We start from the raw sequence: 113,165 nt of genomic DNA on the forward strand, positions 1-113,165 counted from the left end.
CATCTATCTGTCTATCCTACTCCCTGCCATGGTCGGCCCAAGAGCACTTTAAATTACATAGATAATCTTTGCTAATGCTTCCTGCTTTTCCCAATAATTGTAGGGGAAAATGGCCAAGGAGTAGCCTTCAGTGGATACATACATAAAATAATTTAAAATGTTGACAAAAGGTAAATTCCCATAATCTAGAGACAGAGTGGTTCTTAATCTAGAGAGTGGTTCTCAACTCAGGCTGAACACTGTAATGACCCAAGCACCTTGAAAAATACCGATGCTTGGGTCTTTCCTGAGAGATTTTGATTTAATTGGTCTGGTTACGTCCAGAGCATCAGGAGTTTTAAAAGCTCTCCAGGTGGTTCTAACGCAGCCAGGCCTGAGAAGCACTGCTCTAGGGAGGATACTGACCTCTAGAGATGGAAGTGAAAGAGGTCATTATTTATCTCCGACAGATCATAGCCACTCTTGTCTTCATATATTTATTTATTCGGCAATACAGATTTTCCATCAGTTTTTTTCCATTTAATAGACTTTATTTTTTAAAGCAGTTTTAGTTCACAGCAAAATTGAGAAGGTACAGAGATTTCCCATACACCCCTCTCCCCATCCATGGATAGCCTCCCCTGCTATCGATGGTCCCCAGCAGAGTGGTGGTGCATTTGTTACAATCAATGAAACTACACTGACACATCGCTATCACCCAGGGTCCATAGTTTACATTAGGGTTCACTCTTGGTGCTTTATAAATTCTATGGGTTTGGACAAATGTGTAATGACATGCATGCACCTTATCACATCATGCAGAATAGTTTCACTGCCTTAAAAACCTTCTGTGCTCTGCCTATTTATCCCTCTCTCTCTTCTGGCCCCTGGTAACAACTGATTTTTTTAATAGTCTCCATAGTTTGCCTTTTCCAGAATGTCGTATGGCTGAAATCATACTGTGTGCAGCCTCTTCAGATTGGCTTTTTTCACTTAGAAATGTGCATTTAAGTTTCCTTCCTACATTTTTGTAGCTTGTTATCTCATTTCTTGTCTTTTCAGTGCTGAATCGTATTTTCTTGTTTTGAGGTACCACAGTTTATCCATTAACCTATTGCTTCTAAGTCCTGACAATTATGAATAAAGCTGCTATAAACATCTATGTGCAGTTGTTGTGCGGACCTAACTTTTCAGTTCCTTTGGAAAGAAACCAAAGAGTGTGATTGCTGGATCATACAGTAAAAGTGTGTTTAGTTTTGTGCAAAACTGCCAAACTGTCTTCCAAAGTAGCTGCACCATTTTGCATTCCCACCAGCAATGAGTAAAAGTTCCCGTTGCTCCACTTTCCCACCAGCATTTGGTGTTGTCAGTGTTCTGGATTTTGATCTTTCTAATAAGTGTGTAGTATTATTAACTATTTATTTACTATTTGTTGGATTTTTTAAACTTTTATTCAGGGGTACATGTGCAGGTTTGTTATAGAAGTAAATTGCTTGTTGTAGGGGGTTGCTGTAAAGATTATTTTGGCTGGGCGCGGTGGCTTACGCCTGTAATCCCAGCACTTTGGGAGGCCGAGGCGGGTGGATCACGAGGTCAGGGGTTCAAGACCAGCCTGACCAACATGGTGAAACCCCGTCTCTACTAAAAATACAAAAAAAATTAGCTGGGTGTGGTGGTGGGCACCTGTAATCCCAGCTACTCAGGAGGCTGTGGCAGGAGAATTGCTTGAACCTGGAAGGTGGAGGTTGCAGTGAGCCAAGATTGCGCCACTGCACTCCAGCCTGGACGACAGAGCGAGACTCCATCTCGATTAAAAAAAAAAAAAAAAAAGGTTATTTCACCACTAGGTAATAAGCATGGTACCTGATAGGTAGTTTTTTGATTCTTACTCTCCTCCCACCCTCCACCCTCAAGTAAGGCCCATTGTCTGTTGTTCCCTCCTTTGTGTCTGTGTGTACTCAGTGTTCAGCTCACACTTATAAGTGAGAACACATGGTATTTGGTTTTCTGTTCCTGTGTTAGTTTGCTGAGAATATTGACCTCCAGCTCCACCCACGTCACTGCAAAGGACATGATTCCATTCTTTGTAAGGCTGCGAAGTATTCCATGGTGTATATTATATGAACCACATTTTATTTATTCAGTCTACCATTCGTGGGCATTTACATTGATTTGATTCCATGTCTTTGCTATTGTGAATAGCGCTTCAATGATCATATGTGTGCATGTGTCTTTATGGTAGAATGATTTATATTCCTTTGGGTAATGGCATTGCTGGGCCGAATGGTAATTCTGTTTTAAGTTCTTTCAGGGGTCACCACATTGCTTTCCACAATGGCTGAGCTAATTTACATTCCCACCAGCAGTGTTTAATCATTATTGGATTTAATTCCTACTTAAAAAGAATACATGCTAAATGCTCTCCAGACTTAATTAGTGTTGCGTTTTTGGTGTTGTCTTTCATCTGCATTTTCACGTTAAAAAATGAAATATACATGAAACTTGAAACAACTGTACAGTTTAATGAATCACTATAAGGCGAACGCAGGAAACCATAACCTGGTCAACCAGCACTTAGAAGCTCCTTCCATGCCTCGCCTGAAAAATAACTCCTGATTCTTTTGATAATCCATTTCTCGCCTTTAGAGTTCTGCCTATGCATGTCTTCCTAAACAATCTAGTTGTTTCCTTGTATTTAAAAATTGTTTAGCTTTGTAGCTATAGTTTACACATTACTGTAGGATGTTCCATTGCGTGAATATGACATAATTGACCCTCTCTATTGTTGATGGACATTTTCGTTGTTTGCATCTATTGGCTATTACGAACGACGTGCTTTGAACAGTCTCGGTGATGTCCCCAGTGCCCAAATGCACTAATTTCCTTAAAGCGTATGTTCCTAGTGTGGCATTGCTGGATGATGCATATTTTCAACTTTAATACAAAATATAAATGGATTTCCAGATTGATTATACTAACTTAGCCCCACAAACAGTATATGAGAGGTCTCGTTGCTTTAAATACTCCATAGCACTGGTCTTCCCAGTTCCGTAGTGTTTACCAGTATGGTGGGTGGGTAACAGTGTTTCCTTGAAGTTTTAATTTGAGTTTCCTCAATTAATAAAGAGACTCAGAATATGCAGCGAATGCTTCTGTTGCACTGTGTTACATCGCCTTGGCTCACCATCCGTTTCTTGGATTTTATTTGCTGTTCCTTTTCTTACTCCTTGAGGTGGGTTCTCAGACCATTCATTTCAGCCGTTCTTCCTGTCTATCTGTGTATTCAGGGCTATGTGTTTCTTCCTACACACAGCTTTAACTGCAGCCCACAAGTTTTGACATGTAGTATTTCTATACACTTTCATTTAGGTAATGCTTATTATCTAACTGATGAGGATTTCTCAGGCACGTGCATTAGATCACATTTGTTTATTCATGATATTTATTTTTACTATCTTTTGGTCTGCCTGTTCTATCAATTACTGACAGAAAAATGTTAAAATTCTCCCATAAGTATTGTGGATTTTGCTTCATATAGTTTGAAGCCAAGTTATTGGATATATAGTAATCAAAAAGAGTTATATCACCTTGGTCATCTGAGCGTTGCATCATTGTGAGTGACCCATTTTAACTCAAGTAATGTTTTGTGCCTTCTACTCTTGTTGATTTTAATATATCAGCTTTATCTTTCTTTTTGCACGCTGTATTTTTCCTATCCTTCAGTGTTCAACCTTAGTATATCCCTGTATTTTACATGTATCTTTTGTAAATAGCTTGCAGTGAGATTTTTTTCTAATCCAACAGTTTTTATGCCTTTTAACTGGAGTATTTAATTTGTTTACATTTAATATAATTATTAACATATTTGGATTTTCCATTATTTTGAGCTTTGTATTTGTATTACCTGTTCTGTTTCCTTTTTCTCTCCCATCTTGATTTATTTTGGGTTTAATTATTTTTTTCCCTCTAATAGTTTGGAAATTGTGAACTCTGATTCTATTGCTTTAGTGGTCACTCTGAAACCACACAACCATACTTCTTTGATAAGAATCTAGAATTAATCAATGCCTTTATCCTCTCCTTGGATAATACAAAGAGATTAAACATGTTAATTATAATTATTCTCCCCCTGACACGAGTTAATGTTGTCACATATTATAATTCTCTCATTTTAACACCATTAATTGTTATTATTATTATTTTATAGGTAATGTTTACTTATCTTTGCCCATCTCAGACCTTCCATCTGGAATTGTTTTCCTTCTGCGGAAAGTGCCTCCTTGAAAATTAATATAGAATTAGGAGTTAGCAGTTGGTTTCTTTTAGGACATTGAAGATTTCATTCCAACCACCCTTTGGCTTCCATTGTTGCTGCTGAGAAACCAGCTACTGGTCTAACTATCATTTCTTTGCTTTAAGATTTTTTTCCCTTGTCTGGTATTCTGCATTTTCACTATAGATATGGATTTATTTTTATCTACTCTTTGTGGAAATCATTGGACTTCTTGAATTGCTGATACTTCCAAGGCTGTCTTTTATAATTTGAACTTAGGGAGCGTGGGCGTCTTGGAATCTGTATCTGAAGTCTTGCGAGTCTGTTTTGCCATTTGTTATTCTTCTCCACAGTGCCTTGTGTCCTTGTGTGGTTGACTTCCTTTGATTGGGCGCTGATCGTTGCTCTTAAAATTATTTGTGGGATTCCCTGAGGCCTAGGATGAAAGTGCCTGCCTTCAGCTCTGAGGTCCGCTCCCTAGGCACGTAGGTGCACTACCTTTTGGTACACTTCAACTTCACAGCTTGAGGTTTCTTGGAATGCTCCAGTGTGGTGGATCTGGGCTTCAAATCTGCCAGGCACCTGCCCACTTTCGGACATATTTTCTCCTTTCTTGCTTTTTTGTATTGCACTAAGCACCAAAGGCAGCATTCTTCACAGCTGTTTGTGGGTGAGAGGAAAGAAGCAGGCTCACCCCAACCCTAACTGTGGAGCTGTGTATGGTTGCAATGAATGTGCTAGGATCCTAATAGACTCACAAACTTTGGTGGGTCCTAAGTTTTAATTTCTGTCCCTCCCAACTCTGTGAATCTATCAAAACACAGCTTAATCTTGCAATCTGGACTGGCAGAAGGTAAAGGGGATCAAGCATTTCATTGACTTCTCTGGGGTCTTGCTTTCCTTTAGGTCTAGGCTTGGTCATTCATCACTTTGTTGTCAATCTTCATGCATATAAGAAAATGTAAAAAACGTTTAGACAGCATTTTAAATTATTTCCAGAAGATTATTGATCTCAACAATTTAGCCCAGTATTGTTCAAGAGTATGTTCTGTGGGGATGGAAATGTTCTGTATTTGAGCTTTCCAATATGGTAGCCACTGCCTTCTGTGGCTATTGAGCACCAAAAATGTAGATAGCACACCTGATGAATTAAATTTTTTATTTTACTTGATTTAAAATTCACATAGCCACATGTGGTTGTGGCTACCATATTGGACAGTGCAGCTCTAGTCCATAAACAATTACCAGAAACAAGAATGCTTTTATTCTTTAGATTTCCTTTGGTTGAGCAGACAACTGTCTGCAATGCATCTAGCCCAGCTCCCAGAATCTTGGTGAAACATAGTGGTATTTTTGGGTTTACTTAAATTTCCTATTCATATAGTAAGGCTGTATACTTTACATAAAACATAAAATTTTTGTTTTATTAAAAAATTATTAATTAATTAATTTATTTAGAGACATGGTCTTGCTCTGCCATCCAGGCTGGAGTGCACTGGCGTGGTCATAGCTCACTGTACCCTTGAACTTCTGGGATCAAATGATCCTCCCACCTCAGCCTCCCAAAGCACTGGGGGAAAAACGTCATTTTAAGTATCACCATAATGAGTAGGTAGAATGCCATTTCTTAAGATGAGTCACATTAAGCATAGGAGAGATACATACTTTATGAATTTTTTTGGTCACAAACTTCAATACAATAAACTACAGTTTGCTTGTCATTCCAAGGCCAACCTCAACAACGTAAGCCCTGTACTTGGTCTTAGAGAAATATTTATCTAGATAAATAAAAAAAGCAAAGCAACAAAAACATGAATGGAGTGATTTTCCACCTGGCTGGCTGCTTCCACACTTCTCACCCGGTGCAGGCAGCAGTAGGTGTGTGGAGGAGGGCGATGACGTGTCCCGCAGCAAGAGTGTCTCCCCCTCATAGTCTCACAAAACTCTGTTGCTTCTTGCTGGGAGATGAAAACAGCTTGAGGACAGGGTTTTTGTCTCATGTGTTTGTTCCACTCTGCAGAACCAAGCTTTGAACTGTACTTCATGCACTATGGGTGCACAGAAAAGATTTTCTTGGTGAAACCATTTTGGTGCCATTGTCTTGTAAATTATTAGGAAATCAAAAACAGCACAGAATTATTATTTCCTCCAGTGTTCTGGAGGATCCTACACTTTGCAGCACAGCAGCTGGCTTTGTCTTGGCTACAGCCTCCTCCCTTCTTGTTTCTGTGGTAACAAATGCTCACCTCTGTTGACAGGGTGATCCAGGGCTGGCCAATCAGAGTGCCTCACTCCCTGCTCTCTGACCCTGGAATTGTTCGTGGATGGCAGCAAGCCCAGATCAGAGTCCTTCTTTGAGGCTGTTCTTACCAGAATCTCAGGAGGCCCTACATGCATCCCTCAGGGAGCCACAGGAGTGGGGGCCAGCTGCTTTACCCCATAGTCCTTGCCATTTGGAGAAGGCCTCTCAGTAGGAGGAGAGAAGGACACCAAGCAGGGAGGCGAGAGGTGCGGGCGATGGCAGAGAGGATCCCACTGGTGTCTGGTCCCCAGTGCCCGTCGCTGAGGTCCCCGGAACAGGCCAGTTTCTCTAGTTCTTCCAGTTCTTTGAACTCTGCTAGTATCCTTTCAACAAATTAATTTTCTGTTATAAATGATCCTTAATTGGGTTTCTGCCACTTGCAAAAAATATCTTTTATCCTAAATTGTTAAAATGAAAAGTGTGTGTGTTGGGGGCACATTTTCAGGGGAAAGAAAATTCCCACCAGCTTTGGAATCAGCTGAGGTGGGTAAGCATATTCTTCCCCATGTTCTTCCAGCGCAATTCTTTTGTCCTTCTGTTTCTTCAACAGTTTTTAGTAGACATTATCCTAAAATTCAAATACCAAGTGCATTTCTCATCCAAGATGAGCTGTGTCACCAATGAACAAGAAGAGCACCAGCACTGTGATTTTTCTTTTTTAAAACAGAACTTTCAGGGTGCAGAAAATTTAGGGCCACACTGTCATCGAGGGATAATCAGTGTTTTTGGTTGGTTTTTTTTTTTTTTTTGAGACAATGTCTCGCCCTGTTGCCCAGGCTAGAGTGCAGTGGCGTGATCTTGGCTCACTGCAACACACTCTGCCTCCCGAGTTCAAGCAATTCCCCTGCCTCAGCCTCCTGAGTAGCTGGGACTACAGGCATGGGCCACCACAACTGGCTAATGTTTGTATTTTTAGTAGAGACGGGGTTTCACCGTGTTGGCCAGGCTGGTCTCGAACTCCTGGCTTCAAGTGATCCACCCACCTCTGCCTCCCAAAGTGCTGCAATTACAGGCGTGAGCCACCACACCTGGCCTAGTTGTTGTTTTCATTTGCCCAAGACATACTATTCTGTTCCTCCCCTCAGTCCCTCTGTCTGAAAGTAAAACATTGTCTTTTTAACCTAAATACAAGAAACATGATTAGAACTCAATATGTTGACATGTTCACCAAAAGTTCATGGCAGCACCTTTCATACTAGCCCCAAATGGGAAACAATCCAAATGATATAATGGCTATATTGTCATTTGTTCAGTGGTATACCACACGGCAAAGAAAAGGAATGAACCAGCGCCACATACACCAACATGGGTGACTCCCACAGATGTGATTTAGAGTGAAAACCAAACACATAGAGAGAATAAAATGTGTTTACATAAAGTCCCCAAACAGGCAAAACTAATCAATGGTGTTGGAAGTCTTGACTATGGTCATTGTCCCTAACCTGTGAGAGGAAGTGCGTTGGAGGAACTTGCAGGGACAAGGTGGGGAGCAGGGCTTCTGGGCTGCTGACCATGTTCCATGATGTGATCTGGGCAGTTACCCATGTGTGATTACTTAGTAAGAATATATCAGTTTGTGTGTTTACAACTTGTGAACTTTTCTGCATGCGACTTATGAATAAAAACGTCTGAAATAAAACCAATACTCTGGAGGGAAAAATACCGTAAGGAATGAGGAGTGCCTGGGGAAAGCTCCCTGTGAACTACTCAGACATTCGCTAAGGAGAAAGCAAATGCAAGTTGGATGGGATAGTGGCTCAACGGAACTCATAGGGGAGAAATTACTGGCATTGAGAGGATGAGTTCTTCCTCTGGACTCCCTTGGAGCTTTGATATTGGCCTGTCATTGGAATTTGGGTGGCAAGCCTGCTTTATGATAAAGACTGAAGTTCTTCAAAGGATCTCCAAATAACTCAGCCTTTTACTAAACTTCTAAAAAATGAACAATTAATCAGTTCATCAACTCTCAGAGATTGTAAAAGCCAAAATGATTTAGATAAAACAGGAAAATCAGAGCAGAGGAGACAGTTATGTCATATGAGAAACCTGTTCACTACTCAAGTTGGCCCTGACGTCAGGCCAGGAATACAGAGCAAGGTTTGCCATTGTTCTGCCCACCAAATGCTCTTTTCTAGTCCTGATGCAAAATGGTGGTCTCTATTTAGACCTGAGGCACAAAGAAAACATTTCAGGGCTGGGCACGGTGGCTCATGCCTGTAATCTAGAACTTTGGGAGGCTGAGATGGGTGGATTGCTTGAGCCCAGGAGTTCGAGACCAGCAATGGGTCACATGGCAAAACCCCATCTCTACAAAAAAATACAAAAATTAGCCAGGCGGGTTGGCATGCACCTGTAGTCTCAGCTACTTGGAGGGCTGAGGTGGGAGGGTCACTTGAGCCCAGGAGGTCGAGGCTGCAGTGAGCTGTGACTGTGCTACTGCACTCCGGCCTGGGTAACAGAGCAAGACCCAATCTCAAACAAACAAACAAAAAATATTTCAGAAGGGTCTTCTTCTCCCTATGCAAACTGCTAAGCCAGCAAGTCCCACAGGGGTACAGATGGAAGGGGCCTCTGCTAATCCCTGAGGGAGATGTCAGCTGGGGTCGTTATTACAAAGTTAGCATATACTGGGGAGCTTAGAAACAAGAGAAATGTGTTTCTCACAGTTCTGGAGGATGGAAGTCCGAGATCAGGATGCTGGCATGGTCAGGTTCTGATGAGGGATTTCTTCCAGGTTGCACACTATCACCTTCTTGCTGTAGCTTCTCATGGTGGAAGGGGCAAGGGAGCTTTCTGGGGGTCCCTATTATATGGGCGCTAATCCCATGCAGGAGGGTTTGACCCTCATATCCTAGTTACCTCCCATAGGCCCCACCTCCTAATACCATCAACTTGGGGACTGGGTTTTAGCATCTGAATTACCGGGGAGAGCACACAAACGTTCAGACCTCAACAGGAGGCGAGCCTCTTGGACCCCTGCTAGCATCCATCTGCAGCTGGGCACCCTGTCTGGTTCTCCAAGGTCATTTGTACTAAATAGCACACTCCTTCCCTCCAGCAGCTGCTCCTCTTCTTCCTCAGTCCCCCCGCTCAAATCAGGGGATCCTCAAGATTCATGGAATTGACCACTGGGTTGCATTGTCAGCTCCTATCTCCCCATCCTCCACCCAGTTAGTCACCAGACTCACCCCTCGCCTCATCTCAGTAATAGTGGTTCCCATCCTCAGCCCATGCTCGAGCCCCTGGAGAGCTTTGGAGTCACAGACACGGGAGACTCTGATTGAGTTGTTCTGGGGGGTGTAGCATGGGCCTTCATACCTTAGAAGTCCTCCAGGTGGTTCTGATGTGCAGCCCAGGCTGAGAACCTCCACTCTGCAATCAGCCTCTTTCTCTGCACTGCTGGGCGGACGGTCCTCATTTCCTCCGTCATTCTCTCTCCTCCACACTACAGTTTCCTAACTGGTCTGCCTATATGTCCAGTCTCCCTATTCTTGTTCGCTTGTCCTGACCTGTTGATATCCTAATTTAAACTCTAACCCTGACGTTCAAAACTCTCCAAAGGTCAGTTTCTGCCCACCTTCTCAACCTCGCCTTGCTCTGCCCACGCCATGCACCCACACCTGTAGGTACACAGGTCTGATCCCCTTTCATCAACCTGCTGCACCTTCCTTTTGAAGCTCTCTTCTGTCGACACCCAGTCGGATCTCCATACCTCTGAGAAAGTTTCCTGGATCATTCAATTATGTAACAAATCTCTTCCTTCTCCACTTCCTTACAGCATGTGTTAAATTTTTTTTTTTTAATATTTAAAAAATAGAGGCAGGGTGTCACTATGTTGCCTTGGCTGGTCTCAAACTCCTGGGGTCAAGTGATCCTCCTGCCTCCCAAAGTGCTGGGATTACAAGCATGAGCCATCACACCTGACCAAACACAGCACATTGCTAATGTCCAGGAAATACAATCTGCCCTGCGTTCCGTATATTTATGGATTTGGGCCGCATCCACTGCATATGATAAACGACCTTGCCTCCTCTGAATCTAGAATGGCAATGAAATTCCACTCATGGGAGAATTGAGAAGTAGCTGCTCAAATAATCTCTTTATTCTGTAGTTCAGATGAAGAACCTGTTTTTTTTTTTAATGGAGTCTCCCTCCGTCACCCTGGCTGGAGTGCACTGGCGCCGTCTAGGCTCACTGCAACCTCCACCTCCTGGGTTCAAGCAATTCTCCTACTTCAGCCTCCCATGTAGCTGGGATTACAGGTGCCTGCCACCATGCAGGGATAATTTTTGTATTTTTAGAAGAGATGGAAGGCTTTCTTTAATATAGATGTCCTGTGACTTTGAAATAAATGAAGTAGTCTATTCTGAACCTGAATTCTAGAGGCAATGGGATTTGAATCAGTGTTGGAACATTGTTTCCACACCCTTTTCCCCTTTTGTTACTCCACTCTAAAGGCTACCAGGTAAAAATATTCCATTTCACCAGCTCCTTTGCAGCTAAAGGGCTCTTTACACAATTCTGGCTGATGAGATACAGGCAGAAGTCCCCGGGGAGAACTCTCCTGTGCTTTTCCTCTTCTGTCTTCCTGAAATGTAGATGTAATAGCTGGAGGGGCAGCAGTCATCTTTTCACCTTTAGAGTCACATGATGATGATAATGAAGCTGAAGACAGTAAACACCTTATGAGCAGCTTTGTTGGCTTTGGACTTTTACCCTTAAACTCGATGTTATGTGAGAAAATTAACCTTGTTTCTTGTTGAAGCTATCCTTTGTCAAGTTTTCTGTTTTTGAAAAAAAAAAAAAAAAGAAAGGAAAAGAAAAAAGCCTTATATCTCTATGCTCTCTCACACACTTGGGAGAGTGTTCTTAAACTAGCCTGCTTTCAGTTCATGCATTAGAAACAAAGGTGCACTCTTAACAGCAATAAGATAATTAACAAGTCTTTTATTTCCTGCAGTTCATTTTCCTTTTACCTCTTATAAATCTCTTGCACTCATTAAAAGAACCTGCTGAGAACTTATTATCAGCTGAGCTCTGGACATAGCATAGTGAGCTGGCCACACAGCATCACTGGCAGTGGTATGCTGAGAAATGCTTGAGGGTAAGGAGACCTGGTTTGAGTATTTGTCAATTTCTGTGATGTAAATGCTCCCACCATGGTTGAGCCTCCAACAGAGACCTCGCTGAAGGGAGATTTAGGAAGAGATGTTCTCAGTTGGTTCTTGGGAGTCCTGGGAGCCAGCTGCACTACCCTCTGAAGACAGTGCCCCAAGAGAGCAGACCAGGGCCCTTGCAAAAATCATTTTCTTAAGGGTGAGCCTTAGAGTATAGCTTATCTATTGTATGTTGCCTTTGACTCTTAAGCATTCTCCCTGGGATCTTGATTACACTATTAATTTGCTTAGCAAAGACTTCCCTCTGAGTATAACAACATATACTCTGAGATAAAAGTCTTTTGATGGCCGCATGCATCTCCAGGGCAAATAGCTACGAAGCTGAGCAGGTTTGGTCATAGGTCAGTGACTTTTCTTTCCTTTGAATTCTCCAAAAGTCTTGGCAAGAGCTCCATAGCCTTCCCATTTTCTTTTTTTTGTGTGTGTGTAATGCAGGTTATGAGACACACCATCCTCACTCTAATTTTTTTTTGGGGGGGGAGTTTAATAGATCCATTTTCTTTTTTCATAGAGTTATGTTTGATCATCAATCCAGGATCATCAATCCTGGGCTGATCTGGTGTTTTCAGAATTAAGATGAATTATTTCTACCATTAATCAGCTATTAATAATATAACATTTCCTTTTGCTGAAGTTTGTATAAAGAATTCTCTTACCAGGGAGCATCTGAGCCATAAGAAGCCTGCCACTCAGTGTTGCCAAAGGCAGACTTTTAATGATGCTAACTAGGGTGCCTCCCCTCTGTGGGTCCTCACCTTCCCCAATCCCACCCACCTGCTTGGTATCTTAGAACTTGCCTATCCTCATGGGTTGACCTGGTGAGAGCCTGATTATGCTCACATAAAGTCACAACTTCACTAATTAGGCCCATTAACTAGGGATTTGTTATACCTCAATGAGTTTAGCTCATGCTTTTTGTTATACTCTGAGGGAAGTGTTTGCTAAGCAAATTAATAGTGTAATCAAGATCCCAAGGAGAATGCTTAAGAGCCAAAGGCAACATACAATAGAATATAATTGATAATTTAGATAAATAGCATAGGATCTTTCCTGAGAAACATCTTTTTAGGCAAATAGTCTCAGATACTTGATACACCTAGAAATCATAAAGACCTTCTTTGGTTTGAGTTTTGATATGGGTTGGATTTGTGTCCCTGCCCAAATATCATGTCGAATTGTAATCCCGAATGTCGGAGGAGGAGCCTGGTGGGAGGAGATTGGATCATGGGGGCAGAGTTCCCCCTTGCTGTTCTCATTGATAGTGAGTGTGTTATCACAAAATCTGGCTGTTTAAAAGTATGTAGCACCTCCCCGTTTGCTCTCTTCCTCCTGCCATGTAAGATGTGCCTGCTTACCCTTTGCCTTCTGCCATGGTTGCAAGTTTCCTGAGGCCTCCTAAGCCATGCTTCCTGTACATCCTGTGGAACTGTGAGCCAATCAAACCTCTTTTCTTTATAAATTACCCAGTTTCAAGTATTTCTTTATAGTATTGTGAGAATGGACTAATACAAATGTGCTCCCCCAAAGTTTATGTGTTAGAAACTTAACCCCCAACTGCAAAGTGTTGGGAGATGGAGCCTAATAAGAGGTGATTAGGTTCTGAGGGATCTGCCCTCATGAGTGGATTAATGTTGTTATCATGGGAGTGGTTAGTTATTGTGAAAGTGGGTTGTTATAAAAGCAAGTTTGGCCCCCTTCCCCCTCTTGCTGTCTTGCTCTCACCCTCTCTTGCCCTTCTGTGTCCCACCATGGGATGACATAGCACAAAGGCCCATACTAGATGATGTTGCCATGTTTTTGGACTTCCCAGCCTCCAGAACCATAAGCCAAATACATTATTTTCTAGGAATTATTATCTTTATTCAATATTTTTTGTATCAATTTTCTTTTTTTTCTTTTTTATTATATTTTAAGTTCTGAAATACATGTGCAGAACATGCAGGTTTGTTACACAGGTATACACGTGCCATGGTGGTTTGCCTCACCCATCAACCCATCATCTCCATTAGGTATTTCTCCTAATGCTATCCCTCCCCTTGCCCTCCATACCCCGACAGGCCCCAGTGTGTAATGTTCCCCTCCCTGTGCCTGTATGTTCTCATTGTTCAACTCCCACTTATGAGTGAGAACATGTGGTGTTTGGTTTTCTGTTCCTGTGTTAGTTTGCTGAGAATGATGGTTTCCAGCTTCATCCATGTCCCTGCAAAGGACGTGAACTCATTCTTTCTTATAGCTGCATAGTATTCCATGGTGAATATGTGACACATTTTCTTTATCCAGTATACCATTGCTGGGCATTTGGATCGGTTCTAAGTCTTTGCTATTGTGAGTAGTGCTGCAATAAACATATGTGTGCATGTGTCTTTATATTAGAATGATTTATAATCCTTTGGCTATATACCCAGTAATGGGATTGCTGGGTCAAATGGTATTTCTGGTTCTAGATCCTTGAGGAATCGCCACACTGTCTTCCACAATGGTTGAACTAATTTACACTCCCACCAACAGTGTAAAATTGTTCCTATTTCTCCACATCCTTTCTAGCATCTTTTATTCCTGACTTTTTAGTTATTGCCATTCTAACTGGGTGCTGAACCTACCACAGCTCAGCAAAGCCACTGTAGCCAGACTGCCTCTGTAGATTCCTCATCTCTGGGCATGGCATCTCTGAAAGAAAGGCAGCAGTCCCTACCCGGGGAAGGGGCAGCTGTGGGCGCAGCTTCAGCAGACTTAAATGTTCCTGCCTGCTGGCTCTGAAGAGAGCAGCAGATCTCCTAGCACAGTGCTCGAGTTCTGCCAAGGGACAGACTGCCTCCTCAAGTGGGTCTCAGAGCCCTGTGCCTCCTGACACCTCCTAGCAGTCGTCGACAGACACATCATACAGGAGAGCTTCAGCCGGCATCTGGCGGGTGCCCCTCCGGGGCAAAGCTTCCAGAGGAAGGAGCAGGCAGCAATCTTTGCTGTTCTGCAACCTCCTCTGGTGATACCCAGGCAAACAGCGTCTGGAGTGGACCTCCAGCAAACTCCAGCAGACCTGCAGAACAAGGGCCTGACTGTTAGAAGGAAACAGAAAGCAATAGTATCAACATCAGCAAAAAGGGTGCCCAGACAAAAACCCCATCAGAAGGTCACCAACATCAAAGACCAAAGGTAGATAAATTTTATTCATCAAAAATTACCCTGTCTCAGGTATTCTGTTAGAGCAGCAGAAAAGCAATTCTAACAAAGCTAGACTTCTTTTTGGATTATTCTATAATCCAGATTGGTGTGACTTCACCCTAAATTGTGTGAATGAGAACTTTGAGTATACTTCAAAGGCTTTTTCAGATGCAGAATTATATTTTATAAAGATTATATTAGTTTTTAAGTCTTAAGATATATAATCTTTTCAGATGATTCCAACTTAAATATGGGTAACTTGCTAATCAATTCACTTCTGTTGTTTAGTTTTCTTAAATTTAAAAATAGCATTTATCTGCCCACATAAAGACTTGACCATAAATGTTCATAGCAGTTTTTATTTACAGTTATCCAAATCAGAAACAATTTAAATGTCCATCAACAGAAAAATAAAGTTTTATTATGTTCACCCAATGAAATGCTACTTACCAATACAAAAGGAACAAACTAATGATACTAGCAACATGGATAAATCTCAAAAATATTATGCTAACCAAAAGAAGCCAGATATAAAAGTATCCATGCTATATAATTTCATTAATAAGAATCCTAGAAAAGTTTGATCTTACCCTGGGATCAGTGGGAAGAGGACAGGGTCCCAAGCAGATGCCCAGGAAGCAAAAAAAAAAAAAAAAAAAGGCTCTATTAAACTAGGCTCACGCTTGTAATCCCAGCACTTTGGGAGGCCGAGGCGGGCAGATCACGAGGTCAGGAGATCGAGACCACGGTGAAACCCCGTCTCTACTAAAAATACAAAAAATTAGCCAGGCGTGGTGGCAGGTGCCTGTAGTCCCAGCTACTCGGAGAGGCTGAGGCAGGAGAATGGCATGAACCTGGGAGGTGGAGCTTGCAGTGAGCCGAGATTGCGCCACTGCACTCCAGCCTGGGTGACAGAGCGAGACTCCGTCTCAAAAAAAAAAAAAAAAAAAAAAAAAAAAAAAAAAAAAAAAAAAAACTAGACACATTTTGATGTGCAGTTCCAGACCGTGGTGCCTACCCTGATATCACATGAAATGCTGTGCATGTGCATGGAGGTATGAGCAGTGATGTTCTACAGCATTATTTTTAATGATAAAAACAGGTTTTAAATGTCCGTCAGTAGGGGAAGACTAAATACCCCAGATATTGCACATCTGTGTTGTGGAGCCCTCTGCAGTATTTACAAAGAATTAGATGGAATGCCCTTGGGAGAAAAAAATGTAAGTTGTAATAAAGCTCTATATTTTATAAATTTATCTAAATGTGGAGGGAATGGTCTGAAGAGAATCATACCATGTGATTATTTTAAGTGACCCTGTAAGGAACGGACATGATTTGGGGCAGGAGTTGGGGGGTCAAATGTCTTCTTTTGTTAAGATACAGCTATTGTGAATACTGCTGTGATGAAAATACAAATGCATGTGTCTTTTTGGTATAAGGATTTATTTTCCCATTGGGTACAGATGAACATAAATATTGCAATGTTTGATACTGAGGACTGTATCCACCTGATGGGATCTTCCTGCCTGCTGCATAAAGAAATGTTAGCAGCAGTGAATCTGTATGGGTCTGCACCCACTTCAATTCTTGACTCCTCAGAAGAAAGAATTTTTTTTTTTTTTTTTTTTTTTTTTTTTGAGACAGAGTCTCGCTCCGTCGCCCAGGCTGGAGTGCAGTGGCACAATCTCGGCTCACTGCAAGCTCCGCCTCCCGGGTTCACACCATTCTCCTGCCTCAGCCTCTCCGAGTAGCTGGGACTACAGGCGCCCGCCACCACTCCCGGCTAATTTTTTGTATTTTTAGTAGAGACGGGGGGTTTCACCGTGGTCTCGATCTCCTGACCTCGTGATCCGCCTGCCTCGGCCTCCCAAAGTGCTGGGATTACAAGAGTGAGCCACCGCGCCCGGCCAGAAGAAAGAATTTGACTGAGGGGCATCAGGCAGAGGGAGAGACCAAGGCAACTTTTTTAGAGCAGGAATGAAAGCTCATTAAACAGTTTTAGAGCAGGAATGAAAGGAAGTCAAGTACACTTGGAAGACAGGCAAACAGGTCACTTGAGAGGTCAAGTGCACTGTTTGACTTTTGACTTGGGGTTTTATACCTTGGCATGCTTCCAGGGTATTGTGTCCCTTCTCCCCTAGTTCTTCACTTGGGGTGGGCTGGCCACATGAGCAGTGGCCTGCCAGCCCTTGGGAGGGGCTGTATTTGTAGTATGTTTACTGAAGTTGTACACATGTTCACTTGAGGCATTTTTCCCTTGCCAGTTGAATGTTCTTAGAGGAAGGTCATATACCAATTAAGCTCTGCCATTTTCCCTCTTATTGTGCATCCTTGAGCCCACTTGCCCAACTCCTGAAATCTTACTGGGGAGCTGCTGATCACCAGTTTCAGGTGTTTCTATTGGGAGACTGCCTTCCCTGGTGCCAGTTGTGACTAATTATTATATTATTTTAGAGAGACAGTTTAACAACCGCCTAACCATCACCTGATGGTCACCTGACATTCCTGGTTGTGGGGGCCCTCTCCTGCCCTGCTCATGTATGACTAACTACCTACCATAAAACATCCCCCCCTTAAGAGTGCAAGATCCCAATTCTTTGGGGGAAAAATGGTTGGTCTTCTATAACTGCTTCCTGCTGACAGAGGACTGATGGTGGTTGTTCTGTAGGTCTTGGCCTCTTGCTAGCTGTCAGGGCAGGGTGGCTCCATGGGGTGGTAAAAGTATTCAGTCAAGTTTAAGGAAGACAGGGGCAGGGTTTTGCCTCAGTTGTTTTCCACTGATGGGCAGTCTAGGAGGTCTTCTGTAGAAGGGTGACTCTTGAAGATTGAGAGAATGGTATCCCTCACTTAAGATTATCTGGAACTTCATGGCCTGAAGGGGAGGAGACAGACTGGGTTATTAGATTTAGAAGACATGGACCAAAAAGGAACAAAAGTAGGAGACTAACAAGTGGGTCTAAAAAGGGAAGAACCAGAAGAACCATTTCCAGGTTCCTTCCCAATTTAACCAACCCCAAGAGTCTTGTTCTTGTAAACTAGAAGCTTGATTTAGGAGTTGTCTGATGCTGTCTTGTACTTTTCCTGATTGATTTACCCAAAAGCAAAGTTAGTCATCTGAGGCTAAACAAATTCCTCTTTGTGCTGCCATGAACATGTCTAGTTCTTGACAATTTTGGGGGACTACAGCTGCTAAAGAGTTGTTCTTGCACAGTTGTTAAAGTTTTAGCCATGGCATCAATGTTGTTGGCTATTTCCTTTGAGAGTTGGCTATAGGTGAAGGAGGCTTTTGTGATTCCAGCAATTCCAGTTCCCACATTGGCTATAATGCCAAGTCCCATAATTAGGGGAATTAATTGGATAGCCCTTCTCATCCTGGGCAAGGTGGAATGCCTGTGTATAGGTACTGAAAGAGAGAGATTGCCAGGGACTATGAAGATGTCCAGGGATACATAGCCTATGCTACAAGTTCCAATCCAGTTAGTTGTGAGGCATTGGTGAGCTAACTGGCTGCAACTATAGATGGCTCTTCAGGTTTCAAGACAAGTTGTGATGTCAGAACAAAATAAGGGGGTGAGGACAGCTCCAAAAAATCCTGAGGCTGCTGATGTACCCAGGCAACTGGGTCATGCCTGCTAAGACTTTGGTGTATAGGTTGCTAGCTGATTCCACTATGTGCCCAGAATTAGAATATTGATCCAGATTTTTACATCACCCATTCCTCTTGTTTCTTCTGAGCTGCAGCCAGAGATCACTGGTTGGTTCACAGGAATAAGCAGGGTTAATCTAAATTGCAGACAAAAACTCAGAAACAACAGATGAGACTAGAATTTAATAATAGATATACCATAGTTCTTGAAACATAATTTTTTTCTCTCCAGTCCTCATTTTTATTAAAAACAAATCATAATAGGCCTGATTTGTTTGCAAAGTAAGATTTAATCTTATTATACTTGGCCTGAGTATTTGCATAAATCACAGCAAGAATAATCATTTGCCATATGGGCTCCTTTTAAAATTGGCTTTGATGGAACTTCATTCCGTAAGGAATCTCAGATAAGACTTTTAAAATCCTTAAACCCAGCCATGGTTTGTGCCATCAAATACCTGTGTGACTTGGATAAATCCTTTCCTCTTCTGGTCGCAAGACAATCTGGGGCTACTGGGCCTGTCAGAAGGTGACGCTCTTTACTTACAACAGGTCAGAAGCCAGGCACCGGAACTGTGTAGACAGGGTATGAGGCCAGTTTTCCCAAGGGGCTTTTATTGGCTCTGTAAGTCAAATTTGATTTCTTAAAAAAATCACAACTTTCCAGTCAAAGGCTTAGTAATTAACAATGTCTTCAATTGTGACCTGTTGCAAAAGAAAACAGATTCTTATTGCACTTGTGCAAATAATCATATTTTCATAAGCTAAGAATACTCGCAAATAGTTTCCAAATTCTGGAGAAATCAGGTAGAGAAAAGCAAATATGCTCCAAATTTTGTTTATAGGAGTAAACTTTACTCAGTTGTTAAAAGCTGTAAATAGTTCAAAAGAAAAGCTTTCTTGGCTTTGAAAAACAAACAAAGGATTAGCAACATTTTAAGCAAAAAGTTATAAGAGGATTTTTTTAGTCTCCTATTAGTTCATTCCATGTAGTTAACTCCTGTTCTGCTTGACATTTATGAGCATTTCAGCTCTCCATGAGAGTCCCAACCGTTTTTTTCTCTCTATCCTAATGTTGCAATCTCCAAAGTTATCAGAAACCTGCATTTAAGAGCACCTGTTAGAGTCCTATAGTTGATCATAAAACCACCATTTAAAGAGGATCAAAAGAAGATAACAATTGTCTGTGGATGACAAAAAGGCTAGAGCAGCCACAGTTAAAGACACAATTTACAAGGAAATTTGTTACCTCTGTGGCACACAATAATTTAACATAACAATTATAATTATTACTGATAATGTATAGTTAGTCATGTCAGAATTATAGGAGTTTTGCATAATTTGGAATATGTTCCAATAACACATTTATACAAATACAGTCCAAAGAAAACCAAGTTTTACCTTTGCATTAGTGTACTATTGATGTCAAACTCAATTCTTAATAACCTTGTAGACAAATCTATCAAATTTTAATCAGTTTAACCATAAAGTAAGATTCTTATAAACCTTTTATAATCCTTTACATTTTTTTGTTAAAGAGCAGAATGATGCTCTAAGAAAACTCTGTTGTGCTTTTATTCCACTATATAATTTATGAATAAACTGAGTAATACCACTTTAATTTCAGCCAATGTGTTTACATGCAGATTTTCTTTCACAAGATTAATCTTTTACAAATTTTTCACAACTTGCACAAAGCTTTATCCTATCTAACTTAAAACAATCCTTTAACCCTCTAAACTAGGCAAAAAAATTCACATTCCCATCCCTTCATATAATCTTTTACCAAAAGCACATTCTACTTTCTTTACACACCTTACATGTAGAATCGTTTTTCCAGTAGTCTCAAGTACATGCTACACGGTTAACTCTCAGCAACTTTTACTTTAGGTGAAAAACCTAGAAGTAGGTAATTCTAATTATGTACTAGATGTGAAGCCTAAGACACTTCACAGAAGTGTGGATAAGGTTTGACTCTTTTCAGCATAGCTAGGGGGCTTGGCTGTATGAGCTTACCTAGCTTTAAAACAGGCAAGTTGTACAGTTAAGAGTCATAGTGGCAGTTTATGAAGCATTTAGTAGGCCTAATGACCTTTAAAACTGTATAACATTTCTTTCATAAATTCCCTTTATGAATCTTTTCATGACTTGCACAGACCCTCTATGACATGATTGGACTTTCTGACTTGTCCTAAACGTCCCTTTTTTCAACCAACCAGTTATTTTACTTTAGGACAAGAATTTACCATGCAAAATCCTTTCTCACACAGAATCTCTTTTCTTTATAATTTTCCCTACCAAAATCCTCTGAATTTGCCTTTATCTTTATAAACTTTGAATTAGACAAAAGCCATTTTGCGTTTGTTAAGAAGTTATGGTTTGTATTACATGTTGCTGTGTGAGTCCTGTGAAGGGGGAGCAGATAAAGAGTTTATCTGCATACTGGGGAAGTTATCCCCACTAAGAGATTGCTCGATTGAGTTTTTGCTAGGGCTTGTCTGAATAAGTGTGGGCTATTTCTAAACCCCAGAGGTAGGACTGTTGAGGTTAAAGTTATTGGCTAAAAAGTTTGGTAACTTTCCCAGGAGAAATAGGGCTAGAGGGAAAGATGAATTCAAAGGTTGGGTAAATACTAAGCAGGCATCCATGTTGGAAAGTATATTTTTGCTTCATAGGGGTGTAGGTTATTTAACATTACCAGGGACTGGTGGGAGAATGGTAATTGGTCCCTTAAGTAATATGAAGGAGTGTGAATATTTGCTTTTGGAGGGAGGGGGTGCCATTTGCCCCCATTACCCAACAAGATTTAGAGGAGAGTTGCTCAGAGGAGATTAGCACAGAGTAGGCAGTTCTTGAACCCAAAAAGGAAATTTATAATTTTACTTGCTGCCTCCAGAGTAGCCCTTGGCTTTGTCCCATTGATGATCAATGTCTGATTTGGAAGCCAGCTGGAGGAGAGAGCCCCTTTGGCTCAAGTCCATCAGGGGTTGGGATTCTATCCCAGGGGCCCTTTGGCTCCCAGAGCAGTCCTGTTTCCAGTGACTGAGCTTGTGGCAGAGGGGACATGCTTGAACCTGCTCACCCAACTCCTGAGATCTTATTGGGAAGCTGCTGATTGCCAGTTTCAGGTGTTTTCATCTATTGGGAGACTGCCTTTCCCTAGTGCTGGCTGAGACTAATTATGATTTTAAAGAGACAGTTTAACAACTGCCTGACTATCACCTGATGGTTGCCTGACATTCCTGATTGTCAGGGATCTTCTCCTGCCCTGCTCATGTCTGACTAACTACCTACTGTGACAAAAAGACCATGGCATTGGAGTAGAGAAAGAGTTTCATAGACAGGAGGACAGCCACTCCACAAAGGAGATGGAGTTTGTACCGAAATCATCTCATCTGAAGCTCAGAGATTAGGAGTTTTTCAAAGTCAGTTAGGGGAAAGCAGTGGGGGTGGCTAGGTAACATGTGCTCACTGCTGATTGGTTGGGGCAGAGATGAAATTATAGGGGGATGAAGCTGTCTTCCTGCATGCTGAATCACTTATGTGTGGGGCCACAGGAGTGGGGTTGGTGGGTCTAGGTGGTGCCATGGGTGTCAGACTTGCAAAAAATCTGAAAAGATATCTCAAAAGGCCAAGCTACAATAGTGGTGTTATTTGCAGGAGTAACTGAGGAAGTTGCATAGTTTATAACCTCTGGAACAATGGCTGGTAATCTTTTCTGTCTGTACCTTAGCAGGTCTCAGGCTCCTTTCCTCCCTGCAGCCTGATCGCCTCCTATTAGCTTTACAAAAGTGGTTGAGTTCTGGGCAAGACTTCTTATCACTTAATGATAGCCTAAATGTCTTTCAAAGTTAGCTCAGCCCAATAGCCCAGGAATAATTAAGGGAAAGGCAAGATGGGTGGTGGGTTAGCTCAGCTCACTGTTATAATTGCTCTCCTGGTATAATTTTTGCAAAGGCAGTTTCAGGACTACTTAGGGGGGATGGAGGGGAGCAAGGGCTGAAAAACAATCAGCTGCTATGCTCACTACCTGGGTGATGGGATTCGTGCCCCAAATGTCAGCATCACACAATATACCCATATAACAAACCTGCACATGTACCCCCTGCACCTAAAATAAAAGTTGAAAATTTTTTTTTAAAAGGACACAGCCTTTGTCATAAACTTCCTGGGGCTCAAATCCAAGCTTTGCCTTCTACTGTGTGACTTCGTGCAAGTTATTTCATTTATTTGGGCCTTAAATTCCTCATCTTTAATATAAGGATAAAATAACTTTACCTATGTGTTATAAAACCATTGAGCAAAGTAAAAAAAAAATCAGAAAGTGCTTCTAGGAGGCTTGCACAGACTAAAAACTCCACAAATGTTAGCTACTATATTGTGAGTGGTGAGCAAAAACGACTTCAACTGTATGTAAAGTGTCTGAATTTTAAACCGTGAGACTGTATTTTCAATGTATTATAAGTGCAATTAATAATAATAATTTAAAAAATAAATAGATACAGTGACAGAAGTAGAAATGCAGATGACTGTCAAGAAGTTTAAAGAAAAGAAGGGGAAGAAAGGCAGCTCAGGGAAAAGAAGTGAAACGTCTCCATTTAAACATACTCAATGTGCTTCACACTTGTTCACAAGTCTGCACTGTAGGTTTAAGTTTCAAGCTCAATACCAGCTAGTTGAGTAACATCAACCCTTAAAACTCACTGCTTTACTGATAATGCAAATGACCTGGAGAGACATAAAATAGGAGCAGAAGTTTACCTTAAAAATCACAAATTGATGTCCATGTCTTTTTTTTTTTTTTTTTTTTTTTGAGACGGAGTCTCGCTCTGTCGCCCAGGCTGGAGTGCAGTGGCGCGATCTCGGCTCACTGCAAGCTCCGCCTCCCAGGTTCACGCCATTCTCCTGCCTCAGCCTCTCCGAGTAGCTGGGACTACAGGCGCCCGCCACCACGCCCGGCTAATTTTTTTGTATTTTTAGTAGAGACGGGGTTTCACCGTGGTCTCGATCTCCTGACCTCGTGATCCGCCCACCTCGGCCTCCCAAAGTGCTGGGATTACAAGCGTGAGCCACCGCGCCTGGCTGATGTCCATGTCTTAAGAGAAATTTATCAACATAACTAGAAAGCAGTTGAAGCCAAGAACTAAAGTGCCCTATGGAAAAAATAAAGCATGATTTGCACAGTTCCCAGGTTCAGAATACATGGGCAAGCTAGATGGCAAGACCAGAGAAAACTCTGGTGGACACTAAATTAATTGCTGGCTGGCCATGCTTCTATGACACCAAGAGATATATCTAAGCCGCTACCACACATCCACCTGCAGTGCCAACAGAGGATGCTGGGTGGCAGGGGGTATTGGTAGCTAAAGCTGAAATTTGCGGGATGTGACAGGACTGGTGAACCCATGCTCACTTTAAGACACCAGCCTCCAAAATAGCCCAGTGTCATCATAAGTGCACATTTAGAATTGAGGTGTATTCACTCCTGCATTCTAACATAGAAACGGTCCACTTCCCATCTGGTGTCTGTGGCCAGATGGAGGTGTAGGGTCTTAGGAAAGCAGTATGTCTTGAATATTCATAAAGAAATAATGTAAATTGAAATAAACCACATCAACAAAACCTAGTAGCTGACTCTACTCTTTGGTTTTCAGTCTTTAAAAATTCAGAAGGGAAATGCATCTAAGCAATTCCAACACACCCGGTTTTCCCATTTACTAGTTGAGTAATGTAAAGGAAACAACTTGACTTTTCTAAGCTTATCTATTAATACAAAACAATCCATTGAGCGTTGCCAGGCCCTAAATGTTGGGAGCACTTGCCTTGGGCCAGAAGCTCAGCATGGGGTCATGGCTTACACATGGCGAGCCCTGGCTACTCCACAGGGTGGCTGACTTCCTTCCTTGTCTCTTCCATCCACACAACCTGTGAGGAGGAAGTCACTTGACCAAATGAAAAATCTAAAACTAGGAAGCCTAAAAGTGTGGCTCAAATCTCACAGTTTACTATGTTTATCACGTTTACGCTGGCAGAGCTCATCAGCTTGAAAACCTTGTTTCTTTACCAGGGAATCCACTCTGGGGAAGCAACAGTTCAAGATGTTACTGGAAAGGAGTCTCGATCCAGGCCCATGTTTATGGTGATTTCTTGGTGATATGCTAAACAAGGGGTGGATTATTCATGCCTCCCCATTTTAGACCACATAGGATAACTTTTTGACGTTGCCATGACATTTGTAAACTGTCATGGCGCTGATGGGAGTGGAGCAGTGAGGACGACCAGAGGTCTCTTCTGTTGCCATCTTGGTTTTGGTGGGTTTGGCCAGCTTCTTTACTGCAACCTGTTTTATCAGCAAGGTTGTTATGACCTATATCTTCTGCTGACCTCCTGTCTCATCCTGTGACTAAGAATGCCTTAACCTCCTGGGAATGCAGCCCAGTAGGTCTCAGCCTTATTTTACCCAGCTTCTATTCAAGATGGAGGTGCTCTGCTTCAAACTCCTCTGACAAAACCATCAGAAACCAGAGAGAAGGCAGACACCTCAAGGTGACGCTGGCCAAGACCCAGACAGGCATCGTGTGTCCCAGTGGAGACTGGCCCGCGATGACACCTGAGCCACAGACGATCCCTCTCACACCCAGATGCTATCTAAGGCTGATGGCAACCGGATGCCACCCTGAGCATGAGGTAGGAGGCAATTAACCCCTGGTTGGCTGAATTGACCCAGAGAACTGAGTTGACCTTAAATTATCAATGTTGAACATTCTTCTAAGAAGACGTGAGGAGCTTGAGATAGAAATTAAATTCAGACATAGTAAGCATGTAAAAATAAGGGATGTTCCATGTGTTGTCCACCCGAGGATAATGGATTGACACTTCAGGGACTTTAGCAATATGCCAGGCACTGTGCTAAGTAACTGACACTGATTAGACCATTTAATAATTACAACTGAATGGGTGGTTAATGATTGTTATTTCATTGTTTTAGATGAGAAGCTCAAAAAAGTCAAGTAGCTTCGTTAAGATTGCACAACTAGTAAATGAGGGAATCGGCTGTGCTGGGATTTTTAAGGTGCATTTCCCTTCTGAATGGCTGAAAACTGAAAAGTAGAGTCAGTTAGACATCCAGCTATCAGCTTTATGCATTGGGTCCTATGGTAGAGAGAATGTATCTCAGATCTGAGCCTGAACTTTCACCCTCATGCTCCTTCATAGCCCCATGTCTCCAGAGTCTAGGCTTCAGACATTGCCGTGGGTCAGGATTCCCAGGAAACAGACTCTGAGATGGAGATGTGCATGCAGGTGGTGACTGGGAACGGCTCTGAGGAAGAGCCCCTATGAGGGATTGTGGGAGCAGGATGCCACAGGAGAAATTGAAGTGCAATAGGGATGCACCTGAGGCCTCAGCTGATCTCATGGAGGGCTTTGAAGCTTGGGTGGCATTTCAGAGATGCCTTGAATTAAAGTTTCGGGAGCTGGGTCTTTGTATCCTAGCATCAATGAGTCACTGGATGCAGGCTAGCCCTGGCATCTGAGGAATGCGCGCCCTGAACTGAGGGCAGGAGTTGGCCAACATACCACAGAACTACTGCAGTCCACCTGCAGCATTCCGCCACATTCCAGAATCTCGCTTGATGTGGGCAGAGTTCCTCTGGGACTTGGTTGGTCTCTTTTCCTGGAGAAACCTACAATGGAAAGGTTATTGAGACAAACTGATGTCTCTATGCTGAAGTGATCTTGGGACAATGCCAGATACTCAAGACCTCCCCCATCTACTACCCAGTCTTGATCCTCCTCACCCCCAGCTAGCACTGCTAGACTTAGACTTTGATGGTCCATGGTGGGGGCTGCCCAGACCCTCATCCCTTGGGGTCTCTGTCCTCTGCTCACCATACCTTCCTTGGTTCACGACTGAGTGCCCTCCATTTGTTATCAATATTCAATCAGCGAGGACTAATAGACAACCCCGTGGATCATGTGGAAGGTGTTCTTCCTTCCTTCCATGTGCAACAGCAGCCTTTTTTTTTTTTTTTTTTTTTTTTTTTTTCAGACGGGTCTCACTCTGTCGCCAGGCTGGAGTGCAGTGGTGCGATCTCTCGGCTCACTAGAACTTCCACCTCCTGGGTTCAAGCGATTCTCCTGTCTCAGTCTCCCGAGTAGCTGGGACTTTAAGTGCGCACCACCACGCCCAGCTGATTTTTGTATTTTTAGTAGAGACAGTGTTTCACCATGTTGGCCAAGATGGTCTCAGTCTCTTGACCTTGTGATCTGCCCACCTCAGTCTCCCAAAGTGTTGAGATTACAGGCGTGAGCCACTGCGCCCCACCAGAAGCCTCTTTTTTAATGATTAGGGCCAATTAGTCCTGCCAGATGGTGACACCTTTTCTTGCTACTAGTTGAATGGCAAAAGAAGCCTGAGGTGTCAGGGAGGCAGTCCCAGCTTAATGTGTCATGAGACTCTTGCTGTGTCCCTTAGTGGAAAGAGTCCCCCTCTGCGGAGTTGCAAGGATGGGAAGCACAGTTCTCTAAGTGAGCCACTGGGAGCAGTCGTAAGTAGGGCAGCACTCCTTCCAGCCACTGAATCCCATACTCACGGTAGACCTCCTGGGGACACAGTACCATGCCTTTGTTATTGATTTCGAGAGAATATTGCATCTTGGAGTGTAGTGCCCCATCCTTGCAGGAGATTATCTCCAAGCTGTATCCTCAAACGGTAGCTTCATTGAGCTATCAGGACAGAAGCTCCAGGGCAGTGCGGGATGTGACAGGACTGGTGAACCCATGCTCACTTGCACACTGTCAAACTTCTTTTGCTGTGAAGCGGGTCCCTGGGTCCAAAGGCACGTCGTGCAGGATTCACGTGGGCGGACTAGACGTTTTGTAAACCCTCGGATAGTGATGGTGCCTGAAGTTCTGTGGAAAGGAAAGCCAAACTCCCACCAGGATATGAGTTAATTCCTGTCAAGCAGAATCATTCCCTTCCAGAGTGACTGGTTGGTCTCTGAGTGATTGTGCCATACTGGGGGCTCAGGGTTGTCCTCTGTGGCTTGCAGGTTGGGTATTTAGTAGCTAGATCAGCCTTGGTGAGTTGGAGACCACGCTGTTGGGTCCATGCATAGCCTCCTTCCCTGTCACCACAGCTGCTTCATTCATGGGTTCATTGTGCCACTATTGGAGTGAGCAGTGAGTGAGGAGGGCTGAACCTTGGTTGGCTGAGTCATTCTGCCTCCTTGGTTGTTTGATGTCTCTTCCACGGTGAATGCTGTCTTGGGGAAACGAATGTAGAACATGACCATCTTTATGTTTAATGCTCATCCTGACAGGACCATTCACAGGCCTCCTTGTCCCAAACTTTGAATCTTTCTTCTTCTAAGTCACTAAACAACCAGCCAAGCCATTCACCACTGCCAGTGAATCTATATGTGTTTTAACCTCAGGCCACTTTTGTTTCCACTCCAAGTAGATGACATTGGGAGGAAGCCCCTCATTACGTCTTTCGGGGGCACCCTGAGTTATCAGGGGCCGTAGTGCAAGAATAGTCCATTTTCAGCTAGTACCATGTAGCAAGTTCACCTATCTACCATCTGTGAACCAAGCATTTCCCTCCCTGCTCAGCAGGTGAAAAGGGACAAGCCCCTTTCCCTGCCACCGTGTGGTCACAGGAGTTAACTGAAGGGAAAACACTGGTTAGAAGTGGTGGTTGACAGGCAGGGCTGGGTGTGGGAGAGTGTCTCGGACACCTGCCAGTGCAACTTACGAGTGCCTTCTGGCCCTACTGGTGCTCCATCATGAGAATTATTTGCAGATTGCTTGTCTGACCTTATGAGTTAGGGGGTCCTGACCTGAACCCAGGTCATTGTGGGCTGGCTGCATGGTCACTTGTTGCCACGATTAGGTAGCAGGACAAAGCGTTTTTCAAATAGTGCATATTTTTCTGCTGCTAATGATGTGAGCTTGCTCTAGACCTAAGGGTCTGTGCTGTGATTCTCCTGTTGAGCCTTGTCTTAAATGCCACCTGGTGTCTTTTCCCACTAGGGCCTGCCGGGCTGTATGGGCCCAGCAGCAGGGACACTTGCACCTCAGCCTGGACCTGCTGCCCTGCTCTTCCTTCTCTGGGTCTCATGCAAAACTGACATCTTTCATGTCGCAGGGTAAGTGTGTTTGAGCAATGTTCCCAAGGGTGGGAAATGCTGCCTCCAGAATCCAGAGAAGTCTGCTGGGCCTTGTGCTTCCTTCTTAAAGGTGGGAGGTGTAAGGTGCAATAATTTTATATTTTACTTTAGAGGGAATGTCCCAGCAAGCCCCAGACCACTGGATCCTTACAAACATACTGATCTATGGGGTTCCTGATCTTCATAGGGTTTCTCTCTTATCTTTCTTCCCACCTCCTGGCAACATACTTGCTACATTTTGTTCATTCACCCTTAACGTGTCCACATAGTGGACCAACATGATGCTCTGTGGAATGTCCACAAGGTCTTGGTCTTTTCAGCCTGTATCCTGACAGAGAGCTGGAGAATTAACATCACCCTGGGAAGAGCCGTGAATGAGTACTGCTATCCATCCCACGTGAGCGCGAGCTGCCCCTACTCCTCCCTGCTGATAAAGAGGAGAAACTGCATTCATCAGATCCTTGGCTGTGTACCATGTCTATGGTCACCGGCTCTAGAAAAAGTTCCACATGGGCTCAGCAGCTGTGCTTGGGACTACACTTGGGTGAGTTTGCAGTACTTCACTTTCACCTTCTAAGATGTCTGTGGCTTGGAAGGAGCCTGATTAGTGAATGAAAAAGGGATATGATGGAATGAATCCATTGGCCTTGCTTCCCCTGCATCTACTGTTTCCCTTGGGATACAATATTGTTTTTGATTTACTGTCTTGGCCTGAAGGCAAACATAAGTTTTTGCTTGGCTTTCCCCACTGTGATAGCTCTTACTCTGCAGAACAAGGAATCTACACATGGTGTATTTGTTTACTAGGGCTGACATAATAAATATCACACACTGGGTGGCTTAAACGTAAGAAATGTATTGTCTCAGTCCTGGAGGCCAGAAGTCTGAGGGCTGGCTCCTCTGAGGTCGCAAGAGGAGATCCACTCCAGGCTCTCCTACAGCTTCTGCTGGTTGCTGTAGCTGCTGGTGAGCTTTGGCTTATAGAAGCATCGCTGGGGTCTCTGCCTTCATCTTCATGTGGCATCCTTCTTGTGTGTGTGTCTCTGTGCGTGAATTTCTGTTTTATAAGGACACCAGACACATGGGTTAGGGCTCACCCTAGTGACCTTATCTTAACTCATTACATCTGCAATGACCCTTTTTTCAAATAAGTTCACGTTCTGAGGTACTGAACATCAGGACTCCGATATATAATTTTTTTGGGGGGAAGACACAATTCAGCCCATAACTTGTGGGTTCTACCAACTCTCAAATGTGCCCACCCGAATTACACATGGTGGATGGGGAAGCACCCATTGGGTGAGTCTATGGGTCTCTGATGGGCCTGGGCCAGGACTCTTCCTTCCTTCCTTCCTTCCTTCCTTCCTTCCTTCCTTCCTTCCTTCCTTCCTTCCTTCCTTCCTTTTTTCTCCTTTCCTTTCCTTTCCCTCTTTCTTTCTTTCTTTCTTTCTTTCTTTCTTTCTTTCTTTCTTTCCTTTCTTTTTCTTTCTCCCTCTCTCTTCTTTCTTTTTCTTTCTTTCTCTTTCTTTCTTTTCTTTTTCTTTCTTTTCTTCTTTCTCATCTCCCTTCCCTTCTCTTCCTTTCTTAATTTTCTTTTCTTTTCTTTCTTTTGATATGAAGTCTCACTCTGTCACCTAGGCTGGAATGCAGTGGCGTCATCTCAGCTCACTGCAAACTCCACCTCCCTGGCTCAGATCATCCTCCTGCCTCAGCCTTGCAAGTAGCTGGGACTACAGGTGCATGCCACCACGCCCAGCTAATTTTTTTGTATTTTTAGTAGAGATGGGGTTTCACCATGTTGCTCAGGCTGGTCTTGGACTCCTGAGCTCAAGTGATCCTCCTGCCTCAAGCTCCCAAAGCGATGGGATTGTGGGTGTGAGCCACCATGACCAGCCCAGTTAATAATTTCTAATGCTATAAAGGCCTCTTTCTAAATGTAAATACATGCTTCTGTTTTCATCTGGGCCATTTCATTCCAACTTAGTTTTAGTCCAAGTAATGGAGGTCCATGTATTTATTTTCTTAATAATCACCTTTAGCACTCATTAATTCATTCATCCATTTATTTTCCATTGAGTGCTTATCCATGACAGGTAGTGTCCTAGATTCTGAGGATACATTGTAAACAAATAAGAAAATAGATCCTCGCTCTTGTATAGTACACAGAGTGTTATGGCTAACTTTAGCTTGGATTATGAAAGTATAAATACAATTTCATTTTATGCAAGAAGAAAATATGGCTGGAAGATGATCATTCATGGGCTTTATAATTAGCATAATTTACAGTCTTCTTCCAGCTTTAGGATGAGAATTCACCGGATTACTGAGTCACCCAACCTCATTGAATCAAATGAAATATGGGTATGTGTGTTGGGGGGTGGCGGCTGGGGAGGGAACAAACCCGGGGATGTTATTAAAGTAAAATTTTATATGCAAGTCTTTCTCATTCAGTATATCACCCTGCAGTGCCATCTGGCGGTTACAATGAAGGAAAACATTTCAATCCACACTGATAATTGTAGGAACCTGGAAACTGTGGGGGCTCCCGTGCGCTCATTTCCCAACAGGGTGTCAGGAGGGTCGTGCACTAGAGTCCCCAGTGAGTACCTGTCTCAGTGCTTAGTTGCACCACTGGGGAGGCATCATCCAGCCTGAAAGTGCCCTCCCTCATGACTCGTCCCTCCCCTAATACAAACACCGCACAGGTGGGGTCCAACCATTAGTCCCCACCCCTTACCGCAGCTTAGACTCATTTGTTTGTGTGATTTATTTTATTTTCATTTTGTTACTAGCCACTCTAAAAATGAGAATTTGTTTTTCTTTTTAAAAAAATTTTTATTTTAGGTTTGGGGGTACATGTGAAGGTTTTTTACATAGATAAACACATGTCATGGGGGCTTGTTGTACCTATTTTTACATCACCCAGATATTAAGCCCAGTACCCAATAGTTATCTTTTCTGCTCCTCTCTCTCCTCCCACCCTCCCCCCTCAAGTAGACCCCAGTGTCTGCTGTTTCCTTCTTTGTGTTCATAAGTTCTTATCATTTAGCTCCCACTTGTAAGTGAGAAAATGCAGTATTTGGTTTTCTGTTCCTGCATTAGTTTGCTAAGGATGATAGCCTCCAGCTCCATCCATGTTCCAGCGAAAGACATGATCTTGTTCTTCTTTATGGTTGCATAATATTCCATGGTGTATATGTATCACATTTTCTTTATCCAGTCTGTCATTGATGGGCATTTAGGTTGATTCCATGTCTTTGCTATCGTGAACAGTGCTGCAATGAACATTTATGTGCATGTGTCTTTAAGGCAGAATTATTTGTATTCCTCTGGGTATTTACCCATTAATTAATTTACCAATTGCTTGGTCAAATGGTAGTTCTGCTTTTAGCTTTTTGAGGAATCACCACACTGCTTTTCACAATGGTTGAACTAATTTACACTCCCACCAACAGCGTATAAGAATTCCCTTTTCTCTGCAACCAAGCCATTATCTGTTATTTTTTGACTTTTTAGTAATAGCCATTCTGACTTGTGTGAGATGGTATCTCACTGTGGTTTTGATTTGTGTTTCTCTCATGATCAGTGATATTGAGCTTTTTTTCATATGCTTCTTGGCCGCATGTATGTCTTCTGTTGAGAAGTGTCTGTTTATGTCCTATGCCCACTTTTTAATAGGATTGTTTTTCTCTGGTAAATTTGTTTAAGTTCCTTACAGATGCTGGATATTAGACCTTTGTCAGATGCATAGTTTGCAAATAGTTTTTCCCATTTTGCAGGCTGTATGTTTACTCTGTTGATAGTTTCTTTTGCTGTGCAGAAGGTCTTAAGTTTAATTAGATACAATTTGTCAATTTTTGCATTTGTTGTGATTGCTTTTGGTGTCTTTGTCATGAAATCTGCCTGTTCCTAGGTCCAGGATGGTATTGCCTAGGTTGTCTTCCAGGGTTCTTATAGTTTTGGGTTTTACATTTAAGTCTTCAATCCGTCTTGAGCTGATTTGTGTATATGGTGTAAGGAAGGGGTCCAGCTTCAATCTTCTGCATATGGCTAGCCAGCAGTCCCAGCACCACTTACTGAGTAGGGACTCTTTTCCCCATTGCTTGCTTTTGTCAACTTTGTCAAAGATCAGATGGTCATAGATGTGCAGCCTTATTTCTGGGCTCTCTATTCTGTTCCATTGGTCTATATGCCTGTTTTTGTACCAGGACCATGATATTTTGGACACTATAGCCTTGTAGTATAGTTTGAAATCAGGTAACATAATTCCTCCAGATTTGTTCTTTTTGCTTAGATTGCCTTGACTATTTGGGCTCTTTTTTGGTTCCATATAAGTTTTAAAATATTTTTTTCTAGTTCTGTGAAGAATGTCATTGGTACTTTTATAGGAATAACATTGAATCTGTAAATTGCTTTGGGTGGTATAGCCATTTTAATGATATTGATTCGTCTTATCCACGAGCGTGCGGTGTTTTTCCATTTGTTTGTGTCTGTTCTGATTTCTTTGAGCAGTAATTCTTTTATAATTCTCATTGTAGAGATCTTTCACCTCCCTGGTTAGCTGTATTCCTGGGCATTTTATTTTTTGTGTGTCACAATTGAGAGTGGGATTGCCTTTCAGATTGGACTGTCAGTTTGGTTGTTCCTGGTGTATAGGAATGCTAGTGATTTTTGTACATTGATTTTATATCCTGCAACTTTGCTGAAGTTGTTTATCAGCTGAAGAAGCTTTGGGGCTGAAACTATAGGGTTTTCTATATATAGAACCATGTCATCTGCAAAAAGAGATAAGTTTGACTTCCTCTCTTCCTATCTGGACACCCTTTCTTTCTTTCTCTTGACTGATTGCTCTAGTTAGGACTTCCAATACTATGCTAAATGGAAGTGGTGAGAGAGGGCATTCTTGTCTTGTGCTGATTTTCAAGGGGAATTCTTCCAGCTTTTGCCCATTCGGTATAATGTTGGCTGTGGGTTTGTCATAGATGGTTCTTATTATTTTGAGGTATATTCCTTCAATACCTAGTTTATTGAGAGTTTTTAACACGAATGGATGTTGAATTTTATCAAAATCCTTTTCTGCATTTGAGATAATCATATGGTTTTTGTCTTTAGTTCTATTTATGTGATGAATCACATTTGTTGATTTTCATATGTTGAACCAAACTTGCATCCTGGGGATGAAGCCTGCTTGTTTGTGGTGGATTAACTTTTTGATGTGCTGCTGGATTCGGTTTGCAAGTACTTTGTTGAAGATTTTTGCATTGATGTTTATCAAGTATATTGGCCTGAAGTTTTCTTTTTTTGTTGTGTCTCTGCCAGATTTTGGTATCATTATGATGCTGGCCTCATATAATGAGTTGGGGAGAAATCTTCTTCCTCAATTTTTTGGAATAGTTTCTGTAGGAGTGGTACCAGCTCTTCTTTGTACATCTGGTAGAATTGGGCTCTGAATTCATCACATCCTGGGCTTTTTTTGATTAGCAGGCTATTTATTACTGATTCAGTTTTGCAGCTCCTTATTGGTCTGTTCCCCAGCCATGTGAAACTGTAAGTCCAACAAACCTCTTTTTTTTTGTAAATTGCCCAGTCTCGGGTATGTCTTTTATCAGCAGCATGAACATGGACTAATACACTGGGTGATCAGTTGGTCATCACATTCTTTGTAGATTTCCTTCTTCTTGCTGCAGCCACCAGCTGGGCAGGGAGAGGATATTGAGAACAAATTTTCATGCTGAGGATGGCAGAGAAGGAAGATGAAAGGAGTCTAGGCCTGTACCTCCCGACTTCTTTGTGCAGGAGAGTAATGCCTTACAGGCATGAATCTGTTATTTGAAGTTTCTTTTATATGCATTTGGATTGTCTGTGGCTGAAACGAATCCTGATACAATAGAAAGTATTTACACCCTAGAGAGCTGTGCTAAAGAACCTATTTGCCATCTCATCATGCTGGCAAATGACACACAACGTTCAGTAAAACTCAAGCGGATGCTATTCTGTTCTCTGCTAAACGTGCCTGATTTATCCATTGTGATGTCCTGCCATTCCGAATAAAGAGATCAGGATTCCCTTGCCCCATGGCTCTACTACAGAGTCTGCCTTGCCCATCTGGCATGTAAAACCCTGAAATGTAAAACTCTGCTGTTTGTAGGAGTGCCAAGATGTTTAAAAATATTTTAGATAGTTTTTGGAAAGTTGTAAAACGTGGCTAATGTAGGAAATGGTAGCAGTTCATAAACACTACTTATTGTTCATCACTTCAGATGTCACTAGACTTATGTAAATGAAACCGAGATATTTTTCTTTTTCCTGTGTGAAGTCAAGCCCATTTTTTCCTCTAACATTATAGACACCCCAGACTGGTTATCAGCATTTGAAAGCAGCAGGGCCTCTCTCTTCTTCTTGGATTTGGTTAAAACAAAAGGGCTACGGACAATCTTGAAATGTGAACTCAAACCCCATATTTTCAAACACCTCAGCAAATCTGAATGAAGACAAGTTTCCTCCTTCAGAGACAAAACAGGGCTCTGTCTATAAAACCTGACTTTGAAGCAGATGACAACTTTTCCCACAGGTGGTGCACAAGTACTTCTGGGAAACACAAACACTTAATTTTGATCTTATTTATTAGGATTTTATTTTAATGTGGATCTGGAAAAAAAACTAGCACATCATGCTCATAATTATACGGATCTTACTGTTTAGGAGGAGGCCTAATTAATTGTGTGCAATTAACAGCTGTTAATTGTGTTTTAGAGATCAAGTTAAAGAATAATCCTTGGTAAATCTTGGCTGCAGGTGACTGATGGAAGTTTCAGAGGCTGGACTGGAAGATGAAACCGGGTACGAGATGTTACACAGCATGGCCTCAGGAACCTGAGCTCCAGCAACCTGTGGGTCCCAATGGAGGTGAAGTCAAGGAGCGTCTCAGGGAGTGGTTGATGTGTGAAGTCTCTGTCTGCCCATCCGAATAACAAGAGGTGGGGCTTGTGATTTTCCTCCACTGTATGTTGTCTAGTTCCTAACCCCCTCTCATTACTGTCAGTTTTAACTGTGTGTGTATCTATGTGTGTTCAACTCTCATGGGAAGGGTGGCAGAACTCGCCAGGGTAGGAGGAGAGACCACGAAGTCAGACCTTGATTCCTAAGTGTGGACTTTGAGAGAGTTTTCTCCATCATTTAGCCTGTGGATTTCAGCATTTTGAAAAACTAACCAGAAATTCAGAAATTAGATGGAGACCTCTAGTGGAGGCCTGGGAGAAGCAAGATTGGCAGATCGGAGTCTACAAAGGCTGGGATAGTGGCGTGTGGCTGGGCTGCTTGGAGTGCGCAGAAGACACGCAGGCCTCTGTCTCATGTCGGGGTCCACCAGGGCCTCTGGGTGCCACATCTGGTGGTGTTAGCTGGCCTCTCTCCTCAGTCACCAGTGCTCAGGCAGTGGCTGTGGATGAAGGAGCCAAGATGGCAGGGCGGGGTGGCGGCGGTGCGTGCCCCTCACCGTGGCTGATGTAGCTGCTGCCTCCACTGTGTCTGTCCTATGCTTCCAGCCCTGGGGGACCAGCAAACACTTGATAGCAGGTTGATTACATCTGGCCCCTTCAATTGCAGCTGGAGGTGATTTTCCCTTACTGGAATTGACACCTGCTTCTAATACAGATTTGCCTTTTCTGCCTGTCCTCCTGCCAGCACCCCTACCTGAGGGCCTCTAGGAGGAATGACGTCTCAAACAGAAACCTGCATAACATCAGCCCAAACCAAGGACCCATTTTATCATTAAAGAGGTGTGCCATGAATGCACGACGGTGGGATCCATTGCTTTGACCACATACGGATGACTTGGAAGCTGCCAGCCTACATGAACAATGAAAAGGCCATTGATGGCTCAGCAAAGTTGCCAGCTCAGGGCCAACGCTCCCCAGGGTTGGCCTCGAGGGTGGCCACAGTGCTGTAACAACAGCCAATATGGTGTTGAACCTACAGCCTACCTATGGTGCTTTGACACCAATTGTCAGGACACATGGGTCTGGAAACCAAATCTTGGAAGTAGGATTCGTTGCTTTCCGTGTAACTCCTAGTGACCCACTAGTAGAATTTTGCTTCCTATCCCTGAGAACTTATATTCCACAGGACTAGAGATCCTGGTTCCTGGGACGAAGCAGGGCAGCTTCTGCTGAGGTTCACAGTAAAGGTTCTGTTGAAGCCGAATATGACTATCACTGGGCCCCTTTGGGCCCACTAGTAGACGAGCAGGCAAAGAAAGAAGGTTCTCCACCATCAGGGGACAGATAATTCCAGCTGTCAATGGGGCTATGGTTGCTACCAGGGAACTGAAACACAGCTGAGACTGAGGAGATTGTCGGTGGCTTCTTCTGGTGCTTCCAAGTCTGGGGATAATGATGACTGGGCAGTGGCAGCCATCAGGGCCTGATAAACACAAGGCAACCAAGAACTCAGACCCTGAGCGATGAAAGGCCAGCCAGTGCTCAGGCAGGTCACCCAGACCATCATAAGCGCTGATAGAAATCTAGGACGTGTGGCGGAGGAGGGAGATGACACGTCCCAACCATGGTCCCTGGTTAGCTGCAGGCGGCGTGTCCACCACACCTTCTCTATGGAGTCATTTGGAGATGGTGGCTGGCCACGATCTTGCAGGCTTAGTGACAGAACAATCTGAGAAGAACGTGGGGTGGGCTGCTGCAGACCCATGTGGTGCTCTGACTCACGCCCTCTCAGCCTAACCTCTAATTTCAGCAGAGATTGGGGTGTGTTTCTGTTCTGTGGTTAAGTCACTGCATGCTCACAGCAGCTTACTTCAAGCATGGGCTGCAAGGTTTTACTTTCTTCATCAGGATTCCTCTCATGCCATGAATGGGGAAGGTTCACAATTTTTGGAGTTGATATTCCTAGAGAAAAATGCTGGTGAGTAAAGGCTCATACCTCCTGTTTTTTTGGGGGGACTGTTCTGGAGGCTTCTGTGCCCTTCTCAGTATGTCTAAGCAGAATGGAGCACCCATTGTTCACAGCAGTTTCCTTGGCAATATTGCTGCTTTTTCCTCCCCAGTCTCACTGTTACAGGTTGAATTGTGTCCCCGAAAAGATATGTTCAAGTCCCAACCCTTGGTATCTGGGAATATGACCTTATTTGCAAATAGGGTCTCTGCAGATGTAATCAACTTAAGCTGAGGTTAGGCTGGATTAGGGTGGGCCCTTAATCCAGTATGACTGGTGTCCTTATAAAAAGACAATGTGAAGATATGTTGGGAAAAGGCTGTGTGATGGTCAGACAGAGACAGGGATTGGAGTCATGCAGCTTCAAGCCAAGGAGCACCAACGTTGACAACAAACACCTAAGCCAGGAAGAGGCCAGGAAGGATTCCCTCCTACATTTTTCAAAGGGAGCCTGGCCTTCCCACATCTTGATCTTGGACTCTCAGCCTCCAGAAATGTCCTGTGGCACATTGTTCTGGAGTTATTTGAATTATGACTTACGCTAGGCCTGCAGAGACAGGGCCCGTGGATAAGATGCTACAACCCTGTGTATATTTGTGAGATTATTCGACTAATATGTTGTCTCCCTGATCTGTCTGCTTTGTTCGCCATTTTTCTTACCAGCTCCTAGTAGAAGGGAAAAAAATATTTCCTCTTGTTCGTGTGAAAAAAAAACAAAAAACCCTCACCACTCAATGTGCTTTTTCCTGTTCTCTCATTCAACACTGTAACAACCAGCACAGACTTCTGGCTGGGGTTGGGGTTCTCCAACACAAATTGGCAGGGGTGGGGTTCTCCCCACCACCAAGCAAGCACTCAGCTCTGCATTGGACATTGGCTGGGTGTCCTCCAATTCCATTCCGACATTTTCTACTTGGAGACAGCTCAGATCCCACGGGGCGAGGGCTCTGTTACACAAGACAGACCCCCATACTTTCCCACCGATCTGCACGTCCAGGCCCCCAGAACTCCTGAACGACCGGCTTCAAGCTGGAGTTCCCACAGTCCCTTCTTTCGGTTTGATCCATTTGCTAGAATGACTCACAGAACTCAGGAAAACACTTGTTTATGTTTACCGGCTTATGATAAAGGATATTGCAAATCATACAGATGAAGATGCGCAGGGCGAGGGATGTGGGAAGGGGGGGTGGAGCTTCCATGCCTTCCCTGGGTGTGTGGCCCTCCAGGAACCTCCATGTGTTCTGAGGACGTCATTGGCTATGTATCGTTGCAGCATGAACGGGTGTGTTGAAATGAGATTGGGCAAAAAGTGTTTGTTCTAAACCCAGCAGGGCCTGTCTGTCCAGATTCTTTTGGCCTCTTTCTGCAGCTTTCCTTCCTCCAAGGGATGCGGCAGGACCCTTTCTGGAATGAGGGTCTTATGACCCACAAACAGGCTAGAGTTTGGCTATGGGAAGGTGAAAGGAGAGTGGGAGTAGGTCAGAGAGAGAGATTCTGTTTACTTAAGAGAGTACACGGAAGGGTGATGGGAGTTATGAGCCAGGAACCATGGGTGGAAACCTATTGTGTGTATATATCTATATCATCTATATCTATCTATATATCACACTTCCACTCTCTTATATTCAGCAGCTGATGCATCAGTCTGTTTTCATGCTGCTGATAAAGACATACCCAAGGCTGGGAAGAAAAAGAGGTTTAATGGACTCACAGTTCCAGGTGGCTGGGGAGGCCTCACAATCATGACAGAAGGCAAAAGCCACCTCTTTCATGGCAGTAGCAAGACAGAATGAGAGAAGTGAAAGCGGAAACCCTTTTTAAAACCATCAGATCTCGTGAGACTTATTCACTACCATGAGAACAGTATGGGGGAACCCCCCCAACAGCCGCTTGATTCAATTATCTCCCTCTGGGTCCCTTCCACAATACGCAGGAATTAATGGAGCTACAAATCAAGATGAGATTTAGGTGGGGACACAGAGCCAAACCATATCAGCTGGCAACTGTGAATTAAAGTGACAAAACATAGAGTCACAGGAGAAAAGGCATACACATTTTACTTGATAATATTTTAATTTTTATGTGCATGGAGGCCTTCAAAGAAAGTGGAGACCCAAACAAGTGGTTAGATTTGGGAGCTTAGATACCATTTTAGCAAAGGGCAATACATTGTGGAGAGGTGACAAAGGAAAAGGGGTTTGGGCTTCTAGGAGTGGTCACTGTGGGCGAGTAAGCACACAGGTGAAAGTTGTGAAAGATTGGGTCATTTAGCAAGGTTTAATCCATGCAGACTCATCTCGGTGCTGTCTCCTTCTCTGGTAATAGAGGTTGTTCTTATCTCTCTCATAGGGGGGATGAGGGTACATCTTCACAAGGGAAATTTATGCCCTCCTCTCTGGCAGATAGGAGGAGGGCAGAAGTTTTTTTTTTTTTTTTTTTTTTTTTGAGACGGAGTCTCACTCTTGTCACCTAGGCTGGAGTGCAATGGTGCAATGTTGGCTCACTGCAACCTCCACCTCCCGGTTCAAGCAATTCTCCTGCCTCAGCCTCCTGAGTAGCTGGGATTACAGGAGCCCGCCACCACGCCCAGCTAATTTTTGTATTTTTGGTGGAGACTGCCACCATGCCTAGCTAATTTTTGTATTTTTGGTAGAGACGGGGTTTTGCCGTATTGGTCAGGCTGATCTTGAACTCCTGACCTCAAGTGATCAGCCAACTTCGGCCTCCCAAAGTGCTGGGATTACAGTCATGAGCCATCGAGTCCTACCCTCTTTTTCTTTTCTTTTCTCTTCTGCTTTTTTTTTTTTTTTTTTGCAGTTGCAAGATTTAATAGAGTGAAATAGAGTGAAAATAGAGCTCCCATACAAAGGGAGGGGACCCAAAGGGGGTTGCCGTTGCTGGCTCGAATGCCTGGGTTTATATCCCAATCACTGTCCCTCCCGCTGTTCTCTCAGGCAACAGATGATTGGTTATTTCTTTACCTCCTGTTTTTGCCTAATTAGCATTTTAGTGAGCTCTCCTTACTATCTGATTGGTTGGGTGTGAGCTAAGTTGCAAGCCCCTTGTTTAAAGGTAGAAGTGGTCACCTTCCCAGCTAGGCTTAGGGATTCTTAGCCTAGGAAATCCAGCTAGTCCTGTCTCTCAGTCCCCTCTCTCAACAGGAAAACGTAAGTGCTGTTGGGGAGGTTGGCCGACGACTGCTGTAACTGCTTCTGGTCCGCGGTAGATCTTAGTCATGGACTGCATCTGGGCTCCATTTGAAGAACAATTTGTAATTTTACAGCTTCAATTCTGGAAGAGACAAACTTAACAAGGAGGTTAAAGATACAGGGATTGAAATGTATGGCTTGCAGTGCAGGGGATTACTTCTTTGGCACACTTTACAGGCCCCAACTATCTGCTTGAGAGTTTTGAAAATGGCTGGTCCAGTAAATAACAATTTGGCCATCTGATGGGTGCTATCAGTTCCTAAGTGAAAGTTTTGATGAAGGGTTGTAAGTAATTTCCATTGGTTAGCTGCAGGCAAAAGTATTTTTCCTTCTTTGGTGGCTTGCCATCCTGAGGGGAGAAAACTATGTCCTTGTGAGGTTCCCCATTCTATTTCTTCTTCTGAGTACTGGGGCTTGGTTGCCCGGAGGGGATTACCCCATACTAGGGGCCCTTTTATAAGCATTTCTAATGGAGGGTCCTGCCCTGCCACTGTTTTGGCTTCAATATCTGCTTGGCGATTCCTTTCTATTTCCCTTTCCTTTCCTTTCTGATGACCCTGGCGGTGTAAGACTGCCACCTCTTTAGGTTTCTATACAGCCAATAATAATTCCCTAATGGCTTCCTGATGTCTGATAGGTATTCCTTCGGAAGTTAGGAATTCCCTTTCTCTCCATATTACTGCATGGCTATGGAGGACTAGGTTAGCATACTTAGAGTCTGTATATATATTTACCCATTTTCCTTCTAATTCTAGTGCCCGAGTGAGTTTTGCCAGCTGAGCACTAGTTCCTGGAGTGAGGGGATTACTTTCAAGTATTCCACTATCACTGACTACTGCATACCCCGCCTTTTGAAGTCCTTTTTCTACAAAGGAACTTCCATCAGTATACAAGTTGAGGTTGGGATCAGTCAAGGGAACCTCTAAAAGGTCCCCTCGAGCGGCGTAGGTTTGAGCAATTACTTGTTGACGGTTACGGTCTATCTTTTCTTCATTGTGTGGAAGAAATGTGGCTAAGAGTTGCACAAGTGCACAGTCGCAGCACTGGCCCTTCAAGTAATAGAGCCTGATATTTAAGTAAATGGTTGTCTGACAGCCAGAAGTCTCCTTTAGCAGTGAGTATGCCATTCACATCATGAGACGTCCACACAGTAAGATCTCTTCCCTGTACTATTTTAACTGCTTCAGATACTAAGACTGCTACTGCCGCCACTACCCGTAAACAACAAGGCCAACCCTTTGCCACTACATCAATTTCCTTACTCAGGTATGCCATGGGTTGCAAACTCCTTGGACCTGTGTAAGGACTCTTAGAGCTATTCCTGTGTTTTTTTTTTTTTTTTTTTTTTTTTTTGTGACATATAAAGAAAAGTCTTGCCCCATTAGCAAGCTTAACACTGGGGCTTGCATTAGGGCCTTCTTTAGGGCCTGGAAAGCTGCTTCTGCTTCAGGTGTCCATCTTACTAAATGGGTATTGGCTTTCTGAGTTTCCTTAATTAGCGTGTATAATGGTCTGGCTATTTCGCCGTACCTGGGAATCCATATTCAGCAGAAACCTGTTATGCCAAGGAACCCTCTTAGTTGCTTTAGGGTTTTGGGATGAGGATAAGACAGTATAGGCTGGATACGTTCCTCACTGAAGGCTCTGGTGCCTTTGGATAATTTTAGCCCTAAGTATCTAACCTGCTGTGAGCAGAGCTGAGCCTTTCGTTTGGAAACCTTGTAGCCACAGGTGGCGAGGAAATTTAAGAGCTCTTGGGTGGCTTGATGGCACAAGGTTTCTGAACGGGCAGCTAAAAGTAAATCATCCACGTACCGAAGGACAAGAGTGTCCAGGTATGAGAACTGGCTCAAGTCTTGGGCTAATGCCTGGCCAAATAGATGGGGACTATCCCTGAACCCTTGGGGTAAAACAGTCCAGGTGAATTGAGATGTTGGGTTCGAAGGATCTTCAAAGGCAAACAAGAATTGAGAGTCAGGATGTACAGGGATGCAGAAAAAGGCATCCTTAAGGTCCAGGACTGTAAACCACTCTGCTTCCTCTGGTATTTGGGAAAGCAGAGTAGAAGGGCTAGGTACAGCTGGGTATAGAGGAACCACAGCCTCATTGATAACCCTGAGATCTTGCACTAACCTCCACTGTCTGTTGGGATTCTGTGCTCCTAAAATTGGAGTCTTGCAGGGGCTACTGCATGGTGTTACTAGGCCTTGGGCTTTTAGGTCCGTAACAATCTTTTGGAGTCTTTGTTGGACCTCGGGTCTGAGGGGGTGCTGCCTTTGGTAGGGAAAGGAGGTGGAATCCTTTAGTTTAACTTGGACAGGATGGGCATTCTTTGCTCATCCATGTTGTCCTTCTGTTGCCCAGACTTCAGGATTAATTCCTTCCTCAAGCAGGGGAAAACAAATGGGTGTTCCTTCTCCTATGTTCAGGTGTATTATGGCCCCTTCTTTTGCTAGAATGTCTCTCTCTAACAAGGGAGTGGGGCTTTCAGGCATAATTAGAAAAGCATGTGAAAAGAGTAAAGCTCCCCAGTCACAACTTAGTGGCTGGGAGAAGTATCTAGTGACTGGCTGTCCTAGGACCCCTCGGATAGTGACAGATCTGGAGGACAGTTGTCTGGGACAGAAGAGTAAGACTGAGAAGGCCGCACCAGTGTCCAGGAGACAGTTTACCTCCTGGCCCTCAATGGTCAAGCATACCTGGGGCTCTGTGAGGGTGAATGTCATGGGCTGGCACTTGCCCTGGGCACCTGCAGCCCTGCTGCTGGATCATCTGGTTAGTGGCTTCTGACTCAGAGGACCTTCATCCCCTGGGGCAGTGGGCCTTCCAGTGATACCCTTGACATAAGGGGCATGGACAAGAGGGCGGCTTACTTCTATCTAGACAATCTTTTTTAAAGTGTCCTTTTAGACCGCACTGGAAGCAAGCCCTATTAGGCATTCGATTTGCCCAGCTTTTCCCTGTTCCAGAGCCTCCAAAGTCCGCTTGCCTGAGGGCCATGACTAAAGCAGTGGCCTTTTTTTTTTTTTATCTTGTTTGTCCCGTTCTGCCTGTTCCTCCTGATCTCTATTATGAAAAACTGAGGTTGCCAAGTTCAATAGGGTTTCTAAGTTTTGCTCCAGGCCTAAGGCGGACTTTTGAAGTTTTTTCCTAATGTCTGCAGCTGACTGAGTGATAAACTTATCCTTTAAGATTAGTTGGCCTTCAATAGAGTCAGGTGACAGAGAGGTATGCTTTCTCAATGCCTCCCTTAGTCTCTCCAGAAAGGCAGTAGGATTTTCTTCCTTTCCCTGTGTTATAGTGGATGTCATTGAATAATTCATAGGCTTCTTCCTAGTTTTCCTTAGTCCTTCTAGCACGTAAGTTAGCAAATGTCTGCGGCACCAATCTCCATGTTCTGATTCTGTGTCCCAGTGAGGGTCTACACTGGGAACTGCCTGCTGGCCTGTGGGGAATCGTTCTTTTTCTTCTGTTGTCATCCTCTCATTGACCTGACTGAGACACCAGAGATCACCAAACTCTCAGGCTGCAGTTATGGTGGCACTTTTTTCATTTGGGGTTAGTGTCTGATTTAGCAGTAACATTATATCTCTCCATGTCAGATCAAAGGATTGTCCTAACCCTTGTAAAACATCAATATAGCCATCAGAGTTATCTGAGAATTTACCTAGGTCTATTTTAATTTGCTTTAAGTCTGAGAGAGAAAAAGTTACATGAACTCTGGCTGGGCTGAATTCTCCTCCTCCCACTGCTTGGAGGGGGCATAATTGGGGAATATTGGCACTCTTTGGTTCATTGTTTACCCCTTTGTCTATCTCCTTTTGGACCATTTGGGCTGAAGGGGGGATCCTTATTAGTTGGGGAAGGAGTCAGGGGGATGCTGGGGTAGGGAGGTAGATTCTGAGGGTTTCCTGTAGGGCATAAACCACACTTTTTACATAATTGTGAGTTGTCTCTTAATGAAAAGAAAGTTTGTACATATGGCACTTCACTCCATTTGCATTCTTTTCTACAAAAGAGGTCTAGCTGTAAGATGGTGTTATAATTTATACTTCCCTCAGGAGGCCAGCTTTCTCCCCCTTGAAGAGGATATCACAGCCAGGCAGTACTGCAGAAGAATATAAGTCATTTCTTTCTTAGCATCTGAGGGTCAAATTGGGCCTAATTCTCCAGAATACATCTTAGGGGTGTTTTCGCCTTGGGGGGGAATGTTTCCCATCTGAAAAAGGAACACAGGGATGCCAGCACCCCTGGTCATTTTCCAATGAGCATTAGTCCTAGAGCGTCCTCTATAGTCCTAATGCTTATTCCTTTCCAGGGTGCGTAACCATCCATGGACCTCTGCTTATCGGATTAGTTACGCTCACCGATGTAGCAGTCCTGCAGCTGTTTTCCTGCCTTTCTTGACCCAAAGAAAGGGGTCCGGGCTGCTGGATTCTAGCGGTCCTTTACCAGCATGCCAACATTGCCTTTGCACTCAGGGGTGAGTCCTAGAGCTGGGCTGAGTTCCTGAGTATTTCCTAACAACCCAGCTGCCCCATCAAGATGCATTCCCATAAACAACAGTTCTTATGCAAATTCGTTTCAGAGAGGGTGTAGGAACCGTTTGAGGCAGTATTGAGATAGTCTTTTGATTCTGTAAGTACTTTAAGGCTTGGCTGAGTGCAAACAGCTCGCATGTTTGAGGAGACCAATTATTAGGCAATTTTTCTAACTCGGCTTCCACAAGAGTCTCCGTATCAATTACTGAATACCCACTGTGTTTTTTTCCTCAATCACCTGGGAGGAACCATCTATCCTCGTGTCCTGAAGGGAGTCCCTCCTAGGTCTGGTCGGACCTTTGTATGGTAATGAAGATTTAAATCCCCAGTTAGAAAATCTGCTGGGTTAAGGGAATTATCAGTGGTTGGAGTTACATTACCTTTTTCTAACATAATGGCCCCATACTTGAAGATTTTTGAGTTAGTAAGCTACCTTTTTGCTTTTTTGACTTAGACTAATTCTGGTGAGGTGTGCTCACCATGAGGTTTCCTCTAAAAGTTACTTTTCTACTTTTAGCAAAGCAGTTGCCGCCACCGACTGAATGCACTTGGCTCATCCACGGGTTACTGGGTTAAGGATTTTAGATAGGAAGGCTATGGGTTGTCAGTGGCCTCCGTGTTTTCGGGCTACGCCCTTATTTACACTGACAACAAAGTGGCATTGGAGTGTTATAGGTTCACGGAGAAGACCTTCAATTATCAATTATAGGTTTTAAATTTACCCTGGCTTTTAAAGGAATAGGGCACACTTTTTTTTTGCTTTTTTACTATTTTTTTCTTTCTTTTACTCTTTGACTTCCTTGGAATCCATGAGGCCAAGAACCTGTCCCTCTTTCTCTCTCTCTTCATCTCTCTCTCTCTCTCCATCTCTCTCTCTTAGCCATTACAAACTTGGGGCCCTAGCAAGGGTGGTGGGGAACGGGTCCCATATAACTGCTTATGTCGAGAGCTGTATACCTAAATCGGGAGGGACACCAGGGATATAACTCCCTGGGTTATAGCTAGGTGCCTAAGGACGCAGCGTAGAGCTTCCTTAGATCCCTTTGGAGATACAACTTGCTAGAGGAAATGAAAGTCTGAAACATTAGTACCTAGGAGGCAGGGATCAGAGGAAGTAGATTCAGAGGTAAGGAGAATTTTGGGGCTACACTTTCAAGAAAGTTGTGGTCGGGACCCAGGAGGCATGGGTCAGAAGGAAAGGTAAGGGCGCACACATGGGCGACTGTTGAATAGAGACTTCTGGCTGAGTCATGATCTCAATTGGCTACTGCCAGGAGCTCGTGACGCCAGATAGCCTCACACCTGAGTCTCAAGTCTGGTAGCCATGCTAATTGTTTTTAACTGGCCGACAGGTGCCCAGTATTTTCCTCCAATTCTAAGGAAGGATAGGATAGTATAGCAAGCGAAAGTGGTCCAATATTACTCACCACTTTGGATGTCCCTTTGTGGTCGCCAAAATGTTACGGGGGGGCGGTCCTTGCTCCCAGAGCTCCCAAGATGGTGGCAGGCTACTTCCAAGATGGCGGCAAGCCTCGCGTTCTCTGACCTGGGGTTCTTGGCCTCACGAATTCCAAGGAATGGAATCTTGGGCCATGCCGTGAGTGTTATAGCTCTATTAGAAGCTGTGGGTCATGGAAGAGAACCGTGGAACCCAGTGGCTAGTGTTCAGCTCGATTAGGGTGACCCAGGCTTTTAGCCATGCAGGAACAATGGCAAGCCTTTAGCCTGATTGGAAGTGGCAATGGGCGCCTCACTGGATCAGGAGCACAGCAGACACCCTGCCGGATCTGGAGGGATGGAAGTCAGTGGCGGGTCTGCGATGGTGGCAAACAGCAATGGTGGACGGTGAGTGAAAGCTCAGCTCGAGCTGTAATAAACACGGACCAGAAGAGTGCAGTTGTTAGATTTAATAGAGTGAAATAGAGTGAAAACAGAGCTCCCATACAGAGGGAGGGGTCCCAAAGGGGGTTGCCCCTGTCCCTCTTTTTCTATCTCTACTTTTTCTCAATTATCTTCAGCTCAAAATAATTCTTATGCCAAAATGGCATATTTTGGGGTGGCATATTCTGATCCCTTTCAGCATAGAGGTTTGTTTTTTGGAATCAATAACTGAGGAATAATTATTCTTACTAAAACCCAATAATTCATCAACTCAGAATGATCTTCTGAAGAAGGTGGTCTCCCAGCATGCTCTGGGTTCTGTTTGCTTGCTGATGGAACACAGTTAACCAGCTCACGGGACTCGTGAAGGTTGCTTGCTGTGAATAACAAGACACTTTTGGAATGGGGGCTCAGCACACTGTCAGGGCTCTCAGTTTGCCATTGTTATTATTATTAACTATCATTGTTTTTATTTTCTACTATTGCAATTTCTAACATGCCTCTATTCACCCTTCAAGTGAGTAAAACATTTCTCAGGCCTTGCCTGGCAAAAGCACCTTGGAGAAGTTCAGGCTGCTGGTGAGGGTCTAGGGCTGACCCCAGCATGCCCTAAGGAAGGTCAGCGCAAGGGCAGGCACTTGGCTTGGTTAGTTGCTCTCTCCTGCCTAGGCTAAGTGTTAAGCGCTCTCTGAATAGCCACTGCATGAAATTAGTGGATAACACAACTAACCTGGTGAATTAGTCTGGTTTCACGCTGCTGAAGTCATACCCGAGACCGGGAAGAAAGAGTTTTAATGGACTCACAGCTCCATGTGGCTGGGGAGGCCTCACAATCATGGCAGAAGGTGAAAGGCACTTCTTACATGGCAGCAGCAAGAGAGAATCAGAGAGCCAAGCATGAGGGATTTCCCCTTATAAAACCATCAGAACTCATGAGACTTATTCACTACCAGAGAACAGTATGGGGAAACTGCCCCCATGATTCAGTTATCTCCCACTGGCTCCCTCCCACAACAGGTGGGAATTATGGGAGGACAATTCAAGATGAGATTTGGGTGGGGACACAGCCAAACCATATCACCTGGCCACATGACCTGGGGGTGCCAGGTGCCAGGAACCTGGAAGTGGACTTAACTGTAATGTCAAAGAAGAAGCTCGTCTGCCAACACTGACTTAGCAGAACTGTTTAATGAATTAATTACTTAAGAATGATGAGAGTTACCTCCAAGTTAATAAGGATGATGAAAATTCATTTTTTACACCAGGAAAACCACAGAACCAGGCAAGAGACCACCTAAAATTTTGTTCACCTAAAATTCTAGAGTTCTTTGAGCAAACCAAATGAGTGGTTGTATTATTTTAAATTAACGGGAATAGATAGGAAGTTTAGGTCATTAACATAATTTGTGCTCCCAGTTCATTTTTCAAGCGGGCTTCCTATTGCATTTTTCTTCTGATTCAGTTGAGCTAGGGTGACAACTCCTAAATGCGTGATATTTCCAGCTAAGTGCTAGTGTCCAAGGACAAGGCAACTCCAGAAAGAAAATGGTTTAAGTGAGGAGTAGCCAGAGAAACACAGAATGCACATGAAAAACTGGCAAAAAAACCGATTCCTATTAAAAATGGCTTTTAACACTGAAGCACTGAAGGATTAAATGTTCATAATTTAGAATTGATGATTATACCAGATTTTCAGATATGGCCATTTTCTGTGGAGGAAAAAGTGCTGCTGTCTGTCAGTTTTGACTGCTATAACAAAATACTGCAAACAGGCTGGGTTAAATAGCAGACTTTCATTTCTCCCAGTTCCAGAAGCCAGAAGTCCAAGGTTAAGGTGCCAGCAGAGTTGATGTCTTGGTGAGTGCGCTCTCCCTGGCTTGCAGGTGGCCTCCTTTTTGCTGTGTCTTCACATGACCTTTCCTTGGAGTGTGCAAGTGAAGAGAAAACAAGATCCTTTTTTTTTTTTTTTTTTTTTTTTTTTTTTTTTTTTTGAGACGGAGTCTCACTCTGTTGCCCAGGCTGGAGTGCAGTGGCGCAATCTCAGCTCACTACAACCTCCACCTCCTGGGTTCAAACAATTCTCCTGCCTCAGCCACTGGAGTAGCTGGGACTATAGGCGTGTGCCATCATGTCCGGCTAATTTTTGTGTTATTAGTAGACAGGGTTTCACCATATTGGCCAGGCTGGTCTGGAACTCCTGACCTCATGATCTGCCTGCCTCGGCCTCTCAAGAGAATGAGATCTTATAAGGACATGAGTCCCATCACGAGGTGTCCATTTTGAGGAACTTATGACCTTTCGAAGGCTTCATCTCTAAATACCATGACATTGGGAGTGAGGGCTTCAACATAGCAATTTCGGGGGAACACAATTCCATTTATAGAAGCTAGAAAATAATGTGCTAGTTGTGAAAAAGAATGATTTTCACACTATAGTTTTTTTATCTTAATGGAGTGGTTGTGGTCAATTGAAGTTCCACCAGAAGAAAGGAAAACAGCCAGCGGGGTTAGAAGTAAGCCTCAGCACTCACTGAATTGTGACGTGCAGCTGAAGTCATCCTGAGAAAATTGCACTGGATGACAAAAAGGATACAAATGAGACAAATGTCTAGCTATTGTATAACACAAAAAAATTTAACTTTTCTGCCATCTTCTTAGGTTCAGCACCAGGTGCCTGTGGAAGAAACTTATAAAAGACAAATTAACGGGAGAAAAAAATGTTTATGCCTTATGCATATGGGAGCCAACAAAGGAAGTAGCTGGCTCATTAATAGTTAAAGAGTTAAAAGGCTTATACATCTAACGTTGTAGGAGAGGAGAAGGGGGAGAAAGGCTTCCTATAGAAAGAACAAATAGGTTTCTTTTGGAAAGACAAATAGATTTTTTTTTTTCTTTTTTTTTTGAGACAGAATGTCGCTCTGTCACCCAGGCTGGAGTGCAGTGGCGCGATCTCCACGCACTGCACCCTCCGCCTCCTGGGCTCAAGTGATTCTCCTGCCTCAGTCTCCCGAGTAGCTGGAATTACAGGTCCACATCACCATGCCTGGCTAATTATTGTATTTTTAGTAGAGACGGAGTTTTGCCATGTTGGCCAGGCTGGTCTCAAACTCCTGACCTCAGGTGATCTGCCCGCCTTGGCCTCCCAAAGTGCTGAGATTACAGGCATGAGCCACTGTGCCCGGCGGGTCTCAATCAATTAAGAAAGCTTATTTTGCCAAGGGTAAGGACATACCTATGACATAGCCTCAGGAGGTCCTGACAACATGTGCCCGAAGTGGTCAGGGCACAGCTTGGTTTTATACACTTTGTGGAGGCATGAGACATCAATCGATAAGTGTAATGTGTACGTTGGTTCGGTCTGGAAAGGTGGGACAATTCCAAGTGGGGACTTCCAAGTAGTAGGTAGACAAGAGACACAAGGGTGATCAGCCTCTCATTGAATACACAATTTACATGTGAGAGCGGGATAGAGGAATAGGCAGTTATGCCTTAGTCTGACTCAATGAATCTGTATTTTTACGTAAGCAATAGGGCAGAGAAAGCAATCAGATACGCATTTGTCTCAGGTGAGCAGAGAGATGACTTTGAGTTCTGGCCTTTGCTCCGCCACCTGTGAAGATCAGCTACAATTTACATTGCTAGGATGAAATTCAACGGAACTGTTTTTAAGGTAAAGATCTTGAGGCCCACAAGGGAATTTTTCTCGTGGGCAAATTGTGAGGGAGGTATGCAGCTTTTTCATCTTAATAGCTATCTTATTTAGGAATAAAACGGGAGGCAGTTCTGCCTGATACAGTTCCCAGCTTGACTTTCTCCCTTTGGCTTAGTGATTTTGGGGTCCCGTGATTTATTTTCCTTTCACATCTTCAACTGGAAGGAACAGCATTCTTCGCCTCCCCTGGCCCCATTTACTTGCTTCTTGGTCTTTAAATATGTTAGCTATATCTTCCATTGGTGCCTATTACATGCAGAAATCCTTGATTCTGAGTTCTCTGACAAGATTATCAAAAAGGACCATTCAAAAAGCAGACCTTTCACTGGGTGTGGTGGCTCCCACCTGTAATCCCGGCACTTTGGAAGGCTGAGGCTGGAGGATTGCTTGAGCCTAGGAGTTCAAGGTTGCAGTGAGCTATGGTCGCGCCACTGCACTCCAGCCTGGGTAACAGAGCAAGATGCTGTCTCCAAAAAAAAAAAAAAAAAAAAAAAAAAGCAGATAGTTCAGTATGGTGCTGAACATCAGGTTCTTGGGACACAGTCTTCCAGAACTGTCACAGTGCTCTGCAAAGCCACGTTCCTGTGTTCATCTCCTAGCACTGGGGGGTGGGGGGTTGGAGCTCTGCCCTATCCACCAGTCCTCAAGCAAATGCCAAGGAAACCACACTTACTCCTAATGGCTGTCTCATCCAGAGGATGCACCCTTGGGACTTTTTTCTTTCTTAAGAGGATTTGTTCTTGTGGATGTCAAGGTGCCTGGCTGGGAGAAGGAGCCAGTTCCACCAGCCCCTGGGCCTTTGCTGGAGGCAAGGTCAGTCAGCCAGGCAGCACGTTTTGGGCAGGAAGGATCTGTCAGCCTCCAGCTGGTGGAAGAGGACCAGGGCGGGGGCTGAGCAGGGCCTTGACTCCGAAGGACTTGGAAGAGGAGGGAGAGGGAGTGGAGGCCGGAGTGGAGAGGACAGACTGGCCCTGGGGCCTCTGCATTCCCAGCCTGGGGCCTGGACTTCCTGTGTTTGGCTGCTGTTTGGAGCCTGCTGATGATTAATGAGGAAATACGCACTCTGAAGAGCTTATACCTCCTTGGAGTGTGAGGCCACATCTGCGTTTATAACACAGCCTGTGATGTGACAGAGCCATTTCGTGAGGAACTTTGGTTCTGGTGAGGCAGCATCAGGACTCTCTAGAGGCCAGACAAGAGTGTGTTCCTACATTTGTATGGAGAGAGAACAAGAGCCACGAAGAGGCCTTTAGGAAATGAAGCACCCTTGCTGAAGCCCTCCAAAGGGTTTACCTGTCATCTGGGGTAAGACAACTCCAGTTTGTGGCTCCCCTGTGACAGCTGTTTGTCAAGTGAGTTTCTCCATAGGGCCCCTCAAGCCCCGCACAGGCCGTTATCTGGGTTTCCCAGGAAAGTGCTGGACATTTGCACACATGATCTTCGCTTTCCAACTTCCACAGAGTTAAGAACTACAAGCGTGGGCTTCTCCGAGAGTTCAGAATTTCCGGATGGTTTCTAATCAGTGAGTGTCGCTTTCACAGTGAACTGTTCTTGGGATGGGTTGAAAGCTGAGACTTGGCTGAAATTTGGTGGGCTGGGGGGGGTGGGGTCAGGATTCAAATAATAGAAAGTTTTTAAAAAAACTTTTACAGGCTTCGAGGGTACAAATACAGTTTTGTTACATGGAGATATGGTGCCGTGGGGAAGTCTGGGCTTTTGGAAAGGACTGACTCATGACGTCTGCCATTCTTTGGACAAGCTTGTAAATGCCTTTTCCACCCTCTAATGAGAAGCCTTAGGGAAAGTAGAATTGTCCCGAAGTCTCTGGAGGTTCTGAGAAGGCAGACCCTGAATGCAAGATGCTCAGAGCTGGAGTCTTCCGAATGCAGGAGAAATGCCAGCACCTTTTTATTGAGCCGTGGAGGTGTCCAGGGAGCCCCTTAGCCCCTTGCGTGGTTTTTGTTACAGCTATTTCTTTCTTCTTTTTTTCTTTGCTTTTAAAAAATTTCAATAGTTTTTGGGGTACCGGTGGTTTTTGGTTACATGAATAAGTTCTTAAAGGTTGATTCTGAGACTTTAGTGCACCTGTCACCCGAGCAGTGTACACTGTGCCTAATATGCAGTCTTTTATCCCTCACCCCCTTCCTCCATGAGTCCCCAAAGTCCATTGTGTCATTCTTATGCCTTTGCATCCTCATAGCTTAGCTCCCACTTATAAGTGAGAACATATGACGTTTGGTTTTCCATTCCTGAGTTACTTCACTTAGAATAATGGCCTCCAGCTCCATCCAAGGTGCTGCAAAATATGTTATTTCATTCCTTTTTTTATGACTAAGTAGTAGTCCCTGGTGTATATATACCACATTTTCTTTATCCACTCATTGGCTGATGGGCATTTAGGTTGGTTTCATATTGTTGCAATTGCAATTGTGCTGCTATAAACATGCATGTGCAAGCGTCTTTTTCATATAACAACTTCTTTTCCTTTGGGTAGATACCCAGTAATGGGATTGCTGGATCGGATGGTAGTTTTACTTTTAGTTCTTTAAGGAACCTCCTACTGTTTTTCACAGTGCTTGTATAATTTGCATTCCCAGCAGTGTAAAAGTATTCCCTTTCACCACATCCACACCAACATTTATGGTTTTTTCTTTTATCATAATTCTTGCAGGAGTAAGGCAGCATCTCATTGTGGTTTTAACTTGCATTTCCCTGATTAGTGATGTTGAGTATTTTTCATGTTTGTTGGCTGTTTGTATATCTTCTTTTGAGAATTGTCTATTCATGTTCTTTGCCTGCTTTTTGATGGACTTATTCTTTTTTCTTTCTTGCTGATTTGTTTTAGTTCCTTGTAGATTCTGGATACTAGTCCTTTGTTGGAGGCATAGTTTGCAAATATTTTCCCCCACTCTGTGGGTTGTATGTTTACTCTGCTGATTATTTCTTTTGCTGTGCAGAAGCTTTTTAGTTTAATTAGGTCCTATTTATTTATTTTTTGCATTTGCTTTTGAGGGCTTAGTCATTAATTCTTTGCCTAAGCTAATGTCCAGGCATTTTTTATGATGCCATTTTCTAGAATTCTTAGAGTTTCAGGTCACAGATTTAAGTCTTTCATCTATCTTGAGTTAGTTTTTGTATAAGGTGAGAGATGGGGATCCAGTTTCGTTCTTCTATGTGTGGCTTGCCAGTTACCCCAGGATCATTTATTTAATAGGGTGTCCTCTCTTCAATTTAGTTTTTTGTATGCTTAGTTGAAGGTCAGTTGGCTGTAAGTATTTGGCTTTATTTCTGAGTTCTCTATTTTGTTCCATTAGTCTATGTGCCTATTTTTATACCAGTACCAAGCTGTTTGGTAAGTATAGCCTTGTGGTATAATCTGAAGTCAGGTAATGTGAAGCCTCCAGATTTATACTCTACAGTTGTTGGGAAGAATGTTCTGTAAATATCTGTAAGTTCCATTTGTTCTAGGGTATAGTTTATGTCCATTGTTTCTTTGTTGACTTTCTGCCTTGATGATCTGTCTAGTGTTATCACTGGGGTATTGAAGTCCCCCACTATTATTGTGTTGCTGTCTATCTAATATTGTAGGTCTAGTAGTAATTGTTTTTAAAATCTGGGTGCTCCATTGTTAGGTGCATATAAATTTAGGATTGTAATATCTTCTTATTGGATTAATTCTTTTATCACTATATAATGTCCTTCTTTGTCTTTTTTTTTCAGCTGTTGTTGCTTTAAAGTCTGTTTTGTCTGAAATAAGAATAGCTACTTTTGCTTGCTTTTGGTTTCCATTTGTGTGAAATATCTTTCTCCAACCTTTCACCTTGAGTTTATGTGAGTGCTTAGGTGTTAGCTGAATCTCTTGAAGACAGTAGATATCTGGTTGGTGTTTTTTTGTTTTTTAGTCCATTCTGCCATTTTGTTTCTTGTAAGACCATTTACATTAGGTCAATATTAAGATGTGAGGTACTGTTGTACTCATCATGTTAGTTGTTACCTAGATACTTCTATTTTTAATTGTGTTATTGTTTTGTAGACCCTGTGAGATTTATGCTTTAAGCAGGTTCTATTTGGGTGCATACCAAACTTTTGTTTCAAGATTTAGAACTCCTTTTAGCATTTCTTGTAGTGCTGGTTTGGTAGTGGCAAATGCCTTTAGCATTTTTTGTCTGAAAAAGACTTTATCTCTCATTTATGAAGCTTAGTTTTGCTGGGTATAAAATTCTTGGCTGACAATCATTTTGTTTAAAGAGGCTAAAGATAGGACTTCAATCCCTTCTGGCTTATAAGGCTTCTGCTGAGGAATCTGTGTGGCTATTTCCCACCAACCTTGAGCAGGCACTTGCTCCCTATTCTGTTTGTTTTTGAGCTTCTTGCTGTTGCCCCAAACATGACATTTTCTGCCACTTTTGAAGATTCCATTTTCAAGCCATTTCCAATAATCCAAAAATAAGGGGCTGAGTGAGATCTCAAAAGCATCAATTTTCTTTCTGAGAGGACTAGCTTGGTGAGTCCTGGCTGATCTTCTGAGTGTGTTTGTCTCTTGTCAGGACAGGGAGGAATTGGTGGGTGGCTAAATCCTGTCTATTTAATACAATTTAGTAAGACTAAAGACTTTAAGAAAAAAAGATTTTTCAACTAAGTGTAGGTAATTCAAGTCTGTTATAATGAAATGAATGACAAGTTAAATCTCAAGTCCTGTTCAGACTACCCCATAGGGATATTAATGAACAATATCTGGCATATGTCTTTATTTAATTAAAGCAGCTTGTCTGATTTCAGTTAAACTTGAAATCAGCTTTATGACAGTGTTCAACTGCATACACCCTTCAAATGCTATCCCCTCTCAAATCCATATCTGTAGCAACCTCACTGCTTGGTTCCTGGAGCTCTGAGGGTGTTTTTGCACTGCCTGCCCTGTGATTCTGCTAGACTCCTCTTTCATACAGAGAAGAAATGCAGATGACATGTGAGGATGTTGGCAGAATGGAGTGTTGAGTAAGTTAAGCAATCTGTTCTTAGTCTGTTGCCTGACTCTACCTGCTTGTCAGGGACTAGAAGTCTTTCCTAACAGACCTTAATCTGTTGCTGTGTCGTTTTGTGTAATACTGGGTTCACACTTGGCAGTGACTGCTTTTGGTAAAATATGTAATTTTTTATAACTAGACGACTCAGTTTGTCCTTCATCCTCTGCTAGAGCCTGACGTTCCAGATGACTACTTGTGGAGTTGTGTTAATCGAACCTTAAAAATTAGTAAATGATGGCTGGGCGTGGTGGCTCATGCCTGTAATCCCAGCACTTTGGGAGGCCAAGGCGGGCGGATCATGAGGTCAGGAGATCAAGACCATCCTGGCTAACATGGTGAAACCCCGTCTCTGCTAAAAATAAAAAAAAATTAGCCGAGCATGGTGGCGGGTGCCTGTAGTCCCAGCTACTCGGGAGGCTGAGGCAGGAGAATGGCCTGAACCTGGGAGGCAGAGCTTGCAGTGAGCCAAGATTGCACCCCTGCACTCCAGACTGGGCGACAGAGCGAGACTCCGTCTCAAAAAAAAAAAAATAGCAAATGATTTATTTGACACTTCATAATTCTGGATTTTGGATCAATCTGGGAAGGCTGTGATTTCATTTTGGTTTGTGTACAGCTGTTGTACAACTTGCTACTGAGGCATGTTTGTAGGGATTTGCTGAGTCTATTGTAGATTATTGCAAGGGGCTGGGTCCCAAAATGAAATGGTGCTGCAGCACAGGTATTTCAAACCTTATATTAAATTATGGGCTGGGAGTGGTGGCTCATGTCTGTAATCCCAGCACTTTGGGAGGCCTAAGCAGGCGGATCACCTGAGGTCAGGAGTTCGAGACCAGCCTGGCCAACATGGTGAAACTCTGTCTCTACTAAAAATACAAAAAAAATTAGCCAGGCATGGGGGCGGGTTCCTGTACTCCCAGCTACTTGGGAGGCTGAGGCAGGAGAGTTGCTTGAACCCGGGAGGCAGAGGTTGCAGTAGCCGAGATCATGCCATTGCACTCCAGCCTGGGCAACAGAGTGGGACTCAGTCTCAAACAAACAAACAAAAGAATTACAGACACAAGTATTATAGTTTAGGGCACATGTTGAATTTTGCTTTCCAAAGACCTCAGAGAAACAAAGGGGTGGAAACCCCACATTCTTTCTCGAGGCTGTGAATACCCAGTAATGCACTTAAATGCTAAATGCAGGTCGTGGGCCTGAGAATATTTGCTCTCCTTCACGCTGACACTCTGGGTTTCATTCAGTAACTTGGATGAGATGTCTGCAGATCAAGGTGTGGTAGTTGTTTTCCCATCACAGTTTCAATTCTTGTATTTTTGCTTCTGGGTTGGCTGTGGGATCTGCCTTCTAGGGCCTGTCAGAAAAGAAAGGAGACTGGAGCCCTGGATGTGTGTTGTCAGCACGTTATAAAGTCTCTCCTCAAAGTCCCTGATGGGACCTGGCACCTCATATTCTGGAGGGATGGGTGGACGAGACTCGGGGGGCTGTGGAATGTGTGTAGATGCCAAAGCTGAAATGAGAACCGTCCAGGTCACTGGACTCCACTCATTGGTGCTGTGGAGGAATGTTTGCAATAAAGAGACCCTTTCCTGAGGCTAAGGAGTGTTGTTTTGCAGGTGGTTCATGACATGTTCAGCACATAGGTGATCTAACCCTGAATTTTCCAGGAGGATACATCAGTACTGGTGAGTGTCTTGGATAAGCCTCTCCTAGGGGAGAGAAAAAAGCAAAAAGGAAAAAATGCAAGGGTGGAGGGTGACCAAGAGGGCATCAAAGAACAAAGGGAACCGGTTGGAAGGAAGGAACAAGAGGTATACATGGCAGAATCCTCATGTGCTGTCAATGGTCTGGCCAGGCCTTACCCCATCTATCCTGGCCTCCCTGAACTCTGACCTCACCCCTTCCACCTACCCCTCTCTGCCACAGAGCCTTCTCTGCAGCTCATCAAGCACAGCAGGCACAGTCCCCCCGAGAGCTTTAGTACCTGTCCTTTCCTCTGCTGGGAAAGTTCTTCCTGCAGGTGTCCAATGCGGTGGCTGTTGTCTCACCTCATTCGCTGTGCATGGTGCACCTTCCCGGGGGGCCTTTCTCCGACTACCCTGTTTGAAGTGGTAGCTGGTCCCCCTCCTTGTCCTGTTTCTCCCCACACCTATTGCCACCTTCTAATAGGCTATATCATCTATTTATTCATTCGGTTGCCTGTCTTTCCTTTTGAGAATGTGAGCTCATGAGGGCAGGAGTTTTTTCTCAGTGATTAGTGATTGAAATGAATGTAATAAGCCCATGATCTGCATTTTGGTCAGTCATTCAGAGGTGAGGCTACACCATCTGCATCCCTTCATGATGCAGGTGGGCTGGTGGGTGGGGTAAGACGATTTCATCCAGTGATTCTCAAATTTGACCAGGTGCCAGAATCACCTGGAGGGCTTCTTTAAATCCAAAATTCTGGGCCCACCCCAGGGGTTTCTGATTCAGGAGGTCTGAGGTGGACTCAGAAATGTGCATTCATTTTTTTTTTTTTTTTTTTTTTTAGAGTCTCTCTCTGTCACCCAAGCTGGAGTGCAATGATGTGATCTCTGCTCACTGCAACCTCCGCCTCCCGGGTTCAAGCGATTCTCCTGCCTCAGCCTCCTGAGTACCTGGGATTACAGGTGCATACCACCACACCTGGATAATTTTTGTATTTTTAGTAGAGATGGGGTTTCGCCATGTTGGCCAGGCTGATCTCGAACTCCTGACCTCAAACGATCCACCTGCCTTGGCCTCCCAAAGTGCTGGAATTACAGGCGTGAGCTGCCGCGCCCAGCCTGTGCTTTCTAACACTTCCCAGATGAGGCTGCCCCTGTCCACACTGAGATGCGCCTATCTAATGTGTCTATGGGTACACACCAGCTGCAGGGGGGCGGGGGGTGGGGGTGGGCACAGAAGACTTCTGAACAGTAGATGCTCGTCAGTGATGGGTTGTTGCCTGCTTGCTTTATTTTCCCAGGGCCAGGAAGAACATATGGAGGTGCAGGGCTGTGGGAAAGCTGTCCTGACTGTGCTGGTCATCCTGGCTGGGCTGGCAGGTAGGGATCACCTGAGCTTGGTGGGCTGTTCACCAATGTCCACTTGGAGTGTTGGGGGAAGACAAGGGCCACAGGAGGCCGCTGGAACACACAACTGCCAGAAGGGTCTTTCTCAGCCACTTCCCACTGCATCCCTTCCCATGGCGACCTCTTCTGTGAGGCCCATTTCCTCCTGCATGGACTCGACTTCCAGAACGGTCCTTCAGGTGCATGGGGTCTCCCCATCCTCACCAGGGCCATCACCATCCTGGGAGTCTGCATTAGGTTCCTTCCCACAAGTTGTTGCACCTGCTGAAATGTCCCTTCCCCTCCCTCGTTTCTCACCTCTTCAATTTCTATCTGGGCTTCAAGGAAGACCTGACTCAGAAATCACCTCCTCCCTGAAGCCTCCTAACCCTTGCCATTTTCAGGGCGAGAATCTCAGTTTCCATTTACTGACAGGGTGAGGGTTCTGTTGTGTGGGACACTTCCGCTTCCTCACCACCCCAGCGCTCTCCAGTGGTGTCAGCTGGAGTGAACTCCTGTGTGTGCAAGGCCTGGGTCTCCTGGTCAGATTACTTTCTATGCGAAAGGCATAGTGTATAGTCTCTACACTATACATAGGGGTGCTGGGAGGAACTGGGGTTTTCACAGCCAGCTTTGGTTTTCATTAGGTTGGTTTAGTTTCCATTGCTTCAGGGGTGTTACTTTTGTGTTCCCAACTAGATTATAAACTCCTCTTGCATTCCTGATGGCAGTGACTTGAAGGCATTTATTTGAAGAATAATAGACATACAGAAAGGGGCACATGTCATAAAGGTACAGCTGGATGACTTTTCACAAAGTGAGCACATTTGTATGATCGATGTTGAGACCAAGAGCATTCAATGGACAACTCCCTTCCAGTTACTCCAGCCCACTCCCAGTGACCATCATTGTGACTTCTAACTGTGTAGACACATTTTGCTTGTTTTGTACTTTACAAACATATCTACTCTATTTTAGGTGGCTAGACAATATGTTTTACAGTTCTGGCCACGACAGTGTTTGAAAGAATGAAATGGAATCAAATAGAATGGGCAGTATCCGAGTGTGTTGCCTGCCTAAGAAATGTTTTGTGACATTTTGGCTTTGGGTCTATTTACACATGAAATCTAAGAGCACCAGAATGTGGTGTCAAAATGTGTTTGGGGATGAAGATATTCTAAAAGCCTGTAGTAAGCAATGCAAAGCGTTCTGGAGGTGCTTGTTAAACATTTGTTTGTAGAATGGAGAGGAAGACAAGGTCCTTGCTTGTATAGAGCTTAGGGACTGACTGTAGGGTTAACAAACCACCCTTAATATGCATCTTAGGCATATGGCACCGTATGGGCCTATTTCAGCCATGGTTACAAAAAACTCTTCCAAAGGTTTGGTGGGCAATGGATGAACTCTGGGTCTAGTGTTTCTCAGATACTTTTCCCTGAAAAAGCTGAGGCAGGCTGGGTGCGGTGGCTCACGCCTGTAATCCCAGCAGGGAGACTGAGGCAGGCAGATCATAAGGTCAGGAGATTGAGACCATCCTGGCTAACATGGTGAAACCCCGTCTCTACTAAAAATACAAAAAATTAGCAGGGTGTGGTGGCGGGCACCCGTAATCCCAGCTACTCGGGAGGCTGAGGCAGGAGAATTGCTTGGACCTAGGAGGCAGAGGTTACAGTGAGCCGAGATTGTGACACTGCCCTCCAGCTTGGGTGACAGAGCAAGACTCTGTCTCAAAAAAAAAAAAAAAAAAAAAGCTGAGGTGTACGTGCTGTTCTGAGGGCATGGAGGATCTGGGTTGAGGCCTGGAGGTGGCTGTTTCAGGAGAGGAGAGTATATATGGGGTAATTCTAGAGCTCCTGAGGGTCCATCCCAAAATTTATAATGAATGCAAATTTGTAATGAATACCAAAGCGTTCAAATGCTTCATGTTGGAAAGTCTTATGGGTGGAGTCATTTTCATTTGTAGATATGGCTCTGAATATCCATTACCAACCTGTATGTGCACCCATAAGTCTCTTCCCAGCCCTCTCCTTGCCACCTTTCCTACTGTATAATGGGTTATATAGAACTCAGCCACCATGTTTATTCCCTCAGTACATATTCACCGAGCAGATGTTATGGACCACTTTGTTGCAGGCACTGGGATATAAGGTTGAGGAAAACAAGGCATTGTTCTTGTTAACACAGAACTTAGAGCCCAGTAGGGAAAACAGGCATTAATTGTGAGCGAAAGTAAATACCAAACAACTACTGTGACAGTTGTAACCTCCGGACAATCAGGCCAGGGGTTAGAGACTGCATTGCAGGCCAGTCACTGCACATGTGAGAGCCCTGAGGCCAGAAAGAGTTGGTGAGGTTGATAAATTAAAGGAGGTCTGGTGATCGGAGGGTGAAGTTTGGGAAAAATTGTAGCTGGAGAGAGAGTTGATGTGGGACTAAGTTAGGTCTTTTTTTTTTAGACGGAGTCTCGCTCTGTCGCCAGGCTGGAGTTCAGTGACGTGATCTCGGCTCACTGCAACCTCCGCCTCACATGTTCAAGCAATTCTCCTGCCTCAGCCTCCCGAGTAGCTGGGACTACAGATGCATGCCACCACGCCCAGCTAATTTTTTGTATTTTGAGTAGAGATGGGGTTTCACCATGTTGGCCAGGATCGTCTCGATCTCTTGACCTCATGATCCGCCCACCTTGGCCTCCCAAAGTGCTGGGATTACAGGCGTGAGCCACCTCACCTGGCCTGTCAAGTGTTAAAATATGATAATGTTAAGGATTGTCTGTTTTTATCTTAAATGATGGAAATCTTTCAAACAAAGTCTGGGCAATCCTAAGCGAAAAGAGCGAAGCTGGAAGCATCACATTACCCAACTTCAGCCTATACAACAAGGCTACAGTAACCAAAACAGCATGACACTGGTACAAAAACAGACACATAGACCAATGGAAGAGAATAGAGAACGCTAAAATAACATACACCTACAACCATCTGACCTTTGACAAAATCAACAAAAGTAAACAATGGGGAAAGAACTCCCTATTGAATAAATGGTGCTGGGTTAACCAGCTAGCCAAATGCAGAAGAATAAAACTAGGCCCTTACCTCTCACCATTCAAAAATTAACTCAAAATGGACTAAAGAGTTAAATATAAAACTTCAAACTGTGAAAATCCTAGAAGAAAACCTAGGAAATATCCTTCTTGACATTGGCTTTGGCAAATAATTTATGGCTAAGTCTCCAAAAGCAATGGAAACAAAACCAAAAATTGGCAAGTGGTATCTAATTAAGCTAAAGAGCTTCCATGCAGCAAGAGAAATTGCCAAGAGAGTAATGGATAGCCTACAGAATGGGAGAAAATATTCACATATTCACAAACTATGCATCTGACAAAGGTCTAATATCTAGAATCTGCAAGGAACTTAAATCAACAAGCACAAATCAAATAATCCAATTAAAAAATGGGCAAAGGACATGAACAGATACTTCTCAAAAGAAGACGTACAAGATGATGGCATGAATAGGAGAAAGGGAATCTTTCCTTTCCTTTTCTTTTTTTGAGACAGAGTCTTGCTCTGTCGCCCAGGCTGGAGTTTAGTGGTGTAGTCACAGCTTGCTGCAGACTCAACTTCCTGGCCTTAAGCAGTCCTCCTGTCTTGGCCTCCCAAATATCTAGGACCACAGGCACATGCTACCACACACGGCTATTTTTAATTTTTTTGTAGAGATGGGATATTGTTATGTTTTCCAGGATGGTCTTGAACTCCTGGCCTCAAGTGATCCCCCTGCCTTGACCTCTCAAAGTGCTAAGATTACAGGTGTGAGCCACTGCATCCAGCTGAAAGGGAATCTTTTCAATGGTGGGTGGCAACCAGTTGTTTACTCGGAGACGCCTGGTAGGACAGGAGAGAAAGCAAGAGGGCAGGGCTGGAGATATGGATTTGAGAACAGGAGAGAGTTGGCATAAATAAGAATCTTCCAAGTGGATAAACTCATAAGGAAATTGTGTAGCCAGCAGAGGCCAGGATGTTGTGTTAGGTGACTGCGGACCACAAGAGTCAAACTTTGTAAAGTGTTTGAAGAGATTTATCGTGAGCCAAATATGAGTGGCCAATGGTGCATGACAAAGCCCTCAGGATATCCTGAGAACAGTGCCCAAGGTGATCATTTTAGGGAGACTTGAGACATCAATCAAATACATGTAAGATGTACATCCAGGTCATAGGTAGATTCAAAGATTTTCTAATTGGCAATTGGTTTAAAGAGTTAAATAAATGCCTAAAGACCTGGAAACAATAGTGGGGAATGTCCTGGTTAAGATAAGGGGTTGTGGCGACCAGGGTTCTGATTATGCAGAGGAAGTCTCCAGGTTGCAGGTGCAGAGAGAATAGATTATAAATGTTCTTAGCAGAGTTGATCCTCTCCTAGATCAGGAAAAAGTAAGGAAAAGGAAGACGATTCTCTTCAGAAGGTAATTTTCTCCATAAGAGTCAGCTTTGCGGCCTATTTCAAGATATGGCAAATAAAACATATTGGGGATTAAATATTTTGATTTCCTTCTTTACCTGTCATGTGATGCTATGCCAGAGTCAGGCTGGAAAGCAGGCCGCATTTTCTAGTGTTCAATGAAACCCCTCTGATGAGGGTTTGTAGGGTGGACTCCCCAGTCCCTTAGATAAGAATTTGGGCAAGAGGAGAAAAAGATCAGCCACTGGTCCTTAGTGACAACCATAGCTAGTGGCCACAGGGAGGTTCTCAGGCAGGAGGAGACATTGATCTTTCCCAGTGCTCTGCCCCCCATCTGACTGTTTGCTCTATAAAGCAAAAGGGAGAGCAAAGAGGAAAGGGAGGTTTTAAGTGAGGCAGGTGACTGTGGGATTCAGGGTCTTCTTTACAGTTTTCTCCTATTCTGTACAGGGGAAGGTTACTGTTGATAAGACACAGCTGAGAGAGGGATGAGCTCCCGGGACCTAAAGTGACCAGAAATACAGCTCCTGAGTCTTGAGGCACAGCTGTAGCGTGGTTTACTTAGGGTTTGTTCTAGCGAGGACGTTAACCTTCCTCCAGTGTTTATTCTGAAGAAATGTTTGGCTGGCCTTCCTCATCTCACTGCCTGACCTTGCAGTATAGAAAAATGCTGATCTTCGTGGCTCTTAAACAGTTAGAGCTAAATGCCTAGCTAAACATAGGTAACACAGTCAGGGAAATTTGGTGTTCAGGGTTGGATGCCTCCTGTTTCATCTGAAAGTCGAATCAAAGTCAAGAAGTTTCCATTTGGTGTAGCTCCCGCCTCCCTCCTTTTCATCTCCCAGCTGCAGAATAGGGTTATATGGCCTGCACAGATTGTATGATTAGGGTTATATGGCCTGCACAGATTGTATGATTCCGTAGTGACACGTGTGGCCTCTGGGGTACATAAAGACTGGCCTTGGAGTGAAATAATCTCAGCACTTTGCACAAGGCACTGGAAGGAACTGTGGTTTCAGAGGGATGCTTGTTCTGTTGGTGTTGTGTGGCCCGGACTTCTCACAGGGTGAGGCTGGGGCTCACCCACCCCATCATCCCCACACTCACCCTGCGGGGCTCTGTCCACTTGTCTGCCATTGACCCGACGTGGGAGTGCAGGAGGAGTGTGGTTATTACATCATGGACCCTCGGGGTGCAGACTTGCCTATTTTCTCTTCTTCTTAACAAGCAATTCAGAGCTCATGGAAAGCCCGTTGTGGCTTCCCTGGGGGAATTGTTTTCAAATTCCATTTCTCACACTTATAACAAAAATCAAAGATCAAAGAGATCTTGGATCAGAGAGACTTGCCTTGAGGTCAGGGAGAATACCTAATCTGAGTTGTGTTTTAGAGTCATACTTTCTCTCTCTTTTTTTTTAATGATGTCCAGGGACAAAACAAAGAGTAGTAATCATGTTTATCCAAATGCTGGCTTAGCCTTAGTGAACTCTCACGTTCTTCAGTTCTGCCTCTCCCAAGCCAGTGGGCCTCTCCTCCACCCTGGCATCCTCGCCTCCTGGTCCTGCTTCTGGAGGGGACCGTTCCTGGTGGCAGCTTACTCCTTCCCTTTCACCTGTTGTTCTTGCAGGGGCCGTTCGGCCCCCACAATGTGCCTGGGTACGCAGGTGAAGTGCTAGTGTGCTACTGTGTGTCCAACGGTGTGATTCCTCCCCAGAAACCTTTAGGGCTATAATGAGATTCTTTTAGAACCTGCCTTGCCATTTTTTTAGACAGAGTCTTGCTCTGTTGCCCAGGTTCTAGTGCAGTGGTGTGATCTCGGTTCACTGCAACCTCCGCCTCCCGGGTTCAAGTGATTCTTTGCCTCAGCCTCCTGAGTAGCTGGGCTTACAGGGACCCACAACCACGCCTGGCTAATTTTTGTATTTTCAGTAGAGATGGGGTTTCACCATGTTGGCCGGGCTAGTCTTGAACTCTTGACTTCAGGTGATCCACCCGCTCTGGCCTCCCAAAGTGCTGGGATTACAGGTGTGAACCACTGCACCTGGCCTACCTTGCCATTTGACTTTACAAAGCAGAAGGAAAGGGAGGAGCTGCAGTTTTTGGGGCTACCCAGTGTATATGATGGCAGGCTACCTGGTTCACCCACAGGGATCCCACAACACCAGAAGGTAGTAGGACATGTTGCAGTCTCGCTGATGGGGTGGGCACAAACTAGGAGAAGCCACGGTATGTGGTCTGCCAGGGTGTCTTCTTGCTATAAACTCTGAATGACATCAGAAGGGAAAAGAGTATGAAATTCAGAGCAGAAGGTCTGAGTTTGGGTCCCAGCCCCACTGCTGTGAATGCAAATCCTGGGATGTTGCCAGTTGGCAGAGTTGGTTTTTCATGGAGGCTCTGAGGGAAGGTCTTCCATGCCTCTTCCTTAGCTTCTGATGTTGCTCCAATCCTTGCCATTCCTTGGCTTGTACATGCATCACTCCAGTCTCTGCGTCCATCCTCACATGGTGTTCTTCTCTGCAGGCCTCTGTGTCTCAAATCTCACTCTGCATTTCTCTTATAGGGACACCTGTGAGTGGATTTAGGGCCCATTCTAAACCCAGGTTGATTTCATCTTGAGATCCTTACCTAATTACATCTGCAAAGACCCTATTTTCAAAGGTTCCATTCTGAGGATCCAGTGGACATGTGTTTTGAGGAATACTATTCAACCCAATAGAGCTGTAGAGTTAGGGGATAGAGTGGAAAGCAGGGCATGGCAGTGGCTTCCACCGGAAGCTCCTGATCTGCCAGGGAGAGCTGATGTTAGGATTCAAAAGACACAGTCTGAGCCACTGGATGGACACCCCAGGGGTTACCACTGGTAAATACAGAAAGGTTACAGCACACAGTTGATCTATGGTGATCCATTCATTTAACAACTTGAAAAATTGGCTACCTTCCAGGTTCTGGATCTGGTAATGAAGTCATAGAAGGCCCCCAAAATGCAACAGTCCTGAAGGGCTCCCAGGCTCGCTTCAACTGCACTGTCTCCCAGGGCTGGAAGCTCATCATGTGGGCTCTCAATGACATGGTGGTGCTGAGCATCAGGCCCACGGAGCCCATCATCACCAGTAACCGCTTCACCTCTCAGAGGTACGACCAGGGTGGGAACTTCACCTCGGAGATGATCATCCACAATGTGGAGCCTAGTGATTCAGGGAACATCAGATGCAGCCTCCAGAACAGTCGCCTGCATGGATCTGCTTACCTTACAGTCCAAGGTGTGTATGCAGGTGGCTTCTGAATGCCACGTCTGAAGTACATCAGGTTAAATGTCAGAGGGTAGGAAGGACCTTCTAAAGTTCATGCCGTGTATGATGGCAGACGTGGTCTACCTTCAGTTGGTGTTGACCTACAATTATTCTGAACTGATGAATGTTTTGTGGTTTATTTGTCGCCTCCTTCCTCCCTCATGCTCTCCCCACCTCCTCCCTTCCTCGTCCCTTCTCCCGCTCTCTACCTTCCTTCCTTCCTATGTGCTCTAGCCTTCAGTTGGCAATAGGTTTAGAATTATTCTGGATGGACGAATGTTTATTGTTTTGTTGATTTATCCCCCTTCTTCCTCACTTCCTCCCATCTTTCCCTTTTTCCTGCTTCATTCTCTTTCTCCTTCCATCTTTGCTTTCCTTCTTTTTTCTGGTTAAGACTGATAGAGACAGATTTTATCACTTCCCCTTTGAATCCATTTCAGTATTTAATAGCCTTTCTGGAAACGTATCCTAGAATTCTTCTAGGACCAGTTGCAGTCATTTTTCTTTGATTTAGAGACAGTTGGCAATCACTGCCCTTTCTCTAGTTTTTCCGTATACATGACTATATTTCTCTGCTTGCATCATTTATCAACTCTGAAGCATGCTTTAAGTCTTTCCTCTTTCCAGCAGAATCCCCCCAACTTATTTCTCTACCCTGCCTCCAGCTACAGTGGGATAGTCATTCTAGTCAAAGTCGTGTGTTCACCAAATATATCAAGTCATTGAGAGAAAAGAAAAGAATAAACAAAATTTATAATAATAGCTTATTTTTCATTTTGGAGGTAATTTGGAGGTGCTGAAGATAATGTTACACAGTAAAAAAGTAAAAGGATGCTTTACAAAGATTTGGAATAGTCTTACCAAAATTTAATCACTTTGCATTCTTTAAAAGTGTATTTATACTCTATTTAAAGATACAGAGTGCCTGATTTCCATGGCAGCATTTCTTATAAGAGAATATATTATATCTTATAAATTATTTCTCATCTCTATGTATTTACTTGTCTGGAAGAAATTCCCAAAGATTTTGTTCATATTTATGTTGCTATTAAATCAGATTTGATAACCTTCGGTAGAGACATGTCTACCTATTTCTATTTGTGTTTTAAAATATGTTTTTTTACTTTAGAAATTTAGCTAAATTGGTGTGTCTTTACTTTTGTGCGTTTTTAATTTTGCATAGTTTAATTAGGGGCACAATTATATTTTCTAAATAAGTGATTTTATAAGGCTATTTAGGACTGTTGGCCTATGTTGCATAACCAGATTCTTAGTATGATAATTTGTGATATAAGAGAAAGAACAGAGGAAAAAAGAATCAAAGATATAAATTCTGGTTTTGGCATCATCAATTAACTATCAGAGAGACCCCTGAGATGGCTCAATTTCTTCATCTTTAACCTGGAGATGAATCTTCCCGGCCCACCTCATGGGTTTGCTGTGTGGATCAGGTGAAAAAATGGCTAAAGATGGTTTGATGACTCCAAAGTCCTGTCTGATTCAATTCCCTGCACATTAAGTTGGGAGCCAGAGTGGTCTAGTGGTCAGGAGTGCAGACTTGGGGCTTGGCTGCCTGGGTCCACGTTACCGCTTTATGACAATGTGTGACCTGGGACACAATTACTTAATGACTTTGAGTCCTAGTGTCCTCATCATAGGGCTGCCGTGGTATCAAATGAGTAGGTCTATGTAAAGGCTTTACCACACCTGGCTCATAGCAATCACTGTATGGCCATTTGCTATTATTTATTGTGCTCCCAATAAAAGCATGCCATTGTGTTGGGTATTTAAGAGTGACTCAGAAGAATAGAATAAGACACAGTTTCTTTCTTTAGAACCTCACAAGAAGAGTGGATAATGCAAGTTGCTCAAATAATAGGGATGCCAGCCACCCAGATGCTGGCAAGTGAGATGCAAGGGAGGCAAGCTCGGGTTCCAATCGGGAGGAGAGCTGACAGAGTCAATAAATCCTTCATGGATGATTTCATGGAGAAGGTGCCATTAGAGATGTGACTTCCAGGTCTGTAGATGGTAGACAGAATGGGAAACCAAGAGAGGCGGAGGGCATCCCTGGAGCAGGGAAACACAGGATCACAGGCATGGCTTATTACTGCTATACTTATGACACATCACATTCAGAAACCATGTGGTTTTGTAGCATCTTTTCCCAAAGTCACAAGTCTACAAATTTGTCTGAATCCCCCTAACATGACTTTTTATATATTGGTAATTATGGTAGTTTTTGGTTTTAATACAGATGGAAGAGCAAGTGTCTAGAGAAGGCAAAGACTTCTCCAAGATATTGCAAGAGGAACCCAATCTTGGAACCCAATATTGTCCGAGAACTTGGACAGAACTGCATTCCTTTATCCTCGTCTCATTGCTCTGAATGGCACTTAGTTCCTAGAGGAGCAAATGTTCTCTGAGCAACAGGGTCTCCCTCAAGAGAGAAAGAATCTTGAAAAAAGAGGAAACAACCATGAATTATTCTATGATTTTTCCCCCCCTTATATGTCAACGAAATAGAGATGACATAACTCCAAATTGAGTCATCCAAAATCCATGTGAATATTCTAGTATCACTTTTGTATAAATTTGTCATGCTACTGGATAACCTTTGTGAAAGCCAGTAGGGGAAAGTGGAATCCCAATTGTATACAGAAAAAGGAAATCCTTCAGACTGCTGAGTTGGCCCACTTACTGCCTTATCCACCAATCAATCACACACCAAACTCTAGACCTCTTATGTTTTGAGGGCTGCAAGGACTTGAGTTCAAGAGCTTCTGTTATTAACTGAGACAATATCACTCCTCCCAGTTCTGTCATCTTAAACCATCTCTCTGTCAAACAAAACAAACACAAAACCCTTTAGACTCAAGGGACAATCCCTTTCTCCACTCCTTGTTGCATTTACAGTAGCCCTTGAATTAGCAAAAGTGCCTTTCTTATTCCAAGGGAATATTCAGGAAGGAATAATAGGGAAGCTAACATTTCAGAGCAAAAAGATCTTACAGAGCTGACCCAGTTCACTGTAGTCTGGGCACTCCTCGATGTACCCTGAGATCCTTTCAGGATGGTCTGTGAAGTCATGATTGTTTTCATAATAATATGAAGATTCCTATTATTGTTGCCTTTTTCACCCTTCTTCTCACAAGTGCACAGGAGAGCTTTCCACTGTACATTGGGAAGGTCTGCAGGACTCAGCATTTTCCAGATGACTGAATTGTAACAAAATCATGCAAGGATAAAAGGTCCATTCAAAGTGCCAGATAGTGCAATGGGTTTCAACATAATAGAAAATGAAAGTTCCTTGATAGAGTTTCAGATTCCACTGTGTAACAAACATTTAAGAAACCTCAGCTGGGAATGGTGGCTCACGCCTGTAATCCCAGCATTTTGGGAGGCCCAGGCGGGCAGATCACTTGAGCTCAGGAGATTGAGACCAGCCTGGGCAGCATGGTGAAATTCCATCTCTCAAAGCAAAAAGTGCTGGGCGTGGTGGCTCACGCCTGTAATCCCAGCACTTTGGGAGGCTGAGGTGGGTGGGTCACCTGAGGTTGGAAGTTTGAGACCAGCTTGACCAACATGGAGAAATCCCGTCTCTACTAAAAATACAAAATTAGCCCGGCTTGGTGGTGCATGCCTGTAATCCCAGCTACTCGGGAGGCTGAGGCAGGAGAATCGCTTGAACCTGGGAGACAGAGGTTGCCGTGAGCCAACATGGCACCATTGCACTCCAGCCTGGGCAACAAGAGTGAAAGTCTGTCTCAAAAAAAAAAAAAAAAGAAAAGAAAGTTTTGGTACAGTATTCAAGAATATCCGCAATTATCTGAAAAAGCTATTAAATACTCCTCACTGTTCCAACTACATATCTGTGTGAAGTCAGGTTTTCTTTACATCCTTCAAACAAAGCAGTATATTGCAACAGACTGAATGAAGAGACAGCGATAAGAATCCAGCCAGACATTACAGAGATTTATATAAGTATAAAACAATGTCACTCCTCTTATTAATTTTTTAGTTTAAAAATGTGATTCGTTTCCATGAAAATATGTTAATCAAAATTAACATGTAATAAATTATTATTTTAAAATACATATTTTAAAATAATTGTTTAACTTTAATTTCGAATATGATAAATATTGGTAGATAAAACCCACACAAATGAAAGGTCTTTGGAGTCCTTAGTGCTTTTGAAGAGGATAAAAGGTACTGAAACCAAAGTGTTTGAGAAGTGCTGATCTGGTCAAACTATCTCATTCAGTAAGTACGACAAAGAGAGCCAAAAAAATTCAGTGACTTGCCCAAAGTGATGACAATTTTCTGGCAGAACCAAGATTGGGAACACATTTTTTGATTCTTAGTTCAGTATTCTTTCCATTATGTTGTGTAGTCGAGAGTTTCAGAATGTTTTTGCTTGGATATAGGTATATATATATACACACATTTCACTAACGCTGTGTCTTTACTGGGGCCAATCCTCATGTTGTTTTAGTCACGCTTGTGAAAACAAATGTTATTTTCATAGGGTTGTTTGCAGTATGAATGCTGACCTAGGCAAGAGTGTTCTTAAAAAAAAAACTTATCTAAGGTATTCTGATACATGATTTGGGTTAGTTATTTCTGTAAATATTAGATTGGAATTCTATTTAATTTGTAATGAGAAACCTATGTTAAGACAATATCCTAGGAAGTTATGTTTAAGACCATATGACCCTAGAAATAAATAAAAATGTATCTGATTGACCAAAACTCCAGGGGAGACTTGCGTCCCACTCTGGGCTGTGTCCTCGTCACGGTGAGAAGAAGGTGAAGCTCGTTTCTCTTTTTCCCTTTGCTCCCTGGACAGCCCAAGATAATTCTGTAGCTCACTTCAGGGATTGTATAGCCCCCTATGGCATGCACTTTTCTTTCCCACGTAATTATTTCCCCTGGTATCTGACTTTTATGAAGCATTTTCTGTGTAACTTTGTGCTTTCTTGTGAGTAACCTCACCTTCTTCAGAGACCCTGGCAGGTGTACAAAAAAGACCCAGATAAAATCTGAGTTAAGATTTCCTAGTAGAGACGCAGCCTCTTTGGGCTTGGGAAAATAGGTCTCACAAAATGTAATTTGAAGCAAAACTTAAAAAAAAAAAAAAAAGGAAAAGAGAGCTTAGACGCGAGAGGCACAGTCATGACTTCAGTGTGCTTCTCTCTTTTCTTCTTTAGTTATGGGAGAGCTGTTCATTCCCAATGTTAATCTTGTAGTCGCTGAGAATGAACCTTGTGAAGTTACTTGTCGAGCCTCGCACTGGACCCGGCTCCCGGATATTTCCTGGGAGCTCGATCTCCTGGTCAGCCATTCAAGCTATTATTTTGTTCCGGAGTCCAGCGACCTTCAAAGTGCAGTGAGCATCCTGGCTCTGACCCCACAGAGCAATGGGACTTTGACTTGCGTGGCTACCTGGAAGAGCCTGAAGGCCCGCAAGTCTGCAACTGTAAATCTCACTGTGATTCAGCATCCCCAAGGTAAGTGAAGACGTTCTGCTTTATATGAAATGAATGATTATTTCATGCTGCAATATTATGTAGAATACTCCTTCATCCACAATGCCTGGAAAAATGATTTGATGACCTTGATTTTGGGTGGGGATGATAAGGCCAATCACATCTGCTGTCAGCTTAATAATCTTATACCCTCATCTGCTTTTTAAATTCCATCTTAAAGCTTTTTTTCTCTTACTACATTTGAAAACCATTTAGAATCTTGCCAATTATTTATCATCAAAGAGCATCAAGTTTGGAGACAAATGCTTGAATTAAACATTTTTTTCTCTAGCTTTTACCTACCACTGTTTCAGTTTGATCCCACCCCCTGAGCCAGTATGAAGCAGGTGCTCATGTTGGAGGAGGATGTTCAGGTTTTCCTGGATTTCTTCCAATCTTAGTGGAATTATAATGCTTCATTTTTTTCCGCAGCAAATCCACAATGTATTTGAAAGTGTCAAGTCTATATGTATATAGTTTAACTTGACTAAGTGACATAACTTTAAAGTTTAGATCCCCCTAAAGAATCTCCTGTGGGGTTTTTGGTGTACCAGACACTCTAACCACATTCCTTGAAGGGGCCCATAGCGCCTGTGAGCTTTGAGTCAGCCTGGACAGGGTGGGCCCGGGGTGCTGGAGATTGACTTTAACTTAACATTTTACAAAAAAGGAAGTGAGGCCCAGAGAAATTCTGTGCTTTCATCCGGGTCACACAGCCAAAGTGGCAGAGCTGGGCCTAGAAGCTGAGAAGAGCTTTTCTTCTCGTCTAAAGCTTTTCCCACCATGGCAACACCTTTACCTGAGATCTTCCAAAGTTCAGAAGAAAGCCATAGCCAAAGCCAAATAATGATGGCAACGATAATAAACAGCACCCTATAGCCCTTACCAAGTTATCAGGCAGTATTCTGAGCACTTCTCAAGTGTTCACAGAATTAACCCGCCCGACAGCCATATGAGTGTTGCTGTTATTCCTATTGTAAGGGCAAGGTGACAGGGACAGTGCTGTTGGGATTTTGCCCACGTCTGTAGAGTGAGTACATGACAGGGTAACCTCTACTCACCTGTAGAGTGAGTAAATGACAGGCAGTCTGTCTCCAGAAACTGCTCACCTGGCAACTCCGCCCACCATGTGAGCAGCCACTTGGAGGGTATATGAGGTCCCATGGCTGCCGTAACAGAGGACCACAGGCTTGGTGACTTAAACAACAGAAATGGATTTTCTCACAGTCCTGGAGGTTGGAAGTGTCATCAGGGCTGGTTCCTCCTGAGGGCTGGGAGGGAGCCTCTGTTCCTTACCTCTCCCCTTATTCCTTGTGGTCGCTGGCCATCTTCCACCTTCCTTAGCTTGTAGAAACATCACCCTCCTCTCTGCCTTCATCTTCACTTGGTGTTCTCCCATTTTTTCGGGTCTTTTCTGAGATAAACATTTTCGAACGGTACAGGTTATTTTTGCAAGATGCCTCTTAATTTGGGTCAATTTGGATCAGTTTGGATCAATTTGGATTTGTCTAAAATTTTTCAACATATTTTGACTTAGGTGACATATTTTTGGCAAGATATAGGTAATATCATGATGACGGTTTTCATCGGCGTAAGTTTGACCCTTTGGTGAAGGTGGCATACCCTAAATTTATCCAACATAAAAGTACCTTTTTTGACTTTATAATAATATGTAGCCAATAGATATTGTGGGAATATCCTGTTTACCCACAGCCTTTCACCTAATACAGTTTTTTAAAAAAACTTTTATTTTAGGTTCAGCGTTACACATACTGGTTTTTTGTATAGGTAAACTCATGTCACAGGGGATTGTTGTACGAATTATTTTATGACCCACATACTAAGCCTAGTACCCATTAGTTATTTTTCCTGCTTGTCTCCCTCCTCCCACCCTCCACCCTCAGATAGACCCCAGTGTGTGTCGTTCCCCTCTATGTGTCCATGTATTCTCATCATTTAGCTCCCACTTGTAAGTGAGAACATGCATGTTCCTGTGTTAGTTTTCTAAGGATAATGACCTCCAGCTCCATCCACGTCCTTGCAAAGGAGATGATTTTGTTCTTTTTTCCCCCTACTAACTTTTACATTCATTGCCTGAATCAATTACTTCTCTGGTGATTGTAAAGAGTGATTTCCTGCTTCCATTTTTCTTTCTGTATCTATTAATTGGCTTTCTTTTGTTAAACAAGAGACTTCCCTCCCCTTTCTTCCTTTTCTTTTTTTCTTCCTTTTTTTTTCCTCACAGTTTTAGTAGGGACTCAATTTTGTTCAATACATTCTAATCTATTCCCGTCATTTTTCATTTTGACACCCAGATTGCTCCAGACTTGGTCAGTTGGTGTCCCTCCAAGCTGGTGCCGGCATCCTTCCGAAATCCCCCTATTAGTTTTTGAGCACCTGGACCAGTAAGGCGTTCCAGTCTCACTTTGCACTCCCCTGTCTCCACCTGGAATCAGTCATTTCTCCAGGGAACCAACCTTAAATATCATAAGTTAGACTACTTAAATATGATAAAGTATGGTCTAGGCTTTGAAAGAGAAGATTTAAAAAAAATCCATTAGCACCAAATGGAATAAAATGGACTGATTAAAGCATATATCTTAACAAGGTAATGATACAGCAGGAGCTCTGGGCTGATTGATGGTACTTTAGAGAGAGAGATTTTAGAGATTGGCTTGCCTGCAAATGTTTTCTTTTGCAGTGGAAGGGAAAGAGAGCACTTAATTTCCCTTGATCAGGTTTAATTCGCTGAATTCTTCTTAGACCAGAACTAGTGCCTTAACGACGGCAGCTGGAGGCATGGCTGCTGGGAGAGGGAGGCTCAGTGGGTGCTTGCAATGAGTCTAGCTTTATTGGACTCATTTGGAAAAGGGTAATTTGTTTCTAAATTATTCATCAAGATCCAGTGCAGCTGGTGGCTGGCTGCATGTTGTGTGTTTTGTGTAAGTTTTATTAGCTGGAGACCTCATTGCAGCCTTGGTTGGCAGAGCTGGTGACCAGACGAGGCTGTAAAGAGGAACAGCCAGGTTTCCAGAGAGCCAAGTGTTAATGGGGCTGTGCCCATTCAGGCTTCTTCAGGAATCACATGAACATCCATTTTTCCACCCATTTCCCAAAAGTGCGAAGCATTTGTTTTCATTTCTGAAATGATCCCTGCAAGTCATTGAAAGAAGAATGACATCAGCTTTGGAAGCTTATCAAATCAGGGCAAGTCACAGGGTTGTGTGAAGTACTTCCTGGTTTATAGTTCAAAAGGTTTCTTTAGAGAAAAGCGTACTGGGAGGGCTAACACTCATTTCAGATCTGTTTTTTAGAAATTGATTTTCTGAACTACAGAAATGATACAAACCTCGAGCATTGCAGATATATCCAAAACTAGAGAGTAAGGCCCTCTCACCCTGTCTTGGGAGAATCACTGTCAGAGCCATCTGCCCCTCGGGGTGGTTTTCTTTGTGCAGTTATTTGTGTGTAGGTTGTGAAATGGTTAAAATGAAGTAGTGTTTTTAGAACACATGAGCACCTTGTAGAATGTAGTGATTCCTGGTTAGAACCTTACCGTTTTGAGAAATGGCAATTTTGGGTGCAGAGAAGAGTAGTAGAAGTGACAGTCCTAGGCCTTTGCCCTGGCACTGATGGTGCAACTTTGGGCAAGTCAGCAACCTTCAGGGCTCAGTTTTCTCATCTGTAAAGTGGGTAGGAGAAGAATAGAGAAGTCCTCTCTCCTGGCTGTGGGTCAGAGACAGCAGAGGAGCCTTCTTCATAAACATGCTGAGGCTCAGGCTCCTCCTAGGGGTTTTGTTTCATTGGTTTTTGTGGAGCCTGGGAATTGCAATTGTAAACAATGTTCCCAAGTTACTCTAATGGGCAGCCAGGATTGGGGGCTACTGAACTGAAAAAAAGGCCTAGCCTTCCCCTCCAGCCTGATCAAGTGCTATGTCTACACAGAATTGGACATTAGACAGCCTGGGTTCCAATCCCAGCTCACCCAATCACTAGCTGTGTGTCTTCTGGGCAAATTAGTTACCCTCTCTGAGCCTGAGTTTTAGAACGGTCCTTGCTCCAGAGCACATAGGACTGGAAAGGAAGTGATTGTCACTCACAGTATTGATTCGGAGATCTCTCTTTTTTTTTTTTGGAGATGGAGTCTCGCTCTGTCGCCCAGGCTGGAGTGCAGTGGCGCGATCTCGGCTCACTGCAAGCTCCGCCTCCCGGGTTCACGCCATTCTCCTGCCTCAGCCTCTCCGAGTAGCTGGGACTACAGGCGCCTGCCACCACGCCCAGCTAATTTTTTGTATTTTTAGTAGAGACGGGGTTTCACCGCGGTCTCGATCTCCTGACCTCATGATCCGATTCGGAGATCTCTTGTGTCACCTTTAGTGGGCACAGGCATATGCTTTGCACATGATGGTGGTGACATTTGCTATTAATATGTACTTGGCACGTGTTGGTGGTGACATTTTATATTAATCCATTTGGTTTCAAGAAATTCTATACCTTTTTAAAACTCTATGCATTCCTTTGAGAGCATCTGGGAAATGCTATTTTCCTTTTCTTCACAGACGGGAAAAGGACAATCTCCAAGCGGAGGTTAAAGCACATGGTAAAGTCAGTAATGAGGTCCTAACAAGCACACAATGGTGTGAAGCAGTGTAGGGAGAAAGCCAAGCGGTGTTGACCTTGGAGCTAATCTTCCTTAGTGACTATGTGTGGGTTACTCAGGTATAGTATACTCATCCTCTCCAGCAAACCCGCCATTCACCTGAGCCAGGCACACCCACACCCTCCATAAGGGTACAAGGCACAGACCAGCACCCCGCTGTAGACTTTATGCAAATATATTTGTCATACCTGGACCATATTTTCCTCAGAAGGATTATTCTACATTGGAGACAACACATGGCAGGATGGAAAGATGTGAGCCAGGGGTCCTGTGGCTTCCTGCTCTGGGCTCCCTGTGCCGTTTACTTAGTCCCTCTGTCCTGAGCGTCTTGTCTGCATGATGAAAAGATTGGATTATGGATGACATCATTCCAAGAGTCTGTGTTTTCTGTCCCCTGTCAGATTTTTGATTTGTCAATAATATATGGCTATGATCTATTTTTCAGTCTACCATAAATGCACTCTTTTTAAAAAAATTAGTCCCACACTAAACAAAAATATACATGCATGTGTGTATACCTATGTGTATATACATATAAAATATATATTATATATGATAAATTTGAAATGGTTATGAAAATAAGAAAGGTCTATCTGTGTAGCCCCAGCACTAAATCCTGCCTCTTGCTGACTCATACACTACACTTTGGGTTCCAATGGATTAAAGGGAGACTTCAGCTTAAGTCTCACCTAGGCATAAAACTTGGAACATTTGCCTTCCAATGGAGCGTGGTCACAACAAATAGGAAGTGAAATAATCAGTGATGTGGTTCCTAATACCAGTTCCATTTTGGTCAGAGTTTGGGGCTTTTAACTGAATGCAGGCATCACTTTCTGAACTTTGTGTTTAAATTAAGGGACAACAGAGTGTTTAAAGTCCCTCTGGCCCTCATTCTCTCCCTTGACTCAGTCACCATTCCCAGCAAAGTGTCCCTTGCCTTCTGTTAAACATGCATTCCCTGAAAATAAGGCAGGCTCTCTGTGTCCTAGATTAAGGCAGGCTCTCTCTGTGTTAGATTAGAGAAAATGTTATGTCCAGATTCAGGAAGTTTGGCACACTCATATTTCTGTCTAGTAGGGGAAGGAAAGTCTACTGATAGGGAGTGCGTGAGTAAGTTAACAAGCATCCTCTCTCATCCCAGTGAGAATTTCAAGCCTGTCTCTTAAATCTTGAGCCAGACCTCATTGGTTAACCCCAGCCAGCTCCCTTATTAAGAAAACTTGTTATATTTGCAAACTTCAGTTAGTAAGAGTCCGTTAAACTGGAAATAGGATGACCACTGCCATCTTGAGCCTGTGCACTGTAGCTTACAGCATTCTCAGAACTTTCACACACACCCCTGAACAGCCTGGTGGGACAGGAGTTGTTATTGGTAAGTGAGCCAGAAGCCAAAGTTAATGCAGCAGGAAATGCTGGTCATGAGATTTCACTGGTTCCATCCACAGGAAACCTAAAGTTCTTGCTCAGTCACAAAGCTGCCACACAGTGGTCCAACCTTCAACTCAAGACTGTGAAGATCATTGATCCAACTCTGGACTTCATCATTTTATTATCACATCTGTGGGAGGGGGAGTGTGAGAGCATCCTGTCATGTCGTGGGTAGCTTGGGCAGTGTTTACATTTTGGCTGCGTACAAGGGATTCCCAAAATGTGGTTCACCAACTATCTGCATCAGAATCGCTTGGAGTATCATTCGGGATATCCTGACTCTGTGTCCCTGGAGGCGGGCTTTGAATCTGCATGTGCAGTGACATTCCAGGTGATGCTTGGGATTCTGCTGTCTGTGGAGCAAGGGGATACATGTGCTCTCTGCATGTGAAGGGTCTGCCTTGTGTTAGTGCTTCAACTCTGGGGCTGGGAAGGTGTGGAATGGGAAGGGTGTAGTCTGTTCCTTCCATCTTCACCATTTTTGGGAGAACCCTTTACAAGTCTCTGTCTATTCCAGCTCATCTCGGATGGTGGGAGATGTGGAGACAGACAGCATTAGGAAAGTAGTTTGACTTCCTTATAATCCTAGAGTTCTGCTCTGGGCATCTTCCTATGGGGAGAAAGGTGATCCCTAGACCTGGTTCAGCTGCAGCTGACTGCCTGGTGCATAGACTTCTCTTCTCCACATAGAGTCATTTAACTTTGACACAGGAATAGCAAACTACTATTGCAAGGTCAATTTTCCAGGAAAATTCTAAGGAAGAACATCTAAGAGCTGTTTTTGAACTCCAGTCTCTGGTTCCAAAGTGGTGGATGGCCATTGATTTCAAAGCAAACCCCATGTTCCTTCATAGGAAGTCTACTGTTTCAGTATTTTCTAAAGACTAGTATCTAACAAAATAGCATGCATTTACATTAAGATACCACCCAAGCACGCAGGGTTGAGTGACAGCCTTTCGTTGAATAACAATTCACAATTAAACAGATCAACTTAAATGTGTGTGGTTTGACTTCAGCGTGGTGCGCTAGGGAGAAGTGAAGGGCTAGATGAAAAGTCTCTTGGGAACATCAGTGTAATTCCCATACTGTCCCTTTCTGTGATGATAAAAATGTTCTACATCTGTGGTGACTGAGCACTTGAAATGTGGCTAGTGCAACTGAGGCACTGAATATTTAATGACTCATACTTTTAATTAACTTAAATTTGAATTTGGATGATCATGTGAAACCACGACAGCTCTGCCTAAGACACGGTGGAAAAGAATCAAAATGGCTTTTTCCTCTCTCCTTCTCTCCCTACATCCGTCTTGCTTCCTGATTGCTGTGCCTCACCTTACCCTTTTTTCCTCCCACTTCCGTGACTACTAGGTGAAATAAGAGGGCAACATACACACTAAGGAAGGTGCCTCCTGAAAAGCTATGGAAAAAGCAATTACTGTGTGAGGAATTAATTTGAGGGTCGGGGAGTTGGATGCGGCTGGGGTGAAAGCCATGCACCTAAGTTCCTTTAGAAGTGACTCTCCCTCAGAATATCCTGGTTTCCTCTGGGCGCTGGCCTGTCAACGAGTGGGGACATGGAAGGGAGAACAAAATGTCTTTATTCTAGTCTTGTCCAGCGGTAGTGCTCAAAAAGTATTTCCTGATTAAATAAAGGATGTCAAACGTGACCATCACTATGCCAACCTCAGGGGACTGTCAGCCCAGCCCTGCCTTATCTACTTCTCAGGAATATTAGAGACATTAAACAAGCAACACCTGGATTGGGTTACTAAGAAGTTGTTTACTGGCAGAAATAATTATTGTGATGGAAGGTACTGTAGAGTATTGAATAATTAAACACATTGAAAGAAACTTGGCCTATGACGCCTAGCCATAGCAGGCTGAATAGTTATAATATTACTAGAACACATAATGCAACTTATAATGGGGCAGAATCTGTGATTCTAGGCAGTGCAAGTATCACTAAAATATATTTTTTCTTCTTTAGACACTGGAGGCGGTATTAATATTCCAGGTATATTATCAAGTTTACCGAGTTTTGGTTTTTCATTGCCTACTTGGGGCAAAGTTGGACTTGGATTAGCAGGCACCATGCTTCTGACGCTGACGTGTGCTCTTACAATACGCTGCTGCTGCTGCCGCCGTTGTCGTGGCTGCAACTGCTGCTGCCGTTGTTGTTTCTGCTGCAGAAGAAAAAGAGGTAATTTTTTTGTTCATTTACATTTGTACATACTTTTGAACTTTTGGTACAAGCAGTTGAACTTAATGAACTCATCAGCTCTTTCAAAAGATAGATTAACTACAATATCACTTTACCTCTATTAGAATGCTATTATAAAAAAGACAAAAGATAACAGGTGTTGGTGAAGCTGTGGTTGCACACTGTTGGTGGGAATGTAAATTGTTGCAGCCTTTATGGAAACAGTATGGAGGTTCCCCCAAAAATTAAAATAGAGCTATCCTATAATCCAGCAATCCCACTCCTGGGTCTATATCCAAAAGAAATGACATCTTCATATTGAAGAGATATCTGCATTTCCATGTTCATTACATCACTCTTCACAATAGCAAAGATATGGAATCAACCTATGTACATCAATAGATGAATAGATAAAGAAAACGTGGTATATAGACACAATGGAACACTAGACAGCCTTCAAAAAGAAGAAAATCCTGTCCTTTGCTACACCCTGGAGAGACCTAAAGGACATTATGCTAAGTGGAATAAGCCAGACACAGAAAGGCAAATATTGTATGATCTCCATTATAGGTGGAATATAAAAAGCCAAGCTCATAGAAACAGGAGGTAGAATGGTGGGTGTTACCAGGGAGTGGGAATGGGGGTTGGCGAGATGTTATTCGAAGGGTACAAAGTTTCAATTAGACAGGAAAAATAAATTCTGTAGATCTACTGTACAGCGTGATGACTAATTAATTATAATGTAATGTGTACTTGAAAATTGCTAAGAGAATAGGTCTTAGATATTCTCACCACAAAATAGTGATGAATACGTGAGATGATGGTTATATGAATTAGCTTGATTTAATCATTTCACAATGTGTACATAGCTGAAAATATCACAGCGTACACTGTAAATACACATAATTTTTATTTATCTGTGTGTTTTAATAAAGCTCAGACAATAACAATAAAATAAAAACCACAATGAAAGACACATTGGCTTTAAGAGTCCTTGAAAGAAACGGTGGCAAATTCTTGGAGAAGAAAAGGACTTTCTTTTCTTTTTTTTTTTTTTTGTTGTACTTTAAGTTCTAGGGTACATGTGCACAATGTGCAGGTTTGTTACATATGTATCCATGTGCCATGTTGGTGTGCTGCACCCATTAACTCGTCATTTAGCATTAGGTATATCTCCTAATGCCATCCCTCCCCACTCCCCCCACCCCACAACAGGCCCCGGAGTGTGATGTTCCCCTTCCTGTGTCCATGTGTTCTCATTGTTCAATTCCCACCTATGAGTGAGAACATGCGGTGTTTGGTTTTTTGTCCTTGCGATAGTTTACTGAGAATGATGATTTCCAGCTTCATCCATGTCCCTACAAAGGACATGAACTCATCATTTTTTATGGCTGCATAGTATTCCATGGTGTATATGTGCCACATTTTCTTAATCCAGTCTATCATTGTTGGACATTTGGGTTGGTTCCAAGTCTTTGCTATTGTGAATAGTGGCGCAATAAACATACGTGTGCATGTGTCTTTATAGCAGCATGATTTACAGTCCAGAAAAGGAGTTTCTTCAGGAAGGAAGCTGTTTCTTTGGGGCCTGATGCAACCCCTTAGGAAGACCAAGATCTTCATGCTCTTGAAAAGATGACTGAAGCTGTGCCCTTCTCACCAAAGACAATGATTATTGGATTTTTGTGCTTATTTGTAAGGATGTATAACTATTATAATGTCATTTAGATGCTATGGTTTCTTAGAATAATATCTACATATCTGAGCACATTAAAATGTTGTTTCCTATTCTGAAGAATTTTAAATCTCCCTTTGTAGGTGAATGTTGATAGAGTGGTAGAAAGAAAAAATAAGATCTTCTGTGAATAAAAAATAGTACCAATACAATTAATAAAAATAATTACGTGTTTCTTTAGAATGAAGTTCTCTGAGATACTCCCACATCATATGAAAGCAGTAGCCTTGCTTGGGGTTGGGATCAAGGGTGGGGTGGGCACATCAACACTGGGTGGGCTCGTCATAGCATTAGGCAGTTTGTGGCTTCAGAAGCCTACGGACGCTTTATCATGAGAACGCTCCAGGACTTGCCGTGTGCTGAATGTGTGTTTGTCCTTACCTTTCTTCCTTTTGTTAAAAACTTCATGTACTCCTGTTTGAACATTTTCTACAGTTAAATTATCTTTCTAAAGATCGGAGTTTTGATGTTAGCTTGCATGTCAGTTGAACTACATTTTGAGTTTTCTTAACACTAACTGCCACTCAATGAACACTTAGTGTGTGTGCCAGGCACTGTGCTAACTAACTCTTTTACATGGAGTATCTCACTGAAATGCGTGGTCCAGCCTTAACTAAACTAAAGGTCTAGTCTTAGCTCCTCGATGAATTTGGTTTGTGATTGGGTGATTCACTCTGTAGTATAACTTAGAAAAATTTCAGACACATCAATATTTTCTTATATTCCCTTCCTTCTTACATGAAGGGCAGTACACTATAGATATTCTTTTGCATTTTACTTTTTTTCCCTTACAGTATATCCTGGAAATCGATCCATGTCAGTTCATCAAGATTTCCCTCCTTTCTTATTACAGCTGCATGGTTATCCATTGTGTAGATGTACCATGGTTTATTCAACCATTCTCCAGTATATAAGCATTTAGGTCATTTCCGGTATTTTGCAATTACAAGCAATGTTGCAATGAATAATGTTGTGTATGTTCATATTTATGGAGGTGTAGCTTTTGGGTAAATGCTCAGAAGTGGGATTGCTAGGTCAAAAGCTACGTGTGTATGTCGTTTTGTCACGGATTGCCAAATTTCCCTCCAGCAAGTTTGTACAATTTGCATGCTTACCAGCAGCACATGAGAGTTCCCGTTTCCCCACAGCCTGGCCAGCAGGGTGTCATCATACTGTTTAGTTTATGCCAACCTGGAAAGTAAGTAGATAAGAAATGGTATCTCAGCATAGTTTTGATTCTATCTTATTATAAGTGAGGTTGAACTACCGTTCTATCTTTTTCTATGATTTGAGAACAATTTTTATACGTTTTTATAACTTGTCTATGTCTTTTGCTCATTCTTTTCTCTCTCAGATTTTTGGGCTTTTTACTCCTTGTAATTTTAAGAATTCTTTTGATGTCAGGACTGATGGCCCCCCTTTATCTGCGTTTTGAGTCATAGGAAGTCTTTCCTTATATGTAAGTTTTTTTTTTCTGGTGCTTATATCTTATATGGTTTCATTTATTTGTCTTTCTAGGTTTTATTCATTCTTCTATGTGATATGTTGTATGCATCTAATTTTGTCTTCTTCCAAATAACTAAGCAGTTGTCCCAGCAGCAATGACTGAAATCTCTGTCTTTGGCCTGGTGGTTTGAGATGCCACCTTTATCATACACTAATTTCCATATGCACTTAGGTCTCTTTCTGGGCTCTCTATTCTGTTCACCTATTCATGCACTTACACTGTACTGTTTTAATTATAGAAGTTTTATAGTATGTTTTAATGTCTCCTTGGGCGAGTCTGCCTTGTAGCTTTCCGTTTTAGTGTTCTCCTGGCTAGTTTTGCATGTTTATTGTTAAAACTTGTTTATTTTAAAACATTGTGGCAAAATCTACATAAAATTTTCCATTTTAACCATTTTTGAGTGTACGGTTCAGTAGCATTAAATACATTTACACTTTTGTGCAACCATCACTACCATCCATCTACAGATCTAGGTTCATCTTGCAAAATAAACTCTGTACCTATCAAACAATAACTCCCTATTCCCGCTTCCCCCCGGTCCCTGGCAACCACGATTCTACTTTCTATCTCTATCAATTTGACTACTCTAAGTATCTTATATAAGTGAAATCATGCAGTATTTGTCTTTTTAAAAATGGCATACAGAGTGATATTTTGATATGTGTGTACAATGTATAATGATCAAATCAGGGTAATTATCATATCCATCATCTCGAACATTTATCATTTCTTTGTGTGGTGAACATTCAAAAATCTTCTCTTCCAGACTTTTGAAAACACAGCACCTTATAGTTAACCATATTCACTTTACAGTGCTGCAGAACACTGAACCTCTTCCTCTTACCTAGCTGTAACTTTGTGTTCATTAACCAAGCTGTCCCTAGCTTCCCCCCACTACCTCCCCTTCCCAGCCTCTGATCCCCACAATTATAATCGCTGCTTCAGTGTGCTCAATTTTTTTTTTAGCTCCTAGCGTATGAGTGAGAACATGTGGTATTTATCTTTCTGTGCCTGACTTATTTCACTTAACACAGTGCCCTCCAGGCTCATCCACGTGCTGTGGATTTCATTCTGTTTTACGGTGGAATAGTATTCCATGGTGTACATGTGCCACATTTTCTTTATCCACTCATCTATTAATAGATATTTAGATTGATTTCATATCTTAGCTATTGTGAATAGTGCTGCAATAAATGTGGGGGTGCAGATCTCTCTTTGATGTGCTGATTTCAATTCTTTGGGATACCCAGATTGCCTGATTGTATGGTAGCTCTATTTTTAGTTTTTTTTTGAAAAACCTTCATACTGTTTTCCATAATGACTGTACTAATTTACATTCCCACCAATAGAGTATGAGAGTTTCCATTTCTGTTCATTCTCATCAGCATTTTTATTTTTTGTCTTTTTGATAATAGCCATTCTAACTAGGGTGAGATCACATCTCATTGTGGTTTTGATTTGCATTTCCTTGATAATTAGTGATGTTGAATGTTTTTTCATACATTTGTTGACCATTTACATGTCTAAGAAGATATCTAAATTGAGAAATGTGTGTTGAGACCATTAACTCATTTTAAAATTGTATTTTTTTTGCTGTTGAGATGTTTGAGTTCCTTATATAGTCTGGATATTAATACCCTGTTGGACGAATAGTTTGCCAATATTTCCTCCCATTCTGTAGGTTATATTTTTGCTGTTGATTGTTTCTTTTGCTGTGCAGAAGCTTTTCAGTTCAATATAGTCCCATTTGTCTATTTTTCTTTTTGTTGCCTGTGATTTTGAAGACTTAGCCATAAAATCTTTGTCTAGGCCAATGTCCTGAAGGATTTATCCTATGTTTTCTTCTAGTAGTTTTATAGTTTGGTGTCTTATGTTTCTTTGAGTTTATTTTGTATCCGCTTTGAGTTAATTTTGTATATGGTAAGAGATAGGGGCCTAATTTCATTCTTTTGTATATGGATATCCAGTTTTCTCAGCACCATATATTGAAGAGGCAGCCTTTTCCCAGTGTATATTCTTGGCACCTTTGCCAAAAATCAGTTAGCTATAAATACGTGGATTTATTTCTGGGTTCTCAGTTCTGTTCCATCTGTGATATACCTTTATTCTCTGGGAAGCAGAAATTGAAAGGCAGTAAACTCCTGTTGGACCTAAATTAGATGGGAAATTGTTTTTACCTGGGAATTATTCCATATGCCCCAGATGGGTTACTCCAATGGAAGACCCTGGATTTTAAAGGAAAACCACTAAATGACTTAGATTTTAATAGAGATGTGACTACAGATTGTTCAGTACCTCCAGCATGTTATTTCTAACATGAGCTATGTGGAGTCGTTGGAGAAATTCTGGTTATTTGTACATCCTGGTTCCCTTCAGCTTTTGTCTGTTCTATACTCATCTCATAAGAAGATTAACCGATGGTTGTTGGCCCACACAGGATATGCAGGTGGTGATTTTTAGTTTCTTCATCTACAGAATGGGAATAAATATTATCCTACAGATGGGTAGCAATAATTAAATAAGTACATTAAAAGTTTCTGTGATCCATCCTAGATTTAATCTTTTCTTTAACTTTGAGATGAAAAGCCCTTGTAAGAGTGAACTGTCCCCCCACCCCCGCCCACCCCATTCAGAGTAAGTCCAGATAAGGCTACGAACAGGGCTGCCACAGTCTACTTACAATGCCCACCTTGCCCCACCAGGTGTGATTCATAGTGGAAATTATGCTATACCTTCACATAAGTGTGAAAGATGAGTAAAGGTCTGGATTTCTCTATGATGATTATTTCCATGCTTAAAAAATATTAAACATCAAAAATTTTCAGAAAGTATTTTCTGGTTCTCTGCTGCTATCCAGAGATTTCTCAGTAAGCCGACTGATTAACTGACCACATAGGAATGGCCGAGGTTCTGCTCAGCCTGGCCTGGGGGCTTTGGGATGGCAGCATTCTAGAGGGACCCCAGGCTCTTTTCTTTTTTTTTTTTTTCCTTTAAGTTACAAGATTATTTATTTAGCTATCAGAAATATAACATTGTTCCCTTTTCTTTTTTTTATGATACTTTAAGTTTTAGGGTACATGTGCACAACGTGCAGGTTTGTTACATATATATACATGTGCCATGTTGGTGTGCTGTACCCATTAACTCGTCATTTAACATTAGGTATATCTCCTAATGCTATCCCTCCCCCCTCCCCCCACCCCACAAAACCCTAGAAGAAAACCTAGGCAATACCATTCAGGACATAGGCATGGGCAAGGACTTCATGTCTAAAACACTAAAAGCAATGGCAACAAAAGCCAAAACTGACAAATGGGATCTAATTAAGCTCCTTTCTTTTTTTTTTTAATTTTATTATTATTATACTTTAAGTTTTAGGGTACATGTGCACAATGTGCAGGTTTGTTAACTGTGCTTACACTGGGGACGTTGGAGGCATTCCCCTGTTGCTGGAGGGCATTCATCTCTTACCTAATAGTCTCTTTTCTGCAATACAGATAGAATTGTTTAAGTTCGGGATGTAAATTGGCAGATGTTATTAGAACTGAAAATACATGAGAATGTTATCTAAAAACTAAGGAAAATGAGTATTTAAAAAATCTTAATCAAGCTTGATATATAGAAGGCCTGGACAGTAAAGCTCGGTTGTAAAGATCACAGGCTTTTGGGACAAAAGGTTAGGGACTTGATCTATGGCTTTTTACTCCCCACCTTCAAATCCTAGATTCCTTCTAATCAGTCTATGGATCCACTGACTAAAAACATTAGCAATTTAATGACTGTTTTTTTTTTTTTTTTTGGTGGGGGTGGGGGCACAACTGTATCAGTTGATACCGTTGGTACATATTGATTGAAAATGTATCTTTGAATTAAAGAAATATGGTAATATTAATATAATAGTGTCTAGTCTGTTATATAATAACAGTAACACCTACTTTTGAGTTATTGTAACAGTTAAATGAGCTTTTGTACACAGCCCGCTTGGTGCTGGCACATGGTAAAAGTTGAATGAAGAGCAGCAGTGATTGATAACACAGAACATCTTTTCTTGGTATATGGAGTCTGTATAGTCACACTAATCAAATTCAATATTCACAAAGTAATAAGTAAATACCCCTGGGTGACTGAAATATAGTAAGTACTATACAGCCTATATTTCAGGTACCTAGGAGTTATTTGTTTTTCTAATAGTTAACAGTGAATTCTACTTTCCTATGCTTGGAAGTCATTTGATAATTTGGTATGGGAAAACTTAATAATACTCCTTGGGTCACAAATACTAATGTTGTGTCTGTTAAAATAAGGGTGTCTATAAAAATTAATGAGACTCGATTTTTAGAATAAGTATCCTGATTTTTCTAATGTAATTTTGTTCTTTTTTGCAGGATTTCGTATTCAATTTCAAAGGTAAGTTTGAAACCACATCTATTTTCTGAAAACAAAACAAAAAAATTGAACAACAACAGTAATAACAACAATACATACACACAGCTGTGGGATTTTTGGATTTATGTTATCCAAAATTAAGTACTGAAAGTAGACAATGCTGAAAAACACATATGCCAATCACAAACTCATAGGGCAACATTAACTGTGGAATGAAATAGATGGGTTGCCACTGCTTGCCTTTGACTTGCTCTGGTTCACTTAGGGAAATGGAGATTTTTTTGGTGTCTGGCATTTGCAGCTCTTTCCACAAGAGGACACTGTGCACCATGACTATCATCCCGCCAGCTTTGGGCGGAGGCCAGGGTCACCAGCAGAGGTCCTGCTGGAATTTCTGGGGTAGTGGAGAGAAGTGAGCCAAGCCGGATGCCTGCGAGTCACGTGAAACCGTCCAGGCAGACACATTAGGCAGTGTTCGGTGCTCATTCAGCCACGGGGAGTGGACAGGACGGAAAAATTCCTTTCATTCCCAGGCTGCCCAGAAGTAGCTGCAAGCACTTTTAAGGTAACTGTGTCAAGGACTTACAATAAGTAGCCAGTAACCCTTTTAAATGTCTGCAATATTTACGTAGCCATATGTGCACCAAGGGGAGGGTTTTTTAGACAGCCGTTGTTTGTTGTGGGTAATATAACAACACATATAGTTATCAGTATTTTATTAGAATATTTACATTTTTAAGTGCTGAGATTCTAAAATACCTTTTGGCTACATTCTGTGAATGAATGTGCACGATCACCGTGTGGCAAAGCCTGTCCCTTCTCCCTCTGACCCCTGGCAATTGCGAAGTTTGGAGAGAGGACACCACCAAGCAGCAGTCTGAAAATATTTCTCCTTTGAGGCCTGACTTAGGGCAAGGGAAGAGGAAGAAAAATAGACCCTGATAATTATTCTGGCATTTCTCTTGATTGCTCCTACCAGCGGGATGGAAGCCTGGACTGTCGGTTCACTGTTGTTGACTGTGCCGACATCTTCCATTTCTGTTCTCTGGGGTCTTGGGTCATTTGAAAGCACAATAAAGTGATCAATAGCTACTCAGGATAATGGGTAGAGGATAACAACAACTACAGAATATGACACTGGGAGCATGAGAAAAGCTAGTATATCTTGAGTGCCTGATGTACATGCCAGGTACTCACTGTTGCACGCTTTGTAGAGTTTTTTTGTCTGAATGTGAACTGGACGAGCCTGCCTCAGGGCTTGGGCACCTTTGTCTCTGTGCAGCCCTTGAACTTAGGTGAGACTGCATTAAGCTCCAGAGGGATAATGGGGGTTGCCCACTGGATAATCCAACCCCACTTGCTTTCCCCTTTCACGATGTCCATGGTGCTCACTCCAGCTGCTTGAGGACTTCTTTTGCATTAAAATAATTAAAATTATCTATATATAGTTGCATGTTTATTATGGAAAAAAATCAATGCATGTTTACTTTTAGAAAAAATAAATATAAAGATAGGCACAAGAAATAGTTTAAAAAAGTCACCCACACTTCTATGGTTCCGAAGTAATTATTGTTAACTAACTATGTATGTACCTACATACTCAAATATTCATGTATATACCCATATGCACACAAAGCATTTTGTGAAATTTGGATTATAGTAACCATTATTTCATAGCTTGCTCTTTTCACTTGGCACATTCTGAAGATTATTTCTGTTAACAAATACTTGCTCACAGCATTTTTGTATTATTTGTTTGATAGTTTTAGATAGATACTTATAAGTACAGAAAAGTGCACAAGTTACAGGTGTGTAGCTTGATCAGGTTTCACAAAAGGCACAAATGCCTGGGCTTGATGGCTGAAATTCACAGCTAGAACATCCTCAGCATCCCCAAAGCCCCCAGACCCCGGTCAAATTGCTGCCTACCCCTCCTCCCCAAAGGTGACATTCTTCTGACATCTTTCCCACATCCCCAGAGATTAGGTGCATATATCAATGGTGTCATTTTGTGTATACTCATTTATGTCTGCCTTCTTGAGCCTCTCACTGTGAGACTGATCCATACCGTGGCACGTGAGTGTCAGTGGTTCGTTATTATGTAATATTACATTCTGGGCACATATGCAATTTATTTTTACCTTTTTTTTTTTTTAAATGGGTGTTTGAATAGTTTTCAGGTTGGGACCATTACAAACACTACTGCTCTGGCCAGGCATGGTGGCTCACTCTCATAGTCCCAGCGCTTTGGGAGCCCAAGGCAGTGGATCCCTTGAGCCCAGGAGTTTGAGACCAGCGTGGACAACATGGAAAAACCCCATCTCCACAAAAAGTACAAAATTAGCTGGGCGTGTTGGTGCTTTCCTGTAGTCCCAGATACTCAGGAGGCTGACTTGGGAGGATCCTTTGAGCCCAGGAGGCAGAAGTTACAATGAGCCGAGATCACACCACTGCACTCCAACCTGGGTGACAGAGTGAGACCTTGTCACCCAGAAACAACAACAACAAAAAACAACTACTCTGAGTATTATTGTAGGGGTCTTTTGGTGAACATAAGTACTCATTTCTGTTTGGTTCTGTGGGGAAATACAGGTGACCCTCTTTATCTGCAGGTTCCACATCCTCTGATTCAACCAACAATGGATCAAAAATATTTGAAAAAATATGCAACAGTAAAAAATAATACAAAATAAAGAAGCAGTACAGTATAACAACTATTTGCATAACATTTACATGGTATTAGGTATTATAAATAATCTGGGGATAATTTAAAGTATATGGGAGGATGTGTGTAGGTTATATGCATACGCAAATCCTACACCATTTTATATCAGAGACTTGAGCATTTGCAAATTTTGGTATCTGCAGGGGTCCTGGAATCAATCTCTAACAAATACCAAGGGGAGACTGTATCTAGTCCTAAAAGCTGGGCCAGAAGGTAGCATATCTTCAGCTTTAGACAGTGCCACATTTTTCCCAAGAAGGTGTACAGGCTTACACTCCCACTGGCAGTGTGTGAGAGCTCTCACATGTAATAATTTTGACAGACACCATGGAATTCCATTTTAGAGAACCATCATCATTTATTTTACTCGTCCCCTCTGATTGGGCACTTGGTTGTTTGCAGTTTGCTTTTATAAATAGCTCACGAATCAACATTCTTTCAAGTACATATTTGGACATGTCCTTGATTGTTTCCCTAGCATACATCCTTAGAGGTCAAGTGTGACTATTTAAAATTCTTTGGCTATCCAATGCCAGACTTCCTTCCAGCCTCCAAACTCTAGGAGGCTGCACCAACTTTTGCTTTATTTCAGGAGTTGGCACAATTTTTCCATAAAGGGCTACGAAGTAAGTATTTTTAGTTTTGCCAACCATATGGTCTTTGTCATGAGGAGTCAACTCTGCTGTTACAACATGAGTATGGCTACATGTTGAGGTAGCCGTAGACAATATGTGAGCTGATAGGTGTAACTGTGTTCCAATGAAACTTTATTTACAAAAACAAGGAGTGGGTCAGATTTGGCCTGTGGGTCATAGTTTGCTGACTCTTGCTTTATTTGGTGAATGGTTTCTGAGAGTTGAGTAACAACTGGGGAGTAGAGTCCATGGACCGTGATAAACTTTCATCTCTCCCCATAATGGGAATGTGTGAATAGGCAGGCGTCCATACCTGCAACGCAGCGACAAAGCTATAGACTTCTTGTGTTAAGTCCAATGTGTAAGCATACTCTTGAGAGTAACCACGTGAACTACGTAGGTATCCATTGCCCATTAACATTTGGCAATGTTAATGTCAACAATTAACATGAATATAAAATGATCTAATTGTAGGAAACCTGAAAAAAAGAAGACAAACAAAGAAACTGAGACAGAAAGTGGAAATGAAAACTCTGGCTACAATTCAGACGAACAAAAGACCACAGGTGAGTAGACAAGAGGAGTGGTAGAAAGACCTGGGAAAGAGAGAGCTGGGAGAAGGGCTGACTTGCTAGATACCAGCTGCACAGGGAGGCTAACTTGGCAATGGTTGTTATTTTTTGGAAAAATTTTAGAAGAAGAAATTCTAGAACTTGGAATACTCCAGGAGTAGGTTAACAGTAAAAATCCACCTATTTGTCTAATGCTTAAAATAAAGTGAGGAAGAACCGTGAGAGTTTTAAAAAAAATTTGGTTTTTTCCATCACACACTGGGGCCTGTCATGGGGTGCGGGGAGGGGGGAAGGATAGCATTAGGAGGTATACCTAATGTAAATGACAAGTTAACGGGTGCAGCACACCAACATGGCACATATATACATATGTAACAAACCTTCACATTGTGCACATGTACCTAGAACTTAAAGTATAATAAAAAAAATTGTTTTTTCCCCATGCTTTCTTTTTTGTTTAAAGCCCTCTACATTAAAACATGTGGGGAGGTATTTTAATACATCGGGGGTAACTTCCTCCCAATTTCAAGTAGAGTCCAGTAAGAGATCTGTTCCCCTTGAATGTAACAGGGAGTTGGGAATGCTGGAAAACTAGACCCACTTTTGGAGAGTCTTGCTGTAATATCTCATTTTCTTGCTATGAGACAATACAGAGTGATAATGGGGTGAGGGCATCTCTAAGACAACGTCACCAGGAAGCAGCAGCAGTTGAGTATTGAAAGCCGATGAGAGGGGAAGGCTGAACATACTCCTCCTTGGCAGGATGAACGGGACACCTGCCCTCACAGGCTGCCGGGAACACCAAATTCCATGGGCAGGTTTTCAGCCAATCAATCTTTGCTGAGGGAGGGGCCTAAACACCTTCGTTTTCCACAAAAATTGGAGCTCTATTTTCAGCAGCCCCATTTTTTTGATTTTACCATGGCTGCCTCCCATGTGTATTCCAGATTGCATCTTTCAGATTTAAAAAGATTCCAGAAAGCATGGACTGTTTCCTTTGATAATCTGACCACAGCTTCTTGCAGGTTCCTGTGAGTGAATATTTATTCGTTAGTATTTTGAGCAATTGACTATCTGGACAAAAATCATGGCCCAAATCAAACATCTCTGTCTCTTTTCTCTCCATTTTTCTGGCATTTATTTTCCTTGATCAGCTGTGGAAGCTTTAGATCATTTTTTTGTCTGGGTGAAACTAATGTGTCGAGAAAGAAATTGATTTTGAGTTAGTTTTCCACATCTTTATTTCTTTAAAGAAATAACGTTCTAAAGGGATGGGATCTCAAAGGAATTTTAAAAAAGTGTTCATGGTTAAGGATTATGCCAGGGGTACTACATAAAAGCAAATGTGTTTCTTTAGAAATCAGAATTGTTAGAGCACACAGCTTGGTTTTTGCCACTTAATGACTCTAAAATTGTTTTTCTGTTGCAGAAACTGCTTCTCTCCCTCCCAAATCCTGTGAATCCAGTGATCCTGAACAAAGAAACAGTAGCTGTGGCCCTCCTCAACAGGTGGTTTAGACCATTTTCCCCCTTTTTGGACTTTTTTGGCTATTTAAAAATTCTTACCTTGTGGTGGGTGATTATAAAATGGTGCATGTTGTGTATTCATGATGGTGGCATGTTGCCTTTCCTCCCCTCCACATCAACTGGTCAGCATGGAGAGATGGGGCTGAGACATGGACTGTTTCTTGCCCTCAGTAGCAGTTGCTCCAAGATCAAGGCTGGTTCTGGGTAACAGCTCTGGGTTCACATTTTGGGAGGATGTGACTTGATTTGGGACGTATCCGCCTGAGTTGGCCTAAGAGTGAGCAGCATATACAATGTGCCATTTGTTCTCTTTGAGCCATGTTCTCCCAGGACTCAAGTCCATTCTGCTCTCCCGGTTACCCGCTCCCACGTGGTGCTCTAGATCATTTTGTGTCTGGGTGAAACTAATATGTCGAGAAAGAAATTGATTTTGAGTTAGTTTTCCATATTTTTATTTCTTTAAAGGAGTAATGTTCTAAAGGGGTGGGATCTCAAGGGAATTTAAAAAAAGTGTTCATGGTTAAGGATTACGCCAAGGGTACCACAAAGAAGCAAATGTGTTTCTTTATAAATCAGAATTGTTAGAGCACACAGCTTGGTTTTTGCCACTTGGACCCTTTTGTACTTGGACCCTTGGGGCCTTTGGACTCATGGAAGGATCCACTGGGTTTGAGGATCAGGACAGGGAAAATGTAGTTTGCTCTGCATGCAAGTTCTATGCTGATAAGCTTGAGGGCTGAAAAAAATCCTGTTGGGGTTAGAATTTTAGAGAAGAGAGGAAGAGTCCTTGATGATTAAGGATTATGGCCAGAATGGCTAAGAGGCTGGAGTTGCCATTAACCTAGATAAGGAATGTTATGGGTGGAGCAATTTAGGGGGAAAGATTAGACATCTAATTTGGAGCTTGTAGATTCTGAGGTCTCTGTTAGATGTCCACATGGAGATGCTGAATGTGTAGTTGAATTCAGCAGTCTACAGTTCCAGGGAGAGGTACTAGCTGTAGATACTGGTTGGTTGGTTGGCAATGTTTCGATGGGAGCTGTCTTTTCACAGGATGGTTCACTTAAGTAAACAGTCAACTGGCAGCACTGAGAACATAGTATGTTAATTTGCTGATATAGAGTTAGCATTGGTTATCATACATGAATGAATGAGAGTTCGTTTTATATCCTGAATCACAAATTAGGTAGAATATATATAACCAACACTCTTTTCTGACCTGTACAAATGCAAATTCAGACAAGAAGTATTTCAATGCAATTCTGTGATTGTGTCCCCAATAAGTACAGATGTTATCTTCTTTTAGTTTTTGGAAAAGGTAAACTTGCAGACTGGGTTTTGGATAGCACACTGGGCCAGATGGGTTGGGTTTGTTCTGCTAGGAGCTGCTTTACCTGAGGGGATGGTGCCCAGTAGGTGCCTGTGTGGCCCCTGATCATTCTTTCTTGGCACAGAATTTACCTGAGTTTCCAGGGAGCTCTGGGCAATAATATTCCTCCCTGCAATTGGGATTCAGCTCAATAACCTACATCTTGCCAGTGATGTGTGTTTTTCAGGCCTGTAGGGAGGAAGGGAGTGCTGATTGATGCTCAGTCATGTATTGGGAAAACCTAAGTGATACTATTAATGTTAGTGTCAACACAGGTAGCCAGACAACAAGACATATGAGGGGCCTGAGGCATAAAGGAAACTGTGCCTGAGTAACAAATCGTTAGCTCCTGGTACAAGTTCCAGTGACTTTCCTCAGGCTGGGTGTCAGGAAAATGGAGAGGTAATGTTTTTTCCATCAGGGCCGCTCTCTTTGGCACATACATCTTTTGATGCATTTAATTTGGAGCTGGAAGGGACGATGATGCAACAGGTTTCCTTTAGAAGGACCAGTCTCTGAGTGAAAGGTGGCGGTGGAAGGGAGTGATTGTTGGGCTGTGGGGTGGCTGGCTGAGGGGCTCGCTCCCACCCCAGCTCCAAGCACGGACAGCCAATAGCACATTTAAGCCGACCATGATTTCCACAGCCCTTCCGTGGTTATCTTTGTCTATCAAGTGTGTTTCTATCAGACAAGGCAAAGTGTCCAGGTCTGGCGTTGTGGGGAGGGTATAAGCTGGCAGGAGATTCAGAATAGGGTCATGCCACATAATTCTCGTCGAAATACATCTAGTATGAATGAGGAGGAAGGGGAATGTGAGGTGCATTTGGATACCTGAGTGGAGGATGACGTTTTGGAGCTCGGAGTGGATGCTCCGATGCTTGTAGTGTTCTTTTGAATATACACAGGGAGAGAAACTTAAGAGGTTTCTGCTACTGAAACGTGTACCCAGCTAAATAATCAATCGGTGGAAAAAGAACAGTGACCCTCGAGGTGCTGAGCCCTGGGGACTGGTAACGTAGCCTCATGTTTCTTATTTCCTGAAGGGTTTGTCGTCTTCTAGGGGAGCTGGGCACCTCATCAGAGAGTGCCAAGGCCCTTAAGCAACAAATCAGGACTCTAGGAAGTTGAATTATCTTTGGCTGGGCTAGAAACTAATGAGGGTTATTAAATAACTGGATCTTTCTACTCATCATGGGGGGACTTTAGGACAAAGTCCTAAAGAAGAGGTCTATCTTTGATGATGACCAAAGAAGGACTTTGCCATCATGGGCTCAGGCACGGCCCCCACGTTGCCCATTTGGAGAGTCTGGATGCAGGATGTCCCATGGGCCGTGTTTCCTGGGAAGCACTTAGAGGAGGAATGAGCAAAATGGGCCACAGCGGAAAGGCTGGGCCTGGGGACACAGCCGCTCCCTTCCGTTTCCTTGGTCCAAAGAAGACATAGACTTTGTCGTGGTCAACTGGCCACTTGAGAGCGGCCAGAACAGCGAAGCCACCGCTTATAGACGCAGTCAAGGTGACGTTGGTACAGAGGTTCCTTTTAAGAACTTCCCCAGACCAGGCCCTGCAGCCCTGCAGCCCTGCAGCCCTGCCAGGCCTATGTCACCAGGTTCTTGCTGTGTGGGCTGATGAGGACCTCCGAATTCTGAATGCCTTGGTCCAAGGTGTGAAAACAATGCAATCGTGCCTTCTTTTCTCAAAACTTTCTCCATTCTGCAATAAGCCTTAGTTCCTTATAGGGCCCAGGAGAGGCAGCTGAGAGCTATTCAGAGCCCCGTCTCAGTTTTCCTTTCATCCTCCTCTCCGCATGCCTCGGTATGACTCCAATTTGTCAGAGCCTCCTGCGCTGCTGCCGCGTGTTTCGCGCACACAGGCCTCCCAGGCCCAGAGCTGGGGCCCAGCAGGGCTCCTGCCCGAGGAGCTGGCTTGTTAGAGTTCAGGGTTGTTGACTACAGATTGCACTATTTTGCAGAAACCCCGCATGAAGCTCAGGTCCTGAAAAGCCTGTAGATTAGACTGAAAGATCCCAAGCCGTGAGCCAGCCTGAAGCAAACCCTTTTCCGATCGTGGTTGCTGAAGAGCTAGTTGGGTCAGATAAATGGCCTGTCCATGGAGATGCGGCAGGCACAACAGCAACGAAAGCTCCTGCTTTGTCTTCAGAGATCGCAGAGCAGGATAGTTTGGGTTTTGTGAACAGGACGGCAGCTGCTGATGGCATACACTCGCTCTCCGCTCATGCTGCATTCTCCTCTGCTGCAGCCGGTGATCTGTTAACACTTGGCAATTTCAGGAGGACTTAACTAATGGATGACTGTTGACTACACACAGGCTAGTCCAGCATTTCTAGGTGCTCAGTTACTCATTAAAGTGGAGAGTACCTTCTATGCCCAGCATTATGCTATCACAAGCAAGGTACTAGAAGGTGCATGCATGTGCAGATAGACAAAGTTCTTTGGCTTTTTTTTTTTTTTTGAGATGGAGTTTTGCTCTGTCACCCAAGCTAGAGTGCAGTGGTGTGATCTCGGCTCACCACAACCTCTGCCTTCCGGGTTCAAGTGATTCTCCTGCCCCAGCCTCCCGAGTAGCTGGGATTATAGGCGCCTGCCACCATGCCCAGCTAATTTTTGTATTTTTAGTACAGACAGGGTTTCACCATGTTGGCCAGGCTGGGTTTCAACTTCTGACTTCAGGTGACCTGCCCACCTCAGCCTCCCAAAGTGCTGGGATTACAGGCGTGAGATAGCTTGCCCGGTCTTTTAAAATTTTTTTTGAGACATGGTCTTGCTTTGTTGCCCAGGCTGGATTGCAGTGGCATGATCATAGCTCACTGTAACCTCGTACTCCTGGGCTCAAGGGATCCTCCTGCCTCAGCCTTCCAGAGAGCTAGGACTACGGGCACTTGCTGCCATGCCTAGTTAATTTTAAACATTTTTTTTTTTTTTTGTAGGGACAGGGGTCTCACTATTTGCCCAGGCTATTCTTAAACTCTTGGCCTGAAGCGATCCTCCCACATGGGCCTTCCAAAGCATTGGGATTATAAGCATGAGCCACTGCACCTGACCCCTACTTCCTTTGCTGTTAATCCCAATCAGTTATGACAAAAATATGATTAGATCACTATAGATGAATATACAACCTAAAAATAACATCATGTTTTGGGTCATTTAGAAAAGTTAAATAATTTCATATCAAACTGCCTTTCCACTCCTTTGTGATCGGGGGCACTTTGTTTTCTTCAGGGGCCCATTGCTTAAATATGCCCCCAGGATGGGGAAATTTGATGTGCCAGGGTTGGCCCACAGGTCATTGATGAGGCCCTTGGGAAGTCCAGATTTATGGTCTTCACCTCTAGACATCAGGACTCAGAGGGCTGAGGAGATGTTTAAGCAGCTCTGCTTTTTAGGACAACTCAATGTGGCTAGGCTTAACGGTTATTGGTTACCTTACAGCAAGAGGGGAATCAGGAGTTTTGGAAAGGGAAGAGTGGCAGGTCCCCAAGCACCAATCTGCCTCCTCCATAACTTCACCCTGCGCGACGGGTACTCAGCAATTCTGCTTTGCCCAGCATCCTGAGGCCTTCATAATGGCCTGTGCTTACCCACCTGGAGTGGGTTCTACTGGGGTTGGTGATGCCGTGCTCTTTCTCCCTCTGCCAGGAGTCAGCTGTATTTCCGCAAGTAGAGGAGTGTCTGGACACTGAGTCCGGAGTCTGGGAAGGCACCCAGCTCAGGGCGGTGTATGGCGTTAGGAGGAGCAGCAGGTTTCCAGGTTACTTGTGCCCCCACCTTCAATGTCCCAACTCTCCATCTCTCTTCCCTGAGTTGTACACATCTGTGTCTACATCTCAAGGCTGCCGTGGGTCTCTGCATACGGCATCTTTGTCATGAATCACCCAGCTCAATTTTAATAACATCCAACAGTTACTAGAACAGGAAACTAGAACTTTAATATTTTAGGAAAGGGTAGAATTTGCTGCTGCACCAGCCTCCCATAACTCCTGCCCCTTTGGCATCCTTTCAGTTAAGGTCCAGCATGCCAAAGGCACACACTGCCATGGAGATGAGCAAGACAAGATGCAGTGGTGAAACCTTTTTTTCAAACCCTTAGTTATCCCCTGATGCTTTCAGTGCCGGGAATCCTTTGAAAACTTCAGAAAAGTGGGGGCATGTCTCAGGAGCAGTGTGATGGGGACAGCCTGGGGCTGGAGTTTTGACCACCAAAGGCCAGACACTGTGGCCAGGAGCTACAGGCACAATGGCTGATATAGGCCGGGTCCTCAGGGGGACGCTGGGTTGTAGGCAATGGGAAGAGGCACCGGTTCCTAGACCTCTTGGCCCCCAGGCTGCCTGGAGCTCCCTCTTTTGCTCATCTCCAACTCTAAGCACCCTCTCCTGCCAATTTCTTCCCTGAACATGGGACTTCCTGCTCAAGAAATGGGGCAGTCTTTGTTCTTGCCACCACCTGGCAGAAATGGTGGATGTATTTCCTGAATTCTCTATTCCGGTTTTCCCAAAGAATGCTTGCTGAACGCGGAGGTGCACCCAGCGCCTATAAATACCTCTGCCTTGGTACCCTGCTGGTGTAGCAGCAGCTCTCAGTACAGCTCTGTGCCAGGAACACACGGGGTACTTGTTAAAATGCACACTCTTGGGCCTCTGCCAGACTTTCTGGATCAGAATGTCTGGGAGATAGGAGCAAAGAATCAGTATTTTTATCACATTCTCCAGGTGATCTGCTTTGAGGAATTTTTTTTTTGGTCCCAGTGTGAAAACTCCACAGACATGTATAGCATTGTTTCTAAGGGAGTGTGCTCTCTGATTTCTAGAAGTCTTCCTACAACTGTGCATTTAGAATTATTTGTACCTCGTGTCCCTGCTCCACTGACCTTGCTGCAAAGCACAGAGAAGAGTTTGAGATGCTTATGGTGGTGCCATGATCAATGCCAAGTAAAAGGTCTTGACACCAAATACTCCACTGTCCACGTGGCATCCTACCAGGGACACTCTTCATTAAACCTTCCATATTTTAGACGGGTCCTAAAGCACATTGCATTCAACATAAATGAAAAAATAGAATCCTAGATCTCAATCATGGATTAAATTGTAAGAAGGGTCAGAAGGAAAAAAGAGATTGATTTTCAAAACTGGCATATACAATATGACACTTTTCTTCTCTGATTATTTCTCTGATGACTGAATCTACAGTTAGAATATGTAGTACTGGCATGGTTTTCTAGACAAGAGTTTCCCTGTTAGTGAAATAGAATGAATTTGGGTGTAACTGCAGCTGAAACACATTAGGGTAAAAGTAATAAGTAAAATTAGAAATTCCTAATAAAATTTATAATCAATTACTGGGGAAGGCATGCTTTTTTATTTTAGTATGAAGCCAGGGGATTTGCAAATATTTTGTATTTTGGTGAATATTTAAAACAAAGAATCCTCCTTTTCCTCTCTTTGTCCTGTGCCTTAACTCACTGTCAGTGCCTTTTTCTGGTTGTTTTAGGAAATTCTCTGTCTCTGTCATTTTCGGAAGGTGGGCATATGAACAACTTGAGACCTGGATCAAGCCTTCCCCACAAATCACCCCCTCATTGAGACAAACGGAAATACATACTTGATAAATTTAGAAAACAGCGACGTTTGCACGACCCAGCAGTGAAAACAAAAGCAAACAACAGTAGGAATCTCTAGCATATTAGCAGCACAAGGCACACATCTTAAAGCATTGCTGACGTAGTTCTGTCTGCTGTCCAGTTTTCCCTGTGTTATTGGGAGTCAACAAATTAAGAGCATGAGCTAGAGTAATTCTATCCTCAAGACTTGCTAGCATTCCATCGCATTGTGAATAATTTATCATGCCCAGTTACATTATTTGAGACGTTAAATGCGGCTATTGTGCCCTGGAACCTGAGCTGCCATTCTCAGGACTGGCAGGAAAAAAGTGTTGCACACATTTTCATAGGGCAATGTTATGAGACAGGCATTGGCCACTCTGGAGGATTAAATGGTTTGTTTGGGATTACATTTCTGAATGAGAACAGGGAAGACTATGTTTCTCCCTGATAGGGAAAGGAGACAGATTGGTGATGTATCTGGAGTCAATTCTTCAATTTTGTCCCCCTGCTCTAGAAACAATGCATGCTCTTTAAGAAGTTTAGAAATATTTTATATTTTCATAAAAATTCTAGCCAGTAAAGCAAGAACTTCCTTAGGAAAATTGAAACACAAAACAAAACAATGAGTCGCTGTGGTAATTTGCCTTAGTCAAAACAAATACTGATTCTTGGAATTGGATTGCCCTTTAGGGCCTGAACTTGGAAAACGTCTATATTGTGTGTTACCAGAAATGATGCAAGAAAGGAAGAGCTTATTTTAACATTTTTGTTCCTCTCTGTACCTTAATTTTATCTTAACAGATGAGTGAAGCTCCCTTTTCAAGTATGCATTTTACAGTGATCTCAACCCATTGAATTGACTTTTTTCCTCCTCTGTTGCCAGGGGGTTGATCAATGTCCACCCAGGCCAGCAAGTCATCCACAGGCTTCTTTTAATCTGGCCAGTCCTGAGAAGGTCAGTAATAGAACTGTAGTATAGCAAAGACTTCCCCAAGCTCCACTGAGCACTTGGCTGACATTTTACAACACGGTGATAGCATCCTTCCTTTCCATCCTAAGACTGGCCTGCAGCTTTGCCAACATTACCTGAAGAGGAGATGTCGGAGTCATCAGAACTGATACTTGACAGTGAGAGAAGGAATCGATTTTCCCAGATTTCAAAGTAGAATGTGACTTTTAAGAGGTTTCAAGGTTTTTGTGAATTCCATGAAGTTACTAAGTAAAAGCTGCAAATTCATCATAATTTTTCTCAACACTCAACACTCCTACTTGTTAATCCAACAAATGGTAGATAAAAGTCTGTATTCTACCATGACTTTCAAAAGTTTTTATTATCTTAAAGCATATGAAGATGATATTTACATATATTTAATATGTAGGGGTATTATTACATATTATCAGTGAAATACAAGTATAAAAATTAGGGTCAACCAGAAATCTACAATTGACTGTCAAAACTGAACTCAAAGTAAGATTAAATTCTAACGTGGATGTGCATGTTCCTAAATATCTTATGATTGAATATTTACACGAAGACATTCATTTTTATCTGCCCCTTTATCAGACCTATTTGCATCTCCTCAAGTGAATTAGATGTGGCTTATGCTTTGCAGAGGATGGACCTCACCTACTCTGCACACCATGAAAAAACTGGAGATGGGCATTGTAGTCTTTAATTAATAAAAACACCAAAAATGTGTATTGCCTTACCTAACTCTTCACTATTAAGGCGGTCGTTTAAAGAATCATAGTATTCGGGAATCAAGCCTTTTCCGAGAAGGAAAACAAGAGCCTTCTGCAAAAATCCATCCCATCTTCACAATTATCTTTGCTGACCGTACATTCACTTCATTTAAAGTTAACATGAATGTTGTTATGAAAAATAAATTGCTGCCTTTCCCCAGTATTTTTCTTTTTCCATGTAGATAGTCAGTGAATTTCACTGCCCATTCCACCCCTTCATATTTAACCTAGAGGCAAGACTGTGATTTGACCGTGCTCTGAACTGGTTGGTGCAGATTTCTATGCTGGTTATAATTAGCAACTGCTTTGAGCCCCTCAAGCTCAACCATGCTATTGCTAAAGCAGAATTTGACTTTTAAAATATGTCAGGATTTTAGTGAACTCCTTACAGATACTTAGTAATAGATGCAAATTTGTCATGGTGTTTCTCATCACTCACTCTTGCTTGCTAATCCAACAAATGGTAGAGAAGTCTTACACTACCATGATTTATAAAATACTTTTATAATCTTAAATCACATTTAGCCCTACCCTGGACCATCCTATAAACCAGCAACTAACTGAAGGGGTGTATTAGTCTGTTCTCACGCTGCTAACAAAAACACATCCCAGACTGAATAATTTTATAAAGAAACAGAGGTTTAATGGACTCACTGTTTAATATGGCTGAGGAGGTCTCACAATTATTGTGGAAGGTGAAGGAGGAGCAAAGGTACGTCTTACATGGAGGCAGGCAAGAGGGAATTGCCCTTTACAAAACCATCAGATCTCATGAGACTTATCCACTATCATGAAAACAGCCCAGGAAAAACCCACCCCCATAATTCAATTACCTCCCACCCTGTCCCTCCCACAACATGTGGGGATTATGGAAGCTACAATTCAAGATGAGATTTGGGTGGGGACACAGCCAAACCATATCAAAGGGTATTTCCTGGTACCATTTGGAGCCAGGCGTGTGTTTTGATTGGTTGATGCTCATACTGTATCCATTCTGATTTGTCAGTGCCCATACAATATCTATTCTAATTGGGCAGTGTTCATGACTTACTGGTTGTCATCTATTTTGAATATCATCTCTGCTTAGAGGATCCTGAAAAAAAAAAAAAGGTCATCTCTTCTAGGACCATGTCCCTAATGTGAGAAAATTGGCTGCTTAGATTTTAGGGAGTAGAACTGAAATGCAAAATCTCAAAAACCCATAAATATTGCTATATCATATTCCCAAGAGTCTTTTCGAAGGAAAAAATTGCCAATTCAACTGGATAAAAATGAGACTCATTTATTATACTAATTTCTTTATTCCCTGCCAGTGTGGTTCTGTCTTTCCACTACCATGCTTGAATGGATACAAGAAGAAGAGAAAGACAAGAAGGTTCTTGAGTCTCTTTAGGCAGAGCTAAATGGGTGAATGCCATACTCTTCACTTAATAGTTTACTCTCCTTAAACAACCACAGAATTCAGATCTTAAGATAAGGCAAATGCCATGTTATTTATGCTTTTTGTAACTTTTACAGCACCTGATATACTGCAAGTGTTCAGTAAATATTGAAATCAAACAGGTCAATATTAAGAAAGCCTATATATTAAATACAAGAAATATTTATCATTTGCTTGCTATAAGCATAATATTTTGTGGCAATTTTGAGAGTCAAGGGGGTTGCATATAAAATATAATTGAAATTTAAGTTTTGAAATCTGGAGGACAATGGTAAATAATTTCCACAGAAGTTTCTCCAACTTACTACATGCTTCTTGAGTCACACTCAAAATATTTTCTCATTTATCAGATTATGGGGTTTTTTTTTTGTGGTGTCACTTATAAATAGGCTCTTCTTACAGAATCTTACTCCAGGAGTAAGGTTTCTCAAAGGGATCCCCTGGCCAGTTTTTATTTCACATTAGGTAGATGCATTACTTGAATAGAACTATCTAGAGCTGTACTGTCCAATACTGTAGCCACACGGGGCTATTTAAATTTAAGTTATTTAAACTAAATATAAGATTCATTTTATCGGTTGCAATGGTCATATTGCAAGGGTTTATAGCTACGTGTGACCAGTGGCTACTCTATTGGACAATGCACATGGTAGGTTTCCATTATTGCAGCAGGTTCTGCAGGAGTGCTCATCTAGAGATAGCTACTTGGAAATGACCTTGATGTGTCATATCATCTTCATATGCTTTATCCTTTTACACAAACACAGGATCCATGTTTTCTTCAGCATTATGTCTGTGCACTCAGCCAGTTTCTATTTAGGAATCCTGCAACACCCAAGGCAGCTCTCAACCGAAAATGGTGTTTTGCTGATTTGGTAAATTCCTATCTCACTTCCACAGTGCAGAGAGCTGAGGCAGGCTTGCGGGGGGTGGAATGAGAGGAGTCAGTCAAAGCAAAACTTCATGGTCAAGGTTATTTCTCAGGAAGATGCAGCTCTCTGCTAATGAATGGCCGATGAGGGCTACAAATTTATTTAAACAAATACCCTTCAAAGTTTTATGCCATAAAACCCTAACCAGGGAAACCATACCTGCCTATCCCTCCCCGTGGTCTTTTACTTCGGTTTGTCTGTCAGATTCCAAGCAGGACCCATGCAATCAAGGCTCTTCCATATTACTCCGGGTAGGACCTAAGTGGTAATGCCAATACCTTGAAGATAACTGGAGAGCTTGAGAGCTTCCTCTGCTCTGTGTGGCCCTGACCTTGGAAAACTGTTAGGGACACTAAAGTTTGGTTGCACGTTCCTAAGAGTTTAATGACATAAAAGGTCAATGGATGAGGCCAGATGCAGTGACTCATGCCTGTAATCCCAGCACTTTGGGAAGTTGAGGCAAGCGGATCGCTTGAGGCCAGGAGGTGGACAGCAGCCTGGGCAACATGGTGAAACCCATCTCTACTAAAAATACAAAAAGTAGCCAACTATGCCTGTAGTCCCAGCTACTCGGGAGGCTGAGGCAGAAGAAGTTTTTGAACCTGGGAGGTGGAGGTTGCAGTGAGCCGAGATTGCACTATTGCACTCCAGCCTGGGCGACAGAATGAGACCCCATCTCAAAAAACTTAAAAAAAAAAAAGGTCAATAGATGCTTCAGAGCAAACGAGATGCCATGCCGGCACCTGAACTCCCCTGTTAAAGTGCTTGCTGATGTCTTTGGGAAGAACGCCATCCTGTGTGAAGATGAAGGATGGTCCACTCCGTGGGACACATGAGAACTTGAAGAGTTCAGAGATGGGAGAATCAGGTGAGAGCAGGACAGGAAGCAAGGGTTCAGGGGAAGGTAGTATGAGGTGAAGGTCTTGACAGGCAGGTGGTCCAGCAGGCTGGGAGCCACGCCTGTAGGCCTGAGGAGCTGTTACCATCCACTGGACCAAGGGGGCAGGGAGAGGATGATGGGCTGGTGTGGAGAGGGCCTCTGACTGCTGCTGTGGCCACACCATGGAAACATGGCAGAGAGGGAGTCGGAGTGACAGGGCTCTGGCCATCCACTCTCTCTTTTCAGTCTCCTGCTTGTGCCTCCCCCGATCACGCCCAACGAGAGCCAGAGGTCCTGGAGCCCATCAGTGTAGTCCGTATGGGTCAGTCCCCTGGGAGGACTGTGCTGGATACAGAAGGTAGGAAATGGATGTGGAGGGCAGGCAGAGCATTTAGCAAGGAGAAATTGCTGAATGGAGAATGTAAAGGGGATGGGAGGAGAATGAATGATCCATGTAAAGTCAGAAGGAAGGGCCTTTTGCCTGGTAGTGTGCTCCACTGCTTACCTTCCTTAGGGATGAAGCCATTTACTGAGAAAGGTGTAGGGGCTAAGAGGGCAGCTCACTGAAAGTTTGCTGCAAGTCCTTGATACGTTGCAGATGGGTAGGAGAAAAGGCATACGAATTTATTTAATGTGTGTACAAGGGAGCCTTCAGAATGAAGACCCAAAGATGCAGGGGAAATTGTCTGTTTTTATGCTTAGGCTTAACAAAGTATGGACTGCCATGTAAAAATATGATTGGACAAAAAGGGTAAGATCTAATGCTGATAGACTGAGTGGGGAAATCCAGAATGACCTGTCTGCCTAGATTCTTCTTGGCCTCTCTGAGTATCATTCCTTCCTGCTGGGTGTGGGCAGGACTCACTCTGGAATGGGAGTCTTCTTTTTTTTTATTATTATTATACTTTAAGTTCTAGGGTACATGTGCACAACGTGCAGGTTTGTTACATATGTATACATGTGCCATGTTGGTGTGCTGCACCCATTAACTCATCATTTACATTAGGTATATCTCCTAATGCTATCCCTCCCCACTTCCCCCACCCCGCGACAGGCCCTGGTGTATGATGTTCCCCTTCTTGTGTCTAAGTGTTCTCATTGTTTGATTCCCACCTATGAGTGAGAACATGTGGTGTTTGGTTTTTTGTCCCTGTGACAGTGTGCTGAGAATGATGGTTTCCAGCTTCATCCACGTCCCTACAAAGGACATGAACTCATCCTTTTTTATGGCTGCATAGTATTCCGTGGTGTATATGTGCCACATTTTCTTAATCAAGTCTATCATTGATGGAAATTAGGGTTGGTTCCAAGTCTTTGCTGTTGTGAATAGTGCCGCAATAAGCATATGTGTGCATATGTCTTTATAGCAGCATGATTTATAATCCTTTGGGTATATACCCAGTAATGGGATGGCTGGGTCAAATGATATTTCTAGTTCTAGATCCTTGAGGAATCGCCACACTGACTTCCACAATGGTTGAACCAGTTTACAGTGCCACCAACAGTGTAAAAGTGTGGAATGGGAGTCTTACGACCTGCAGTCAAGCAAGATAGGTCCCATAATTTCTTCATGGCCAGTTTTTACATAGAATATGTTTAAGTTTTATGGCTGGCTTTAGAGAAAAGGAGTTCTGGTTTCTATGGCCTGCCTTGGGAAAGAGGGATTGTCGTTTTAGCTCGCCTTGGGAAATAATGAGACTGAGAGACAAGAGGGCAAGAGAAGGTCAAATAAAAACTTTTGCTTCTGAGGCCTTCACTTTAGGGTATTGTTTTCTGAGCCCCAATAGAGCATCACTGGGAGGAAAGGAATTTGGCTGCATTGAACTTGGGTAGCTCCCATCTTTGTTGCCCACTTCCATCTCAGTAGAACAAGGGGATTGGATGGCGGGCCCTTGAAGTCCCTTCTGGTACTTATCTTCATAGAGATGTTCACACACACACACACACGCACGCACACACACGCACACACACTCATCCTCACCTGACATGACCCAGCTGTTAGGACTGAGGCTGCACTGTCTGAATGCGTGCAAGCATCCCTTGTCCCTGCCGCATTGGGAGGGAACTGTATTTTTGCGGATGGTAAATATTTAATTCTCGCCTAGCACAGTGTGTAAATCATGCCACATGTGGTGATAGCCTCAGGGAAAACCCACTCTCCAATGTTTATGAAGCAGATGCCCTGACCTCAAGCCCAGACCTCTACAAAATGCAGAGTGTGGGGCAGCAGGCTGGGTCCTTGTCTGAAAGCAACCCGATAATTGTCATTCTTCTTTTCTTGGGGGAGCCATGTCATTTATAAAAATACAATGGGATTCTGAACCTCAGGACTGGGGGGAGGATTTGTGAGAATTATTGCCCCATCAATGTCTTCAGACTGAGACATTCGTACTCTGCCTCCTAAGAATACTGGGTTGACGCAGTGGAAAATTGATAAGGTTCCAGGAAACTATGGGGAAATGTAGTACAGAATGTATTGATTCTATTTCTCTTCAGAACCCTTAAGAATGTATGCACAGGGAAGTCCGTTTTGGAACAGGAATGTTTACCCAACATTGTACCTTGGAAGTAAATCACTTGTCTTTGATTTTACAAGCTCATGGGTGGAAGGCACTTGCCTTGAGTCTCAAATGAGACTTTGGGCTTTTGAGTTAATGCTGGAATGAGTTTAGACTTTGGGGGACTACTGAAAAGGGATGACTGTGTTTTGCAATGTAAGGACATAGCTTTGGGGAGCCAGAGGTATAATAATATGATCTGGATGTTTGTCTTCCTGACACTCATGTTGAAATGTAATCCCCAGTATTGGAGGTGGGTTTGGTGGGAAATGTTTTGGCCATGGGGGTGGATCCCTCATGAATGGCTTGGTGCCTTCCTTGTGGTAATTCTTGAGTGAGTTCTTGCTCTGAGTTTATGTGAGATGTGGTTTAAAAGTGTGTGGCACCTCCTCCCCCCTCTCTCTTGCTCTTTTTCACCATGTGATGCACTGGCTCCCCCTTCACCTTCTGCCATTGTTGTAAGCTTCCTCAGGCCTCACCAGAAGCTGAAAAGATGCTGGTGTCATGCTTGTACAGCCTGCAGAAGTATGAGTCAAAATAGGCCTCTTTTGTTTATAAACCTGAGGCTTTTCTGTATAAGACTCAGGTATTTCTGTATAGCAATACAAGAATGGACTAACACAGCTCTCACCATGGCAGCAGCAGGTGATGGAAGATTATGCCCGCCTTCGTGGCTCCTCACAGTTGCATGGCATGTGTGCCTGTGTCTTTGTGTGCATGTGTGTGTATATGTACATGTTTGGGAGTGTTCTGCTTGTGTTTGTGTGTGGATATGGTGTGTCTGTGTATGTATGCTGTTGTGTATGTGTGTATGCATGCATGTATATATATGGTGTGTGCTGTGTCTGTGTATATGTCTGTGTATGATGTGCATTGTGTAAATTTGCATGTGTGTGTGTATAAATATATGGTATGTGTGGCTGAGTGTGTCTGTATGTGTGTGTATATGATACATAGCACATATATGTGTGTATGTACATATATATGGTGTGTGTGTCTATATGATTTGTCTATGCGTGTGTCTGTATGTGTGTTTGCATGTCTCTGTGTGCGTGCATATATGGTCTGTATATGTGTGTTTGTGGGGATTTGTGTGTTTGCATGTGTGTGTGTGTCTGTGTGTGAAAAGCAAGGAAGGGAGATAGACATTTGTTTTGTGTCTGCCACAGGGGTCAGCAAACTATAGTCCACAAGCCACGTCCAGCCGGCTGCTTATTTTTACATGGTATGCAAACTAACAATAATTTTTACATTTTCAAGTGGTTGACAAAAAATCAAAGGAAGAATTATATTTCATGACATGTGAAAATTATATATAGTCCAAATTTCAGTGTCTCACAAGTAAAGTGTACGGGAACGTGACTAGTGCTCATTCACACCTAGTCTGTGGCTTCTGTCATGCGACAGTGGCAGAGTTGAGTGGTTGTGACAGTGACTGTGTGGCCTATGAAGCCTAAAAATGGACTACCTGGCCCTTTGCAGAAAATGTGTGCCAGCCCCTGGTCTTCCTTACATGGGAACTTTTCATGGTTTATCTCGTTTAATCCCCCCTTAATCCTGTGGTGCTTTTTTGTCTCCATTGTACCGATGCTTGAGGTAAGGGCAGGAGCCTGGAGTCACATAGCTTTTGATCTGAGTCTTTCAGACTCCACGGTAGGCACACTGTCTACTCTCCCTGCCAGGTGACACCTCCCTCTCAACCTCCATCACTATTAGGATAAAATCTAGGCCAGATGCAGTGGCTTACATCTGTCATCCCAGCACTTTGGGAGGCCGAGGCAGGCGGATCACCTGAGGTCAGGAGTTTGAGACCAGACTGGACAACGTAGTGAAACCCTGTCTCTACTAAAAATACAAAAATTAGCCTGGCATGGTGGTGGACACCTGTAATCCCAGCTACTCAGGAGGCTGGGGCAGGAAATCGCTTGAATCTGGGAGGCAGAGGTTGCAGTGAGCCGAGACCGTGCCACTGCACTCCAGCCTAGGCAACAAGAATGAAACTCCGTCTCAAAAAAAAAAAAAAAAAAAAAAAAATCTAAAATCCTACCATGGCTTAGAAGGCCTGGCCAGGTCTAGCCCCAACCCAACCCTGGCTGTGCACCTCTCTCTCCAGAAATCACACTCTGGTCCCTATAGGGCAGAAAGTCCCTCAGGCGTCCATGCTGTGTCCGTCTCAGGGCCTTGGCGCTTCAGCTTGGGCATCCCCCTGCAGCCACTTCCCAGATGCAGAGGCAGCAGCTTATTCCTTCCCCAGCATGTCCTATGATTGCATGAGGGCTAATTCCTATAATAGATCGCTCAACACTATCACCTGGGTCATAATGCTTTCCTGATGGGACTCTAACGGATACACCCTCCCTGTGCCCTACCAACCCCCAGACTGGATTAGTGCCTCTGTTACTATGTCACCTTAGACTTCTCCTTCAATTGTGCTGATCACTAATGGCATAATTGTTTACATAATTATTTATTGGATGCTTATTTTCCCTTTAAATTCCATGAAGGTGGGTAGGCTCCATGCCAGCCTTGTCCCTACCATGGCTACTTAGATCACAGCGTGCATTTTCTATGCAGAATACTTACAGAATGAATGATTTATTCTAAAAGCAGAGAGGGGACATGAACATTGATTTTGATTTTAAGTGGTGGTTCACATTGTTTGCAGAATCTCTCAGCTGTCTAGAACCATTGACAAGTACACATGAGTGGCTACTTTCCACTCGCTGGCTCACCTGGTGCCCTAGCTTCTCAAAACAGGGGGACACAGGCATCCCCATGTGGCTGAAAGACACACCTTTAGGGTAATTATCATGATGTATTTTGTTTGTTTGTTGGTTTTTTTTTTTTTTTTATTGGCCAGAGGGTCATTGTAGAGTTGGATTTTCCCTTTGTGGAGTCCCAGAAGCATGATGCAGAGGAATGAGCATGGAAAGAAGAGATTGAGCCTAGTTTCAACTTGCTGTGTGGCCTTGGGTGTGTCACCTGACTCATCTGAGCAACATGCTCGTTGGTAAAAGACCTGGTTCTTCTCCCAGTGTGCCTATGGGTGCTTGGTTTCTTAATTATTGATGGGTGCTTGTGAACTTTTAGTTGGAGGGAGGATTCCTGGATGACCTACAATACTTAAGAAAAGCCTGCAAAACTTTCAAATATCTCCAGAGACATTGATGTAATTGATAAGCCTGCTTATCTGAGACAATTTGTCACTAAAAATATTTCACCATATACAAAAATATAAAATATGTTGTTCATACATGTAAGGTACTCTGAATTTTCCATGAATACAATACCTCGAATATCAAAGGAAGGCTAAATATGAAAGGAAGGCATTCCATGAATGCTATACCTTGAATATCAAGGGAAGGAATATCAAAGGAAGGTTAGCTTTGTTAGGAAATTCATCAAGAATTGCTTGCAATTTTAGAAAACATATCACCAATAGCACTGCCACTTGTAGTCTTGAGTTGATAATAGAACACACATACACCCATTGAACTTATAACTGTTGCATTTCTTGTGATTCCAAGTATAGGTTTGACAACTTCATGTGTCTACTGGTGTAGTCCTATCGAACACTGCATTTGCTAGATCATAAACAACTTTCCTTTTATGTCTGCTTTATATAACATATAGTAAATCACTTTGGAGTTTTTTGTTTAGAAGTTTAGGTATATAGGTAAGTTCCTAATCAATTAATTTCAGAATCGTAAAATAAACATTGCAAAATAATTGTTATTCAAAATGAGGCTGCACTGGAAAGCACTGGAGTCTTTAGACTATCTGAATGTGAATATCCTTTTAGCTTTAAAACATATCTGCCTTTTCCCCATTCCACAATGCCACATTTGATTTCTAAAGGAGGTTTGGCAAAGGGAAAAGAGAGAAAACCCAAAATTAGCATGTTCAGGTATCGATATCTCCTTCTTCCATCTGTTCTTCCTCTTAACTGAATATTTGCATATTTATTGAAAACTTTTAGAGCAATGGAGGAGCACCAGTGACATCAAAGCTTCTTGGGAATTGTGTTGTGCTTGACATTGTCTTGTCTGCAAAATAGATTTTTCCAGGTGCAGAATTTAGCATTTACATGCAACAAAACTTGCCATTTAACATGATATAAGGGTTCTGTGTCTGCCTAGGATGTAGAAAACTAGAAAGAATGTCATTCAGACTTTAAGGAGAAAAAGCCAGATTAACTACCAAATCACGGCTTTTCCTGAACCCATCAGAGAGCCAGAGAGCTAAGATCATGGGGCAATCAAATAGTTGGCCATCAAGGAAGGAGAGTCTTTCCCCCAAGAAAAGGCAGGGCATAAGCACCCTGGGGGTACCAGCCACAGGGGTTCACACTCACTCACAGACTCTTCTGTAGGCTTCCACCAGTGACCCCTCAAAAAGATTGCAGAGGGGAGCTGTAGAGAGCCTCTTTGGTAGTGCAGGTCTATAGGGCATGATTGGCACCACTGAAGAGGTAGGGGGCCTGGGTGGCAGGGAGGAGGGGAAGAAGCAGAAAACCCCACCCTTCTGCCTGGTGCTTCCTTCATTGCAAAAGCCTTTAGCTGTTGACAGAGGAGGCAGTGGAATTTGTAGCCTCCAAGGCATAGAAACAGACCCATTGCTGCTAAGGGAAGGCTAGAAGACAAAGCCTCTACTCGGGGACAGAAAAGGCCCTGGGCTAGTGTATTAGTCTGTTTTGTGCTGCTATAAGGGAATACCTGGGGCTGGGTAATTTATAAAGAAAAGAGGTTTATTTGGCTCATGATTCTGCAGCTGTACAAAAGACATGATGCTGGCATCTGCTTGGTTTCTGGTGAGGCCTCAGGGAGCTGCTACTCATAGCGGAGAGTGGAGGGGGAACAGAAAGTCATATGGGGAGAGAAG

At 43.1% G+C, this 113,165-nt stretch overlaps 1 protein-coding gene across 1 annotated transcript; it reads left to right on the forward strand.

Annotated features, from left to right (window-relative positions):
* The first annotated feature begins 46,492 nt into the window (after positions 1 to 46,492).
* Positions 46,493 to 102,444, forward strand: IGSF5 (immunoglobulin superfamily member 5). The gene is made up of 9 exons (XM_003280256.4): positions 46,493 to 46,604; positions 47,167 to 47,249; positions 66,494 to 66,811; positions 72,052 to 72,351; positions 80,445 to 80,657; positions 88,285 to 88,306; positions 92,120 to 92,211; positions 93,647 to 93,726; positions 101,614 to 102,444. Exons 1-9 carry the CDS (start codon positions 46,588 to 46,590, stop codon positions 101,707 to 101,709), a joined length of 1,221 nt encoding a protein of 406 aa, XP_003280304.2. The 5' UTR covers positions 46,493 to 46,587; the 3' UTR covers positions 101,710 to 102,444.
* The last annotated feature ends 10,721 nt before the right edge of the window (positions 102,445 to 113,165 follow it).

This window comes from Nomascus leucogenys, chromosome 25 (assembly GCF_006542625.1).
Source record: "Nomascus leucogenys isolate Asia chromosome 25, Asia_NLE_v1, whole genome shotgun sequence".
In the NCBI taxonomy this organism is placed as follows: domain Eukaryota; kingdom Metazoa; phylum Chordata; class Mammalia; order Primates; family Hylobatidae; genus Nomascus; species Nomascus leucogenys.

Excerpts from the sequence above, each read along its gene's own strand:
- IGSF5 (XM_003280256.4), top strand. Across the intron at positions 47,250-66,493 it reads GCAAACAGCAATGGTGGACG|GTTCTGGATCTGGTAATGAA; the intron begins GTGAGTGAAAGC and ends GCTACCTTCCAG. Across the intron at positions 88,307-92,119 it reads TTTCGTATTCAATTTCAAAG|GAAACCTGAAAAAAAGAAGA; the intron begins GTAAGTTTGAAA and ends ATCTAATTGTAG.